Source organism: Coffea eugenioides, chromosome 4 (genome assembly GCF_003713205.1).
Source record: "Coffea eugenioides isolate CCC68of chromosome 4, Ceug_1.0, whole genome shotgun sequence".
NCBI lineage: Eukaryota > Viridiplantae > Streptophyta > Magnoliopsida > Gentianales > Rubiaceae > Coffea > Coffea eugenioides.
In genome coordinates this window covers 43,516,605-43,634,654 of record NC_040038.1, presented here as the reverse complement: position 1 = coordinate 43,634,654, position 118,050 = coordinate 43,516,605, and the positions used below count along the sequence as shown (strand labels likewise).

The 118,050-nt window shown below is 36.2% G+C and overlaps 10 protein-coding genes and 1 pseudogene across 21 annotated transcripts; 8 read left to right on the top strand and 3 right to left on the bottom strand.

The window, feature by feature from the left end:
- Nucleotides 1-3,181: 3,181 nt before the first annotated feature.
- LOC113769449 lies at nt 3,182-6,541 on the bottom strand. Its single transcript, XM_027313895.1, has 3 exons — nt 6,389-6,541; nt 5,911-6,193; nt 3,182-5,700 (listed from the first exon to the last, which is right to left on the bottom strand). The coding sequence occupies exons 1-3, from the start codon at nt 6,539-6,541 to the stop codon at nt 3,182-3,184; spliced, it is 2,955 nt and encodes a 984-aa protein (XP_027169696.1).
- A 10,485-nt stretch (nt 6,542-17,026) lies between these two features.
- LOC113768447 (protein FAM135B-like) lies at nt 17,027-32,283 on the top strand. Of its 7 annotated transcripts, none has more exons than XM_027312803.1 (17): nt 17,027-17,137; nt 19,173-19,253; nt 20,134-20,587; nt 20,696-20,781; nt 21,363-21,517; nt 21,864-21,928; nt 22,056-22,250; nt 22,432-22,483; nt 24,525-24,740; nt 24,844-24,971; nt 26,535-26,724; nt 26,897-26,956; nt 27,038-27,292; nt 29,438-29,696; nt 29,774-29,979; nt 30,155-30,205; nt 31,396-32,283. In XM_027312803.1, exons 3-17 carry the CDS (start codon nt 20,337-20,339, stop codon nt 31,684-31,686), a joined length of 2,460 nt encoding a protein of 819 aa, XP_027168604.1. In that variant the 5' UTR covers nt 17,027-17,137; nt 19,173-19,253; nt 20,134-20,336; the 3' UTR covers nt 31,687-32,283. The 7 variants fall into 7 exon arrangements, with proteins under 7 accessions (XP_027168604.1, XP_027168602.1, XP_027168603.1 ...); XM_027312802.1 differs by lacking the exon at nt 17,027-17,137 and adding an exon at nt 18,502-18,653; XM_027312801.1 differs by lacking the exon at nt 19,173-19,253.
- LOC113769448 lies at nt 31,870-34,608 on the top strand (annotated as a pseudogene).
- A 7,346-nt stretch (nt 34,609-41,954) lies between these two features.
- Nucleotides 41,955-46,469, top strand: LOC113768012 (pentatricopeptide repeat-containing protein At1g74850, chloroplastic). Its single transcript, XM_027312225.1, has 4 exons — nt 41,955-43,954; nt 44,813-45,127; nt 45,257-45,364; nt 45,596-46,469. The coding sequence occupies exons 1-4, from the start codon at nt 42,135-42,137 to the stop codon at nt 45,933-45,935; spliced, it is 2,583 nt and encodes an 860-aa protein (XP_027168026.1). The 5' UTR covers nt 41,955-42,134; the 3' UTR covers nt 45,936-46,469.
- Nucleotides 46,470-57,053: 10,584 nt separating this feature from the next.
- Nucleotides 57,054-59,358, top strand: LOC113769514 (transcription factor MYB1R1-like). Its single transcript, XM_027313976.1, has 3 exons — nt 57,054-57,552; nt 57,941-58,149; nt 58,639-59,358. Exons 1-3 carry the CDS (start codon nt 57,189-57,191, stop codon nt 59,068-59,070), a joined length of 1,005 nt encoding a protein of 334 aa, XP_027169777.1. The 5' UTR covers nt 57,054-57,188; the 3' UTR covers nt 59,071-59,358.
- Nucleotides 59,359-60,311: 953 nt separating this feature from the next.
- Nucleotides 60,312-64,911, bottom strand: LOC113769533 (serine/threonine-protein kinase AtPK1/AtPK6-like). Of its 2 annotated transcripts, XM_027314001.1 has the most exons (6): nt 63,755-64,910; nt 62,557-62,639; nt 62,346-62,466; nt 62,049-62,222; nt 60,781-60,888; nt 60,312-60,693 (listed from the first exon to the last, which is right to left on the bottom strand). In XM_027314001.1, exons 1-6 carry the CDS (start codon nt 64,472-64,474, stop codon nt 60,409-60,411), a joined length of 1,491 nt encoding a protein of 496 aa, XP_027169802.1. In that variant the 5' UTR covers nt 64,475-64,910; the 3' UTR covers nt 60,312-60,408. The 2 variants fall into 2 exon arrangements, with proteins under 2 accessions (XP_027169802.1, XP_027169803.1); XM_027314002.1 differs by lacking the exons at nt 62,346-62,466; nt 62,557-62,639 and having other exon boundaries at nt 63,755-64,911.
- A 680-nt stretch (nt 64,912-65,591) lies between these two features.
- On the bottom strand, nt 65,592-85,493 carry LOC113768666 (transportin MOS14). Of its 2 annotated transcripts, XM_027313114.1 has the most exons (26): nt 85,161-85,493; nt 81,809-81,886; nt 81,410-81,472; nt 80,353-80,400; nt 80,122-80,268; nt 78,890-79,021; nt 78,587-78,627; nt 77,118-77,209; nt 75,625-75,752; nt 75,007-75,082; nt 74,690-74,810; nt 74,515-74,614; nt 73,977-74,058; nt 72,209-72,291; nt 71,074-71,193; nt 70,824-70,875; nt 70,430-70,585; nt 69,605-69,728; nt 69,444-69,525; nt 69,249-69,337; nt 69,094-69,168; nt 68,935-68,989; nt 68,463-68,582; nt 68,152-68,390; nt 66,359-66,536; nt 65,592-66,261 (listed from the first exon to the last, which is right to left on the bottom strand). In XM_027313114.1, the coding sequence occupies exons 1-26, from the start codon at nt 85,281-85,283 to the stop codon at nt 65,983-65,985; spliced, it is 2,883 nt and encodes a 960-aa protein (XP_027168915.1). In that variant the 5' UTR covers nt 85,284-85,493; the 3' UTR covers nt 65,592-65,982. The 2 variants fall into 2 exon arrangements, with proteins under 2 accessions (XP_027168915.1, XP_027168916.1); XM_027313115.1 differs by lacking the exon at nt 69,094-69,168.
- Nucleotides 85,494-94,681: 9,188 nt separating this feature from the next.
- Nucleotides 94,682-98,064, top strand: LOC113769447. The gene is given in 2 exon segments (XM_027313894.1): nt 94,682-95,448; nt 97,938-98,064. Coding segments are annotated over 2 exon segments (894 nt in total).
- A 3,061-nt stretch (nt 98,065-101,125) lies between these two features.
- On the top strand, nt 101,126-106,685 carry LOC113768521 (polynucleotide 5'-hydroxyl-kinase NOL9). 2 transcript variants are annotated; one of them, XM_027312921.1, is made up of 9 exons: nt 101,126-101,464; nt 101,968-102,055; nt 102,130-102,191; nt 103,471-103,637; nt 103,790-103,973; nt 104,183-104,363; nt 104,565-104,664; nt 105,206-105,333; nt 106,272-106,685. In XM_027312921.1, the coding sequence occupies exons 1-9, from the start codon at nt 101,277-101,279 to the stop codon at nt 106,323-106,325; spliced, it is 1,152 nt and encodes a 383-aa protein (XP_027168722.1). In that variant the 5' UTR covers nt 101,126-101,276; the 3' UTR covers nt 106,326-106,685. The 2 variants fall into 2 exon arrangements, with proteins under 2 accessions (XP_027168722.1, XP_027168723.1); XM_027312922.1 differs by having other exon boundaries at nt 101,968-102,065; nt 102,158-102,191.
- A 477-nt stretch (nt 106,686-107,162) lies between these two features.
- Nucleotides 107,163-109,999, top strand: LOC113768667 (probable myosin-binding protein 5). Of its 2 annotated transcripts, none has more exons than XM_027313117.1 (3): nt 107,163-107,892; nt 108,374-109,264; nt 109,424-109,999. In XM_027313117.1, the coding sequence occupies exons 1-3, from the start codon at nt 107,163-107,165 to the stop codon at nt 109,630-109,632; spliced, it is 1,830 nt and encodes a 609-aa protein (XP_027168918.1). In that variant the 3' UTR covers nt 109,633-109,999. The 2 variants fall into 2 exon arrangements, with proteins under 2 accessions (XP_027168918.1, XP_027168917.1); XM_027313116.1 differs by having other exon boundaries at nt 108,371-109,264.
- Nucleotides 110,000-111,466: 1,467 nt separating this feature from the next.
- LOC113769496 (5-formyltetrahydrofolate cyclo-ligase, mitochondrial) lies at nt 111,467-117,265 on the top strand. Of its 2 annotated transcripts, none has more exons than XM_027313951.1 (7): nt 111,467-111,876; nt 112,013-112,155; nt 115,145-115,295; nt 115,855-115,896; nt 116,134-116,179; nt 116,672-116,742; nt 116,831-117,265. In XM_027313951.1, the coding sequence occupies exons 1-7, from the start codon at nt 111,531-111,533 to the stop codon at nt 116,965-116,967; spliced, it is 936 nt and encodes a 311-aa protein (XP_027169752.1). In that variant the 5' UTR covers nt 111,467-111,530; the 3' UTR covers nt 116,968-117,265. The 2 variants fall into 2 exon arrangements, with proteins under 2 accessions (XP_027169752.1, XP_027169751.1); XM_027313950.1 differs by having other exon boundaries at nt 111,468-111,876; nt 112,013-112,153; nt 115,131-115,295.
- Nucleotides 117,266-118,050: the final 785 nt, after the last annotated feature.

Here is a 118,050-nt window from a genome sequence, read left to right as displayed (position 1 = left end):
ATAAATGGCAGAATTGCGGTGTTTGATTTTGAACTGCTCACATAGTCCATCTACCATGTCATTGTTCAGATTCTTGGCATTGTCCGTGATAAGCGTTTCGGGTACTCCGAAGCGACAGATGATGTGATCTCTCAGGAAATTGGCCACTACCTTCTTCGTGACATGTTTGAATGACTCTGCTTCAACCCATTTGGTAAAGTACTCGATTGCCACCAATATAAATCGATGTCCATTTGAAGCGGGAGGATCGATTGTACCAATCACGTCCATACCCCACATTGAACAGGGCCATGGGGCGGTCATGCTATGCAGTTCAGTGGGTGGAGCGCGTATAATGTCACCGTGCATTTGGCATTTTATACATCTCCGGACAAAATTTATACAATCATGCTCCATAGTAAGCCAGAAGTATCCGGTTCTCATGATTTTCTTCGCTAGCAAATGGCCATTCATGTGAGGTCCACAAACGCCACTATGCACTTCCTTCATCATATATTGAGCTTCATCTTCATCAATGCACCTTAAAAGGTTCAAATCCGAGGTTCTTTTGTACAACACTTCTCCATTTAAGAAAAATTTTGAAGCCATTCTACGCAGAAAACTCTTGTTTTTTGTACCAGCATGCTGAGGGTAGGACCCAGTTTTGAGAAACTCTTTAATATCATTGAACCAAGGAACACTGTCAGAAGACTTGTCTACAGCCCAACAGTGGGCAGGTTTGTCTTGAAATTGAATCTGGATCGGTTCGATCTTCAACTCATCTGGATACTGAATCATAGAAGCTAAAGTGGCCAAAGCATCGACAAATGCGTTTCGGGCTCGCGGGAGATGTCTGAACTCCAAATTTTGAAATTGCTTGGCCAGAGTGAGCAAACTACAATGGTAGGGCAGAATTTTTGAATCTTTGGTTATCCACTGCTTCAAGGTTTGGTGCACGAGTAAGTCTGAGTCACTGAAAACTACCAACTCCTTGATCTCCATTTCTAAAGCCATTTTGAGACCAAAAATGCAGGCTTCATATTCAGCCATGTTGTTGGTACAAGCAAATTGCAATTTGGCAGCGGCAGGGTAGTGCTTTCCTTCGGGCGAAACCAGAACAACTCCAATTCCAGCTCCGAGCGAATTTGAAGCTCCGTCGAAGAAAAGCCTCCATTCAGGACTTTGTTCACTTATATCGTCCGTGGCGCCTACAAATAAAATCTTTTCATCAGGGAAATAGGTGTGAAGTGGTTGATAGTCATCATCCCTCGGATTTTCTGCCAAATGATCAGCTATAGCTTGCCCCTTGACGGCCTTCTGAGAAGTGAAAACAATATCGAACTCTGAGAGGACTATCTGCCACTTAGCTAGACGTCCAGTTAGCATCGGCTTTTCTAGGAGATACTTCAAAGGATCAGATCGGGAAATAAGATAAGTAGTATGGCTTAACAGATAGTGTCTCAACTTCTGGGCTGCCCAGGCCAATGCACAGCAGCTTTTCTCAATGAATGAATAATTAGCCTCGTACTGCGTGAACTTCTTGCTTAGATAGTAAATGGCCTGTTCTTTCCTTCCAGAGTCATCGTGTTGCCCGAGAACGCAACCTACGGCTCCGTCGAGCACAGATAAGTACATGATCAGCGGTCGGCCCGGTTTGGGTGGCACCAGGACCGGAGGCTGCAGCAAATAATCTTTAATCTTGTCGAAAGCCTGTTGACACTCCTCATTCCAGTACAACGGCACATTCTTTCTTAATAATTTGAACAACGGCTCACATGTGGCCGTTAATTGGGCAATGAACCTCCCAATAAAGTTGATCTTTCCTAAGAAGCTTTTCACGTCTTTCTGAGTCTTTGGCACTGGCATATCTCGAATCGCTTTGATTTTTGCTGGATCTATCTCTATGCCTCTCTTGCTCACGATGAAACCCAACAATTTACCAGCTGGTGCCCCAAAGGCGCATTTCGCAGGATTTAACTTCAAATTGTATTTTCGCAGCCTTTCAAATAACTTTCTCAAATCATCCAAGTGGTCCTCCGTCCTTTTAGACTTGATTATGATGTCATCCACGTAGACCTCCATCTCCCGGTGGATCATATCATGAAATAGGGTTGTCATGGTCCTCTGATACGTCGCTCCAGCATTCTTTAAACCGAAGGGCATGACTCGGTAGCAAAAGGTACCCCAAGGGGTAATGAAAGCAGTCTTCTCCCTATCCTCTTCTGCCATCAAAATTTGGTGGTAACCAGCAAAACAATCGCAAAAGGATTCAATCTCATGTCCGGCAGTATTGTCTAAAAGAATGTGAATATTTGGTAGAGGGAAATCATCTTTAGGACTGGCTTTATTAAGGTCTCTATAGTCAACACAAACTCTCACCTCTCCACTCTTTTTTGGAACAGGGACTGGGTTTGAAAGCCAAATTGGGTAATGGGAAACAATGATAATGTTGGTTTTGAGTTGTTTTTCAATTTGCTCTTTTATTTTGAGGCTCATATCTGGTTTGAATTTTCTGGGTTTTTGCTTTACGGGTGGAAAAGAAGGGTCTGTGGGTAACCTGTGCACTACCACGTCAGTTGAAATACCAGTCATATCATCATAGGACCACGCAAATACATCCTGGAACATAGTCAAGAACTCAAGCATCTCCTTTTTCTGGCTCTTATTCAAATGAATACTAATCTGCACCTCCTTAACTTCATCCTCAGTTCCAATGTTAACCTTTTCTGTTTCTTCCAGGTTCGGTTTCGGTTTTTCCTCATATTGTTCAAAGTCCTTTGCAAAAGAATCGAATACTTCCTCATTATCACTCTCGCTTTGGAGTTCAGATTCACAGACCTCCAAGTCGTGAGTGATATAGAGATTGCCATTATCGTATTCCAGAACTGTGATATCCAAAGGGTCAAATAATTTTATTTTTGGCCATCTGAAAGAATTAACGAATGTGGGATAATAAGTAAATAAGCATACAACAAACAAATGAATCAAGCAATATGAATATAAACAATCGAATAAACAACACAACAATGACAAGAACAACTTGTGCATTTTTATAAAGACCTTTGATTGAAAGCAAATTGAAACGAAAGCTTAACAATATTTACATGCACAAACGTTAGTTAAAAGGAAAATTGTTTTCATTGACTATTTACAGATGCAAAGGTATTTTCATGAATTCACATGAATGATAAACCCCCTAGATTTACCAAAACTCCTTCTGAATAGGCAGGACCTCGGCAGTCCAATTAGAAATAGACCCCTCAGGGATGTCAGGAAATTCGGCCTCGCTCAGGAAATTGTCTTCAAATATTGCCCCAACGAACAACTGGGACAAACTATTCTCGATTTCTTCAGTTGAATTACCCTCTGATGTGATTATTTCAGTTGGCCGGGGAAAAGTATACCACAGTGGTGGAATATCGAAAGCCCTTTGCCGGCCCTCCTTTTCTGCTCTTTTACGCTCTTTCATCTCCTTGAAATCCTTGGCGGTTGGTCTGAAACCCAAACCGAAGGTATCTCTCTTTTCTACTATCTTCACTGGCTTCAGGATCCCTTGCAGTTCACGCCCCAAACCCTTGTCGAATTTGTATCCTCCACGAATCATTTCTCTGGCCATCATTACACTGGCTTTTGAGGGAGTTTGTTCCTCCGTGGTTATCCAACTTACGGAGACTATATCGGATGTGCTGTGAGGGGACATGGTAACACTTTGACTACCCTCCTCTTTAACTCCAGAATCGGTGATCACCAGGCAGTCCTCTTCAGCAAAGATAGTGATTAGCTTGTCATTTACCACGAACTTGAGTAATTGATGCAACGAAGACGGCACGGCCCCAGACTTGTGAATCCATGGTCTTCCAAGCAAGATATTATAAATGCTCGGGAAGTTCATGACTTGGCAAGTTATTTGAAACTGGGCGGGCCCCATCTCGATTACTAAATCTGCCTCTCCTATCGGCTCCCTTTGAGCTCCATCAAACCCTCGAACGATAGTCCCTGAAGGCCTCAGCTTGACGTCTTGCAATCCTAGTTTCTCTAAGGTACTCCACGGACAGATATTCAGTGCGGATCCATTATCGATTAACACCTTAGGCAGCATTTTTCCGTTGCACCTCACTGTTATGTACAACGCCTTATTATGTCCAATGCCCTCCGTCGGCAATTCATCATCAGAAAAAGCAATTTGCTTCTTGAATAATACACTCCCCACCACGTTTGAAAAATTATCAACAGAAATGTCTCTCGGAATTTGAGCTCTTGTTAATACATCGATCAATGCATCCCTATGCACGTCCGAGGAGAAAAGTAGGTCCAACATGGTTATCTGGGCAGGTGATTTGCTTAGCTTTTCCACTATGTTGTATTCACTTCTCTGGAATCGTTTAAGGAAATCCACGGCTTCTTTCTCGGTAATTGTTGGTTTGAGGGGTGGCTCAGAACTATTGGCTTGAATTGGAGTAGTAGTCTCAAATGGATTTACAGTTTTCCCCGATCTAGTAACTACTGACACTTCCTTCTTTGCAGTTGAATTTTCCCCGATCTGTACGCTAGGCTCATCGTAATTCCACGGCACTTGTTGCAGACTTAATACGGGCTCCTGCTTCGGGAATTCGATGACTACTGGTTCCAAAGCTTCATTCTCCGCTGGCGTGAGATCTAAGACAAAAGGCTTGTTATCTTCTTCGAATGGCAACTCTATGACAAACGGTCGGTCCGTGACCCCAAACACTTCAGCTTCTATTGCCAATTTCTTAATTTGTTCCTCGTACTCCGCATCGTCCATAATAACCCCAACGTGCTCTGGCAAGGGGTTTTGATTTACGTTTGGCCCTTGCGGCTCCCTCTTTCTGATCACGATTTCTCCAGACTCAACCATATCCTGAACTTTATGCTTTAGCGCCTTACAATCCAAAGTTGCATGCCCAGGTGCCCCTGAATGATATGCGCAAACAGCTTGCGGGTTATACCAAGCGGGCATGCCATACGGATAGGTAGGAGGTGGTACTGTACCAATTTTTCCGGAGGCCTTTAACTGGTCGTACAGTTGGTCTAAAGGCCTACCTAAATTGGTAAAAGTACGGCTTGGGGGTCGGTTGTAAGGTTCATGAGGTTGAGGATGATTGTAAACAGGTCTATTTGGAGGAGGAAATCTTGGGTTATATGGTGGACGAAGTCGGTTTTGGGGTGGATTTGGTTGGGAAATTTGGAAAGGGGCTGAAGGTGGGTTAGTATAGTTTGGGCGAGGTCGAGGGTGGTGGATATTGGTAGTATATACATGGTTTGGGCTTGAATAGTAGTAAGGGTAAGGTTGTTGGTAGGTTGGGTTGTGTTGGCATCGGGGTCGGGGTGAAAGGTTGTGGTTCCAAACAAAGGTTGTATCTCCTTCTTTCTTTTTGAATGGTGGTTTCTTTTCACTGCTTCCTCGCCCTTGCAAAGCTTCTACTTGCGATTTCAGGGCAGATACATTAACAATTTTCCCAGCTCTTACAAAGTCGTCAAATTCTTCAAGTTTATTTACAATTGCAGCAAACGAACATCCGGTCATACGGAAAATCTCTTCGAAGTACGGCGGATCATGGGCCTTTATGAAAGTACGTATGATTTCATCCTCGGTCATTGGTGGCTCGACCTTAGCAGCTACCTTTCTCCACCTCTTAGCATAGGTCTTGTGGTCCTCAGAAGGCTTCCTTTTCGTTCCTTCCAGAGTAGTCCGGGTTGGCGCTAGCTCACAGTTATACTCATATTGTCGAATGAAGGCATTGGACAGATCGAGCCAGGTCTTCACTTCCTCTGGCTTTAGGTTGGAGTACCAATCGAGAGCATCCCCTTCTAAGCTTTCTGGAAATAATCTCAACGGCAAATTCTCGTCATCCACTGGCTTGCCCAACTTGTTAGCAAACAAGCGCAGGTGCGTTTTAGGGTTGCTGGTACCATCATATTTGTTGAACTTCGGGGTCTTGAACCCCACCGACAGTTGTACGTTTGGAAATAGGCACAAATCATCGTAGTCCAGCACCCCTTGCTTGCTTAAACCTTGGCTCTTGCGGATGAATTCATCGAAACGATCCAATCGCTTAAGCAACTTTAGATCAACCGGGGCAGATGACTCTCCCATTTCTGGCTTGTTTTGAAAAACGTGCTCCGGCACAACGGGCTCTGCGGTAGTTTGGAAAAAAGTCGGTGGATTTACATGCATGTTTGGATCACCCTGAGGCTGGAATCCTTGCCCATAAAGGGGATAGAAAGGAGGATTTTGAGTATAAGCATATTGCGGGTTGAAAGTTCCCTCAAACGTGGTTTGAATTGGAGGAATAACAAATGGTAACGTGGTTTGAATTGGCGGAATAACAAATGGTTCGGATTGTGTTTGTTTGATGGGCGGAGACTCGGGTTGCACTCCGCTACTAACGAGCTCATCGATCAGTTTCTTTTGGGCGGCCATTTCAGATGCCATCTCCCCAAATTTAGTGAGCAATTCGGTCAACTGAACCCCGGGACTTGCAATCTCCGGCTGGGTCGTTGCAACGGTCTTTTCCGATGACTCTTCTTGCTGGGTACTCATGTCTACACGATTCCTTTGGGCCTTACTTCGGGATCGCGTTATAATGGGGCTTCGTCGAGAAGCTATGTTTAAAATTCTACCTGAGAATTTGGAAAGGAAGTGCCTTTAGATTTTAGCCCTCGTTTAGCTTTTTACCAAAGTAAAATAAAGAAAAAGAAAAGAAAAAAAAACAAGAGTTAGTAAATATCCAAACAATTCGGATGCATGTCCTATTGGGGAGACCCTTTTTGTGCCAAGGGTAGGCCTAGTATGATGCAACACCTTCGAAATGGGACCCGTAACACAAACCTGTTTTTGACAACAATTCTGAATAAGTGCAAAAGAGAAATCGCTTTCATTGAAAGAAAATTGCCAATATTTACATCATATCACGAAGACGATTCCGTACAAGATCACCAAAGTTTTTGAGTCTATCTAATACAGAGTCTTTAGTTTCTCTAGCATATGGCCTCTTGACACGCTCGGCTTGATCATATAATTCCCCACATTTCCGCTTCATCTCTTGTCGCCTTTCTCGCTCCTCTTCATATAGCCTCTTGTTTTCCTCTGCTTTTCCCTTGTGTACTTCAACGGATTGCTTTAACTGCAAAACCTCCCTGTCTTTCAACTCAATTATGGCCTTCAGCCTTTCGATCTCCTCAACTGGTCCGTCTAATTGCCCTGATGTAGCAAATTTTGTTACCCAGTCTTCGTATTGGGGAGTCTTCAACCCCTTTTGCTGGAGTTCCGGGATGTATCTAAAACTTACGTCATCAGACAACGTCACCCAGGCGTCAATAATCCGATCTTTCATAGGGATTTGATTTGGGCACATTCCCCAGTTAAAAATAATAGTGACTTCGCTCATGTCAAACACGGGTGGTATTTCTTGAGTACGCCCTAATTGTCTGAGAAACCTTTTTGGGACGTACGCGGTAATCCCTTGAGTACCTAGTAGGAGAATGAATTCGGATGCCTGAGTGCGAAGAACAGGTTTGGTACAATCGGTCCAATCCAACACCCATCTAATATTTTGATCGGTCAGGTTCTTCAAGAAATCCACAAACTCAGCTGCATTACGCGGCAAACTGTCTCTGTTAATCCTCTTGTGATGTGTGGTTATCCAGTTGTATGCGAACATTGGTAGACTCGATGAAATAGCCGGTCGCCTCATGAAATGCTCCATTCCCCATATATGTAAGATCAAATTTGAACCACAAAAGAACTTTTTCCCTTTCTGACAGGTAGTGCAAGCTATGAAGATGTCGGCCAAAATGGTAGGAATAATGGAACACGGCCTACCATTAATTCCGAGAAACAAGTCATACAGGATTCTAGTGAGCTTGAAGGCTATCTTTTTGTCTTTCCTAGGAAAAAAGTAGGTTCCCGTCATGACTAAACCGTATACCCAGACTCTCTTTCGATCCCACGCTTCCTTGGAAGTAAACGAGAAGTCCCCTCGATGCCTCTCAAAACCATCTCTTAGCGCAAATCGATCAAATAAGAACTTCGCCTCTATATTTTGGTCTGCCCCTTGTAGTACTGATTCCTTTAACCCAGTGAAACGGCAAAATTCAACTTTGTTAGATACTAGCGGCAATACCACGGCAGTTCCTTGAATCGGCAAATTGAGAAATCCGGCGACTTCCTCAATCGTTATGGTCATCTCCCTTTTTCCAACTCTAAAAGAAGAACAAGTGGGGTCCCATAGATGCACCAAAGCTTCTACCAAATATCCATCGGACTTAATGTCCTTGAAATCCCCGATGTGTCCTAAGCGATCGGCTATTTGGTTAACCTCGTTGGGTGAGAGTAATGTGGGCCATCTTTGTACCTCCGGCGGCACTACTAACATCTGTTGCACTCGGCGAGGACTTTCCATCTATAAACCAAAACCGGAGTCAAATACCTTACCTACAGGTCCCACTTGTCAGGTTTTGGCAAAAATTTAAACGTGAACTCCCTTAAAGGGTTATGTACCCACGGGAGGATCAAGGTGGGCTAATCCTAAAAATGGGATCCCCTAAATGGCATTCCCTTTCTAGGGCTTATGCATGATGCCATTTATTAAAGCGGTAAAATATGCAATAAGACGTGACCTAAAGAACCCTTTATCTGCCAGGGTAGGCCTAAAATGGTATGGCATTATTAGTTTATGAACAAAATATACCATAATTGTTAAACATGTAACAGCTATCTATAAGGGTAGGCTCTAAAAGAAGGTCATGCCAGACCCCTTATTTCCTAATGTTTGTGAATGCAAAGGCAAAAAACAAAGAAAGTTAGTTTAACACATAACACGTTGGACAGTTAAATGACATAAAAAGCAGGAAAAATAAATAAGGAGAAGGGTGGGATCCCTCCCCTCGTGAGTGGTGTCTCTAATAGGGTAAGGCCGACTCTACCCTAGGTGAACTATATGGATGCATACGGTTGGGGTTCACTAATGCATCTAACTCGATAAGCTCAGGTCCCCAAGCCTTCAGACTCGTGGCCAAGGGTCATCACTCCCAAGGCCCTTTGTCGGTGGCTCGAGCGATTCCCCAAACACCGCTACGCACACGTCGTGTTACGGCTGCATGTTTGAGTGAATCTATAAAAATCCTCAACCTTCGACTAAAAACTAAAGGTTATCAACCCAAAGTTTAAAGCGGAAGATTGAGTGACCCATTGGATCGTGCTACGCGCACGTCGTGACACGATCACACGTCCAAGTGGGTCTCCTAATCCTAAAAGGGTGGAGTGGCGTGACAAGCCACTAAAAGAAAAATAAAGGGGGATGAATAGTAAAGCGTATGCGCGTATGATAGTGCACGTTTTGGAGGGGAGGGATCAAGAACCCACGCGAAGCTCTAAGGGTGACACACACCCCCCCAAATGCAATGCAAGCGCGAGATAATAAGTAATCATTCATTCAAACATACATTCATGAGTCGAGGGATTGGTTTGATTACGTACATAAGACAAAACGGTCCTAAAAATGAAAAATGCAATCCTAATATCCAAACGCTATGCATAAAAAGGGTAGAAAAGGGAAAAGAATGGCCAAATCAAATGCTCGGACCCACTTAGGAAGTCCCCAGTGGAGTCGCCAACTGTCGCGCCCCACTTTTCGATTCGAGTTGAATTGTGTGGTGTGTGGTGTGCAATGTGTGAACGTGTGCAAAATGAAAAGTAAAAGGCCATGGGACTTAGAATGCGACGATTTGGCCAAGTGAAGTTCAAAAGGGTTTTTTGCATCAAAAATGGAGTCGCCACTTGGTATAGAGTTAGGGTGTACCAAGTCACCCAAAAAATGATTTTTTTTGTTTTTTGAATAAAAAAAGTAAATAAACCCTTTTTAAGAACTTTTGGGTCTACGTAACCAAAAGAGGGATCGGGGGTCACATTTGACGAAAGGGAAGGCAAGGATAAAAATCCAAGGCACCCCTTCGACCTAGCCAAGGCTAGTTGCGTGACTTGAACCAATTTTTCCTAAATTTTCTACCCAAGGTATGTATCACGTATTGGATATGTCTATATGAATGCAAAAACCTAGACCTAGGGGGATTGGGGGAAATTTCTCTTCAAAGGTTGAGTGGTGCCAATCACATTAATTGTGAAGCCCAATAATGATCCTTTTGGAGAGGTCACACCTAAACCTAAATGACGTGAAAAATGAGTGGAATGCATGCTATGTGAAAGTGTGAGCTTGTGTGAAGTGAGAAAAATGATAAAAGTAATAAGATAAGAGTGAAGGTGTGCAAATGTAGATGAGAGTACCCGTGTGCGAGTGAAGATAAAATGCTCGTGTGCAAGCGAAGATAAAAAGTGTTCGTGTGCAAGTGAAGGCAAAAAAAAGTGTTCGTGTGCAAGTGAAGGCAAAAAAAGTGTTCGTGTGCAAGTGAAGGTGATAAAAGGTGCATGTGTGCAAATGAGACAAAAGTGAAAGTGTAATGATAGAGTGGATTGAGAATGCATGAGCCTAGGGAATTCATGCAAATTGGGTACGGGGAGACCTAAATCGTGACTTGATTTTCCCTTTGATTAGAAGGCAAAACTAGCGTGCTAAGGCTATCGAGTAGCCACACTCGCTCGTTTCCCTTATCGGAAGGGGAACACTCAAGCAAAATGAACCCTATAGCTAGTATGGGATGCAAAACCTAAAGTGAGGGGAAAAGGGGGTCGAGGAGCATGCCAGATGATAAAACTAAGAAAAAATGCATGATATGTAGTGAACAGGCAAATAATGCATTAATGAAAATCCAAGGAAAAATCCTATTGGGTCTAGCGTTGGACTAGCCCATCTATGAATTCCGACTAGCGTTGGACTAGCGGAAACGTACATTCATCCATTCCATTCATTCATAGTTATGAAAGCAAGTAGACATGCCAAAACGCTCGTAAACACGTAGCACGTAGCACTTAGCATGCTCGACTAGATGCAAGAGCCTACTAAAGCAATTTAACATGTAACAACAAAAGCAAGCAACCAGGGGGAAGGGGAAGTGGACCAGATGCTCTCCGAGCCCTATCTATTACAAGCCAGGAGGTGTACACATACCCCATGAAAGCATAAAGGGAAAGGGGAAATGGACCAGATGCTCTCCGAGCCCTATCTATTACAAGCCAAGAGGTGTACACATACCCCATAAAAGCATAAAGGGGAAGGGGAAATGGACCAGAGGCTCTCCGAGCCCTATCTTAAATAAAAGTAAAAGCCAGTAAATGCATGCAAGGAGGTAAGGAAAGCGGAGTAGGCATGCAATTTCACATAACACGTAGGAGCACGTAGGGTCAAATGAAGTGCAAATGAAGGATAGAGTGTACCTCCCTTGAAGTGACGCCCTAACGTAGTGAAATTACTAACTTACCCTCCAAAATAATAAAAATGTCAAGGTACCACTTAAATTATCAAATAAATCAGAGAAAATGGAAATAAACGCCAAATTGAATCACTTGGGGCCTTCCAAAGAAAGTAAACTACTCGTACTTAACCAATTAAGACAAGCAACGACCCAATTGAAAAAATTAAAGAGGGACTAAAAAACTAAGGGACTAAGAAACATAAAATAAAATTAAAAATCTAAGGTGAAACATACCAAGTCAAACGAGAAAATTCACAAAAAAGGTAAATGAGGAGCAATTTACTAGTATCTAAGCAACAAAATGCCAAAAAAAAATCCAAGAAAAACCAAATTAACTTCAAGTCTAGGAAAAAGAAATTATTAGACCCTTCAAATTCATTCTACAACTCTTTAAGTATCTACCCAAAATAAATCAAGATGAATTAAAGAGGGAATGGCATGTTAGGAGGACAAAATTAATTAAGTTTTCCAATTAATTGGGCCATGGATGCATTAGATGGAAGTCAAGGGGTGGGAGTGCAATTTTTGGAAGTTATTTTTCATGCAAGAGCATGCAACCCACGTAGGAAGACAATTTCTGCAGCAGAAACCTTCTACAAACAACATGAATGTACGCTGCATTTTACTTCCAAACTTGGATTTCATGTTCCAAAAGCACCAAATTTGATCAAGACCTTTCAACCAAACACCCAAAACTAATCTAAGCCTTATGACATACAAATTCAAGATTCAAACAAACCAAAATATAGCTGGAAACTGATGCAAAATTCTGAAATAAAAAATCATGCAAAGACAGCTTAGCAACTTAAAACTCATTTTCCAGCCAAGGCTTATCATGCAAACCAGACTTTTGATTCTACTACATGGCTTTGGTAGGATATTTGCCAACCCCAACATCAAAATCCTAAACCACCTAGAAGGCTACATAATGATCACAATCCAGATGACCATAAAACATGGAAATATATCATGCCAAACTTCTAAAAGTCATGCAGAATGGTTTCGGCAGCCTACTTGTTTGCTTCAGCAAAGGATTCAATTATGATTCAAACATGCAAATATGCAAACTCAAACCCCCAGCCTTCCATTGCTTCCCTCCAACACACGATCAAACATGGCACTAGAGTGCAAAACTCAACTAGTAATCAAGGGAAAAGAAACATGGTAGAGAAAAGAAAAATGCAGCAGCCTTTGCTTGCTGCGTTTTTGGAAGGAGGAATTTTTAAACTTGGTGACTTCAGCAATTTCATACCATGAATTTCCAACAAACTTTTAAATTCAAAATACATCAGAAATGATCTATATTCATGCTAAAATCTGACCCAAACCAATCAAAACCAAGTCGCAAACATCAAAACATTTCTGCGTTTTCTAGACTGCAATATTGCTACAATTTCAAGAAAACTTTCGGCCAACCAGATTCATGTCAAGCATATGCATTAACCCAAGTAAATAAACAAGCAAGACATGAATTGGATATCCCAACAAGCAAGGACATGGGAGGGAACTCAGGCATGGAAAGAACTAGTGCAAAATTCTGGAAAACATTAATGTAAAAAAAAAATTGGGAACCGGAAATTATCTTTCTTCCAGCAAGCATTCTTTCGGCCACTTTCCATTTCAGCCCCAAAATGCGAACCCAACTTCCCCTATCTGATTCCTCTTACCAACATAAAATCAAACAGCCAAATAGATTTTTCTTTTTCCGAGCAGCTGCGGAAAGGAAGACAGAAAAAGGAATGCAAACAAAAAAGGTTTTTGTTCTGCTGCAAAATTTTTGCAGCTTCACATCGTGTGACTCCCCATCAAAACATCTATGGCTTAGACCAAACAAATAGGCTCACTATCAACCATTCACCTACCTCAAATTCAAATATCAGATTAACTAGGTGACAGAGAATCATCCGAAGGCAAGGTCACGGGAAGAAACAGCAAAGAATAAAACCAAGTGCAACAGCTTTTACTACTTTTTATCTTAGCTTAAATCTGCATGCGAATAAACTCTACCAGTTTGCCATCCAAAAAACCAAATGCAAGGAATTCACCCCCATTATCATCAAATGCCACCCAAGCATGAACTGTCTCGAAAATTTGAACAAAGCCAACGGACAAAATGCAGCAAAGAAGAGAGCGAGCTTGCGGTTAAAGATTCTAAGCACAAAACAGGCAAAGTTGCAAACTTTCTGCAATTTTTGTTCGACCAAAACACAATCGTACAGTAAAATTCAAATGAAACCTACTGATTCAACACATAGGCTCCAAACATCACAAATTTATCGGCAAAGAAACATCAACCAACCTCAGCAGCAAAGACAGAAGCAAATAATCGGTAAAGAAGACAGCTTTCTACCATACAAGATAAGAATCTTACCTTAATGAAGCGTGGGATGATTGCTGAAATGGTTTCTGGCTGCTCTTCAAAAGGGACGCCAATGGAGCGATGATGATAAGGATCGGTCACCTTCTTGCAAACCCAAACTCTTCCCAGCCGTCGAGCTTTTCCTTTCGGCCAAAGATTTTGCAACTGCCTACCTCTCCCTCTCTCCCTTTTCCAACCGTCCTCTGTCCTTTCTAAACCCAGCCCTTACTCACAGCCAACCTCTCTCTCTCCCTTGTTTTCTCAGGTTTTTCTTTCGTTCGCTCTCTTCTCGGTTCTCTCTTAGCTCGTTAACGCTCTCCAAAAAAAACTCCTCTTTGCGGCTGGCTTTTCCCTTTTTCTTTTATATGGACTCCAAGGCCCTTAAACCCTCCACTGAATGGTCAGGATGAAGGCCAGCCTCTGCCTTCATCCTGCCCTTCAATGGCACGTACGAAGTGTCCTTGGCAAGCTGCAAAAAAGAATGCAGCCTGAATGCCGCAAGCGTTTTTTTTTTTTTTTTTTTTTTTTTTTTTTTTTTTTTAAAAGAAAACAACTTGAAGATTACAGAAAATATAATATAAATAATAATAATAACAAAATTACACAAACCCGGTAATAATAATAACAAAACAAAAATAATTTTAAACAAAACAAAAAAACTAAACAAAAATGGCCATTTTTAAATTTTCCAATTTTCATTTTTCATCATTTTCTTTTTCTCAAAATAACTTAATAAAAATAACTAAAGTGCCTAAAGATTGAATTTAAAGAAATAAACATATTTTTGTGAACAATTTTTCCCTTTTTTTTTTTTTCTTTTCTTTTTCCTCTTTTCCTTTAATTTCTTTTTTTTTCCCCTTTTTATGATTTTGCATTTTCATTTTTCTTTCGAGAAAGCATTGAATAAAAACAAAATGACTAAAATGATTTTTCTTTTCTTTCTAAAAACTCTATAAACTTAAAAACTAAAAAAACTAGAAACTCAAAACTAAAATCTAAAACTTAAAAGTGATTAAAAACCTAAAATGACAAAAATAAAAATGAATAGACAAATTAAAAGGGCCAAATGAATAAAACTAAAATAAAATAACCACTAGAAATGCAAAACACACAACAATGAACTAAATGCAAGCGATCTAAAATAAAAATCATGAAGTAGATGCCACATACCAATTATTCAAAATTTGGTGTCTACATCGAGCCGAGTCGAGCTTTGAGCTAATCGAGCCGAGCCTCGACTAAATTTTACCAAACTCGAGCTCGAGTTCGAGCTCGACGAGCCGGCAATTTTCAAGCTCGAGCTCGACTCGAATCAAGTCGAGCCGAGCTCGAACTCGAAAAAAATAAAAAATAATTATTTTATTTTTTAAAAAATAAATAAAATAATATTTTTTCTTAATAAATAATAAAATATTAAGGATATATACGTAATTTTACTATGAAAATAAAAAATAAAAAAATATATAATATACGTAATTTTATTATTAAATAAAAAAAATAAAAAAAATATATATATACTCAAGCTCGCGAGCCGGCTCGCGAGCTTACGAGCTTAATATTCTGAGCTCGAGTTCGAGCTCGACTCGAGCTTGACTCGAGCCGCTCGCGAGCGGCTCGATTCGTTTGCAGCCCTAGCAGTGGGTTTCATGTCTTTTCATTCATCATTTCTCTTCATCTCTACCAAGTTGATTCATCCTGCTGTGGTTTCAGTTCTTCAAGACTACCACCACTATAATTCTAGAATCATTGCAACTACCATTAATCAGCATTATAAGCACTATTGACTCTTCAATTTTGCCAACTAAAACTATTTGCTGGTATCCGATTCCATAATCAATCATAATCTCCATAGCTCAAATTTATCCCCTAACAAGGATAACCAAAATGTCAAGTAAAATAATACAAAGAAGGAGAAGAGCTCATTGATACATTTCAACATTACAAACACTAGAGTCAAATGCCGACAAAAATCTTCACTAACTAAGCTCTGTAAACCTTTTTTCACATAATATCTATTTATATTTTGAATTTCTACGAATTGATTTTGTGACCTATTGATGTTTAGGGTTTTTTACTCAGTCTTTTCGAATTTCTTCCTTCTTGATTGTTGTTGGTTATTTGTTTAGAATTTAGTGATTATACCTTTTGAAATTTTTCCTTTTTGATATTGGTATAATTACTCTCAGGAACCAACTTGCAAATAATTTCTAATTGCAATCCTTGATTTGTCATTGTGATATTGGTGGATTTTCTTGCTTGTGCTTTACTATACATTTCACATTACCAATAATAATTGTAGCCAAATGTTATTTTTACCAAACATCTTTTGTTTTCATTCAAAATATATTTGGCCATACTTACATAATGCCTGGGATCTAGACAGACAAACAAATACGAAACATGTTACTATTGTAAAGAATAAATATATAAATATATTAAGGTTTGCTAACCGAGCACTGGTTATAATTTTGACAAGATTGAAATTATTAGAAAAATGTCTAAATATAGAGGGTGGATTGTAAATGCGTGCAATGACATGGTAAGTTAGGTATATACGTTTGGCGTCTTAACAAGTGCCCTAAAGTTAGACTTTGAATAAAACCTTGCACGAGTTCGATTCGACAAATAAACTTGTTTAATCTCGTTTACACCTCTAATTACACGTGAATGATTCGAACTAAAGTTGCCAATCCCCAAACTGGGCCCACTTTAAAATCAGGCAACAATCTTTAGATCCAAATTCAATCAAGTCCATTTAACACAAGGCTGAGCTCCAACTTTAGTGGGCCGGATGGGCCATGCTGGGTATGTCCGACAATTTGATTGTCCCCGATCCCCATGGCCGAACAGGTGTCCACGGGCACGTGCTCCCAAGTAGGGATGTACGCGAGCCGAGCTACTCGTCAACAACTCGACTCGAACTCGGTCAACCCGAGTTCGAGTCGAGTTTCGAGTAGCTCGATTACAAATCGAGTCGAGTTTCGAGTCACGTTTTCCCGGCTTGAGGCTCGTCGAGTAGCTCGACGAGCCGGAGTTATTTAAATAAAAAAATTTATAATTTAAATAATATATATTTATTATAATTATAAAATGACCGTTATGGGTATAAGTTATATGGAATTTACAATATACCCTTCTTTATAATAAAATCCTATAATGGCAAAAAAGTAATTACACACTAAAAAGAAAAAATGTCTAAAAAAAAAGGAAGAAAAGACTTTCTTCCTTCTCTGTTCGACTTTCTTCTCTGCTCGAAGAAAGCCTCGCCAAAAAATTCACTTTACCAGCCGGCAACCACTGACTGTGAGACTCCATCGCCATCGCCGCATCTGTGAGACTCCATCGCCATCGCCATCGCCGCATCTGTGAGACTCCATCGCCATCGCCATCGCATCTGGTAACCAGATTCTGGTATGTCTGCCTCTGCTCTAATGTTACTCGCTCTGCTCCTGGTTTGGGTCTGGACCAAAAACAGCTCTGTTGCGTGACGTTTGAGTTTGTCTATAGGATGGATACGTGAATCATCGAATTTTTATTTTTATTTTTTTCCAGAAGCTGGGGTCCAAAATCATCTGTTTTTTCTTTTTCTCTCAATTAAAATTTAATTAAGCTTGGATGTCACCACATTTTGGAGATAATTGCTTTTGAATCCTTAAATAAACAGCAGCAATTTTTCCCTTTAATACTGAGACAAAAGACATCTGAGGAGGAAGGATTAATGATTAATCAAACTGCGCCATGCAAATTGCACCAGTTCGACCTGTTCCTTGATAATTCTGCAGCATATGTCACCGGCCAAAGATCTCATCTCACTCACTTACCCCTTGAAAAAGTCCAAATATTCCTTGTAAAATTTCTACATTCCACCAACTCCTTTAGCTTTAGGTTTGAGCATCGTTATCATCATGTATTATTAAACACAAGAAAGCATCGCCATTTTAATGGTGGTATTGAGGTCATCTTTGCTGGGTCAGGTTAGTGACAAGAGTTTTCAACTTCATTCTTCTATATCCTGTTCAAACACTTGTAATTCTGCTGGACTATGGTCCATTTCTGAACCAGGAACATATTTTTCTGACATGTTCTTGTTTAAAGCAGCTTTCTTTAGTTAGTAATTAGTGATATTTGTGGGGAAAAGGAATTTCTGGATAGATCTTGGCATTGGTTTCTGAATTGAGCTTGTGGTAGTTGGGATATTGTGGCTGTTTGAGATAATTGTTTGTCTCTCAATTTGGTGGCTCAGCTCATGTTTTGCTGAGTTTTGGAATTTTGTGGGGAATTTTGGTTAGTTTGGGTACTTTTGCAGCACACTTAGGAACTATGATCCGAAGAATTAGAATCATCCATTTTTTGCTGCTCTTGTGGGCACCTACCGTTGGTGGGTAATTGCTGAATTTGAAAGTTCCATGTCAAGCAATCCAGCTTGCCTTTGAATCTTCCCAAAACGCCACCTTTGAACTCATTTTTTGGTCAAATCGAGTCAAAAAGCTTGATAAGACTTGACTCGATAAGGCTTGACTAAATGTCGAGCCTTATCGAGTCGAGTCTCGAGCCTAAAGGAAATTCTTCGAGTCGAGCTTCGAGTATCCATTTTTTAGACTCGATCGAGCTCGAGTCGAGCTCGAGCTTCTGTGTATATGAGTCGAGTCGAGCTCGAGTATGACGATACTCGAGCTCGACTCGGCTCGATTACATCCCTACTCCCAAGGACGACAAATAGAAAGTCTTCCTGTCTTTTATGTTTATTCCCATTTTTCTTGTCCCCGCCCCCACCCCTCACCCCAACCCGACCCCATACAAATCATAATTCTGCCTCGTCACCGCCGCAAGCCACCGCTAAAACCACCACTTCTGATGACGTTGCCGCCACTGTTGGACTACCATTTCAAGCCCAAGCCCTCTATTTTCTGACACAACACAAGCCTAGGTATTTTCTACTATTCTGCAAATCTCTTCCTGGATCACACTCTGTTTCTGTTTTGCATAAATGAAAAGGATTTATGTATGAGCTTATGCGGGGATTAAGGTTTAGTCAAGCTCTTGGTGCTGTATTCTCTATCTCTGTCTCATAAGTTGCGGGTTCTGCATTTTTTGCTAAAAGCACTTCGTCTCTAATCGCTCTGTGATGATAATGAGCTCCCTATGTTTCTCTTTCTTAATTTCTGTTATCGATTTCTTCTTTGTGGTGGATTTGTATTATTAGTTTTCCCAAATTAAACCTAGAAGAGAAACAGTGAAACTGATGATCTTTTCCAAATTCCATTCATGCAAGAAATTGTCAAATTCTGGAGCTTTTAGTTTCCTGCCTCTTTAAGCAATTACTTTATTTATTTATTTTTTTTTCAAAGGCCTGGTATACTGTATTACCTTCATTTTAGTTTTGTTGGTCTTCTTGTTTGAAATCAGTGCATATTGACTGTGAGAATTTGTTGTGTTGCTTAATCAGGTCTTACCTGTCTTGTTGCTGAGCTTCTTTTGCCCCACACCCTGATTCTCCAATCCCCTTTTTCTGTTCAGAGGTTTTAAGGTATTATGCCTTTTTTATTTTTTTGGGTTAGTCCATTCATTCCCATCTGTGAGTCCGAAATCCAAAGTGAAAGTTTTGATTTGCCTGTTGCTAGTCATCATGGGGAAGAAGGGCAGAAATAAGAACTAGATTTTCCCCTGAGAGCTTGTCCAATACCAGTACCAGAAAGTGATTCCTTCGACCTTCAGACAGTGGGGCAGTCATTACACCCTTTGTGTGTAGATTTTAGGAGTACAGAGTCTGCGGAAACTATGGTGCCCCAAGACCCACCTTTTAGTTGGTAGAGAATGTGTTGAAAAATTGTGATCTAGTGCTTTACTTAGCTTAGTTGGGTCCAATCAGGAGATACCTAGATGAGTAGTGCTATAAAGGCGTGGCTTGGATGTGACAGATATGCGTTTTCTATGTCTTAGGGGTCCCATTTGTTGATAGCATGCAAGTTAAAAAAGACTTTTCATCATTTTCTCAGGTTTTGATATGGAAAGCTTTCCCAGGGAAAGGATGGAATTCGCACGAGCTCCTCTTTCTTAGTAGGCCTTTAAGTCTTTAACTGCATTACGAATGTGCTTCGAAGAACATAATTTTAGTTATGATTTCATGTTCTTGACACTTCTTGGATGAAAAGTAATGTTGTTGATGGTCTAAGATAGGAGGCATATGCTCCAATGGGAGCAGTGATACCATTGCTTCTTTTTTAATTTTTATTTTGACAAAAGAGACAGAGTGGGTGAGAACTTCATTTTCATATGTCCAATTAACAAATAAACTGCAAGTCTATCTGGTAAAGTCAATTAATTCATTTGTATACTCTATACATCTATCCGAGCTTAATTTGTTTGTTTCTACGAAGTGCTTGACCAGTGGACCTTTGGTGATGCAGAGATCTCTTGGTGAAACTCTCTTCCTCTTTGGCTATATCTATTTCATTCAAACCAGAATTTTACAAATCGATCAGATTTACTACAGAATCTGAGGGTGTAATCTCATTTACCCATTACCAGCAGCTAATGATAATACAATCTTGATTGGGGAAAGAGGAGTTGGCGGGATGCTAGTTTCTGGAATTGGAATAAACTATTGTAAATGTCAGCTATATTACGACGTCTCAGATGGGTCATAACTGGTCTGAACAAATCAGCGCCTAAGAAACTACATATTACTGATGTGAGACCCTTGCCTCTGTTAACCCCGTCTCAACAGAAACAGACACAATTGCTTGACCCCAGCTCCCTGGAGCCTAAAGCTAAAGAATCTGAACAACCAATGCTGGAGGCTGTCCATGAGATTGCCATTTACATTCACCGGTTTCACAACCTTGATTTATTCCAGCAAGGGTACTATAATATCTTGACTGGAACTTCTTTCCTGTGATGTATGAACCAAATTTTATAATTCGATTTTAAACTTTTAACTCATTCATCTTTTTCTGGCACTATACATAGGTGGTATCAGATCAAAATAACAATGAGGTGGGAGGATGATGAGTACAGCTCATTGGGAACTCCATCAAGAGTTGTTCAATATGAAGGTTTTTTTTTTTCCCAATGAGCAGATTTATTGACTAAAGCTGATTCATTTTTGTGTTTAGGTCAATGATGAGGATTTTCTAAATCGCTACTTGTGGTATTGCATGATCAGTGTATCTAGCTTGTTGAGTCTGCTAATTTAATAAGATTTGCTAAATTGCTAATTTGGTTGAAGGCCGGTGTAGAATTTGTCTTCACAGCGATATTTTGGTTAGTAATGTGGAATTCCACGAAAGATGTTATCTAAAATTTCTTTCATTATGTTTAGAAATTTTATGAAACTCATTTGCGTTCACTTTTGTTCCATTGAAAGCTCAAATTATCCTTTCGCAAATTTTATCCTCGTATATTATAAGAGGGTAGAGTCTTGAGCTATAGTTTTTGTCTTTCTCTCTCTATACTCCAACACACTATTCAATGCATGACCAGTTACCCTTGAAATTGTCCAATTATGTACTTGAAAGATCCCTAGCTATGTGCAAATGGAGAAGTTGATATTGGCCTTCTTGTTCTGTACACATGACTTTGGTTTAACATATGTCAACAAAGGAGTATTAGTAGTTTGTATCTTTGTTGAATGCAGCTCCTGATATGGGTTGTGATGACATATGTGGAATATGGAGAATCAATGACACAGACCATAGCTTTTCAACTCAGCCTTTTCGAATTAGATATGCCAGGCAGGATGTTTTTTTGTCAATGATGGTTGCTTTCACGTTACCTCTCAGTAAACATGAGGTAGAAGTCTCTCTGTCCGCTGCCGTCTTGTCTGTTATGTCTATTTCTAGTAGCTGTACAAAAGCTTATAAATTTTGGAAAGAAGTGATCACTACTTTCAATGTAAATGAATGAGCAATGAGGTGTTGCCTTGACTCACGGCAAACATAATCAATTATGTATGGCTGGGTCATATCAGACCAAGGAGGCAACTTTTAGAATTTTTGAAGAGAGATGAACTCCCACCTGGTTAGGAAGATAAGTCTTAGCACATTCTGATTCGAAGTAGTACCTGCAGAGAATTTGAGTGTCCTATTTTTATCTGTTCTCAAACATTCGCAACTTACTGTTACTTTGCCATTACTAGGGTGTATCCACATCAGCTGTTTTATTGAAGTTTGAGCTCATGTATGCTCCAGTGTTGGAGGGCAGGTTAGTTAAAAGATATGTTCTTTGAGTTATGTATTGCATAAGGACAGTTGTAATTATACTTTGCATTCTTCTGTGAGTAAAAACTAGACATCTCTTTAAGCCACTGATGCTTAGGTACTATTTGCAGCTCTAATTTGCTAGCTTCATTGGATGCATGCCCTGCTGCTGTTCATGAATTTCGTCTTCCTCCCAAATCTCTTCTGGGGCTACACACATATTGCCCTGTTCACTTTGATGCCTTTCATTCAGTTCTAGTTGATATCACCGTACACATCAGCCTTCTAAAAGGTGGCCTTTTGCCCTCCTCACTGCAGGTACCCAGGTTTGTTGCTTATTCCTTTTTCTTGAACCTGATAAGTAGTGACAACCTACAATTTTGACAATCTAGCCAAAACTTAACTTTTTTTTAGAGGTACTTCGGTGCATTTGGCTTTGTATTCCCACAAATTGCTATATGTTAGAGATTAATTTAGATAAGTAAACATGATTGTTTCCTTTTTCAGTGGTTCTCTAGGTCGTGAAGTTGCTGGCGAAAAGAATGATACCTCAAAGCAAGTATGTGTTGTTCCTGGAACTTCAGATTTCATTTGATTTTTATTCTCGTCTGTCTTTTGGCTTCAATTGTTCTTGGCTACTGCTTAGACTCATATATTTGTATCTGGTCTTAATCCTATCAACCAGCTCTGTCTTTTGCATTCAAGACATAGATTTAAGAGGACTACCTGGCATACCTTGAAAGTTTCCTTTTAAAACTTATGGTTCAGCTTTTTCTGCATGGATACTTGAGTTAGATCACTGAGGCAAGGGAGTTATGCATGTTTCTGTACCTGGTTTCTATAGCTACTTAACAAGCCTATTGCGCTAGTATTAGGCCTCTAATAAGTAACATCTGAGTTGTGCCTATAGTGAGAATCGTACCTATTACAGTTGTCAATATCGGGAAAAATTGCCCCTCCAACCCAGTAAGGCAAATTTCATGATACATGCAACAGAAGATTGGTAGACAGAGTGTTATGTTGCATATCCAATGGGCGACATGTGTTTAATGGGCTTAAAAATCTAGGTTTCTCTGCTAGCTGCTAGGTCTAAGGTTTTAAGTTACCAATGGCACACTGTGATACTATGGTTGCTTAAGTATCATCTTTATGGGGGGTTTGCATTGAAACTACAACCTAGGTGTATGCAACTAGTGGAATAAGTACAGGTTCTCATTTATCTGGAAATGTTTGTTTAACGACGAAGTGTATTCGGGATTGAAGAATTCAGTAAATGGTGTAGCACCCTCAAGGTTTGAGCACTTGTTATATCAAGGTGCTAGTTATTAACTCTGATTTGGTATGAAAACAGATTTCTGAAGCATGGAGACTAAACCTGTTTGGATCAAGAATTCGCGTGAGTTTGCTGCACGTGGCAAAATAATACTTTGAGTCACTAGTATATCTGTAAAGGAAACTAGAAATGGGATATTATAACTTAGAAAGTACTTTTAAAACATGATTAATGATGCATGCTGGTGTGGAATGATAAATTAAAGCTTTGGTCGATGGCCACAGAATAGTTTTTAGGAAAAACTGTGAAAAACCTTGAATAAAGGCTGTTTACACAGAAAGAACTCAGAAAAAGGAAAATTTGGCGATATGTGGAGAACTGAATTAAAGATGACCTCATAAAAAGGAAAATTCATTGATATGAAAACTGAACTGAAGATATTTGAACTCAATATAGAAGACGATGACCTCATAAAAAGGAAAATTCATTGATATGAAAACTGAACTGAAGATATTTGAACTCAATATAGAAGACTCATTGGAAATTTTAAATCGAATAAAATAAAAAAAATTGGATTTGACTGTTAATTTGCTTAGAAAACTTGCTAAAAACATCTGTCAGGGTCAAGTGGATATCTACTTTTTGAGGGTAAACTGCAACTAAGGTGATAGTTCAGAAGGCTTTGTGAATGTAACTTAGTATGTGAAAAAATTGTGGGAGGCAAATAGAAAGGAAACTTATTGTTGGCATTGTTCATAGTGGTAAATAGCTATAATAAGCCAGTTGAGGGGGTATTGTTCAGTTTTTTATTTATCTTGAAAAGTATTTCTAGTAAATAAGTTGAATAAGATCGATATTAAGAACCTACCAACCTCATGCCATATTTTGATTCTAAGGAGTTCCTTTGCTTCGTGGAATAAGCTGGCTTCAAAAAGGTATCCCAACCTAAATAAATTACCACCTGAAAAGCATTGAAATACTCAATGCTGTTTTGGTTGTTTGGAAAAGCAAGTCAAAATGCTTCTGCATCATCAGTATTAGTACCACCATATTGAGATGTCAAAGCTAATAATTCCCATTCTACAAGCTCTGCATATATAGGCGGATAAGAAATATCCTAGTGATAATTTCTGAGAGTTTCAAATTCCTGTAACACATGTTTCTTTAATTGTGCTTTGAAATAGATTGTTTCTCCTTGGATGTGTAGTTAATAGAAAAAATCTTTTGGTCAAGTGGTTTTCCTAATTGAAGTTTACTTGAAATTGCCTTCAGCTTGTACTGGTTCTGACCTAGAATCTTTCTATTGCTGTCCATGTTCTTGAAACAGGTATTGCTTATTAAGGCATTTGTAACTGCTCGTGATCTGCTCATTGAAGAATTACAAAATCTCAGCAAGGCTATTAATCAAACAGTTGATATTCCTGATTTTACTTCTAAGCTTGATGATAATGAGTTTTTGGGATGCTTTGCAAGCAGGGATGAGGAAAATACTGATCTTGTTGTTTCAGGAAAAGAGTCGAGCGAATACAATAATGGCTTTCAGGTCCATTCTCAATTTGTTCCTTTGAAGTACTCGTCGATTTGTTGTTCACTTTGATAGTTTAATTTGATGATTCAATGCTTTTTTTTTTTCTTGTGTCTTTCAGAAAGGAAACATTGACACTCAAAGTTTTAGAACTCTGGATTCGTTATCTAATGATGAATTACTCTGCTCATTTCACTTACTTGGGAATCAAACATTTCACTTGTGGAGTACGTTTTCGAAGTTTCACAGGTTTGTCATTTGTGTTATATTCTTAAATCAATCACATGTTTCTGCAATTCTCTAGGCTGTAAAGATAAAGCTTCTTTTCTACAACTATGTAAAGTTCATTTTACTGAAACTTTGGGAAAGACAATCTTATAGACTATCTACCTGTTTGGTAATGATATTTTCAGCGCAAGTAAGAGCAGAGACATGTTTATTATGCATTTTTTGGAAAAAAAGGAAAGTGGATAATGCATTGGGATGTTGATGCAGGATCTTTAAGTTTGAGCCCAGAAATAGGCTGTGGCACAAAGTTGCAAGGCTGAAAAGTTTATGGAATTTCAAGGGGCTGAAGCTGTTGAGCTTGGTTCAGTTAACTTGTTTTTAAGTTTGGCTAATTGGGGAACTTTAAGTACTGCAGTCAAAACTACATGTTACTATGTCCAAGTCTTTTTGATGGCCATGCTTTTTATCCTCAGCTTCCGTGGTTTTTAAAAACTCAAAATTTTGTCTGTGTATCAACTCAAGCTCACCAACATAAGCTGCTTCCTAGGCAACTATATTACTGGTTGTCTGTGGCATAACAATTGATGCAAGCCGAAGGGTGGATCTAGCACATATTGAGGGGTCTTTGCTAAGTTAATAGTCAAATAAAAACACTAAACAAGTAGAACAGCCATACTTATAAATGCCTAATATTGTTTTCTACAATTACTAGGATTCTTGTGCTCCCAGGTAATTAAAATAAAATATAAGTAAGAAATCTTAACCAAGTGAAAATAGAGGTATCAACAAAGTTCTGTAGACTGAAGTATTATACTGCTTCATTTACCAGAAAATTATGCTTGTTTCTAAAGAGAGGAATGTTTATGCTTGATATTGTGCATCCTATTGTACAGGAAGGCACAGACATGGTTAATTCATGGGGAGGAGTTCAACGGAATAGAACCAATTGGGAACTTCTGGTAGAGTGGGGTTTTAGTCAGTGTCTTTGAGTTGATTTACTGATGCTTTTAAATGCTGGTTAATGGATAAGAATTCTTATATTACTGGGTTAATCCTCAAGAATCTGGCCAAAATTCTGCTTATATTAATAAAATTTGATTATACGCCTCCAAAAAAAAAAGAAGAAAGAACGTCAGGTTTTTTAGTCCCTTTCCCTTCAGCCATCTTAGTGTGATCTTTGTTAGACCACTTTCTGTATGCGGCCATTTTGAAGTTTGTGTTCTGAGACTCAGGGATATATTTTTATCTCTGATGATGTATCAGAAGTTAAACCATCATCCTATCAGACAAGTATGCTATACAAGTCCTATTAGAATATACAGAATCAAGACCTAAAAACAGAAAAAGGGATCCCTAACTCAACACAAAGCTGAGTATTCTGTTGATTTCTGCATTTATTGGTGGAATGACGTTAACTGGATGAAAAATGAACGACAAACCATTTGTACTAGAGAGTTTATGTGTCTTTTGCTTTTTCATTGTGAGTAGCTTTTTGTGTTTTACATTTATGAAATGCACTGACTATTTTTCTGTGCTTGCTGCTGCATACATTAACTTCTAAGACTTTCTTTTGCTTCTGACCAGGGCTAACAAAATAAAGATTCTTGAACATTTACAAGATCAATGGGCTATTGATCGGAGAGCGGAATGGTCAATATGGATGGTTCACTCTAAGGTTGAGATGCCTCATCAATATATAAGTAGTGCTGTTGATGACTCGTCCTACCATGGTTTTCATGGGAGAGCACCTGTTTTGCGGAAAATTTCTGAGGATGTAATTTTCTCAACACTTGTGTCTTCTACTGTTTTATTCTAGTACTTGTATAGTTCTCCTTAACTGGGGACTGCAGTTAGTGTTCTACATAATATTGTTGTGTTTTTTTCTTCGTTTATTGTGACAAAGCATTGGCAGGGTCCAGTGAAAATTTTCATTGTGCTTTCTGCAGCCAGCCCAAACTGCAGCTATGCGAGCTGAGCTTCATAGACGAAGTATTGCCCAAATGAGAGTGGGTCACTCTATAATATTTCTGGTTTGCTGGTCTATGTTCATTTGCATGGACATCTGAACTTGCATTGCTTCTTTGTAGATCAATAGTAGATCCATTCAAGACCTGCATATATTTGGAGATCCATCACGGATTCCAATCATGCTTGTAGAGCGCACTGTAAATGCACCATTACGTTCAACCAGTGGAAATTCATACTTCAGCCGTGCGGATCAGAAGAACAAAGTTAGCCCACTTTCAGAAGTTGGATCCAAAGCGATGGACAAATTATCTGGTGTGAGCTCCCGGCAAAGTGGTCGTGTTTTGAAAATAGTTGTCTTTGTCCATGGGTTTCAGGTATTATCCTTCTCTTTGAGCTGTAGACCTTCAAAAGTTTCAGCAGACATTTTTAATATTTTCTTCCTACATGACAATGCTACTGTAGCTACTTGAGCTCTCTTGCTTTGCTACTATTTCTTAATTGAGAATAATTTTAGTTTTATTGTGCTTTTACCTCATTTCCATGTGATGCTCAGCTGTTGCATCCATGGTCTTACATATATGTGTAACTACATTGTATTAAGACAAAACTGAGAACCTGTGTGCTTTATATGGTTGCACGATTTAAGAAAAAGAGAGACTAAAATCAACATACCTTGAATAAGATTGCCTTAATATTGGGGAGATTGATGATGGATGAGAACAGATCTGCCTGTAGTGTTATTTCAAATCTTTTATTGACTTCTGTGGTTGCTCTGATCTAAAGTGGTTCGGACACGGAAGAAATAGTTTGAGAAAGATTTTAAGCACATATTTTGTAAAGGGTTAATTTTTGCTACACCTTCATTTTAAAATTTCTTCGCACTGGCAGTCTGGGTACATGACAGATAACCTCCATTCAAACTTTAAATTCTCTTTTAGCACATTTGGCATGCATCCAAGCCACATTTAAAACCAACTGTGTAGGACATGTTAATCCATATTTACAACGTTTACCCTGATTAATAAAAGGGATAATTTCAGAAACCTCCCTTGAGGTTTCTGACAATTTTGCCTAGTACCCTTGAGGTTTTCAATATTACACTTACCTCCCTTGGCCCTATAAAATGACCATAATAACCTTAATATATTAATATTTTCATGCAATTAAACAACTCCTAAGCTTGTGCATAGGAATGCACCACACAATTAAACATTTAATGGAAAAAAAGATTCACTCATGGAATAACTAATTATGTCCTAAACACAACTCTAACATATTACAAATTAATTTTAACTTTGCTTGGAGGATATGAAGATGAATAGAAGATGTAAGCTGGAGGTTTAAAAAGGACAGAACATGTGTTGGTACTCCAACGTTTGAGGGATAGGATGTTATATTAATACAGTTGGCGAAATTTTTTGAGTTTAACAGTGCTGATTTTTTTTTTTTTTTTTTTCAATTTGTAACTTAGATTGAGGTTTTAGAATTTAGGGGCTGATGGCGGTGGTGGTCATGCTGATAATGGTACGAATTTGAAATGTATGAATAAGAAAGGTTTAAAATTGTATAGATGAGCATTGAAAGTGGGTTTGAGATTTTGTGCATATTCCATAATTTTTTAAAGAATTTTATAAGAAGGTAAAATGAATTTGACAATTTCATGAGGGCGTTTTGGGTTATTCATCAAAATTTTGACCATTGACTAGTTTTTGTTACCAAAATGGTAAACTCAAGCGAGTTATGTCTAAGTTTTAAAATCTCAAGGGAACTAGGTGAAATTGTCAAAAACTTCAAGGGAGGTTTCTGAAATTATCCCTTAATAAAATCATCTTCTTCAAATAATGCCCAACCCCAAATGTTCTTATACAACAATATTCATCACGTTTTTGTTCTAAAAGTTAAAAGGTTTCCATGTGCTTTTCTGGGTATCTTAATGAGATTTTAACAAACCCCTAATATTGGTTTACTGAATATACGCCATTTTCTTTTCTCCTTTTGTGCATATTCCAGTACATTAGATTAGGGAGAACAATTGTTTGTCTGATTTTTATTTTTTGGCTAAAATAACAGAATATGATCTTTTATTCTTGTTACCTGCAATTAGTCTGCTTTTGAATCCTTTCTCATTTTAACTTAAGTGAAAGTTGTAGCCAGAAAGATCCAATTTGGTGACTTTCATCATATCAACTTGTGAAGCCTTTGATAACCTTTCGCCAAAGTTCTTGAGCATTATTTCTGTGCATTGCGCTCGCAAACGTGTGTCTTGGCTGGTGTGCTCACTGAAAATTTTATAAATCGCAAATACGAAATAGTGGTCTATTAGCTTCCTGAATAAATTCCTTTTCTGTTGGATTATGAGTATGATATCCATATTATTTTGTACAGCTAAATCAACTACCAAATTGTGTAACAAAATATGCCGGGAAGAAAGGAATGGGACTGTCTTATAAATGTTATCTATTAGGTTTTCTTCCAAATTTAGAGCTGACCTTTTAGCATGTGGGCTAAAAAATGTGCAGGGGCATCACCTGGACTTGCGACTAGTTCGTAATCAATGGCTTTTGATTGATCCTAAGGTAGAATTTTTAATGTCAGAGGTTAATGAAGAGAAAACATCTGGAGATTTTAGAGAAATGGGACAGAGACTAGCTCAAGAAGTAGTCTCTTTCATAAAGAAGAAGATGGATAAGGTCTCTAGATCTGGAGGTTTACGAAGTATAAAGCTAAGCTTCGTTGGACATTCAATTGGGAACATCATTTTGAGAACTGCATTAACAGGTTCGAATGCTGTGGCAAAAAATGCAATTCTAAGATCAACTTGGAAGGATGCTGATTTTGTGCTTTACTTTTTGCAGAGAGTGTTATGGAACCATACCTCAGATTCCTTTATACCTATGTATCTGTTTCTGGTCCACATCTAGGATATTTGTACAGCTCAAATTCTTTATTCAATTCTGGATTGTGGCTCTTGAAGAAGCTCAAGGGCACACAATGCATTCATCAGCTTACTTTCACGGATGATCCAGATCTCCAAAATACTTTTCTGTACGGACTTTGTAAGGTAATGATTTTGATTGACAGCATGCTCTGAAGTTTTCTTTGCCTCTGGACTCTTTTTTCCTTTAGCCTTTTCCAGTGAAAATTTTCTTCATATTTTCCTTTTCTGATGGGTTGGAAAAAACCTTTGTTTGTTGTCACTGAATATATATCTTCTATGTTTATTTCTCTTCTCTCAGCAAAAGACCTTGGAGAACTTCAGGAACATTATTCTCTTATCTTCACCGCAGGTATTATTTAATCCTCAAACATTTATCACGTGTAGCGAGTTCTGGTTTTCTTCTGCTAGTTGTTTATAACAACTTCATCTTCTTTATTTTCTATAACCTTATAGACATAACACTGCAAAACACTGACAGATCTGCAAAACTTCCATATGATTTTAATTATTGAGTTTGACACCGTGTATCAGACGTGTAGAAAGTTAAATCTCTGGTGATATGATGTTCTTCCACCACTTGTGGGAACAATGACTGTTGTGATGGAAAGGTTTTTTGTTTACTGAGATGGTGAAGAATATTTGGATGCCTTTTGTTAGCCTTCTCAGGTGCTGTACGGTTGCATTGTAGGTTATCGTTAAACATCTATTTTTGTTGGTTAGTTCCAACTTATAGAATACCATAATATGTTAGGATGAAACTTCTTATGGATTCTTTAGAGAATATGCCAACACGCATCTTTTTTTGAGTTGCTCCTCTTGTAAGCCGCTGACTTGTGCCATAGTTAATAGTATTGAGTACCAAGCAAATGTAAATATCCCTTACTCTTTGAATGGCACTGAATGTGTTAGAACCAATAAATGATAGCTGCACGTGTGTTCATAGGTGCAGATGTTAAACTCTTGTATTTCGCCAACTTTATGGCTGCAATCGCCTCCATCAACCTCTCCATCTCTTTCCTCCATCTCATGAGTTTTTTTTTATATATATTTTTTATTTTTTGTACTTTTCAGAACTAACATGTTGCCGCTAGCTTTTCAGGTTTACATGTTATGCTTATCTGCATTACAGTTAACCCTCATATCCACAACTTTTGCCTTTGCCATGTGTCATATTCATCCATCATACCAAACTAGTTTACACCATATCCAATTTTAGATACTATTGGAGTAAAAATTATATATTATTTTAACTCGTATTTATCAAAAAACAAGTTTTAGTTCTGAAGTCGAATTCTTTAACTGTAGCACCGCATGATAAGGGATAGCTGGGGTTGAGGTTAATTTACTCTGCGGAGAACTGTTTGTCGTGGATGAATTTTTTGATGCATTAGATGGTTTTTGAGCTCCAGTTTTGTGTATGATCCCCTTAATAGACCCAATAAGGAAAGTGAGAAACAGTTTGCTAGATGCTCGTCTATCCAATTTTGTGATCGGTTATGTAAACTACTGATGGCAGTGGCGAATTGCTTCTTGTCTCAGGATGGTTACGTGCCATATCATTCTGCAAGAATTGAAATGTGTCAAGCATCTTCAGGGGACAACTCGAAGAAGGGTAAAGTTTTTCTGGAGATGCTTAATGATTGCTTGGACCAGATACGTGCGCCCTTGTCTGAACCCAGAGTATTCATGCGGTGCGATGTTAATTTTGATATCTCCTTGCATGGGAGGAGCTTGAATACTATCATTGGACGAGCAGCTCATATAGAATTCTTGGAGTCAGACATATTTGCCAGATTCCTTATGTGGTCATTCCCAGAACTCTTCCGGTGATTCAAGGAATTTTTTTTTCTCCCATTTTTGTGGTATAGGTGATTTTAACCAAAGACAAAGAACCAGAGCTTTTGATGGCTGTGTGACCTCCAATTTTTGAAGTGAGGAGGGAGGCCAGCCAACTTATGGTTTCTGGATTTGGCATTGCCCCTGGGAGTGGAGCTTAAATCTGAATGTTAAAGGATGCAGCTGAGTGAAGGTGTGTGGATGGATGATGTTTTGCTGTAACAAATGGGCAGTTCACTGAGAAAGCAATTCCGCTTTTGGCTGAAAGCCCTTTTTTTTTTTTTTGCATTTTTTCCCACCCCCACCCCTTTAAGGTGTACCTATGTATTTAGAGTAGTATTTAGTTAGGTAGATTGTGTACTTTTTTAGTTAATTATTACTGTATACATGTTTTATAATAGCAGATTTAGGTGATAAATTTCATAGGGGTGTGTTTGTACATTGGTTGAGGAAGTTTATGGGGTGTCGGGGAAGTTGATGATGAGGATATTGTTGTATCTTTTGTGCAGCGAGAGAAATCATGCACATGTGTAATGAATCCTCAAAAAAGAAGAAGGTTTCTTAATGCTAATATGATGGTTTAGTAGGTAAGTTCCTCAAACAATGAAAAGCTGTTTGATATATCCGCAACAATCAAGAAGCTCCTGGTGTATCCTACTCATTCTTCTTCTCCTCTCAGTTCCAAGTTCTAAGCTCCAAGTTCGGGCTCGAGTTTGATGTTAACAGAGCTTGAGTCGAGTTCGGATTCGAACTGCTCAAGAGTGGCTCGATTCATTTGTAACTCTAATCAAGTTTGAGTTCAATTAAAACTCGTGTTCGAACTCGTATTGACTGAGTTCGAGTTTGAACAATAAAAATTTGAGTTCGAACTTGTGTTGATTGAGTTCAAATTTGAATAAATTAAAGGGATAATTTCAGAAACCAGTTTCACTCCCCTCCCCTGTGGTTTCTGAAATTCCACAAACCTCCTTTGTCAGATGGTGAGGTCCCATTTCTTACATCATTGGTGCCAAAAAGACTTAAAGACCCTTACAATTTTGCTAATATTTCGTGATTATCTGAAAGCTATTAGTTAAGTTAGTTATAAACACAATTAATGTAATTAACCATAAATTAGAGTCCTAACAACCAAAATAGAAAAGGGAGTGTAGTGAAATGGAGCCAAACTTAGGCGCCATGATCTTGATCTGATTGACATAACAGCTTGAAAAAAATCTGTGCATATACAAGCAAGAAACTTACTGGACTCCCGCCATTGTTGAGATAGAGCAACTGAGCTTAATGGTTGGCAAACAAACTTGTTGATTCTAAGCTTTGCTGAAGAGTCTCTTAGCTCGACCAGTAAGTGTTTAAGATTTCGGAGACTGTTTCAACATTCCTTGGCAGCTTATGATGATTTGTGCGTTGTTTGTATAAGCTTGATATATGTTTGCTTATGATTTTCTGGTTTGTCATGTGACTTGGTTTGCTAAGCCTCTACCAGATTATGCTTGCTTGATTCTATATTTCTCGTCGTACTTGGGTTGTTTGATATAGTTAGATGCCAAACCTCAGTACTTTGAGAGCTCATTCTTTCTCTGTGTAACTTCAGCAACCAATGTTGCAAGATGGTTAATATTGTAACTAATATTTTCTGTAACTTCAATAACTAATTTGTAACTTCAGTAGGCTATGATTGTCTATTGTAGGATGGTTAACACTGATGTTCATGATATTGTGCTCCATTTTATGGGAAGAAAAGTAAGAGTGGCTAAGGTAGATCCCTAAAATACATTAGACATCCTTTATTAGAGAATGCAGCAGCAAGTTTGCTTATTGCAGAAGATGGGCTATAAATCAAATACAAACGATGAAAATAGGTCATAGCATCATAATGTATCATCCTGCCTGAAATCTGACACTTTTACCATTGAGTTATGCTTTAGTTGAAAGTAAAGAATATACAGAGGAGCCTGCAACAAAAGTAAAGTTCCGAACGTCATTAATCATTCTAGGCTGCTCCACCTCAATGTCATTAACTGGAACTGGTCAGTTTCTCAAACATCCTTTTAGTGCAAATTAAGGAGCTTGCTGCTTGAACTTTGAAATGATTCCATTCAATTTGGGATTGTAGCTGCTGATTGAAAAAATTATCTTCTGCAAATATTAAATTTATTGCAATAATGTCAGGATACAGGGAGAGAGTTTTTGCAATCATTGGTGTCAAGGTGTATGCTGCTGGGCTATATGTGAATCAGTCAATTTCACTAGGATAAAACTGTTTGCATTTATCAAATCTGATTGAACAAGGAAAGAGAGGAGAGGGAAAAGTAAATTAAGAAGCTAATATTGATTGGAAACTGCAGCTCCTTTGGAAAAATCTCTGCAAATTGTTCTGGTGAGAGATGTGGATGGTAAAACGTTTTGGGATGCCTTAGATGAAGCCATCTCTCCAAGAATTAAATCGCCTGCTCCAGTTGATACCGCTGCTCTTTCTACATTTAGTACTCTGTTTCAAGGAAGGCCTCTTAATAAGGGTACCATTATCTTCTTGACTTGGCCGGACTCTACCAAAATGCTTGTAAGTTGCATGTAGTAAAATTCAATTTTCCTGCATTTCTTTATATGCTGATGGCTTTTTGCTAAAGATGTGTTTCCTCTTTTCTTCTTAGTCTTAAGCTTCTACTGTGCTATTTTCTTTCTTGTAAACATATCAGCTTGACTCTCTTAAAAAATCTGTAGGTTTCTGTATCGAGTGATGGGTTGCCTTCTGGTGTTGATGCAACTACTGAGTCAACAAATGTGATATTAGCTCTTTTTGATGTATTTCTGGGAAGTGATTCAGTTTCTCCTACTCTTAAGGCTTCAGTGACCAGTGGATTGACAGCATTGCTGAATGGCTGAAGTAAAGAAAACAAGAGAGATTTTCTGCTCAGTTGTTTTAATTCCTGACACTCAATGTTCATCATAGCTTTCTACATGAATGAAATGCTCTAAATCTTGTTTTGTACACTATGAACACTTTGGAAAGAGCATTGCTCCACTAATCTAATAACCAGAAGTAAGAACCCTCCACTAAAACCTCCCCTGACGTTGTGTGCTTGTCTGTTGATTGGTCTCACTTACACCCCCCAAGTTTCATTCTTCTTAAATTCCCTCCCAATTCTTCACATCAGATTAGCTCTCTAACCCAAGATAATGAGGGCATTTGTGGTATACACTTGTTTCTCTCTCCAGATACTAATTTTTTATTGTTTGTATTTTTAAATTGGGTCTATTTTGGCATTGCTTATCAAGTTTTAGAGGAGGTTTGTGGAATTTCAGAAACCACAGGGGAGGGGAGTGAAACTGTCAGAAACCTCAGGGGAGGTTTCTGAAATTATCCCTAAATTAAAGGGAAAATTGCAGAAACCTCCCCTGAAACTACTGACAGTTGCACTGAGCTCCCCTCTAAGTTCTGAAATGGCAGATAGCACCCCTCAACAGGAACATTAAGTTGCAAAATCAGTCCAGGCAGCTTCAATTCCCATTAAAAAATTAGCTGTACAAGTGAGATAAAAAATTTGTTCCAAATTTGCCCTGATGTTGGTTGACAAGTAGTATTAACAAGAGAGGGGCTTTTTCATTAAGCACAAGGAAGTTCAGGGGGTATAAATGCAACAACATGCTTCCAGATGATGACCTGCAACAACTTCATTTGCTGAGAAACCAACGGCTACTTAACGGCTAATTGATGTAACTAAGGCACTAGCTTATAAACGATGGTCAGTAGCAAAATGAATACCAGAATCTGGACTCATGTATGCAGCAGCAATTTTCCAGCTCAAAACACAGCTTGCTTGATACTCAGTTTGGCAGTTTCAAGTCATATTGCAGAAATCAGAAAATGGCTTCTTCCAGCCACAGGAGAACATCATGGAACTCTCCTACATCCTTCACAATACAAAACAAATATTGCTGGTGCAATAGAAAGGCAACATTGAAGATTTCTGAGTCTGAAAACAACCCCAACAAATTATACTTTTTTGGGTAAACAACAAAAAAGCCCCCTGTGGTTAGGCAATCATACATAAAAACCCCTTGTGGTTTCATATCATACCAGTCGATACCCCGTGGTTTGAATTAACCTGAAAAGTGGACGGAAATCGTCAAATATTCGGCGTGTGTCTTAAACGAACTGCAAAGGCGCGTGCATATGCGAAAAACAGATTTCCACCACAAACTTTCACCTGATATGCCTATTTTAGCCTTCACTCTTTAATAATAAGAGACCAGCTTCCGTTTCTTCTGAGTCTTCATTCAATCTGTTTCCAGATTATTCAGTAACTACTGTAGACACCAAATTTTTAGTGTATTTTTATTTACTGTTATTTTTATTTTTCATGCTAGTTTTTATTTACTTTTAGTCTTTTATTTTTGTTTTAAGTCATTTTAGCATAGAATTTATTTTTAAAAAAAAAAGAGGGAAACCCGCAAGCGGGTTTCAGGCTATTTAACAAATTACTTAAAAAAAAAAATTTTTTTTTACATGCAAGCTGCGTTGAGTTGCACATGCCCATCGGAGGGCCCTAGGATGCCCAGCAAACCTCCCCTCTCATCCTCACCCTTCAGGTGAGGGTTTGAGAGTATGTGTTTGATATAAATAGAACAGAAACGCAGCTTTTAGTCATTTTACATAAGGGGGAAACCCGCAAGCGGGTTTCAGGCAGGCTATTTAACAAATTACTTAAAAAAAAAAAAATTTACATGCAAGCTGCGTTCTTCAAAAGGGTATTTTCGTCTATTCACTCAGCTCCGTCTGTTTTGCCGATTTCCGTCCACTTTTCAGGTTAATTCAAACCACGGGGTATCGACTGGTATGATATGAAACCACAGGGGGCTTTTATGTATGATTGCTTAACCACAGGGGGCTTTTTTGTTGTTTACCCTACTTTTTTTGTGCAAAATGCAAGTACTTCCAGTGGTATGAGGGTCCAGAAGAAGAAGAGGTTAACAGTAGAAACTATGACACCAATTCAGTGCTACAATCGCACCTACAGCAACAAAGGTCTATGGCTGTTAGAATGGAAATGCCAATTGTTCTGACAAGTGCAGTGGCTATACTTTTCATCATCAATCTCATACTTGTTGCTGTTTATGTTTTCATCCATATTGTGAAGTCAATAGGCTGATGCTATCCAGAAATGTACATTAGTGATGAAGTAGATATAGCTGCAGTTCGAATTTATATGTAAGACATAGGAGAGGAACAAGTTCCCTTCATCATGTATGCAGCAGCGTTTGTAGTTTACAATATAAATGCAAGCCAGAGTTCTGTTTATATCTACTGTCATCAATACAAAATCACTTGTTACCAACAATACAAAACAAAACAGTCACAGAAGCATACTTGTATTACAAGATTAATGCATTAATACAACAAGTCTGATCAGAATTCAGTAATTTGAAGTACTACAAAAGTGAAACACAACAGGCAAGTAATAGCAGAGCATGACTGAGCAATCCACAAAAAGTTCAAAACACCATCTGAACCATTAAATCACTTAGAACAGATGGTGAGGATTGCAATGTCATGAGAGGCAGAAACATGTCTAAAACTGCCACAGTATAGTACAAAATAGCTCTGTTATGTACATAATTAATGGCATACTACTGAATTGATACTTTCAGCAGTAAGCATTCACTTGCCAAAACTATAGAGATAATATCAGACTTGCATACTAAAACTGCTATTGTTGCTAACATTTGTTGAGTGCAGTGTTGTAGCTGCATTGATGGATTCAGATGCAGGTGTAGCAACTTGAAATGTAGCAATTTGCTGATGACCAGCTTGTTCCACAATTTGAGTGATCTGAGTAGTATTTGAGTAGTTTCTCTTGCTGCTCCCTCTAGCAGATGCTCCAGTATTGCTTAAAGGTCTTCCTCTCTGTACAATCACACGTGTTGAACATTACACTCAAGCATTTTATTAAAGCATATCATAAAATGCACTCATTCAATTGCACCTTTTTCTTTGAAGTGGTTGCTGTGCTCTGATTCTGCACATGCACATTCACAGTTGCAGGTGCAGGTTGAGTTGAAGGAGAATGATTGTTGCCTTGGCTTGAGTATACAACTGGAACATTGCCAGAGACATGATCCTAGCAGTAAACATTGACAAGTAATATTAGTTTCGACAAGGCATGTGCTATAAATGTTACAATCAGAAGCTTAAATAAGTTAAAAAATCTTACCCAAAGAGTTGCTCCTGACAGGCCCGTGTTTGCAGTCCCTCTTCCTGGTTTGCCTCTTCTATAGCTCTGTTGTTAAGGAACAAGCTAATTGTAAGTAATGAATTGATATAAAATAATCACATTCAGTAGCAATTTCAGCACATATAACACCTGCTGGCCAGTAGTTCTATTGCCATTCTTCTTATTCTGGACAGGTGCTCCTTGACATGACCTCTTGTTGTGACCAAAAGAGCCACAGTTTCCACACTTGATGCAGCAAAGTCTTTTTGGTTGTGACGCAGACTGTCCTTCATCATGTTCCCTTCTCCTTTTAGTCTTTGGTCTACCTGGAGCTCTTCTTAATGGAGGAGGTAGGACTGTTACAGGTGTAACATATGGCATAGGTGGCCACATTTTCTCATCAGGAATTGGATGAATCATACTTGAATATGTCTTTAAGTACTTATCTCTTGAGAACCAATGCTCACAGTAGGATTCCAGCTTTTCTCTCTTGTAGATAATCCCTAGTGCAGCATGTTTACAAGGAAGGCCTAAAATTTGAAATGCTCCACAATCACAAGTTTTAGCTGATAAATTGACTATGTAGGACCTGTTCATATCCCCCACTTTAAATACATCAGTAGAAGCCATAGTGAGTTCACATTGTCTTGATGCTTGTCCTATTTTTTGTAGTTTACCAAGCATCTTTGGTGTGATGGCAGTGGTGAGCATGCACCCTTTCTGATATCGCTTATGCATTTTCTTCATGAACTTCTTCCTCAACCCATCAACAAGTGTCAAGATAGGCTTCCCTCTTAGCTCACCTATCCATGCATTGAAGGACTCAGTGCAGTTATTTGTGACATGATCACATTTTAGTCCAGTATTGAACGTATATCTGCACCATGTTGTTTTAGGAATTTTGTCCAAGTATTTCCATGCTTCTATGTTTAACTCCTTTATGCTAGCCATGGCTTCATTATGTCCTGCAACATCAAAGCTTTTTGCTGCTCTCCAGAACAAGTTACTAAGCAGAATACCAGGAAATTGAGCTTTAAAATTACTGCAGATATGCCTACAGCAATGTCTTCCACTAGCAACAGGCACTCTCTCTTCATAAGCTATATTCAAGCCCTGAAATGATCACCAAAACATGCAAACAAGTTACACTAAAAAATACAGAATCATTGACAAGTACATAACTAATCCAGAATCTGGATGCATAACAGAATCAGAATAATGTTCAAGGCCTGTTGTGAAGCTCACCTTTTGCCTGTCACTCATGAAGGTTAGAGGACCATGAAAACCATTTTCTGAAGTAAATGGCCCAAAAAACTCCTCAAAGTAATGAAAAAACCAACTCCAGGTTTCTTTATTTTCAGCTTCAGCCACAGCAAATGCAATAGGAAAAATGCTATTGTTAGCATCTAATGTGACTGCTGTGAGAAGCACACCACCATAAGCACCTTTTAAAAAACATCCATCAAAACTAACAAAAGGTCTACAGCCTTCAACAAATCCACTTCTTTGAGCTTTGAAACTAATAAACATTCTGAGAAATCTAGGCTCAACAAGAAGAGTAGGCCTATCATAATGTATTTTGCAGATACTTTGTGGGTTGTATTTCCTGATCAGCTCTGCATACTTTGGCAATTTGGCGTACGATTCAATGTGATTGCCTTCAATCTCATTTCTTGCTTTAGTTAGTGCTCTATACATCTGCCATTTGCTTGGATGCACACCATACTTAATCATCTCAGCTTCTACCCCTTTGGTGGACATGTTGGGGTGAATTCTCATGACTGGAACTAGTTTCTTGGCAATCCAGTCAGCTGTAGCTTCTGTGTTCTTCCTGTCCATCACACATGTGTGTTCACCTTGATAAGTCTTAATCATAAAGGTCATGGAATCTAAAACTGGTGATGCATGGATTCTCCATTTGCACCCTTCAACACCACAAACAGCAGTGACTCTGCTCTTCTCATTCTTTAGTCTCATAATTGGAAATCCTTTCTGAATTACATAGTCCTTTAAAGCTGCTCTAAATGCATCGACATTAGTAAATAGTTGACCTTTCTTAAACTCTATCTCTACTTTTGGGTTGTACGTCCACAGTTTTGATTTCAAAGCTTGCTGAACAGGGTCAGTTTCTTCTTCATTTTCAGAATAAGGAACTAAGGCACCCTCCTCATTGTCATCAAAATCAGAAAATGACATGTCAGATTCATCACTATCGCTATGAACATCTAAATCTTTCTCATTGTCACTATCCATGCTGTGCAGCCAGCTTGAATCAGAGCTGGAATCACTATATTCACCCTCAGAATCATCAATGGCAACAACACATACCTTGTCCTTTCCTTTTTCTCTTAAGTTCAAATCAGTGTTATGACCATTTTCATTTATCTGATTAGCTTTATAAGATGGAATAACATCCATATCCTGCACATGCACATTAATCATTCTTCCAGACTTATGCATTTCAAACATTTCACGTACACTATCATCATCTGTAATATCAAACATACGATCTGTCTTAGGAATCTGACACCTCATATGTATTAACTTATTCAGATGCCCAGGGACTTCACCGAACACCTTCTCAGCAACATCAAATAGTAGATTAAGGTAACAGTAACCAATTGGATCGATATTTGGATTTCTCACTTGTTTCTCCTCATAGTGAACAACCATATCATAAGTAGAAAAAAGAGCCATCCTAGGTTTCAAAAGTGACAGAAACTTAGCAATGTAAGTAGAAAATAGCAGACAACTGTATCTAGTTTAGACACTTATGTCTACACTGATGACTAGTCATGAACTCAAGACTATTGTAGCATTCACTGAGTTGATACAAGTCTTAAAAGATCGAAAAATAGATCATGATCAAAACATCCATTGATAAACATGTCTAAAATAACATGAATAGCAGAGTACAACAGCTCGTCTAAAACCAGCTACAATATCATCATATTTGGCATTGATCATTACTGACAATAACATCACATTTGTTTCTGATCATTACTAACACATTCAACTCATGATGGAACAAAAAACATGCATTCACTGCACTCAGTATTCAAAAACATGATCATACAAGAGCTAAAGTACAAATTTATTTACCTACTCCACTTCAGTTCTTGCAAATTAACTGCAGTTGATGCTCAAAATTGGTTCCTAGCTCACGGTCACATATGTTGTTTATCTCTCACGGACAATCAGCCTCCCATGAACTAAGCCAGAGTTCCAATTTTCTTCTCTTATGTTTCCTTCTCTCAATGGTCAGAATTTTATCTGCAAGGCACACTCTCTTATGCTGCAAGTAGGCAGCTTGTCACCTCAAGAGCAACTTGTAACAAATTGGCGCCAATTCATGGCGCCATCTTCCTCAGCAATTGCCGCCCTGTTCTTGCCTCTAAAACTAGTCTCACACTAAAGCATACCCTTAATCAAAGCTGGACGGAGACTGCAACTTGAGTTAGTTAGTTAGTTAGTTAAGAAGTTAATTAACTAATTAGATAATTAGTTAAGCATCTAAAGTTAATTAGTTATTTATGTCAACAGATAATTAGTTAATTAATTAATTAGATTATTAGTTATTTAGTTATTTAGTTAAACTATGCATAAATAGTTAATTTAGTGTAAACTACAATTATCAAAATGACAAATGTTTTACTAGGTTTAAGTCATCACATTCTTTGGTAAAATTAAATTTTAGTGAGGGTATTTTAGTAAATTGACAATGAAGAATGTATTAAATTGTGTCAGTCTTTTTTTAGGGAGGTGATTGCTATTTTAAACTTCATAGGGGAGGTCAATGCTATTACCATAAAACTCAGGGGAGGTTTCTGCAATTATCCCTAAATTAAATTACTTGATAAGTCGAGATCAGGTTTGATATATGAAACTCTGACTTGAAAACCTGTCAACTCAATCGAATTATATATATATATATATATATTTGTTTTCTTCTCCTTGAGAAAGAAGAAGGTTTCTTAATGATAATATGATGGTTTAGTAGATAAGTTCCTCAAACACAATGAAGCTCTAAGTGTATCTTATACTAAATATTCTTCTTCTCCTCTCAAGAAGAACGGAAGGCTCAATTCCACTGCAAAGCTAAGCCTTTTTTGAGGGCAAGACAAAAAAACGAAAGGAGCAGTCAACATCTTCATTCTGTGTCATCTTCTTCTTGGAGATGAGAGCTGAGAGCCCCCCATACACCGATGTCACAGTGAGCGAGTGACGAAAATGTCCCTCGCCTTGTACCCCCGCTTCCACAGCCCTTCCCCTTGTACGCATTCTTCCTCCTACTCCTTCCCCTCTTCCCCCAAACTCCATTTCCTCACCACCTTCCCGCGACCTTCCACCACCGCCGTCTCCGTCCGCGCCAAGCCCAAAGAACTCATCCTCGGCAACCCTTCTGTTCTCGTCGAAAAGGGCAAGTACAGCTACGACGTCGAGACCCTCATCAACAAGCTCTCCAGTCTTCCTCCCCGCGGCAGCATCGCCCGATGCCTCGACGCTTTCAAGAACAAGCTCTCCCTCTCCGACTTCTCCCTCGTCTTCAAGGAGTTCGCCTCCCGCGCCGACTGGCAGCGCTCCCTCCGCCTCTTCAAGTACATGCAGCGCCAGCTCTGGTGCAAGCCCAACGAGCACATTTACGCTCTCCTCATCGGCATTCTCGGCCGCGAAGGCCTTCTCGAGAAAGCCTCTGAGGTATTCGACGAAATGCCCCAGCACAACGTCGTCAGGACCGTTCTCTCCTACACCGCCATCATTAATGCCTATGGCCGAAACGGTCAGTACCAAACCTCTTTAAGTCTGCTGGACCAGATGAAAAAGAGAGACCGAATTCTTCCTAGCATCCTCACTTACAATACCGTTATCAATGCCTGCGCTCGCGGCGGCTACGAGTGGGAGGGGCTTCTGGGCTTGTTCGCCGAAATGCGGCACGAAGGGATTCAGCCGGATTTAGTCACTTACAATACTCTCCTGAGCGCCTGCGCCAGTAGGAAGCTGGGGGACGAGGCGGAGATGGTGTTTAAGACCATGAACGAAGGTGGGGTTTTACCCGATATAAATACCTATAGGTATCTGGTCGAGACGTTTGGGAAGTTGGGGAGGCTAGACAAGGTTGGGGTGTTGTTGAGGGAAATGGAGGAAGAGGGGAATTTACCCGAGGTTACGAGTTATAACGTGCTGTTGGAGGCTTATGCGGATTCAGGGTCCATCAAAGAGGCCGTTGGGGTGTTTAGGCAAATGCAGGCTGCAGGGTGCGTGCCCAATGCCTCCACCTACAGCATCTTGCTCAACTTGTACGGGGGTCAAGGGAGATACGATGAGGTTAGAGACCTATTTCTTGAGATGAAGGTGAGTAACATACATCCCGATGCGGCCACATATAACATACTTATACAGGTTTTCGGGGAAGGAGGGTATTTCAAGGAGGTTGTGACGTTGTTTCATGATATGGCTGAGGAAAATGTGGAGCCGAATATGGAGACCTGCGAGGGCTTGATGTATGCATGTGGAAAGGGTGGGCTGCACGAGGATGCAAAGAGAATTCTTCTTCACATGAAAGAGAAGGGGATTGTGCCGAGTTCTAAGGCATACACTGCAGTAATTGAAGCTTATGGTCAGGCTGCGTTGTATGAGGAGGCTCTCGTTGCGTTCAACACGATGAATGAGGTGGGAAGCAAGCCAATTGTTGAGACGTATAATTCATTGATTCATGCATTTGCTAAAGGAGGGCTGTACAAGGAGTTTGAAGCGATTATTATGAGAATGGGTGAGCTGGGTGTTCCGAGGAACAGGGATTCGTTTAATGGTGTTATTGAAGGATACAGGCAGGGAGGGCAGTTTGAAGATGCTATGAAGGCTTATGTGGAAATGGAAAAGGCAAGATGTGATCCTGATGAGTGTACTCTTGAGGCAATTTTGAGTGTTTACTGCTTTGCTGGTCTTGCAGACGAGAGTGAGCAGCAGTTTGAAGAAATTAAGGAGTTGGGCATACTGCCTAGTGTCATGTGCTACTGTATGATGTTGGCAGTTCATGGAAAAAATGACAGGTCAGATTTCTATTGCCTATGAAGTAAATTTAAAAAAAAAAAAAATTTTTTTTTGGGGGCCCTCTGTGCAGTTGTATTATGACTGGCATTGCTGCATTAATGGGCGGCCAAGGTTTCGAGTCATACATTGCTACAATGCCATAATCTACAGTTGAATTTCACATTTTTTCTTGTGCCTGCTCGAGTTAACACATTTATATTATGTGTAGATGTATTTTACCTAATACAAAATGATGTTTTGCGTATCACAATCTAATCGAGTTGTTGAACGATAATGTAAAGAAAGATACACACACACACACATATATATATATATTGACCATAGGTATGATTTTGGCTTTAGCAGTTAGCTAACTATAAAATTCTAAGATGCGCTGACTTTTTCTTCATCCTTATTGACGAGTTACTGAATTTTCATGTTACTTTTTATTTATTTAATGTGCTATTTTTTTTTCAGTCTATTGGAATTTGTAGTTGTGATTTGATTCTCTCTCTTTTCCCGTAATTGAAGTACATGTAGCTTGGACTGTGTGATATTACTGCAAAGAATGTATAGTTGCGTTTTATATGTAATCCTGTGATTTCTTTTGTGCTTTGTTGGCTATTGCAGAAGACTTGAAGTTTTATATTACATGAGGTAGTAGTATGCATAGGGAATTTCTGACTTTCTCCAAACCTGTAGTGGGCTTTGGAGCTTTTAAGGCTTCGGATGTTGACTTTGGATATCAAATGTTTAGCTTTGGCTGTTTCAGATCTCTGAGAGTATATTGAAGTTATGATGCCGTGTTTTGAATGAATACTTTTGCAGTTTCTCTGTATTCATATTTTCAACAAATTTTACATTTTCTTCTTTTTCAGGTTGGACAGAGCCTATGACTTGCTGGATGAGATGTTGTCCACTAAAGCATCCAATATCCACCAGGTCATGGGGCAGATGATCAGAGGTGATTTTGATGATGAAATTAACTGGCAGATGGTAGAGTATGTGCTTGACAAACTTAACTCTGAAGGTTGTGGTCTAGGAATGAGATTCTACAATACGCTTCTAGAAGCACTTTGGTGGCTTGGCCAGAAGGAAAGGGCTGCAAAAGTGCTAAATGAAGCAACAAAGAGGGGACTCTTTCCTGAACTGTTTCGTATTAAAAAATTTGTCTGGTCCGTGGATGTGCACAGGTATTGAGCTGCTTCCGCCCGTTGAGTTTCTATTTCCTCTGAAGCAAATCTAGTATGACAAAGATGAAAGATTTGCAAGCTGTGGTTGCTTATGTACTACTTGTCCTTTCGTTGTTTTGACCCTTTTAGGATGTGGCCTGGTGGTGCATGCACAGCAATTTCTGTCTGGCTGAAGAATATGCAAGGTCGGGTAGATGATGGGGAGGATCTTCCTCAACTGGCATCCGTCGTTGTGGTGTAGGTCTTTTTATTCTATGTTTAATTATATAATAACCTTGTGTACTAGGTTTTTGCTCTTACATGCTATTCCAGCTCCAGTAACCCCTACCAAAGAAAACAAAAGGTATTACGTGGAAATGGGCAAAATATAAAAAGTGAAACAGAGTATACAGGAAAGAAATTCCTGTCCTTTTCTGTTGATATTATTCTTTTGGGTGATTGACGCTCGTGCTCTTTCCTGTTTTGCAGACGGGGACATATGGAGAGGAGTTCCATAACACGAGATTTCCCTGTTGCAAAGGCTGCATATTCTTTGCTGAAAGATAGTGTTTCATCATCTTTTTGTTTCCCGGGATGGAACAAGGGACGAATAGTTTGCCAAAAATCTCAGCTAAAGCGGATTCTCTCTAGCACTGAATCATCCTCCAAAGAACCTAACAGTGATGCTGTGATTAATATAAGTAACTCTCCTTTGCCCTTTGTGGAAACGGGAACTTCCAGGAGTGACGTCAAGAGAAGGCGACGCGAGAGTGGTGACATTGAGACAGGCTTTAGAACAAGAATTGAACTCACTACTAGCACAGCTTGAAGAGAGAATTGCTTTCAGCTGCTTTATTTGGGCAAGTGTTAGCCAGTGGAAGAGTTAAATGGATGAGGGCTCTGGACCAAGCTGCGCGCTTAAAACATTGCATCATGTTGGAGACCAAGTTTCGATCTTAGCTAGCATAGACACACATGCTGGAGCAGATGTGACCTGATTTTTGACTTTGGTGGTGCTAGCCTGCTTGGTTAGTTGAACCCTCAGCAGATGACATTGGAGCCAAAATTTTTGTCCGTGGCTTCAAGTGGAGAGCAGGGCGGAACACACTTTGATGTGTTGTGGGTGAAAGATCTTATTCCTGTAATCAATGACACTGACACCGATTCAAAATGCTCAAGTGACTTCCATTTTGGATTTTTAGCAGTCATCAGCGCTTTTGTTACGTAATGGTTGCTGATTGTAGGTAAAAATGGCCATCCATTAACTGAAGAATGAATGTACAATATGTTGTCTCCAATTTTGTTGTGATGAATTACTGACACAAATATAATTGAGTAGTTAATGCTGTTGAAACTTTGCCAAGTTCTGATTTGGCTTAACCCTCAAAAAGTTTTTTGGCAGGGCAGGTTTTAATGTTGTTGGTCTCATATTTGGCTGACTAGTCATGGCGGACTGCAATATGAAATCTTGTGTTAATTCTATCAATGCCTTCTTCCCCTTTTGGCCCTTCTTCCCTCTCCTATTGCTGCTTCGGCATAGCAGTTTTGACAGGTTCTTTTACCTACCAACTCTGCATTAAGAGTTAATATGCGGCCATGTTGGCTCACTCTAGTGGTTTGCTTGTCCTCCTCTCTATCCAATATTTGATATCCACCCTAAAACAGTTTTTTTTTTTTACAAAAATATATTTTAGGTTTTAGAATTTGAAAAGTAGTTTCCCCATTTAAGAAAAAACGAGTGTGTTTTTTCAACCTGTAGTTGGAAATGTTTTTGTAACCTATACCATACCATTATTCCCTCTCAGGTGAGGTTTAACTCAAGGGACTTGATCAAGAAAATTTTTTCCTAACATGAGGTCTTCTTATTATTCTACAAGAAACCGTCTACGCACGACCAGCTTAATATATATATAGTTTCCCAAGCATCTTACCATGCTTCGTATGGAGATGGTAGTTAAGGGATCGTTGCAGGGTAAGACAACTCTAAAGGTTAAGGTTGTGGTGCTAAATATGCACTGATGGGTTTTAAGGGGAAAAGGATTAGTCTCAAGCAAAGAGGGAAGGGATTGATCTCAAAGAAAGAGGGTCTGTTATTTCTTCTTCTGGCAGCAAATGGAGCTCAAAAGGAGAATATTTAAGTTTCGTTTCAGATAATGCTAGTAGCTTAATGATGATTATGGCGGACAAAACTTGACGCAACAGACTTGGGATATGGTAAAGAAAAGAAAGATATGATAAAGAAATCAGGGATGCATCTTGAAGATAAAGAGCAGCATCCCATCCGGATTGCTAATAATTGAGGGGTGGGGTGGGGGGGACTTGTTCAGCAACTTTACAGAGTTTTTGGTCCTACTACTTTTACATATTGGATGGACCAGAAAGAAAGGCCAGAGAATGGGAAAGCGTCCAATGGATGAGCCCAATCCCAATGGTGTCAAATATACTATAGAGACATATTACTTTCACGTCAGATAAAAAAAAGAATGTTGACCAGGACTGGGGGAGTGGGATTGGATCAGATTTTATGCGTCTATTAAATTAAATTAAATGTGGATTACCTTTAGGTGTATGACCCTAAATCCAAGGAGAAAGGCCCGAATATCTCAACATTGATCATTAGGACACACAAATTACAGTTACTGGTACTTCTTGTAATAGCTGGAGAAATGCGACCTTTTAACTCACGACTGTCCATCGTCCATGTTAACACAATGTATCCAAGACTCTCTCTCTCTCTCTCTCTTACTTAGGACTGCAAACGAATCGAGCCGTCTCATGAGTGATTCGAGTCAAAACTCGAATCGAATTCGAGTTCAAAATATTAAGTTCGTCAGCTCATAAGACGACTCGCGAATTTGAGTATATATATATATATTAATAGTAAAATTACATATATATTCTAATATTTTATTATTTATTAAGAAAAAATAATTATTTATTATTTTTATTAGATTAATTTCCAGAAACTCGAGCACACGATTGAGCTACAGCTTGCGAGCCTTGTCGACTCGAGCTCAAGCCTGACTTTTTCTTGGTCGAGTCCAACTCGAGCTCGATTTTCTTGACTCGTTGAGTTCGAGTTCGAACTCGAACCTACCTGTTATTAAGCCGAGCTCGGCTCGATAAGTTTAAAATTCGATTCAACTCGACTCGTTTGCAGCTCTTGCCTTACAACTATAGTAGTATAATAGTAGCAATTTGGCATGCGCTTCGGCTGGCCAGCACCCTTTACCACTAGTTGCCAAACTTAGAAGTCGTCCCTCCCGTCCGTGGATGATTGGCTTTGTAGCAGTAGCAGAACAGGATATATTCGGTTACATTTCGGACAAGGTCACACTATCAAGTTGCCGAATTCTTGGGTTTCGTCCAGAAAATGTTAGAAAAAGGTCACACTATCAAGTGGTAGTAATTGACGCATCTTTTTAGTTTCTCTGCTTGACAACCAACAAAGGCAGAAGGAGAAGACACCACTGCCAAAATAAAGTGCTTACCATAGTTTCTCTAAATTCTTTCATAAATTGAGTACTAAGATGCTTCATGCACTCACTTTCCTTTTTCACTCTTTTTTTTTTTTTTTTGACGTTGATAAATAGTTTACCTAGTGAAACATGAATTGTCATCATAAAGGATGATAAGATTTTAATCTCTTTCTCTCTTATTCTTTATTGTAGAAAAAAAAAAAAAAACGAAGAGGGAGGGACGGCAAAATCTGGAACTATACATTCACATGCAACAAAAAAAGTTATGTATGGATTATTGCATTGGAATTGTGGGGAAAGATCTTTTTTTTTTTTTTTTTTTTTTGACTCCAATTAATTAAACTACTTCCAAAATCTGGAACATTAAGCATACGTACGTAGTGCCAAATTTAAATTTAATTTAATTTAGATACATACAACTCTCATCCGATCATTCCTAAGTGAACGAATGAAGACAAGATAAAATTAATTTTCCATGTCAAAATATCGCAGCACTTAATTATTCACTAATGGGATGATGGGAGGAATTTAAAGAACCATCCATCAATAATGTCAACAGCAAACCCAAAAAAAAAAAAAAAAGTCGCTTTCAGAAAATGCATGGCAAAATTAATTTTTTTTTTATAAAAAAAAAAAAACCAAAATGGTTAAGCCAGAAGATTCTCAAAAAATTAATGATTTTTTTTTTTTTGTCCTGAGTCCAGACAGCAATAATGACGACTTTAGATGATAAACAGTACACAGCCATTCTTTTTTTTTTTTTTTATTTATTTAAGGAGTACATAAAAGTTGACTAGGTGAATGCATCGAGATCCCAAAGGTTCCAATTGTTCTTTGGACAATATAAAAGTATAAAACTTTTTTTTTTTTGGACAATATAAAAGTATAAAACTCGATGACCTATGTCAAATCACATTACTCCACAGGATTCATGCATCCAGAGATTACGTTTAGTCATTAATAAAAATGTGGATTTGCATCACATCTTTTGTTTCTTAGTAATTAATTTAGAATGGGAGTTTGGACCCCTTTCAAAAGTCCTCCTTCTTCCATCCCAATTATATGGACCGGAAAGGGTTCTCAAAAAAATCATGTGGACCGATTTTTGTTCAAACGCATAAGATATAACTTCGTTTATTCAAGATGTTTAATAACTTGTAAATATATGAAAAATATATAGTTATGTTATAATTGATGTACACACACACACAAACAGTTGTCGAATCCGCACTGTAAAACTACGTACGCATCGTTACCGATGGTTTTAATTGGTTCTTTGCTTTTGCGGATGGTGATACTTTTATGGGGCCAGAATTCTTTCGACTTGGGATTTATTCATGCAGAGATCAATATTCCTGGTGTGCGTTGGTACATGGATTACGAGAATACAAATCTTTTCTCTCTCTCTCTCTCTCTCTGACCAGTAAACTTTGTTGTCATCTTCTGAAAGGGATGGAGTCATAGTAGTAGTTTGGCAAGTGGATTTTAATTGTAGTCTTAGCCATAGTTATTAAATCCGGTTCGATTCGAAAGTTAAACCGGTCAAATCGATGGACCCGTCATGGAATCGCATCGATTTAGCAATTGGATAGAAGTTGTAGATGACTCGCTTTGAACCATTTAATCCGAACGGTTGAATCGATGCCCCACTAAACTCGACGGTATTTTATGAAAAATCCAGTAGGTATTGAAAATGTTTTTGAAATTACTTTCTTACCCAATTTTTAAATTTGACCAACCACACCAATATGGGCATTGTCATCCTTTTGACAATTAGATGCGAATAATTGAAAAAGAATTTGAAAATTAGTTTTGTTTCTTTCTTTCTTTGGCACTTGGATTTATTATTTATGTTTGTGTATAGTATCAATATGAATTCATAAACTAAGGAATACATATGGGTATGCTTTGTGTATATGAATTATGATATATGAATGGCTTATGACTTGTTAATATTTAAAAATTTCTGTACAAATAATTATATTTTATATATTTTTTATTATATAGTGTGATCCATCGATTGAACCACTGACCTGTCAATTCGGTCCTCTCGTCGGATCGATGCCGAGTTGGTTTTAATAACTATAGCGTAAGCTAAGGAAATGATAACAAAGAACAGTAAAAAACAAGCATGAACGAAACATGAAAAGCACGAAAAGAGATCCCCTAACAGATGTAAAGGACACGTTGTCCTTCTCACTTTTGAAGAAGCTTAAAATGTAGCACCAATGTTCATAGCTTAATATTGTGCAACCCAAGGGTCCATTGAGCCTACTTGGGACAGGGGAGAGGTAATATAGGAAAGGATTATAAGTGCAACCAAAGGGTCTATTAAGCCTACTTGGTTGAGGCAAGGGAAAATGCACTTTTAATTCATCCCCATTGTTTGGTCTCCATTATTTCAGTCCAAACAATGAAGATTAGGGGGAATGGAACCGCGTTGGAATCGTAGCATGTAATATCATCCAATAGTATTATGAATAGAACTATAAAACACGAACACGCCCCAGTCAAAGAGTTTCAGAGGATTTTAGGAATGAGTAAAATATTAATTGTACCCTAAATAAAAATATGTATTTGCAGACAAGATTGTGGGGTTGTGAATCGCCCAACCAGCAGCCTATTCATTTTCAAGTGGGTAAGCAACTGTTTGATTGTTATCTTATTTTTTTGTCTTTATAGTAACATATTGTAGGATCATACAGCTTTGGTTACTGTGAATGAGGAGGTGGAGCCCCGTCATCTTATTCCACAATCCATAGTAAAGAAAGAATAATAATAGGAGTTGAAGTCAAATTTATACCGTGGCGACGTGGCGTGTACTGTGTAGTAATATTCTCTCGCTTGGACGCTTAACGACGACTTGGACGCCTGCCATTACCTATTCATATCGAACTCATTCATCACACGGTTCAAGGCTTCACACCAAGCAAAGAAAACAAAATTTAGTCACAATACATAATACACGTAAAACCCAAAAAAAATGTTATCTTGAAAATCGTGATAAGTTTATTATCTTGAAAATCATGGTAGTTCTATCATTTCGAAAGTCATGATAACTACGTCACTTCAAAAATCGTGATAGATTTGTTATAATTTAGGGGATGAAATAAATGTGATAAACATGCATAATTATTTATTACATCATAACACTCTCCCTTAGATGTCTTCATTTAGGGGATAAGATAGATGTGATAGGCGTGCATAATTATTTATTATTTCACAACACTCTCCGTGAGATGGGATTATTAATCCTAGATTGAGTTAACCTAGGATTAATAATCCAAGTTATCCAGTATTTAGTTGACTCTAGATTGGATAGAATATATTGGAAAATAATCCTATCTTGTGTTTGATTGGATATTGGATGTGATAAAATTACTATTTAAATGACCAAAGTACCCCTTAATTTGTAGGATCATTTTAGCAAAATAACTTAATAATTTATAACTTTTATTAAAATAAACTAATTTGAAACTTTAGAATTATAAAATAAATCAAGAATTTTGATATATAAAAATTTGCATTCACTTAAACTAAGCCTATTCGGGACCTTAACAATAGGTTTTAACCTAGTTTTTGAATCTAAATTTGAAATTCAATTGAATAATGAACCAAGTTTTCGATAAGTTAGGGTTACACTGAATAAAATCAATAAAAAATTTTTCTTTGGGCCAAACTTAAGCTTATTGAAGCCCTCATTTGCAAAATCCAATTAATAAAGTTATATATTTATATAGAATTTGGGTGAGCAAATAAGGTTTGTAAGGACAATTTAGTCCAAGAGTAATATAGTTCTTTTATTATGAAGTAGGGGCCAATTAGTCAAGAAATCTAAATTAATTAGTGGAGTAAATTTGTCAAAAATTTAAAATAATGAATAGGGGCAAATTAGTCTACTTATTAGCATATTATTATTTCCAATTAGTCAAAAAATCTAAATTAATTAATGGGTAAATTTGTCAAAAATTTAAAATAATGAATAGGGGCAAATTAGTCTACTTATTATCATATTATTATGTGAGAGTATGGTTATATGATATTCACTATGAATTTGTATCATTTGCAAGAGCAAATTAGTCAAAATATTATTATGTTGGTAGTAGTGCCAAATTAGTCAAAAAAATCATAAATTAATTAGTAGGGGTAAATTAGTCTATTCACGTCATAATATCGTGAGAGAGTAAGGTCATATAATTTTGAGAGTATAAATTAATATTATTTATAAAGATAAATTAGTCTAAATTTTCATCATCCTATCTTTTAGTCATTTCGAAATGACTAATATCACATTTTTCATGGGATTATTTTATCCCATGTATAGGGAATTAATTCGGTTGGTTAGGATGTGTTATCCCACGTATAAAATACAACCAAACATAAGATGACACAGAATAATTAATTCAATCCTGTGTTTTCCTATAAACCAGACGGACCCAAAGAATATGTGTCACTAAAACCATATTAGGAAAAATTTTAGTGGAAAAAATGGTCTAGTAAAGGAAAAAGAGTACAATATTTTTGTGTTTTAATTTCTCCCCCTAATCCAAACATCAGTTGAGATTTTTTAACCAATGCATTCTAATATTCTTCACTAATTTCTCAAATGTCATAGTTGGCAATACCTTGGTAAATAATTTTGCCAGATTATTGCTATATTGAATTTGTTGCACATCAATTTGAGTAAAGAAGAATTTTGGTGAAATATGTTTCGTCCTGTCTCCTTTAATATATTCTCATTTCAATTGAGTTATACGAGCCGCATTATCTTCATATAATGTAATCGGAGGATTTTCCCGTTTAGAGGATAACCCACTATTTTTTTTCGAAATAATGGGTCATTGATATTAATCAAATATATTTTTGATTAATCTTATGAATTGCTATTATTTCAGCACGATTTCGAAATAATTGCAGGCATTGATTGCTTTATAATCGACATGAAATAGCCACACCACTACATGTAAATAGATATCCAGTTTGAGATCTTACTTTATGTGGGTCAGATAAATACCCAACATTAGTATAACCAAGCAATTCATGCCGAAATTTATTCAAATAAAAAGGGCTAAGATCAATTGTTCTTTAGAGATACCGAAAAGTATGTTTAATACTATTCAAATATTGTCTTGTAGGAAATGAGATAAATCTTGCTAATAGATTTACAACAAATGATATATCTGATTTTGTACAATTAGTAGGATACATTAGTGCACCAATTGCACTAAAATATGGTACTTTAGGGTCAATAATATTTTCACCTTCCTCTTTTGATCAAAAGGGATCCTTAATCGGATCAAAATACCTAACGACCATCAGCGCACTCAATGAATGTGTTTTATCTATATAAAATCACTTTAATACCTTCTAAATATAATTAGTTTGGTGGACAAAATTTTATCTTTCAATTGCTCATTTTGTAAACCAAGGCAAAATTTAGTCTTTCCAAAATTCTTGACCTCAAATTCTTTCTTCAAATATTCAACAGCCTTTCGGAGCTCTTAAGGAGTTTTAATCAAGTTAAAATCATCAACATATGCTGCAATAATTACAAAATTTGATATATTTTTCTTTATAAAAACACATTGGGCATATTGGGTCATAGGTATAATTTTCTTTAATTAAGCATTCACTGAAACGGTTATACCACATACATGCCTTCTCAATGATGAAAAATGATATGATAATGACAATTTCTTCTGATTTGCAGTTATATCTTTGCATTTCAGTTAGTTTTAAAGGTTATTTATGTCAATTCAAGAAAACTTTAATATATAAGTTATGTATGTTTGTTCTTTTTCCTTTTCCTTCTTCTGTTTTTATCCAACTGTTTGCTCTCCTTAAGTAATTTATTTAATCAAAGCTCTTCAAATCTATTAGATCTAGTGATTATTTAGATATATTATATTTGTGACATGTTCGATATATTTTATACCATTAAGTGATATTACACCTTTTTATAGGAAAAAAGTACTTGTGAATTAATACGAATAATCCTGAAACTAAAAAAAAAATCTAACAATGATGGGTTAGCCATTAAGTTAAGTGGCATGTTTTAAACCAAAATATATACAAATTTATATAGTTCAATCGCTATTTATGTTTTTGACTCATCTGGTTAGACGAATTTGCCCTTGAGTTATGGCATGTGCGATGGATGTATAATTCTTTCAATAGAATTACAATGCAATTTAAGAGAATGACCAGTAGCATGCCAATTTTATAAGTTCAGTGCTAAGTTTTAAAACAAAATATAGTTTAGCGATCATAATTCATACAACTCAAAATTGAATGGCTGCTGGGGTTTTTTGCCCTAAAAAATAACTAAAAGTATAACAAATTGCTCCCAATACGTAATACAAGTATGAGTTAAAAACAAAAAAGCCATCTGTGGTATATCTAATACACAGAAAAGCCTCTCGTGATTTCAAAATATATAAAACGACACCTCATATTTTGAACTAAATTGTAAACTAACAAAATTCGTTAAACTTAATGTAATCCGGTAAATTTAACGGAAAACTTAACGGAATCCGGTAAGTTTAACAGTCGAGACCGTTATTTTCGTTAAGTTTAACGAATTCTGTTAGTTTACAATTTAGTTCAAAACATAAGATGTCATTTTGTATGTTTTGAAATCACAGGGGACTTTTCTATGTATTAGGTATATCACATGAGGCTTTCTTGTTTTTAACCCTACAAGTATTAGCGATTTTACTAACCAAAAGTTCTAGCATGGATTGGTCTAGAGCTTCCTCAACCCCAAAAAATAATAATAATAATAATAAAACAAAAAAGGTCAAAAAGTATAACAAATTGAAAATTTGGGCTCATAAATGTGGATAGATTTACACCAATAACTATGTAGACAAAATAAAATATGCAATTCAAAACTCACATATAGGATGATGCGTGATAAGGACTTTTACGTGAACATCCAGTAGGGGTTCCTATAACATCTTGGCATACAAGTAATTAAAGAGTGAAGCCCTTCGTGCCTTTTTTTTTTGCCCCCTTTTCTGAGTGTACAGAAATTAAATATCCATAGTAATTCGAGATGTACATGAAGAAATTAAGGGTGGGAATGGAAGTAACAATAATTGAATATAGGATGATTGCATGTAGTAAGATTGAAAAATATGTATTAGGCAACAACAACTTAAGAAGTGAAGATTATCGAAGTATATTGATTAAATACCTCATTCATCCTTATGTAGAATTAAATGCAGTTGATATATACCAAATCTTAGAGAAGCATTTATGGATGCCAAACATCTAATTCATTATTTAGCAAACCCTACCAAGTTTGGGAAGGAAAAAGTGCTTATGCAAACAAACAAGAAAAAGAAAAAAAATATGGAATTGAGACTTTTCTTTTTCTAATTTACAGTGACTCTATTCAATTTTTTACTTACAATACATCCAGGCTACAAATAAGGCCGAGTTAGCCTGAGCTCAGCAAGAAAAATTAGGTCTACCTGGGACAGTCAATCGGGCTGAGCCGGATCGAGCTCGACCTACTCGATTCGAACAAATTTCACTGAGTCTAAGATTTAATTGAGCCGAGCTGAGTTTGGACTTAAATATTAGGCTCGAACTAAATGTGAGTTGAGCTTAAACCATACTAGGCTCAAGTTTGATTAAAACCCCGCCAATATATGGGTATAATTATATATGCAAAATATATATAATAATATCTATAATTTATAATTATATATATTACGACATAAAATGTCAATAATTTATATATAAATTTGTATTAATTCATAGTTATAAAATATATATTATATATCATTATGTATTTAAATTATAAGTTTGGACCAAGCTAGATTTGAACTTGAAACACACGTAATAGTGTGAGTTGAGATTGAACCTTTTAATGTGATTCCGAAATCCAAAAGCTCGAACCCCGAAAATTCATATAATTTGTGAGCGGAGTTTGTAATTGCTAAAGTCAGTTCAAAAAAACCTAATTGACACCCCTAGATCTACCCTCTCGTGTATTATTAGATTGGATTGAGGTTGGGTCTCAAAATTAGGCCCAATTTAATTGTGAGCCGCGTTTGAATTTTATGAGACTAAACCTGAATATGTGTCATCTAATAATTATATGTATTATAGGATGCATAATTTATAATTTATATATATTGGTAAAAGAATTTATATCATGTTATATACAAGAACGAATTTACTGTGAGGTTCTCAAAATTTTTATATTTTTGTGAATCAAATATATATGAGTTTTATAAATATTATTACCCCTAGCCTTACATGTATTGTCCAAATCTCAAAAGCTATATTTAGTTTGTGAGCTAAATTTAAAATTGTCAAAATCTGGACTTGCCAACAGCCTAAATTTGTTTTGCTGGCCAAATTTGGAATTTACCAAAACCCGACTCAGCTACAAGACTCAATAGCCCTACATACTTCCGCCTCATACGACTACGACAAGCAGAAGAGGGGAAGAAAGTACTAAGTCTTCCGTGTGTTTTTTAATTTCCTTACCCATCTATCCGTATATTATCCCTCTCCTATTCTATATATCTTATCCCTCTCCAATCCTAATTCTCGGAAAAGAAGAAGAAAAAGCAAGAAGGCGAAAGATGTCACGCTGCTGCTCGCAGTGTGGTAGCAACGGCCACAACTCTCGCACCTGTGGAGGAGGGTCGTCGTCGGCGTCGGCCGCGGACGGTGGTGGTGGTTCCGATTCCGGTTCCGGGCCTATCAGTGAGTTCATGCTGTTCGGGGTGAGAGTTAAAGTGGATCCCATGAGGAAAAGTGTGAGTATGAATAATCTGTCCGACTACGAGCACCACCCCTCTAACGCTTCTACTATTCAAAAAAATTCTGTTCACGTTGATGCGTCTGCGCCCAAGGCTGCCGATGACGTCGCCGCCGGTTATGCCTCCGCTGACGACGCCCTCCCCACCCATCACTCTTCCACCGCCGCTAGGGAGCGTAAGCGAGGTTTGTTCGAGATCACTCCATCTCTTTTGTTAGTTATCTATTTATTTATTTATTTTTATGTTATGTTAAGAAAAAAAAATCTGTTTTCTAGTCTATCTGTTTATGTATTGGAGTAATTTTCTTTCGGCATCATGGATGAGATAAGAAAGGGGAAAAATAAAAAAAGAACTTTCTTTTGGCATCTCAGAGCTTTTGTTACAAATATGATCCTTGGTGTTGGCGTTTGAATGTTTGAGAATTTATCGGTAGGAAGAATTCAATGTAAAGATGGTGTAAATTCTGTCGATCCAATGAGATAAATTGTTTTTTTTTTGGGGGGGGGGGGGGAGGGTATTACAAGTTTTGATTTTTATATTAAAATTTACTTGATTTGATTTGATATGATCAGGGGTTCCTTGGACTGAAGAGGAGCACAAGTTGTTTCTGTTAGGATTGCAGAAGGTGGGAAAAGGGGATTGGAGGGGTATTTCCAGGAATTTCGTCAAGACTCGCACCCCTACCCAAGTTGCCAGCCACGCCCAGAAGTACTTCCTCCGCAAAAGCAACCTCAATCGCCGTCGCCGCCGATCCAGCCTCTTTGACCTCACCCCTGACTCGGTAATTTTTTTTTGATTAATTATTATCACCTGATTCACCATATATAGGGGTAATGTATCCTGATTGCTTGACTTGTCCACAGAAAAAGTGACCAAGTTCGTCTTTTTTGGCTTGCTCTTGCAGCTGTAAATCGTTGTACCTTTTTTTCTTTTCTTTTTGCCCACCAATTATTTGTATGGATGTTGCCTATGAGTTGCTTTTAGTCCTGAAAGAAAGGGTTGCTAGGAATTTGGATTTGCAGATTGAGGACGGTCAAACAATTAACATTCTTTTGGGATGTGATTGAATATAATGAACAGTAGTCACCAATAACAACTCAGATATATATTGGTATTCATGTGGAGATATTGGCTGAAACAAGAGCATTCCTTCAATGTGATTATGATGGGATTCGTTTAAAGTTCTTTTTTCTTAATCATCCTGCTTTTACCGCACAGATGTTATCATCAGAGTCATTTATGCATCTTTTGTGATGATTATTTTATTCAGGTCACTGGTGTGCCAATGGAAGAGGGAGACGGTCATCTAGATGAAACAGCGAATCCAGCCCTCCCTGCAACATCAATGCCTCCCAACGAAAACTCCAGCGTCAATGGATTTGCAGGAGCACCATTCCCAGTCACAGTTGGTCCCATTTTGGTACCAGTGCAGGTTCGGAATCCTTTGTCAAGCATGACCGTCTGCCAGGCTGATGCTTTCGGTAATGGATCAGCTCTCGTCGTGCGGCCCGTCCCAGTTCCGGTGCCTAATTATGCCACATCAACCGTCTTTAACTTGAACCAGCGAGTGGCAGCTGAATCAGTATCTCTGAGGCTGTCGCTGTCATCATCTGATCATCAGAGGCAGTCGTCTACAAGGCACCCAGCCTTCCAGAGGATGCCAAGCTTCAAGAATGGAGATAGCATTATTACTGTTGCTTGAGGGACTGGGGCTAAAGTAAGTTCTTGAAAGGAGAACTTCGGAAGAGATTAATTTTAAAAAAAAAAGAAAAGAAAAAGAAAATTGAGTTTTTTATTATTATTTTTTGGGGTTTTTTTTTTTTTTTTTGGGGAAGGGGATTGTTGTTTTTAGGACGTAGATTAGGTAAATTACATGATGAGGTAGAGTTGGACCTTTTTGTTTTGTACAGACCATAAATGTGGCATCCCTTGATTAAGACTTGAGGTCTTTATGCTAGCTAATACTGCTACTGTTTTAGATTCTGGATTATTTGCCTGCTGCTTTTGTTTGTTGTTGCTTGCTGGGGATGGTGCTGCTTTCAAGTAAGCTGAGCGAGTGGTTTTGGCTTTCTTCATGGAGAAGAAGAGAAAACATCACAAAGTTTTCTTGGGTGTTGTTGCATAAATCAATCTTCTCTTCTTCCTGGATGCGATTGGGATAAGAGGAGAGATTTCCGGGTGAATGATATCTTGAATGAATCAAATCATGAATGAAAGTGGATGATTGATGGGGCGGTGGATGAGTCATCATCGTTAACTTTGTACTGACAACAACAGTGGTTGGTAGGGCCGGTCGGTGGTGCTATCGGATAATCTATTCTGCGTTATCCCATCCGGGACGGGACTACCATTTGCAGAAAGGGTCCACTATATCTGGCTTATAATTTATAGTATATCTTTAAGAAAAGTAGAAAACTTGACAACTTAGAGCAAGTTAAAGTTGATTTATAGAGTTGGTCCCAATGTGCCAAAGCAAAGCATTTGGAGGAGCAGCAGACTTGCTTTGATTTTTGTATCAATCATCGATCATCTTCAAGCATGAAATGCAAGAAGCAAAGTTTCAGAAGGACGAAAATGATTGTACTTTTGAGGCTTGGGTACCTGCATCATCTGCATGCCTCTCTTTTTCTGTAATACCGTTTAAAAGAATTTTCTCATGCCAATAATGGACTTTTAAACTTTCAAAAAAAAAAATCTTTATAAAAAAAAATATATGTTACACTGATTATTCCAAATAATAGTTCAAATAACACTATCCAAACACTACTAGTACTATTATTACTAAGAGTTACCCCAAAAAACATGTACTTTTCCGCCTGATGTACCTTTTTTTTTGTTGTCCTTTTGGTTCTTTCCTTAAAAAAAAAAAAGTAGGTTTTGTGCACAAGAATTTTCATGGCACCAATATTGCAGGGTCCAACAAGATACAGCTAACAAGATAGATAGACAGACCAGTCATCTTTATGTCGCATTGCATCGAAAGAGAAATAAGGTGAGACAGTTTCCAAGGCTTTCTTCGAATTCTTTAGTAAGCTTTGGTTCATTGAGAAGAAAGCCACGGGTTGGGTGCTACATAAGTGTACCCTTGAAAGAGCTCGCCTGATGTAGGGGTGGCAGCTGGTGAATCATCTGGAGGCATTGTCGTCCAACATCTATCAAAATTTGCAGTGCAATCCTTGCCACTCACATCTGGCTTGAACTTAGGCTGAAGTTCTCTGCCTTCCAATTTCTTCCAGTTGATTGACCGAAACCATTTATGAGACTTGATTTCATCTCCTCCCCTGAGCCCGCTGCCCAATCTTTTGGATGGGTCTTTCTGTAGCAACTGATGAGATACAATTGTTTTAAATTACTCTCTGTTATGTAACAAAATGGATAGGGTGAAACAGGAACAGAAAATAGTGAACCATACTCCTTTGAGCAAAGAATGAGCTTCGCTACTCAAGCGAGGTGGAAGCTTCAACTTTTCATTGATGATTCTCTCCTGAAGCTTCTTTCTGCTCGAATGGACATATGGTGGCTGGAAAACATGTATCAGCATAAGTGCAGTTTTTTTTGCTTTGAAATTTCAACTGAAAATAGTTAAAATTTGGTCATCTAAAACATCCTATTGGTGCATGCAGGCAGCCCAGATAAAAACTTAAAGAGAGGACCAGACCTATGAAAGCAATTAGCACTGTGAGCATAAGACCAGGCTATTATAACAGATTGTATAAATGATTATATTGGTTTTTCATATTCCTATATGCAAAAGGAACAGGCTTTCACAGGTAAGGGTCAGTAGATGGAACCTAAAAAGTTAATTCAAAACTAACCAACACAGAGTGTATCTTGACAAAATGTCTTCACAATGAACAAGTCAAAGCTGAGCAAAAGAAAAGAACCACACAGGAAGAACAAAAGTACTGATTGTTTTGGTTGGCATCTTCTAAAGGATAGTCTCTAATTGGAATTTGACTCCAAGTTTATTCTCCCTCTTTAAGAATACTTCTTTGCATATTACTCGATTTTCCAAGATAAGGATTTCTCATGGCCCTTTAATTTTATAGTACTTAGCCTCATTTTATCAAGTCATTAGCATGGGCTAAGGAACGGTTTCAGAACAAGATGTTTTAGTAGTTTCTTCTCGCAAATATTTCCCATTTCATGTTTGACAAATACTTAGGCAAAGTATAGCAAACATGTCATATGGCTCGTAAGAGCTTCTCATAGCAAACCTATCAGTGGATGATAATTTGTACAAGGATGAGAAAAGAAAATGACTGGCTTAAAACAAAAGTACCCCTAATAGCACACACAAACTTATTATCATGATTTGAAAAAGGTGAAATTATTTTCATGATTTAAATGAGGTGAATCATACCCTCACAAAGACACTTAAAACCATGCTTAGATTATCACTCCTATGAGCATGACAAGTTTAACTAGATAACCTTCCTTCAAACCTCATAGATATCATAATAAAAGACTCAATACTTTTGAGTGGCAAAAGATGCCCTCCTCACAAATTCCTCTATCACCAAATTGCTTCAGAGAGAGAGTTAGGGGTAGAAAATTTCAGTTTAGTAAGAGTTAAGTTTGATTAAGTTGGGTTAAAAAGCCCAACATTGGAATTAAAAACTGAGACATTAAACTGCCATGCATCAGAGATAAACTAAATATTCCATTTTTACCACTTACCTTTCCAGTGAGCATTTCATACAAAAGTATCCCCACGCTCCACCAATCTGCAGCTTTATTATGGCCTTTGGCCAGTAAGATTTCTGGAGCCATGTATTCTGTTGTCCCACACATGGAATTGGATCGACTTGATTCATCAATCTCCTTGGCAAGTCCAAAATCAGTGAGCATCACCTGGACCAGAAACCAATCAAGATCAGAATCGTCAGAAACCAATCAAAATTAGTATTCTGCTCATGAATGACAAATTCTATGAATGACTGCTTGCAGCTATACTGAGAGCCTCATAGCCATTACATGCCCATCAGCATTCATCAGAATGTTTTCAGGTTTAAGGTCTCGATGAACAATTCCACTCTGGTGAAGGTGTGAAACGGCAGATACTATCTCAGCTGTATAAACCCTTGCCTGGTCCTCACTACCCAAGACATACCCAAGAAGTAGTATTCAGATCAATTGTAGATACCATGGTTTAGACTCATACAATCATGGTAATTGAAAGTGGTACCTGAAGATCCCCTGTCTGTAGAGATGATAGAAAAGATGTCCTCCATTTATAAAATCCAAGATTAGGTAAAGCTTAGATTTTGTCTGTTGTGATATGGAGAGGTGAATATGTTAGATAAGCACAAAAGAATGCAAAGGCTGGAATGTGAAACATCATATTGAAATCATGCCAAGAAAATATGGAAAAAAAAAACTAGAACAACTAGAACAAGATGCTACTTTGAAAGCATATGGTTGAAACCTGCTGAATTAGAAGAAAACAAAAGTTCTTGCAGCAAAAGATCATTTAAAATCTTTAGACGTCAAGGAAAAAATATTCAAATGAAAAGAAAAACTAAGATCAAGGCAAGAGATTTCAGGTATCTCCCATAGTCAAAAGGCCTACTTTTGTTAAACTTGCATAATAAACTACTTTCCGTGAACCTTAAAGAATGGGAGCAAAAGGTTTTCATTGCATAGTTACCACTGTCAGTGCCTTGGAAGATGGTTTGTAACATAGCACATACCATAGATACCTCGTCTTGACAAATTTAAAAAAAAAATAAAATAAAAAAGAAAGAACCATAGTTACCTTAAATCACCAAAATCTAAGATCTGTCAAGCCCTACAGTATTTGAACCAAATAAGCACATATCAGGGAGACATCAATTCTAGGCCAACAATAAAATCTCCCAATTATGATTGACTTGAAATCTTTCATGAACCAATGAAGGTCGGTATCCTGAAGAAACTAACACTAAATCCAATTTCTTTGGTCAAGACAGTTCTCTAACAGCTTTGAGATTTCAGTTTTTCAAAACTAATGCTCCCTTCCACAGGCGAGTCACAATGGGAACTAACTTAAATAACCAATTAAGTCAAAAAATACTCAGAGAAGTTCTGACAGATTTCACCTTAATGCTTAAAGAGCATGCTTTCCCTCTGACGATTTTTCTTTCTCCCATGATGAACTCATAAGAAAAGATCCAAAAATTTCCAGATTGCAAGAATTACAGCTGCCCAGCATAAGTGAGTTACAGGAGCTTGGAATTATGCAATCGGCTAAATAATTACAGTAGGACAGATACATGATAATTACTAAAATTGGAAACAGTCAGGGAGTGCAGAATAAACTAGATACAAAACAACAAAATTTCTAGCATAAAAGAAAGAAAATCAGGCTTTAATAGAGTAAGATATCCAGAGTAATATAGGAGCACCTGAAAAGAGTATCTAAGCTGAACAATGAAAGGATGCACAACTTTGGTGAGAATATCCCTCTCAGCCCTCATGTAATCCACGTGATTATTCTTGATAATAGTTTCCTTCCTCATGACTTTCATTGCGAAAATCCCATCACCGTTGATAACTACACCCCTGTTCATTCTAACCTGAAAAACCTTCCCAAATGCACCCTTTCCAATGACCCTCAATATTTCGAAGTCCCCCGGCCCAATCTTCTTCATCACTTGTTTTGCCTCCTCCTCCTCGTCCTCGTCCTCCTGAGTAGTAGCAGCAGCAGTAGTATTGTTACTAGTATTGAGATGATCCTCTTGAGGCCCTGGTCCACCGCTGACCTCTTCAATTTTTCCGCTTTCATCGTCCTCGTCATCAGAGTCATCGAGCTGAAATTCCTGTTGGAGAAAAGGTAGGGACTTTGAGGAGGTGAATCTTGGAGAAGGGCCCACGAAGGAATGGGAGCGGTTACGAATGACTTGCGGCTCGCCCAGTAAGATAGGGGCAGCGGAGGGGGAGGAGGAGGAAGTGGGAAGCATCACAGGGCCAAAGAGTTCGGAGAAATCGAGGTCCGGATCAGCAGCAGCAGGAGTAGATGTTGGGATATTGAGGCGGGTGAGCCTGGTGGCTAGCATGGAGCGAAGGGACATTTTCTGCTGATCACCAGAGGAGGAGGAGGAGGAAGAAGAAGAAGGCAACATCATCCTCCTGTTATCTTCTTTCTTGTTTTCCGGCGGCGACTGTAGTATGCGTCTAGACTTTGGGAATTGGGATAATCAAATCAAAAGAAGCCAGGAGACAATCAAGTCTGAACTGTCGGGGCAGGTTAAACAGAAGCAAGGATCACATTGTGCTACTACTTTCTCCAATATCAGAGAAAGCTCAAAAGAAAGATGAGATTTTGCGGCAGCCACAAATGAACGCTGCTGCTGATGCATATGAATTACTGTTACTATTAAGGGAGTGCAATACAACCAACCATGTTAGTTCCCGACACACAAAAGAAAGAAGAAAGAATAGATCCGGAACTGAATGGAACGGAACACTTGGTAGTCTCCGCTGTCGTCTTCAGACACAGAAATACAGGGTGGATTTAATCCTGTTCCCACCACTTACCCAAAGATTTTACTAGAATGGAAGGCAGAAAAAAAGAGTCTTTTTAAGTTTGAGCACTCTATGAAAAGCTTGGCCCAAAAGTAGAAAAATTGTGTAAGGTTCTAAAGTGTGAAATCAAACATCATCCGGTCACCCTCTTTCGTCTCAAGGGTAAACATCATCCGGTCACCCTTTTGATCATGTTATCATGAGAGTTCAAAACTCATGAAAATGAAAAGGACAACGATACAAGAAATTTTAAAACGAATGTGAATACCTCTGATTTATACAACAAAAAAAAAACTCTTCTTAATCCTTCTTGAACTTCACCATTACATGTACTCTTTAAGAAACTTAGGAGAGAGAGAAAAAAAAAAGATTGAACCTGTTTAAGAGTGCCAAATGGGTAGTCACTAAGAGAAAATGACAGGAAGCAAATGAGCGTTTACTCTTGCAAGTTGTTTGGAAATGCCGATTTGGAGAGAAAAGACCCCATTTAGTAACAGACACACAAAGAATGAAATTTACAGCATCGTCAGCATATCACTCATTTAACACTGTTCGTTAGTCGATTAGTAACTTTCCAAGGCAAAACTCAATTCTGCATTGGCACAAAAAAGGTTGTCAGAATAAGAGAAGAGAGCATAATTGAAATCTTTTGATAAATAACGCCACCCTTTAAAATCTAGGATGACTTCCCAGGATATTTGGCAACAAGAATTCTGGTAAACAAAATTCATCTGCAGACTGCAATAGAATACTTTTCACCAACTTATACTTTACATTGTACAACTGAGAAAAATCAATGGAGTCATGATCCAAAACATTCCAGTATTACAACACAAAAACTTCAGCCACGACTGAAATTCTGTACCCACTCAAATCCCCTATCATCCCCTAAAGGATCAAAAAGAAGAGGAAAGAAAAAAAGAAGCAGAGAGAAGAAATCAAAAAACACCAAACAAATTTCACCCTTCAACCCGCATGGACCATATAACTGGCAAAAAGACGATCAATCGCACATGGTCAAAATGGGTGCGTATATAAATCATGTAAACTACTTTTGGCTACCGATAAAGGGCAGAAAAAAAAATTGGCCCTTGTATGTTGCTCTCCACTATGATACAGTAACTATGTGCAATTCAAGCGGCCTTAAAGCTCCTTGAACAATCTCTTGAACTGTCCGGTTACGCCGGCAAACCTCTGACAGCTCTTCAATTGGAAGCTTAAGATCATTAATATCCTTTCCAAGTTGTGCATTTGACAAAGCTTGTAAAAACTTTGATCTTTCCAATTCCGTAACAGCTGTAGATGGAATTAAAGAAACAGTCTCCTTGGCCCATTCAAGAGTTTTAACTCCATAAGCTCGAGAAAGTGCTAGCAGCGCATACGTCACCTGTGGCAACCAGGGCTCAAGTAAGTTCAAGACCAGAGGAGCATACAGACCAAACATATTAATAGACTAAAGTAAAAGCAGAAAGTTAAAAGGTTACCGTTTCAACTTGTGAATTTGGAAGAGCTCCAGTTAGGCATGCTACCAAAATTCTGGTAATGCTAGGCCCACGAGGAACTATAACATTATCCCTTATAGGTAAATAAATTTCTCCTTGACTAGATTTGCTGATATCAAATATATCAGACAAGAAGTTCAATATAGAATTTGAAGCCTCCCTGCAACAAGAAACAGCTGAGGTTAATATAGAAAGCAAAAAACCTACAGCAAGTCCTTCGAAAGGCCAATAAAAAAAAAAAAAAGCTAACAGCAATGATCATGAAATAATGATGGGAGTGTCACACCATTGCTTCAGTTACCAGAGCACGTGCTTTCTGAATTAGCTTTTAGCAGAAAATGCATTTATGCCCTAAAAGATGGAAGATTAAAAAAAAAAAAAAAAAGGACGCAAACCCAGAACAAAAATATACCAAAGGAAGTCAAATAATCACACTGTCCAATTCAGTCAGGCAGACATAAACAAATGAGTTCTTCACAGAAAACATTAACATGCAATTTGAAAACGTCAACGCTAATCTTACATATGGCCCTAAATCAGCCACTTCCCTTACACACATTCTTGAATTTGAATCTATCACGAAGTAAAGCTGCATCGTGGATTAATCTTTACACTGAAACTGCTACTTCCACAATTAGATCAAACTTGAGGCTGAATAAAGAATTCCTATAAGATTTTATTAATTTAATGAACTTCGGCTTCTAACTCAAAACCAATTGACAGTGAGCAAACCGGTGCAAGATCTTTGTTAGTTAATCTGGAAGGATCTTTGTTAGTTAATTTAGAAGGTCTTGGCCAACTGATGTGGGGTCATTATACTTAACAACCCCTCTCAGATGTGGCTTAGGCTGAACAAACCAAGTGAACTGGACTGACAAGGTGAAGATCAACGCGCCGAGAACAAACCAAGTAAATCAGAGCATCAGCAATCGGCATGGCAGAAACCAAAGGAGACTAGCCCAATGCAAAACGAGCCAGAGTCATTAGTGGATGTGCAATGACCCAGGACTAGCTCTAATATCATATTAAAGAATCTTGGCTTTACTCAAAAAACAACTGGCAACAAGTAGAATGGCCTTGTGAAAATAAAATGACCTTGACATGTAAAAAATGAATCCTGAGTGGACACGTATGGCAACCCATATTAAGAACAGTAATAATACATTGCTTAGGACCATTACATATTATTGAACAGAAAATTATACATGACAATGCACAGTGAATTGAGTGGATCATGATTTAGTGTGAACTTGCGGTTGATCTTGTCAATGGCAAAGTTCAACTTTGGTAAGCAAAATTGCAAAGTGAAAAAAAGATGCTCAAGAAAATGAAGGTGTGAGTCGACAAGAAGTAAGAAACTATTTAATATTTTAACTTGTGAATTATTCCCGAGGAAATCTAGGCGTCCTTAAACTTCTTCCTTCTCCTTTACTTCTCCCTCTTCCCTCAATGCCGTTATCTCATAAATTCCTACTCCTGCCCTCTATTATGTTCAGATTCGTCAATTTTCTACAAGTGCCAGTTTTAAAAGCAATTACATACACAATCATTACTTGGGGCTATATCAAGTTGCACTTCAATGTACTGTGTGAAACAGCCAACATCAGACTCTTGTCGGGTGCCGCATATAATTCTAAGTAGCATTCAGAATGTCAATTAAGCAATTGTAAACGAAGAAGACAAGAAAATTATCCTAAAGAAAGAATGAAGACAATTAGCATTTATATTGGGGTGTGTGTGTGTGTGAGAGAGAGAGAGAGAGAGAGAGAGATCACCTATGCTGTATAGTCATGCCAACCATGGAACAATCTACTAATGGTGGAAATATTGGTGATGGGAAAAATAGCTGAGGACAGTAACGTATACACCTCGACGCCAACAAAAAACAGTCATCAGCTATGTCTGGCCGGGAGGTAAATTCCTGAATACGCGTTAGCAGGCATGTTGTTTGGCTAAAGAGAGACTCGATCAATATTTTTAAGTAGTTTGCACAAGTAGGATCAGATCCAAATATCTGCAAAAGTTCAATTTACTTAAACTTAAGCAAAAAAAGTGAGCAGAAAAAAACCAGGAAATTAAGACGCACCTTAATAACCTCACTGGAGAGATAAAGGAAACATGGTTGGTGGTGTTGTTTGTACAGTCCTTGTATCTCCTCTAGAATTGCTCCAACTGTCACTCCCATAAACCTTTTAGAAGTTCTCACCTGAAGAAACAGATTTTTTGGGGATGACTAGTAAGAAAACTTTGCTATAAGTATCAGCTAAATGACCAAAAATTATTCCCCTTCACTACAAGTGGTTGCCACACAATAGGTAGGTTCCAACATAAAAGAGAACTGATAACAAGATATACCAGTACTGTTAAGACTACAATACTGAAATGTGATGTTCCCAACAAAGTAAAGGTAGCAGTTGCTTCCTCCACCACAAAAATTGGCTTACTTGACAAAGTTGTTTACATCATCAAACATGAGTAACAAGAAGAATTATATCTCTACGAAGAGATGAATTTCTTAATTTCTTGTAGCAGCAAAAAACCAAACTGAGTTGACTTACAGCATTTTTGCAAGCCCGACAAAGAGATTCCATTGTCCGCATGTCCCATGCACGACTGCAGCAAAGAAACTAGAGTTTCAGATTGCAGGGCACAAGATAACTGAGAATGCAATAATATGAAAGTAAATATTGCTAACAACAGTACATTACAGGCCTTACAGATCAAAGATGGCTTTGAAAAGTGGCCAAAGCCTATGAATTGTGTCTGCCACAGCTTCTGGATGATTTACATGTCTAACATTTTACTACCACAGTCAGGAGACCACAATTATCTAACAGAAGATAACGTGAAACAGATAAAAGAACCAGTCTACCTAAAAATATTTGCAAGTCGATCAACATGTACAGTAAGCTCACGAGCAGTTTTTTGCCCCAATACCAAGGGTCCTTGACTAATAATCTCCTGCTAATTGACCAGATATGTTAAGAGTTCTTCCAAAAAAAGATTGCAAATTTTACAGAAGGGAGACCACATATGTTATCACATATATTTCATAAAGGAAACCTGCCTGTAAAGGAGCAACAGCTGGCAAGCACAATGCTTCCAGGGCTTTCTTAGCATGCTCTGAAGGAAGTTCCGTGATTACCTTGCTGCAATAGTAAATTAACAAATAGTGAAACAAATGACTGATTTCACAGTATGAACAAAGATATAATAAATCACCAATACCTTAAAGCTTCAACAAGATGTAATGAATCTTCAGCTGAAACCTTGAAAGTACTTTCTCCAATCACTGCCCTTTGGTATATTTGAAACAAACCATCTAAGGACCCACACAGTTTTTTGCAACAATCTGCACAGGAAATATTCATTACTGCCAAAACTTGAAACACACAAATAATCATGAAATCAAATTTGACCACTGTAATGTACAGAAAAATGTCACCAGAAAATAACAATTATGTCCCAGAACAAACCAAAAGAAAATGGCGACATTCCTATATCATGGAATTTAAGTAGAAGATAAGAAATTCGTGTGTGAGTTCATAACTTTATACTTAAAATAGCTTCGTGTGTCTCTATATGTGTGTGTGTGTGTGTGGGCGCCTCTAGTGCAAAGCGTCTAAAAATCACTTTTCGCATGAAAGTGCCAAAATATATATTCTTGAACTAAGAGACTTTTTGCACAAAAATTTCGTCATCCTTGGGGGAAAAGAAGTTGATAAGGCAAAAGAAAAGAAAAGGAAAGGAAAAAGTGTTCGCTCAGAATTTGGTGATTGTGATGCTTCAGTGTTATCACAATGCAAAACAACCACGTAACATCCTTCAAAAGCTTTCTAGTTATACGTATCACCAATGAAACTAATTGTCATACTCGACAGAACCAAGAGAAAATGGATTTTCCTCATGAAAGTCATGAACAAAAAGGAAAAAAACAACATACTGATTTGATTGGTAATGAAGATAAAGAAACATGGTTCAGATCTCCCCTTGACACCAAAATCACAACAAAAAAAGTAATGTGCACAAGGAACTCTGGAAAAGAGACGTTACCATCACATATGTGTCTAAATGCCAAAGAAGCCGCCGCTGCTGTATCTTCAGATATACTCATACCACTAACAAGAATATCTATGACAGATGGCAGGAATGAAAGCCCACTTGACGAAGCATCAAGCCATTTTGAATAAGCTCCAATTGTTAAACATACTGATAAAACATTAAATCAGAAAGGAAAGGATATCAGAGACAGCAGATTCACCAGTTTATTTATGCATTAATATGTATCACCAGCAGCAGAGGCGCTTCAAAAAGTCAAATCACTCAAGGAAGTTTAACAATCATATTTCAAAACCATGTGATTGCATGTGCATGAGGAGGAGAGGCAGAGAGAAAGAAATAAGAAATATCTGATTTTTGTAGTCAGTAAGCAGAGCCTGAATGTTACCTGTCTGCAGTAATTGAGGTTGATGAGGAAGTTTCGGGAACAAGGACATAATCTGCATCGAACAATAACAACACAGGATCTGTGTTATCAGAGAGAAAGAGAGAGGGGGGGGGGGGAAGGGAAATAATGACCCAAAGAAACAAACACAGATGGCTCCACAAGACAAAGCTAGAAGGGAATCATAACCACATGGACATACACTCTGAAGCAAAATTAAAAATTAGTGAAGGAGATCATAGGACTTCTGAACCTGCGGCATAATTTCAGATTCCACGACTGAAACAAAATCTGATATAGCGCGTATACAATACAGAGCAGCTTCAGCAGGACGCCAATCTGTACTGCTATCCTTCCCACAGCAACTTAAAGCCTGTGAAAATTATATTACAAAACAAGATATAAGAAAACTTTTCATGATACCATAGTTGTGCAACCACCATGGGAGATATTTGTTTCCTAAAAAATAAAGAAATGATAAGAAAATACAGCAAAGTCATCATGTTAAGTTCAAGCAATCTATTCTCCTTTACTTTTTCTTGATTACCACAATGTTATTTGCTATAAAATCCATCTTGAAGTCAGGGAAAAACAGGAGCAAGCAGTAATATCAGAAGTTTCCCCCTTGCAGTCGCACAGAGGTAAGAAGTTCACAAAAGCTAGAAAGCTTTTGATACTTTCTAGCCATTTGGAGATTCAAGGACAATTAAAGCCAGTTAATGGACTCTAGCATCCTATCTATATCACATTGAGAATACTACAAAAGCAACAAGAGCAAAGCAGAAGAAGGATGGTTCCTTCTTCAATCTTTTCACTAATAACAAGCTGGGAAGGCTGATTAATTTCATCCAACAGCAACAAAAAGAATGTTCTGAATCTTTCTAGCTCAAAAAATTCCAAATCTTCAATAAAACTCAGAAAGAGAAAAGCAATACTTCTTTTGAATCAAGATTCTGTTTAAAAGGACATCTTAGTTGTTGAAATTGAAAAGTAAAATATAATGCTAACTTGTAACCCAAAAGACATATCCAGGAAACGACCAGAAAATGCACCAGAGAATAGTCTGTAGTTAAATTGCCAGGACACTGGTTAGCCAACCTGCATTCTTAACTCAAACTTAATGACAATCCCAATTTCACATAGTGAGACTGTGGCCATTAACTGGGTCAACCACAAAGTGCCCGGGTTTATGAAGTGGTTTAATGATATCGCTCTTTGACATTCCCTTCTACCTTTCTAGTGAATGCAAATGGTAGTAAACTTCTAGGATACAAAAATGCCCTAGAGTCTAAGCCCCATCTCTCAAAGGAGGTCTCCTGTTACTTCACAAGAGAAGAGGTTACTCCTTAGCATCTTATGAAGACAAGAATTTAATAGGCAGTACAAACCTCAACAAGCTTCATATACAGAATTTTCAGCGTTGCTTCACCACCTAAAACTAGTGCTCCATCAATTAAGACGTCAGCAACAGCTGAAAACATCAAAGACTTAATAAGCATTTTTGGGCATATTTAACATTCATTCTTTCAAATAATGACGAAGTATCCATATATAAAAGTAACATCTTCCCAACCAGACACAATAACTTTAGCAATAAAAAATACAAAGTATCATACAACAAAATTGAGAAAAAGGAGAATAGACCCAATTCAGATACAATGCACATCATGAAAAAACAAAAACCTTGACAAATGTCTAAGAAATAATTTAAATATTTGAGTTCTCCATCCAAAACAAACAAAAAGATCAACTAAAACAGCACAGAGGAAATTGTTAAGTGACATGAGAAGTATCAGCCACTCAACCAAGAATTGAGGCTCTACGAAATCAAGATACCATGAAAGGGGCACATGTGACTTCTATAAGCAAAGATGTTAACTCCAAAAAATTCTCAATGACATCTTTGACAAGCTTTGAAAACATCCTTCCACTCCGCCTTTTCGGTTCTTGATTCTCATGTGAAAACAACACATAGCACCACCATTCTTGTTTTCTAACTAAGGTATACTGCAAGTAAATCAAGCTAAAGGACATTTCCTGACCTCACATTTTTCTATAATAACATTAACATCTTAATTAACACAATTATTTCACTCTCCTTTCATATTTTGTTTAAGAAGTTTGTGAATACTAACAGCACCAAACTTACAGCATGTTTACTCCAATCACAATCTTCAAAATACAAAGTTATAATGTTTGCCCACCCTAGACAATGGTCTTGGCTACATTGCTGGACATTGAAATTCATGATTGCCATTTTCTAGTTGGCTCAATGGTGTTAAATTGTCTCTAGAAGCAGTTAACTCCACAATTTACAAATGTCTCCCTCAGATAAAACTTGGCAGCTTGCTGTTCAAGCATTCATGACCATGATTGTTGCCAACTCAAATCCCCAGCAAAAATCTGTTAAAGATCAACTTTGATATATCTCCCCAATTTATTCTATCAACAAATGGGAGATAGAAACCAGTTCACCAAAAGAAACACGCCAGCCGGCATATAAGTTCAGAAACCAAGGGGTGATATGGCCAGCTAGCATAGACATTCAGAAACCATACGTGCGATCTATAAAAGTAAAGGAAGAGAAGATCTTTAGTAAAGACCAGTCACTTCAAATCCACCTGAAATTGCAGCATTTACAGAACAGGCAGGTTACTTTTCCTTTGATAACTTTTTTCTTCACAGAAATATGACATAGAAGGTCCCGACCTAAATTTTATGGGCTTACTAGAGACCAAAATTTGGTCCAGAACCTTTCTTGACCTACGTACATCAGTGAGACAGTAGGGTAAGAAGGGGTCTGGAGACAGAAAAGGAAAAGGTGAAACTTCTCTGTGAAGATAAAATATTATCCCAGAATACAGCACTGATCCTATCCAGAGCCAATATAGATCCAAGGCCATTATTTCTCCATTTATTTCAATTATTTATTTTTTATCCTTTTCAGCAGCGAAAACACAAAAAAGTATGGTATTACTGAGCTACAAAGATTGAAGTAACCAGTCCATGAGAGAAAACTTGAATACACTTCACGCATCCTGACAGAACAATATTCTGTACACAATCAAATGTGCCTATGTATATTTCTTAAGAAACAAAATGAAATTGTTCACTGCTAGGTCAACATATAAAGTTCAAACAAGAAGCAATTGGTACCATATCTAGTTTGCTTAAAATCCTTTTGATCCTCCCTTGACAACTCTGCATAATCCGCAGGATATTGAACTTTAAATATAACCTGTCAATCAACAGCAACCAGGAAAACACTAATATATCTTTGAACCAAGTAACTCATCAGAGAAAAGGAGTATGCAAATAAAAAATAATAATAAAAAAAAAACTTTCCAAATAAATATCCTGTTTATTTATATTAAGAATTGTTGATTCTCAATCAACATGCATGCACCAACTTAAGTTCCAAATCTCTGCGTGGAAATAATTCCCTAAACATTTTCGTAAGCAGTCAAAATGATCATTTTTTTTAATCAGAGAGAGCATAGAAACATTAGAATTTCATAATTTTCAGGGACAACAGCTCTGACACAAATAATTTTTTTTCATACATTATGAAAAGCCTATAAATATTTTCTCCAAAATCAATTCCAGGAAACTACAAATTTTATTACTACAAAGTATGACATCTATTCTGGATTAATGACTACAGTAACTCAATTGATGAGTCCAGATAACTAACCAAGGCAACAAGTGACTCGTATGATGGATGGAAAATCTGCAGCCTGCGACTTCTTTCAGCTTCAATGGAAGCTTCATTACCAGAAGATATGAAAAAATCCCTGAGAAATTGGAAAGTCATAGTGAGAAATTTTTCACTAACAGACTGAGATGCATAAAAACCTCTAAAAATTTACCTATCAGTCAATATCATCTGCAGGTTATGCCAGAAGTTAAAAGTCATTGACGCAATGTCAAACTCTGGATGTGAAGCAACTTCAAGTAATGCATGCACAATCAGCATTGATTCATCAGATCCTGGAAACAAGTAACAATTACTCAGACACAACAAACAAATTGGAGAAAGTTGGCAGATGCTAAACGTGCTTGCAAAAGATATTAGTAATAAAGACCAAAAGTATCAAATAATGAGAGCAAGAAAGCTAACAGCAAAACAGGAAAGAAGAACAAAATGCAGCCAAAATAAAAGAAAGGCAGGAAAGAAGATCCATACCAGTCGCAATCAATTCAACATATGAATCGCCCATGTCAGCAAATAGACGTGCAATGGCCTTTACATCTTCCTCATCCTAAGAGCACATTAAGCAAATAATAAACAAGAATAACCATTGAAAAGAAAGAAACTAAACAGCAAATTTAAGGAACTAATGGAAGAACATGAAGAAGTAACTTCTAACGGCAAAATAAATGTATTTGCGGCACAGAACAACAAATGCAAGTCTTTTTCAGCCTATAAAGTAAGCCACAACTGTAGACTGATATTTGAGTAGCTCATTTAATGAAAAACTAATTTTTTTAGTGGGCCAACTGCAAACCTAGTTAGCTGACTTAGCATATACCACCAAAACATCATTTCTATCTCCCACTTTCTAAAGGACTAAGAAACACTGCTGAACCTTGTTCTCTGTATAAATTTCCAGAAGCAATTAAGGTTGCATGAATTTTTTTTTTGATGATGATAGCAACTGCATAACAAGGAAAAGTCTACTCAGCTTATTCATCTTTTTCACATAAGACAGATAAAGAAACAGTCACGTTAAGCAATAAAACATCACCAAGAATCAACAAACACATAAACCAAACACAAGGATGAACCCTCATGAAGTGATACCTTGGATGGATCTCTAAGTTGTGGCTTTAGATTCATAACTTGTGGGACAATTACTTGAATTAAGGGTAATTGTGAAGAAACTCCATCAGAGTATCTAGCTGCTGTGTAGTGTATCAATTCAGAAATAACTGCAACAAAGAAAAAGTAAGGAAAAAGGCAATAAAATCAAATTAAGTATATCAAAGCGAGAACATTTTAAATAGGAAAATGACATGCATAAGGCTCTTCTTTTTTCACCCCATTCACTCTAGCACTTCAACCACCATGCTATACCACCCAGCACCTTTCCCAGAATCCTATAATTGCTGCATGGATTAAATTCTCTCTTAATAAACATTAGCAGCTATCGACAAGCATAACAGGAAACGGGGGTCCTGTGACTCCTGTAAAGTTACAAAATTTGAATGACAGGACCAGAGATCTAGCCTACGCTTGAACTTTGGATGAACTGGCTAAAACCTAGAGAGAGAGTAGAGAGAGAGAGAGAGAGAGAAAGAGGGAGAGAGAGAGAAAGGGTGGGGAAAGAGAGATTGCATTGCCAAAAGGTTTCATCAGATGATGCCCTGACGGATATGAGAATTTACCTAATTATTACGTTAAAAATTGATGCCATCACTAAAGCAACTCAGAGTAGGAAAATATCCAGATGAGGGGCCCATTACTGTGATATCTGTCTTTCTTTTCAGGATTCTTTTCTTTATTTATGAATAGGATGTAGGATGACAAGTTTTACAAGCCAAAATTTCTTCTGAAGCTTTATATTCGCCTTTCATTTTAATCTAGAATATACACAGTTGTTTCTGAAAAGCACTATTATAGATCAACATTTTCAAAACAGCTATTATTTTTAAGACAAAATTCTAGCTCAATTTACCAAGAAAAGCAAGTTACGAGAAATAAGATTTTGAATAAATCTAGAAAATTGACACTAAGCAACAGTGGGAACTTAGTCTTCATTTAAGTTTTCAGATTCACCTCCGACAAATTCTGTTTGTTTTACCATAAAGAAGATTAATAAACAGACAGTACATATGGACTAAATGTCTTTAGTAAGTTTTCCAATATACAAGGGTCTAACCAAACACAGTTTAACCTCTGCCTATTTGATCCCGACTTATCAAGGTCTAGTTCAATTCAAAAACAAGTGTGTGCCTATTAACTCATTTTTCATGGTAATTGGAAAATGAATTTATACATTGAAAAAATGCCTACAGGGTTTTCAAGGGCAATCAAAGTCAAAAGACTATGCACCCCTTGAAGTTTTCATCAACATAATCTCGAGAACCTGACTACTTCTGTATAAAACCCAAATTCTCCCATCCATACTGCAACTCCGAGCATAATAAGTTTGTGCTTTTGTAGAGATAAGACAAGCCTTATCATATCCCAAGACACACTCATAAATGACATTCCAAATTAGAATACCACAAGTTCGCCTTTTCTTCATCAACCATGAAAAATTAAATGGTGTTACCATCAACAAGTACTTGTACCATTAACTGAGGCTTCTGAAAGCACATCGGAGGTCAGACTTGAGAGAGCTGTAAGCACTAGCGGATTTGAAGCAAGCATAGATGCAGGGATCCTGAAAAAATGACATATACTAAGGTTGAAGAGTCATACTCCACAGTATTGCTTGTGACACAAAATGGTAAAAGTCAACAATCAGAATAAGGTATTTTATATAAATGCTTTGCATTCAAGAGAACAGAAGCAAGCTCATGAATTAAAGGAAAAAAAAAGATTGGACAATTTAGATCTTTCTAAGCATTAAGCAACAAAAAAATTAATCTCCTTATTGAATAAGCAAAACATACAATGAAGGTACTACAGTATGCATGAATAGCTAGTGATTTCGACACTCGTCCTAAAATGTAGAAATTAACCACAGGCATAAATAAGAATGCAGGTAATTTGCCATGCAAAATACACAGAGAGTAAAAGCTTCTTATGAGCTTCAGAAACTCCAAGAAAATGTGAAAAACATGAAAGACTTGAAAGTCTATAATACAAGCATATCCCTTTTTGGCCAGCAAGACTAGTAAAGAATTCTTTGATCACCTTCCATGCTACTGAGTGGCATTTCAACCAACCATCGGATAAACTCATTTTCCCCACTTTGCAATTTAAACATGGAAACAGCGTTAGTTCAGCATTTGCATCAACTTGATTCAGTTGGCAATTTGAGTATGCTTGACCAGCCCATTGGACAAATAAGTACCAAAAGTGACTGAAATAAGGAGCTGACTACCACAACTTGCATTAAGAAGCACTAATACTCAAGATAACCTCCACTTACGAAGTTAGCAAAAGAAAGAGAGATGGGAAAAGGAACCAAATTGATTTTGGCACACTTTGGGGAAAAGCGCACCTAATATTTTCAGTTTACACAAAAAAGTGCCACCAAAAATCATGACCACCTAGATTAACCAGCATCAAAACTTTTTGAATGCTTAAGCAAAATAGTTAGTATAACCCAAAACCAAAGTCTCATAAACCGCTTAAATGATCTCCAGATATCCATTGTGGGACATGCTGCTTTGGGATTTTACAATCTTCACCCTAATAGACCAGATGTAATAAAGCTGGCTTAAAACCCAATGTTTCATGCTTTCCCCAAATAGAGCTGGCTTAAAATTGAAGGACGCTAGCCTCGTTAAAAAAAATACACAACTCAGTAGGACTGTCATTAAATGCCTTCTTCTTAACGTATCAATTCTGCTTGTATACTGAAAAATTAAAGTAGAAAGGTTAGACAAATGACTCTTGAAATCAAATTGGAATAATATCCGATTTCAGCTCCCAGAGTTAACTATTGCAAAACCCATCATAATCAAAGTCTAAAGGAGACATCAAACAGTAATTTCTAGATTAAGATAATTAAAATAGATATCGATTAGAAGCATTTAACATGGTGCAAGTCAGGTAACTTGGAAAGTAAACAAATGAAGAAAAGTGGTACCTATGCCTTAGCCGTAGCCAAGAAGCAAAAGCCTCAAGGATCTGCCAAGCAAAAAGTGAAGAGCATAAAATTCATCAATATCGATAAATCCATCAATTAGAAATATTAAACAACTAACTTTAATCCATTTTTGACTCTCCAAGGTTACAACTTCCATCAAACTGTTTTAATTCTATTGAAAACAACCAAGTAAGCACATGATCAATAAATTTTGACAGAAAATTTTATGTGAAAAATAAGAAAATTAGTATTTGAAATATATGAACAGCAATAAACAGCCAAGAGAAAAAAGAAAGGCCCAACCTGCTCCTTGAATTCATTGAAATTCAAACAAGCAGTCAAGATGCTAAGGGCAACCTCCATGGCAGAAGCAAGTTCTTTTTCAAATTGACGGCGTCTATCGGGCCGAGCTGATATCTTGTAGTTGAATGCTTCCTGATAATAGCATAGAAGCACTTAATTCTCAAAATGCAACTAAAGGAAGAAAAGAAGGCACATCAAACTCGAAATATTCAACTATCAGGACTTTGAAACAAACAACACAGAGAAACTAGACATTCAACTTAGAACTCCTCATCTCTAAAAGGTGAATATAGGTCATCGTGAAGCACAAGTCCCTCTGCCCATCCACTTTTTAGTAACAGCAGAGTCCATTTGAATTTTTGATCCTCAAGATCCAATATTGCCTGCATTCTAAACTAATCCAAATTTGAAACATTTGTCATTTTTTGTGGGCCCCTGACCTGCACCCTTCTTTGGAAACTACAAAAAGGAAGTAGGATACAGAGACATGCTCCACTACCTCCATGTAAAACTAGCTTTCCGTTCAAGTTTATCTTAGTGCATAAAACTTTATATTCAGGAATATGACAAACAAATGGGCCACACTTATATGGTAAAAAAGAAGGGTGGGAGATGGAAATTTATAGAAAAATTCTTTACCAATTTTGGTTATATCACAAACTTTGCAAAGCCGAGAGAAAAGAAAAATTAATTACAGATTGTCCCAGTTTTTATACAAGTAAAAAATGATTCTTCCGCTTCAAGTCTATCACAGGCGACCATATATACTTCCATCGCAAACTGCAAGAAGGGACCTGGCATAGCAGGACTGCAATCCATTGGATAGAAGACATGGTCTTCATACTTATCCAGTACTATCAAATGTCAGTCTATAAAGAGTTCTGCCAACTGCTTGTAATTGCTCATTTACTATAAAGTTGAAATCTTGTGTCCAAGGACAGATGAGTCATGTAGGGTGTTCAAGTCAGCTGGACAACAAGTGCAATCCACAGAAATTTCGTTAGGATCCCATAACATCATAGTTCAAACCAGTTTATTTAAGCATGAACAAAGCTTTTCACTAATGTTCATTAAACCCAATATATGGTCACAACAACACCTAATGTGTCTGTCAATCAGAGTCCAAAACCATTGTGAAATCTCTTTTTGTGCTAAAAGCCAAGAAATCATCCACAAAATATAAATAAAATTATGTAAATAAGTGTCTCTTCAAGATGGTATTCTTAATATACCTCGGGCAAGACTCTAAGAAGCTCCAGAAAACTTGGAAGATATTCAGGATGAGAGTTTATCTCATCCATTATCCAATTAACGATACCACCATCTCCCCAATCATCTGCAGGTACATGAACAGCCAACGCAGCAACTGCAAGGCTAATCTATAAATGAAGATACTTTAGCAAAATGTCCATTTAATATATTAAACAAAGCAGGATGCATTAGACAAGAACTTTGAAAGCTACCTGTGTTCTAACTTTGGGGGGACCTTTGTGAAATGTCTTCAGTAGCATCTGCACTTGAAAAGTCATTGGATTACAAAAACCAAGGTAATAAATTAAATAAACTTGAAACTTGCATCTTTGTGCACATTTAACACATCCAATCATTCCCGATCGCATACAGCACGGTTATAACAACAACAATAATAATAAAACCTAGCCAAAGAAAGTCAGCAAAGATCACAAAAATCATTGACATTCAAGAACAGATAAAGTAAAACCAGTTCTCAACATAAGACTCCCCCTAAATTATGTTATGCCACCCTGAGTGGACAGATGGTTTTGTGGGAGATAACCCAAATAAAGTTGTACAAAAGTTATAAGAGGTACAACCAGTTTATACTCAAATCCATGATATTATACACCTGAAAATCAAGTTAAAGTCTTATGCAAATATTTGTAAGCATCATCATTTTTTTATGTCTTTTCAGGAGAAAGGTAGCCTAGGCAACTAAACTAATTAACTTTCAACACTCATTTCATGCTGTAAGTTCAAACTATAAGAAACATGGTCATATTCCCTGTGCATCAATTTGGTAAGTCCCCCTGTCCCAGTACTTGAATTAAAAAATAGATTTCCTAAACAACAACAAATATATCTTAAAAAGCTATCCAGATTCCAACATCCCAAAAAGCAGTTGAGGCAACAGAAAACATTTTGCATTTAACTACACAATTGAATGGCCGCATTTGTAATTGGAAATAGGGAAGAAATGGGCGTAACACCTCCATCCAAAGAGAAAAGCCTGAAGACAAAACATATGCTTCTTGCTCCAACTTGTTTGGTGAAGCATTATACCATTAGGATTTCAGACCAGTTTAGCTGCTGATCATAACCTAGAAGGTACTTCAGCAATTGTGTGCTGTTTACCCAAATTATGGCAATACATGGACAAACTAGCAGTTTATAGGTTCACAACACAACTTTCTTGTCCAAAATTTTTACCACTTCAAAAAACATTCCAAATGTTATGCAATGGAACATAAAATGATTGCAAATACTTAGTATATTCTCACATACATTTAAAGAATCTCGTAAAGGACGAAAAGCTTCAGAAGGCAATTCTTCAAAATCCCGTTGTACCTGTCAGACCAGAAACAAAAAGTAAAATAAACTGGTAATGAGGGTATAAAAACCAAACTCTGCATTCTTGCAAGCTCTGTATAACTAGGAAAACATGATTCCAGACACGGAAACAGACTCCTTGTGTTTGCAACAGCAAGGTCACATACACTTGGTCATTCCACAACCTTGAAGCTAGGAGTCTGTTTCATAGTGATTGACATTCATTAAGCACAAGGCAGTAGTAGAACATATTACACAGCACTCGGCTACAGCTAGAAATTAAAATGAGTAATATACAAAAAAAAAAATTCAAGGCTACCCGAACCTGAAGTGATAACACAAAAATTATATTACCTTGCTTCTAAGCGTTTGTGAACAGAAGATCAGAGTTTCTTGATTACTAGCAGTATCATGAAGCAGATTATCAGCCACCTAAACAAGCATAAAAGCATCAAAAGATGTTAAGTGATTTAACATAATGACCTACAAGGAAAAATAATTTGAAAAAGGAAACAAAAACTAAATGTACAATGCACCAGACAGTGATATGTGAAAATAACAATAATAAAAGAGAAGGGAGGAAGAATTCTAGTTGTAAAACTGTGACATTCTAAAGCACAAGAAAGGCAAAGAAGTATATAGTGAACTACAGAGACAGCCAAACAAGAAAACCATTAAAGAGAACAGATACATATAATTCAGGAGACTGCTGTACAGTTCATTATTTCCAAGCACAATTACATGATAGAGTGCCTCCAGCTTTCCTTTTGTACATGCACTAATTTGCTAAAGGTTGACCTCCATTTTTAAGTTATGTAGTTATCTAACCTCTGAATGCACCAACATAGATTCCACAAGAAGTTGGATATTTGCATTACCAATTTCTCAGATGCAAGAGGTATAAAAGCATTCAAAAAAAAGTATTTTTTTTCTTTTTTGGGTTTTCCAAATGGGCAACAATCAAAGATCTTTCTTCTTCTTTTTTTTTTTGAACATGTCTTAATTTTTTTCATTCCTTCTTTGTTTTGGAGCAGGGAGCTTGTATTTGAAAAGGGTAACAAGAAAGGCATAATAGCACTCTTTTCCAGATATCACAACCAAATAAAATAAGTGGTAACAGGAGAATGATATTCATACAGATATACAATGACTGTGCCCAACTTTATGATACATGCAACAGTAAGTACAAAGGCACATACAGATGTACATACTTTACAAGAGAGAAAGAGAGGGCATGGGAAAGACAAAATAACCAACAGAACTATGCCAGCTTCGGAAAGAAAAATGGACACTTTGTTTGGTTTGTTCTTTCACAGAAGATTCAGTTAACACATTTTCAAACCAACTTTTCTTATCACAAATACACTCTTCCAGAAGTACAGTACTATTTTTCTAAAAATTATTCTAAAGATGGCAATCTCAAAAGAGTGTTGATTTCTTTCAATCAGCTCAAAGAACTGTTTTGGGTCAATCTCTTAAAGTATCTTTTAAACTCCCGATCAATAACATCTCCAAGCTGCATAACCAACACCAAATCAGTGGTCACTATGTTGTACAGCATACTCTCCCTTGATTTACCAGCCACCCACCCTTTACAAACAGACAAGCACGAGGAAGAGGAGAATAAAAAACTTACTTGAGCAAAGTTTTCTGGTATCCATTACGGAAGATGTTTAACACAATTGGCATCCTTCACTTCCTAAAAGATCTAAAAGATCCATCTAGATAAGAATTTAACATCCTTATCTTGGAAGAAACACAAAATGGTGCATAGTCAGTTGACTTCATTAAAATTCCTTCTTCCCCTTAAGTAGATAATGTTGAAGAAAATCTAAGGAACCTGAAAATATAGGCTGAAAGACCCAGTCCAAAGACATTGATACTAGGTTTTGAAACAATTAATTCATTAGTTATCATTGTCAAGCATTTCTTTTGGTCTTTCATTTTGTCCTCTTTAAGGCTCCATCAAGTGAAAGGATACAAAAAGCAGAGGATATTTAACTACAGATAGAGCTTCTGGTAGCCTAAGAATATCTTTTAACAGCTATTTAAAAAAATGATGGAATCATGAAATAAAATGTTCCCAAAATCATCAGTTTTAAACCCTAACAATAAAACGTCCATTCTGACCTAGACAAGTGAGCTAACAACATTATGCTTGCATAATTACCCTAAAATTATCACTAGTAAACATGACGTGTAACACAGGATGGAGGGAGTGATTATCGTCCATCTGGATTGCTCTGGTGACTAGAACTCCTACTAAGCTAAACCAAGCTTAGTAGACGGAAGATCAACTTCTTTTTTGTCTACTACCACATGATGTTATGTTTTTAGGGTTGACTATTAAGGCAACAGTTTCATCTCCAGGAATGCCCTCTTGTAGAGATTTCAAGAATTCCCTCCAATAAGCAGAAAGGACCAATCCATTCAGGGCTACACAAAAAGGAACCAGAGACATCTTCTTTCCATACTTGTCATATCCACCAATTTGTCAACGCAATCTCTCTGAACTACCTTCTCAAACCTCCTCAGACTTCATTCTTTAACACTTGAGAATGCTCAAGTTTATTTACTAGCAAAAAATTCACAGAGAATCTCTTAGATATTTCAAAAATTCGAAGCTAAAGAGGCAATGAATCCATAAATTAAAAGCTTTCGAAGCTTTAACATTCCTTGATAAGCAGCTTAACAAAAAGACAAGCCATGATATGGTTGAGGATGAACCTAATTCAATGCATCTATGATCTGCATTCGCAGAATGAACCATTCACATTGAAAGAATATCTTGTTCCATCAAGACAAATAAAACCTCCATAAGTGCTAAAAGTTCCAGGTTTTCTTACTTGATGCTGGCAGATAAAGAGCCTGCCTTGACTTCAATGGCTAAAGATTACCTCAGACCCACTTGGCCAAGAGCAAACATATTGAGATGACTTCTAATAGGTTGAACCATCATAGATCAACACTAGCTAATAAGCTACAACCCTCAGATGCGCAAAATGTAAAACGCCGCAGTTCAAGACTCTGGTTCGGTAACCAGTGCTGACAAAGTAACCAAAAGCACTGAGTTGAAGATCAGAAAAAGAACAACCCTCTGCCGGCAACCTCAAGCAATCATGCCAAATGCAGAAAAAGTGGTAATTCAGTATGGGGAAAAAAGGTATGGCAACTAGACACTATAATCCGTGCCAAGAATGAATGCTTGAAATGGAATTGCGTGTGATGAAACTCAGACACAAGAAACCCAGTGCTTGGGTCCAAATGGAGCATCTGAATCGTAACGAGGCACCAAATTAAGCCTATGAAACAAATGAGAAAAGAAACTTAAACCTCAATAACAGCCAAAATGAAGCTTCCAAAAAACGCCAATCCCTTTCTAGAGCAATTCCCTCAATAAACCCAGCAAATAAGCTCTTCTTTTGGAACCCCTAATATAAAGTCTTAATTTTTCTCACAGAAAAAGCGCCACCAACACTGACCCTAATTAGACGGAAAATGAGTTCAAAATCTTCTTATAGCGAAAAGAAAATAGAAACTTACACAAGAGCTAATCAATCTAATCTTCCAGCTAACTAACGATGGAAAGCGGATCGTTTACGCACCCAATTAAAATAAAATAAGAAATGAAGATCGAACTGGTAAGCAATTAAAATATATGTATATATAAAAGAAGAAGGAAGGAAAAAAAAAAGAATGAATGAACCTGCCAAGCATCGATTGTTCGCTGAAAATTTTGAAGCCATCGATCAGCTTGCATGCGAACGGCGTCATCCGGGTGGTGGTAAAGTGCGTTTAGGGCTTCTGTGACTGTGTTTTGCAGCTCCATCAATATATGTCTCGTCTCGTCTCGTTTCCCCCCACCCAAAAAACAAAATCCCCAAACTTCTCCTCCAATCACAACTACTACTGCTATAGCATATACTATATCAATAACAGACAGCTCCTATTCTGAGTAGCCTCTCCGTCTCTGGTTAATGTATTGCTCCCGAGGAGAGGACGACAAGAGGAGAAATCTGTGTATGTTTTTGCTGTAAAATATTTTTGGACTTTTTTGGCGCTTCAGTTAGAGAAGGGGCTTATTGGTGTTTTTCCATCCGTCATCCGTCCGGCCGACTGCGCACAACTATGAACTCCAGCCGTCCGATTTTTTCACTCTCAGATATGGTCGGTTCTGATTATTATTTGTTTTCCAGTTCCACAAACTTATTAGAGGAAAAAAAAATTTTAAACGATTATTTTTTAAAAAAAAAATCGTCAAAGAATTGCAGCATAGTAGCGAAAAAAGTCATCGTTCAAGCTGTTTTTTTTTTTCTCTCTTTCTTTTCTTGTCTTCGAATTTAAGTTAAGAAAATACATTAACCAAGTGCTTTTTGACAACTACATGTATAGATTTGGAATACAAATACTTACATTCTAACCGTTAGTGGCAAAAGATGCTCCTACTACTTTTATTAGAAATGAGAAATGATGATGTACACGTTCAAAACAAAATATACATATCAAATTTTTTATTAATTAGAAAAATATGGCTAAATCAAACTTGTGAAATACTAATGGAAAACCTAAACAAATAAGGATAAGACGGTTCAAAATACATAATAAGGGTGTAAGTTTTGGAAATTTTGTGAACCCTGGTTAAAGCTATTCGTAAGAGGGATGCAAATTTCGAAAAAATAAAATTATGGATGAGGTATGATTCACTAATTATGAATTAATAAATTCACTTTCACGGGGAACTTGCACTTTGTTGAATACCGATATGCCTATCAATTGGACCATTTGAGTCGGATTTTAACAAGTCCTAAGTCAATTTATACAATTAATATCACTTTCGAATTTTGAGTTGTGGATTTTGGGTTGATGAATATGAAACTCATATTTGACTCACAAAATATTCGGGCTGTGACTGTGAGCCTAATTCGAGCATAACTCAAACTCACTTACTGCTCCTTAATTTCTTTAATATAATTATTATAACTATTTAGTTCTAAAGTAATTTAACATTCATCGAATCACAACATTAAAACCATATATAAACCAATAATAGTTCATTAAAAAAATACATGAATCAATAATTTTTTAACAATGATATATCCAATTAATTCAAAATACATGGAAAATAGTAATAAAGTATGATTAATAGTCAATACATCTTCAAAATTTCTCAATTTACTTGTAATCCAAATAATAGTAAACAAATTGATTTGTCTCATGAGTTACATAAGAACCTACAAGAAAGAAGAAAATAGATCAATAAATGTTGGTGGTTAGTTCATGTAGAGTTTAAACCGGTGAAGTATACAAAAGGCATACTTTGCATTAAAACTACCTATGCCTGTTTAGTCAAAAATATAAGTAGCCACTACAAAAAGCAGTGAGTTAGCATCTAGATAATATATTATAAATATTGAAACAGTTAAACCAACAATCTATCTATTTGATATAAGAAGTAGCCAATATCACACCAATGCAAAAATTTACTAAACCGAAAAAAGTTAGAGTATAAGTTATGAATTACCAGCTCTCAAGAAAGCAACAAAATTGTTGATTTTGACTCATAAGTATATTTAAGGCTTTTGGTTATTGCTTATGTTCTAAATCTTTTGACATAATTTTATATATTAAATATTCCTTATATATATTAATATATTTTGACATATAAGTATAAAGTATTAGTACTATATATTTAGATATGTAATTATATATACCAAAATATGGATCTATTATATATGATTATGTATATACATATATATATATACATACAAATAAAAAAGCTGAGCCTATATTGGATTTGAATCTAGTAAGGCTCAAATTTGACTCACATTTCATTTGAGTCTAATATGTAAATTCAAACTCAATTGACTCAATAAAAAGTTAAAGTTCATCAGGCATTTTTTTTTCTAACCAAACTCAGGCTAACTCGACTCCACTGGCAATCCTAAATACCGATATGCAACTTAATCAACAGATGTGTTGATTTCGCGGTGAATACAACATGGTAAATATATGGGTAAATCCAAGCACATGTAAATTTATATACATGTGCTCATATGTACGTATACAAGTCCTCATATGTGCACATAAAGATACTTTCCCAAGGGCCTATTTGGCACTCAAGTTTTTAGGGTGGGTTTTTTCCTACAAGTTTTTTAAAATAACTTTAATTACAAAAATCTCAAACAAATTCTCAAAAATTTTAAAATACACGCACCAAAATACCAAAAATATATTAAAATTTTTTTTTCTTTTCGTTCTTCTTCTTTTTCCTCCCCCACCTCAACCCACTTCCACTTTTACCACTAGCCAAACGCTAGCACTGGTGTCTCCTTTTTTAGCTCTCCTCCTTCCTCCAATCTATGTCAAGTTCTAGGGAACCAATGGTTCCTTGGCCGTTGGCCATCACAAGAAACTTAAAATCTTTTGTGGGGCGGGAGATCAATGATTCAATCTTTGCCACTAATATATAATTTTTTCAAATTCATACGGGTGCGTAGTATATCCGTCTGGTCCTGGTCCGATAATGATTCAATACCCACCGATTCCCATAATTTAGTTGACCCTCCTCCCCAAAAATGAAATTAGAGTATGAGTGAGAGTAAAATAGATTTTACTAAGTGACATAAAAAAAAACCAATTGAATCCTCTAAAATAAGTTAGAGTAAGAGTAGAAATAGAGTAGATGTTGCCAATTGACAAAAAAAGAAGAAAAAAAAAAAAGATCTCAGGGACTAAGGCATTGTTGAAGTTAGAATACGTGTAATTCCTTTGAAATAGGGCTGCAAACGAACTGAGCCGCTCGCAAGCGGCTCAAGTCGAAATCGAACTCGAACTCGAGCTCAAGATATTAAGTTTGTTAGCTCGCGAGCCGGCTCGTGAGCTCGAGTATATATATATATTTTTTATTTTTTTTATTTTAAGTATATTTTATTTTTATTTTTTTATTTTAAGTATATATTTTTTTAATTTTTATTTTAATAGTAAAATTGCATATATATCCTTAATATTTTATTATTTATTAAAAAAATATTATTTTATTTATTTTTAAAAGCTTGAGCTCGAGCTTGAAATTGTCGGCTCGTCGAGCTCGAGTTCGAGTTCGAGTTCACTAAAATTATGTCAAAACTCGGCTCGATTTGGCCAAAACTCGACTCGACTCGGCTCGTTTGCGGCCCTACTTTGAAGTAGTACAACATTCTTATTAATAGTGGTCAATATCCACTGCATTTTCATCCAAAAAGCATTGAATAGATGCAAGCTTATCTCTGAGTTTATAATTGTGCGCTAGCTATTTCAAGTATCTCCAAGTTTTAAGCCTGAATTTTACTCTCTTTAGTCTCCAAATGAGCCTAAACTTAGGATTACTTTGTATTTCACAATCCCATTCTTCTTTCATAACATTATAGAAACTTGAATGTTCAATCTAGTGGTTGAAAAATATGAACGTCCTTGCTTTCCGAACAACTATTTTATCTAGGATACCACCATAGGCATACAAGTAAAGATTCCATGAAGTTGCAATAAATTTTTGAATTTTTAAAACAGAAAACAGATCATGGTTCACAAGAGCCCTGTTAAGTTTACATGAAATTCTACAAACACCCACTTGTTTGTTATTCCAATAGTACTTGATATATTGCCAATTGAGATCCAGATGTCGAGCTATAGACACAATTTAAGAAACCAACAAGATGAGAATGATAGATTTGGTTACCTTCATCTTTTCTTCAAGGGTAAAAAAATAAAAAAAAACCCTATGGTAAGCCTAAAACATAGAAAAGCTCCCCATGATTTCAAAATGTACAACACAACACTTCATGCATTGAACTAAATTGTAAATATGACGGAATCCGTTAAATTTAATGGAAATGACTTATTGGAACCTAAAAAAAAATTTATACCTAATTTTTATCAAATATACCTATTCTACCCCTTAACCCTCAATTCTCTTTATTTAGAGAATAAAACAAATGATTTTTTTGAGCTGACTTTTGCTTAATTATATCAGGGCATTTTGGTTCGTCCATTTTCGTTAAGTTTAATAGATTCCGTCATCTTTACAATTTAGTTCGAAGCATGAGGTGTCGTGTTGTATATTTTGAAACCATGAAGGGGGCTTTTCTGTGTATTAGGTTTATCGTAGGGGATTTTTTTGTTTTTTACCCTTTCTTCAATAAAAAGGATAGAGTTGAAAGTTCCAAGAGTTATCCAGAAGCTGGTCATAGTAGAGCATATAGATGTGATGGTTCTCTTTAAATACTAAGACTTTATTGGAGAATTCAATTTACCATTTAAAATTTAATGGTAATTAATTAAGCTGTTCTGAATTATTTAGAAGAATTTACTTAGTGATACGATTTTTTTTTTTTAGTATTAAGTGGGAGGTTTCGAATCTTAAATCTCTCACTTATATCCCATTTCCTAGTACTATCCAACCCATCCATTTCCCAAAGTGATAAGCTGTTTACTTACCATTTAATGCAAAATGTGTTCTTTTTAATATATTTTAATAGAAGAGATAAGGGATTAAAGAACGAAAGAGGTGAAAGGGGGATCAGAATTTAGGAGTTTTTGGCTAAAATAATATACTTTTCAAAAAAAGAATCCCAAAGTAATGCTTATTTAGTTTTTATTCCCTTATTAATCTAGTTATTGCCATGTAGACTCCCCATAATTAGTGTTTTAAAATTGTTCATCGCCCTCCAAATTGCAATGATTTTGCCGAAGAACTTTTTTTTTTTGCTGCCATTATTCCTCCCTGGCTTTATTCTTGATTATTTTATCACAAGTTCCTTTCTTTTTTTCTTGTTACTTGCAATTTTATATATGGTAGTCTCCTAACTTTGTAAATTTTAAGAAGTTTGCAAAAACTCAAATTGTTTGAAGTACGAGTAAACATTTCAAAACACACAATAATCATAGTTTACGTGAAATATAAAAATTCCCTATATAGGGAAAGAAAATTCGAAAAAAAAAATCTCTTGCATTTTTTGACTTATCAAAAGAGAATACATTCCAAAAAAATAGGAGAGAAAAAATATAACTAGATTAGTATTAGTATCAAAATTAACACGCTATATGAGCCAATCTAATGTGAGAAATACTAATTAACTCAATAATAAATAGAGAAATATTTTTATTTATCTTTAAGACTGTACATAAGTAGCAAAATTTGAACTACTGAAAAGTTATTAAGAATCTATTGATGTGGATTGTACCTCTTAATATAAGATGGAAATGTGAATACTTTCCATACTCCAAGTCCACGTGGCAACAAGTAGGTTAACAAGGGAATATATTTTGAAAGTGCATTAGTTTGGGAATAGTTTTAAAGAATGAGGTTATTATGGAAATAAACTCCGGAATTTAGAACTTCTAAGTTCTAAAGTCTTAATTTTAGTCACTAGATTAAAACCTTTTCAGCAATGCAAAATATATTCAAATGTTAAGATTTCAATACATAACAATCCAATAATTTAGTAAATTTAGATTTTAGATTTCAATTTTATTAAACACACCCTAAGTCTCTAAGACTCTAGATTTCTCCCATAAACAAAAGTAGTGAAGAAACAATTTTTTAGAAGACTTGAGTGTTATAAAAAGGTCAATATGTTTGTCAAATTTCTCCAATCTTTAAGTTTTCGATTGATTCTCATGTTCCATTCTACATTTCATTTGAAATCTTATTGCATCTTAAAATGTTTTAACTATCTTATTTAATTCCAAACGTTAATGCTATTGGAAGATCGAAATACATGAGCATCAAATTTAACTCTAACAATTATTTTCTATTAAAATATAAATCTACTTTTATTAATCAAATATAATTGCTCATTGGAGAGACAATGCCTATATATGTTCAACAAATCTAGTTCATTTTGTATTCCAATTAACCAATAAATTTTTAGCCAATGACATCTTATTTTTGGGTTTAAAAAATCTTGTACCCTTGAACTATGCCCCAATTCTAATTTTGGTCCTTGAACTATATTTCCTAAAAGTCTTAAACACTCCTTCTACGTTAGTCCAATTGTTAACAAAATACAAAACTAATGAAATAATTGCTACTCTATGTTGATGAAATATTCTAGTTTTAGTAATAAAGTAACCAAAAGTAACAAAAATTTTGCTAACATTTGTGCATTCCATTAATGATTGGGCTAACATGGGTGGTTTTAAGACTCTATGTAGCATAGTATCCAAAACTAAAGTTTAAGGATTTAATGAAAATTAGAATATGGTTTAAGGGTACAAAGTGGGGTTGTTTTCATTTTTTTCGCAAAAAAAATTATTCTCACATTATCATTTTCCATATATTAGAATGCATGGTAAACTTAAGTCTCCAACAATATCAACTGGTCAGGGAGAAATCAAACAATTTAAGCACTATATTTTACTATATTTTTCTTAATTTCTATTATTTATAAAACTCTACAAGTGTCATAACAATGATTCAACAAAAATTTAAAACTAGTGTCATTGCGAATTACTAATGCAAAGCACTACAATTGTATGGGGTTATCTACTTTGCACCCCTCAACTATATCCAAATTTTCACTTTGATCTCTACATTTTGAAAAGGAACACTTTACTTCCTATAATATAATTTTTTTTACTTAAGTAAAATCAATGTCGAGATGATTGGTGAGACATATTTTATTATTTAAGAGGAACAAATTTTATATTTTAGTGACTGATATGACACAGAATTTACACTTTAAGAACTAAAGTGGGGTAGATTTTATACTTAGGGATCAAAATATAACAAATTTTATACTGTAGAAATAAAAGTATCTCATTTTGAAGTTTAAGCACTAAAGTGGGAATTTTGACATAATTTAATGTTGCAAAGTGACACTAACCCTAACTTTATGCTTGTGTGCTTGTGATTGTGTTAGTTTAGTGAACATGACTTTGAGTCAAAGTAAAATCCTAATCAAGATTTTGAGTCAAGGTAAAATAGATCAAAGGTTTTAGGGTTCAAAATGTCTCAATATTGAAGTTTAAGACTAATATGAATCTTGATATACTATTTTAAAGGTGCATTCAATAAAACTAAAATTTGAATCCATTAAATTATTGAATTTTTAAATACTAAATCTCATACATTTAAGACTGATATGAATCTTAATATACTATTTTAAGGGTGCATTCAATAAATTTGACATCTGAATCCATTAAGTTATTGAATTTTTATGTACTAAATCTTATACATTTGAGTGTATATCATATTAAATGATAAGTGAATAACTTATGACTTATTTTTTGAAGTAAGTTTATCTACAAAATTTAGTGCCACTTAATTAATTTAAATGTTCAATTTTTTGTTATCAAACACGTCTAAACATGTTAAAATCTGAATCTATTAAATTTAAGTATTGAATTGGATTATCAAATAAAGCCTAAGTATGCAATGATGAGGCTACAATATAGTTATTTTGTTGACTATTCTCACATTAATTAGCAGAAGAAAGAGTTCACAATACTGAGTGTTCAAAATTGAAATTTAAGGTGCAAGGAGTCCAAAGTGGAATTGATCCATAAAAAATTAGTCGATTTAGACTAGTTTAGTATAAAAATAGATAACAACATTAATATTGTGGACAAAATCTCACATATTATACATGTTAGGATTTCAAACTGCATAAAAAAATGATTAAAGGGAATCGTACACAAAGCACAAAAGATCTTGTATTCGACCCTATACCATTTCTTGTCCCAATATCTATTAAGTCTCCATATATTCTTCATAAACATCCTATTTTAATTCTTTTTTCTTGTCCTTTTAAGTCGCAACAATTACTTACAGGGCAGGATACATGTTTATGAGTCCCAACAATTACTTATATGGTAGAACACATATTTATGAAGTGAAATAGAAAGAGAATTAAGATGAGGCGTTTATGAAGGATATTTGGCGATTTAATAGATGGTGGGACAGAAAATGGCACAGAAAGCAAGCGAATACACAAAGAAGAGACATAGGAAACATATATAGTTTTCAAGTCTCAACTTAATTGGTAGAACATTGATTAGGGAACCGTGAATTCTTAATTTAACTACTAACTTTCCCATTGCTTCCCTCCCCTTGGTAAGGTTCCTCTATTTGGATTGCTCTGTTTTTTAAAAATTAGTTTTTCAAATATTATAAAATTTTTTAAAAAATACTCTTAAAGGTACTCTAAAAAATAGTTAATGTTTTTTAAATATTTAAAAAATATCCCAAAAAATATTCGAATAACTCTTCTACTTTTAAATATCCCAAAATATTTTCTAAAAATATTCCAAAATATACTCTAAAATTCTGCTACAGTAAAATTTTTCAAAAACACCTCCATGGTCCAACTGCCATAGCTAAATAGGTACAACTAAATTCAACTTGTGTTTTAGTGGAATTACATAAAAGCCTTTCTAATCATTTAATTGTATTAACATCGAAGTCTCTTAATTTCCTAAAGCCTTTCTCATCAGTTATTTGCAAACTTATGATATATAGATGTTAAGACACAATTATTCAATTAATTTCAATTAGTAGAGAAGTTTCGTTTCTTGGCCGTTACCCCCCATCTGCTCAAATTCATTTCAATTACTTACAGCTGTTTTCCATCACAATCATGTAGCCTATTGAATTTAGATGTTTGCTACATTAGCTACTCCTCTTCCCTATTTTGCAACACCTTTCTCAATAGGTATATTTTCTTTAGCCAATCAACTTTTTGGTTGTAAGAAATCTCAATAGGTATGTTTTTTTTTAACCAATCTACTTTTTTGGTTATAAGAAATATGTAATCTTGCAGGTTGTATGTGTGATAATTTTTTAGTGTTTTAATTCAATTATCCATGTTAGATAGAAATGGTAGGGAGGAGATCACATTTGTTAATTATTATTTGTGGTTTAAAGCAAGTTTATCATCATAAATTTTCCCATATGTAGATTGCATCTACTTTTGTTGTTTTAACTATTAGTTATAATAATTTTCAAATTGTTTGCTATTTTTCACTTCATTTTGATAGCTATCTACTTAAAACTATTTGGATGCAAATCTAAAGTATATACTTAATTACTTTTAATTGTTTTCTTGTATTTAGTGGTCTAAGATGTTTTAGTACTTTATTTGACGTGGTTATTCCTATAAATTAGCATGTTAGTTGTTGTATATCTTTATTGTATACCATTGATTATTATTTGATGTTTCGTGGTTGTAACTTCTTCACGCATATTTAGAAATGAAAGAAACCTCAAGCATAGCATTTGTCCCCAGATACTTCCTTCTCACTCTCATCTTTTTCATACCTTTCCTTCTTTTTCTCTCTTATCGTTCTTCCATCCCCACCAAAAACCCAGAACGATTCTCTTCAGAAACAAGCTTGGGCCTAAAAATCCGACCCGGATACAAGACGTATGAGTCCTACATCCAGCGCCAGCTCAACAAGACCCTCAATCTGAAGCTTCGAGAAATATGGAGAACCCGGGACTGGGACAGGAAAATCCAGGTCTTTACTCGTTTCTTCGGCGAGCTAAAACAGAAGAAGTTGCTTTCTAATGATTCCAAAGCGCTGAGCATCGGGGCCCGGATGGGTCAAGAAGTGGAGGCGTTGAAACGGGTAGGAGTATCAGACTCGATAGGGATGGACCTGGTCCCATCTCCACCGCTAGTTGTGGAGGGCGACTTTCATAACCAGCCGTTTGAGGATGGGACTTTTGACTTTGAGTTCTCTAATGTGTTTGATCACGCGCTTTATCCGGAGAAGTTCGTGGGGGAGATCGAACGGACGTTGAAGCCCGGCGGAGTTTGCATTTTACACGTGTCGGTAAATAAACGGGCTGATAAGTACTCGGCTAATGATTTGTACAGCGTGGAGCCGTTGAAGAAACTGTTCAAACGGTCCAACTTGGTTCACGTTCGGACTGTTGATGGATTCGGGTTGGACACAGAGGTGGCCTTCAGGAAAAAGAAGGCCATCTAAGAGTCTTGAATTTTGTTAAAGGATTTGTTTTCTTTTTCGTTTTATTGGATGTGTTTGGATCCCTTGTTTTTAGAGCTGTTTTTGAAAAATTGTTTTTCACATTCTAAATGCTACAGTAAATGTGTATTTCCAAAACAACTCCAAAAACACCATATCCAAACATTGTATCAAAAATAAACTACATATGTATATTTCAATTATGTATATTATACATATATATATATTATACATATATATTATATTAATATAAATTGAAATATACAAATTGAAAATTATATATATATTATATATTATATAAATATTTATATACATTAATATTATACATAATATATTATAATATACATAATATGTAATATTGTATACATAAATGTGTAAATATTTATACATAATATATTATGTACATTATATTATAATATATACATTATTAATGTATAATATTATTATGTACATTATTGTGTATAATAATGTCTAATAATGTTAGGTATAATATATAATATACATAATATGTAATAATATAATAATGTATATTATGTATATTATATTATATATATACAATATTATGTATATTATACAAATTGAAAATTATATATTATATATTTGTATATTATATATTATATGAATATTTATATAATGAAATATACAATAAATATTACAAATTAAAATATTATATAAACACCATATTTATAATATTATAATATTTATAATTAATATTAATGTATATTATATATATTAAATATTTATATATTTATTTTTACATATTATAAATATTTTATTTTAATTAAAAAATATTTTACATATTTATAATATATTTATATGAATATTATATATTATATAAATTATATATAATATAATATATATCATATATTATATATATTATACATTTATATAAATGTACATTTATACATAACATATATATTAATGTATATTTATAATATACATTTATATTATGTATTATACATAATATAATACATTTATATTAATATACATAATATTAATTTTACATTTATACATAATATTAATACATTTGTACATTTATATTAATTATATTAATACATTAATACATTAATACATAATATTAATATATATTAATAAAATTATAATTTATACATTTATATAATATTCATTTGTAATTTATACATTTATAATAATATACACTTTTACATTTATAAATATATTTATAATATGTATTATATGTAATATAATACATTTATATATTTTTATATAAATACATAAATATCTTTATTTATAAATATTTATAAATGTATATTTATATAAAAATATAAAATTTATAATTTATAATTTATACATTTATGTAATATTCATTTATAATTTATAAATTTACAATAACATACACTTATACATTTATAAATATATTTATATTATGTATTATATATAATATAATAAATTTACATATTTTTATATAAATATATAAATATATAAATATATAAATATATTTATTTATAAATATTTATAAATGTATTATAAATGCATAAATGTATATTTATATAAAAATATTAAATTTATAATTTATAATTTATAATTTATAATTTATAATTTATACATTTATGTAATATTCATTTATAATTTATAAATTTACAATAACATACACTTATACATTTATAAATATATTTATATTATGTATTATATATAATATAATAAATGTATAAATATATTTATTTATAAATATTTATAAATGCATAAATGTATATTTATATAAAAATATTAAAATTATAATTTATACATTTATATAATATTCATTTATAATTTATACATTTATAATAATATACACTTATACATTTATAAATATATTTATATTATGTATTATATATAATATAATATATTTATATATTTTTTAGGGAATATATAAATATATTTATTTATAAATATTTATAAATGTATTATAAATGCATAAATGTATGTAAAAATAAAAATACCCAAAAATATGTTTTAAAAAAACCTCTAAAAATAATCCAAAAAATATTTGCAGTAAAAGTTTTTCATATAGTTTTTGAAAAACAACCTAAAAAATAACTAATCCAAACGGACTTGTATTTCAAAAACGAAATGCTACAGTGCTGTTTTTGAAAAACAACCCCAATAACAGCTAATCCAAACGGAGCCAATTGTTATTATTTTTTTTTTGGGCGTTGCCTCCATAATTTAATACACAAATATTTTTTTTTTTAAAGTTGTAAATTGTAATGGATGTCAAAACTCAAAACAAATTTTACTGGAACTTAAAATACCCATAAACAATGGAACCATTCATTTATTGTTTCGAGTTTGTATTTCAAATGTTATCCTGTGTTTAATTTGTGCATAAAGAATAAGAAGAAATGGAGTTAAATTGTAGCTTTTGCTGGATATTATCTTTGCTTTTTTTTTTTATTTTGATAATAAGAATGGTCTTTTAAAACAAAGACCATTCAGAAATTTTCTTTGTTGAGTTTTAATATGGAAGATAGGGTAAAACTACGTCTACTGACATTACACCATGTTTCCACTAGTTTTTAAGATATGGGAGCTCATTCATTATATCTGGCATTGACTTCGTCATAAATCTCGTGAAAATGAGAATGAATGCCTTGTTTCATAAATTCATACTGAGTTCTCTTTTCCGGGCGGTGGTTTATGGCATATAAAGCAAACGGTGATTTTAATTATCTACTAAACGGATACATTTGATTTGGGAAGTGCATTAAACGAGCATTTAGTATTTAATACTGACTGCTAACACGGTACAACGAAATCTATAATGGGATTCAACGGATTTCAGCAAATTGCCTGTCATTTTATGCTAGTCTATTCGTTGGAGTGTTGACTTTCTTGAATTTATTATTACATCCGCCCCATTTTGATAGTTTTGATTTTGTTTACATGATTTAAGAAATATTACATTTTGATAATCTTGATTTTTTTCTCCTATAGTTTAAGAAAAATTACTTAATTCAGTTGGAAAAGTAAATTTAGCCTCATATTTTTTCTAAAATATCCTTACATTAATATTAAGAGTATTACCAATCATTATCCCTTTACATTGATTATAACATCAATAATGATGATATATTACACCATTCAACACATATATTAAAGCAATTATTGGTGAAAAAAATGGACTATATTAAATAAGGTAAGCTATGTTAATTGAATTGGAAGATGGACTATAATTTGTGATGAATAAAAAAAAAAACAAGACTATAAAGCCGAACAGAGAAAGTATTACTAAGCAAACTTACTTGTTATTGTCTTAATTACATAGTAGTACTAGTGTGAATACCTGTGCAATGCACGGTGCTTACGTTGTTGAAAAAAATTAAAATAAAAGGTAAATTTGAAAAAAGTTAAAAAAAAATTATACCAACATAATTAAAATCTAAGATTTGTCTAATAATAGTTCAAAGTATGACAAAATGCGTAGGTCACTCAAGAATTGCATTTTTGCAAAATTTGGATCTTGAAATAATATTAGAAATTTATATTAGAAAATGAATGATATATGGATAGAAATAAATGTAATTGCATGTTTTATTTAATTTCAAAATGAAATACTTACAAACATTTTTGATTTGATAATCTTGTACAAAGGTGCGAACATTTTTTTTACACCAATCAACTTTTAGTATGAAAATTAATATTGGTAGTTTAATTAATTCTATTGAATTTTGTGGAGTTTGTATTACAAAAAAGATGTTTAGCGAGACTTGTATTTCTTGAAAGTGAATTGCTGAACGTTTTTAAAATATTTCAATGGAATCACTGTAGTGTAAGATTTGTTTTGTGATCAGTTATTTTTTTCTTTGTAATCTTCCAAGTTTAGAATTAAGACCCCATTGAAATCAATGATGGAACTAATGGGGTCTAATGAGGGCCATAGCCCCCTCAAGTTTTAAAAATTTTAATTCATATTGTGTAAATATTTGTATAAAATAAAGTTTGCCCTCCTAATTTTTTACAATTTTAGTTTATGAGAATATATGTATTTATATATGTGTGCGTGTGTGAATTAACTACATTTAAATTAATTTTTTTCTTAAAAAATTATTTATTTTTTACATCCTTTTATAGTTAAACTTAATATTATTTTTAGATATCATATATTTAAATAGACGAAAATTATTTCAAAATGAAATACTTGCAAATATTATGCATTCGATTTGATAATCTTGTACAAATGTGCGAACATTTTTCAAACCAATCAACTTTTAGTATGAAAATTAAAATTGGTGGTTTAAGTAATTATGTTGAATTTTTTGGAGTTCATACTACAAAAAAATATTCAGTGAAACTTGTATTTCTTGGAAGTGAACTTGCTGAACCTTTTTAAAATATTTCAGTTGAATCATTATGGCGTAAGATTCGTTTTGTGATCAATTGTTTTCTTTTTTGTAATCTTCCAAATTTAGAATTAAAACGCCATTGAAATCAATGATGGAATTTTTTACAATTTTAGTTTATATTATGGGAATATATATATATGTATATATATGTGTGTGTGTGTGTATGTGTGAATTAACTACCTTTGAATTAATTTTTTTCTTTAAAAAGTTATCTATTTTTACATCCCTTTATAATTAAAATTAAAATTTGATATTTTTAGATATCATATATTTAAATATATGAAAATTATTTTGAACATAACACATAAAAATAATTATGTTAGGAAAAATTTTAGCTCCTCTAAAAAAAAATTTTAGTTTCGTCACTGATTGAAATGCTTGTAAGTAGAATTTATCCATGGTGAGAGTATGATACATAGTCTTTTTTTTTCACTGTATTCAATTTGTGTGAAGACAAATGAAAATGGATAAAATGGATTAGTGATCATCAGTTTTGTGAATGATTATGAGAGTAAAATACATTATGACAATAAGATACATAGAATTCTGAAAATTGTAATTCAAACAGGCTTCTAAATTTTGGATATGTGATTTTTGTAATTGCGAGTTTCTTAAATTAACAGTTAATTATTGCTACTAGTGATGTGGTAAATGTCAATAGTAAATGTGAGAAGTAAATTGGAATTTGCATATATCATTTTGCAGGGGTGGTTATTATTTGTTAGTTGAAATTTAGGAATTTTAATTTTATGGGTTAGTGGGTCACATAAATTGAAGAGTGGAAAGGGATAAGGAGAAGATAAGAGTTATTGAATTAAAATAAATTTAAAATTATAGTAAAAAACCTCATCTCTAATACATATAGATATAGATCCTGAGACATCTTTGCTTTTTGAACTTCCTAGCCTCGTCGAGAAGTTATTGGATTAGCTATTTTTCAAGGTGTTTTTAAAAAATTTTACTGTAATAGAGTTTTTAGAGTATATTTTGAGATATTTAAGAGTAGAAGAGTTTCTAGAATATATTTTGAGATTTTTTTAAAATTTTTAAAAAATTTAAACTAATTTTTAGATTACCTTTTGAAAAATTTTAGATTAGCTATTAGGATTTATGAAGGTATTTTATTTTTTCCAAATTTCGATGCGTGAACATAGGGTGCTAGTTAATCAACACAGCATAAAGGATAGGATGCAAGATAGAAATTAGAGTGTACCTTAGGTGTTTTGTGTAATTAAACCATTTATTTGATTAGGGGGAAAAGCACAAAGTCAGTAGGCAAAAAAAAAAAAAAGTAGGCAAAAGGAGAGCCTTCGGATCTGAACACACGTTTTAACGCTTCAAAATGAACTGAAGCGCAGTACAATCACAACTTTTGGCGGGTGCTGCTGCTTCTATTTTTTCTTGCATGCATTTATTCAAATAGAGAAGAGGCAGAGTGCTTGAGACTTGAGACTTGAGACCTGGGTACTAGTGTTGGGACTCGAATAGACTAGGAGTATTTGATAGAGATAGAAAAGATGGCTTCGTTTGGGGAGACTGAGCCTCCAGCAGCAGGCATAGTAATACCAGAAGAATGGTCCAATGCAGCACACACCATTGCTTATGATTCCATCAGCTGTTCTCCCCCTATTGCCTTGGTTTGTGGCCCCAAAAACAGCGGCAAGACTACTTTCTCCCGCCACCTTCTCAACGTTCTCCTCCAAGGGTTTGGACGCCTTACTCTCACTTTTCTTCTGCTCATTTTACGTCTTCTCTCTTTTGCCGTGTAGATGGTATAGCATGCAACTCCTTTTTTTTTTTTTTTTTTTTAAAAAAAAACTGCTGTGAATCTGGGTTGAATTTGACGATTAGTCAGTTGGGTTTTGGGTATTTGATTGAAGAGAAGAGACGGGCTTCTTGAAATTTGCTTCAACAATCCTATCCTCTGTTCTGATTTTTATATCTAAGGATACTTGTATAATCCTGAAAAGTTGTTTTTATTTTAAAGTTCTTTTAGTTGGATAGCTGAATTAACAAACAAACTCACTTCTTGCAACCTCCTTGTATGATAGATTAGGTTAATTTGATGGACACTTGGCACTTCCCAAAAAAAAGGGGACAAAAGATAATGGATTATAAGAAAAAGTGGGATTGAAGATTATAAGATGGAAAGAATCAAACTTTGTTGATATTGTATGTGATATTGAGGTTTTCAGTTTTGAATTGCAGATACAAAAAGGTGGCTTATCTGGATACTGATGTTGGGCAGACAGAGTTTACTCCTCCTGGTCTTCTATCGCTAACTGTCATTGACAAGGTGACTCCAGGTTGGTGGTCTTCTATTGGGTTTAGCCTATTTTACTTGCTAATATAGTTGTGTGCATCTGATAGTTATTGGTGGATTCTCTTTCATGGCCAGATTTGACCATCCCATGCCTAAAGACGCCTGAGAGGTATGACTTTGAAGTTCTTTTGTTTGTTTTCTTGAATGTAACGTTTATGAAGTTTGTCTCTGAGTTATGGCATTCTTGCTGGATAGTGGTGCAGCATTAGACTAGTCATTGAAGCACTAGCCTTGAATTGAGTCGATGAAGGATTTATTGTGATATCCTGGTTAAAAATCTTATCTGTTGTAGGAAAGTATAAGATGAGTATCAACATTGAGCATTCTGCTTTGAGGCACTGCTTGTCTATGGGTATTTGAGGAACACATCCCCCCAGTAGGGGCTGCAATTTCATTTTTTTTTTCCTTTTTTCTTTCTTCTGGTCACTTGTGTATCACTTAATATCTCAGCAGTTTATATCACATGGTGTTTAAGTGGGCAAAATGCATGCTTTTGAGATACATTTCTTTTTTGAGAAACAGGAGATTGGGAAATAACTGAAATAATTATCTGCATTTTCATTGACAAATTAACATTGATATCCCCATCCTGTCCGACTTGTACCGCTTGTATGGCTTCAAGACATAAAATTGGTTTTCCATTAAAAAGAAAAAAAGTAAAAGCAAGAATAAATAAGGCAAAGTGTGCATGTTAGATAAAGGAGAAGAAAAGCTTATATAGTGATTTGTTGGTCATAAGAATTGATGTTGTCTTTGCCCACTTAGAAGATAAAAAGCATGTGCTTAAATGGCTACAATAAGCAACTACAATTCCAAATGGAAACTTTAAGATGGCATTTCTGCAGGATGTTCAAATTTTCCAGATACAAGTTTTACAGATGTTTGGGAAGTATTTATATTTGTTTTCTATGATTGTTTCTTTTTTTTTAATTTAATATTTATTTTCTGGTAATGCTGATCTATCCAGTTGTGGGGAATTTTTGTTTTATGGGAAAAAGGTGTCTAACCAGCCTTGACCGAAACCTGGAACTTAGCTTTCTCAAATTGACATACTATTGCTTATAAGGAAGAACATATTTCTGGGCTCTTTATTTTAAAATGAATTTCTAGCTACAAAAATGATTACAGCCTTGTCTGTTGCATTTGGCCACTCCATCTGATGCATTGAGATTTTGTGACAAAAATTCAAGTTTATTACCACCTGATTGAACTTAATATCTTTGCCGAAAAGATTAAATTCCCTTCTTTGAAGTGGGAAACCAGATATTTGTCCAGACATTGTGTAAATAAGATTGAAGATAATATGGCAGTTATTGATGCATCATCCTGAATATATGGCTCTATTATGGGTTAAATGTTTTACCTTTTGGCTGAAACTTTTGCTTCAGATGCTTTTTCTTTGGTGACATATCCTCAAAAAGGGATCCAACAACTTACTTGACATACATATTCGCCTTATATGACCACTATCGCAAAGAATACTGCATGTTTGATAAGATAGAACGTCATCACGCTGGGGTGCCGCTGGTCATTAACACTCCAGGATGGGTGAAAGGTATACTTGTATTAGTATCTTTGATCTTTGTATCTCTACCAACTGATATGACATAAATTATGCCTTGGTTTTGCATTACTGCTGCTTGTAATGGAGTTTCTTTCATCCATAATCTTTAGGTTGGCTAATCCGGACATTATGTTTTGTGGCAGGTATTGGTTATGACATCCTTGTTGACATGCTTAAATACATATCTCCTACACATGTGGTAAAGATTTGCATATCGACCAAGAGTAAGAATCTACCGGTTGGAGTGTTTTGGTTAGATGAGGATGATTCTACATCAACTACCATAATTGAGGTCAATTCAGCTCGTCAGGACTCTTTCAAGAGATCGTATGTCCTTTTCCAAGTGTATAAATGGATTTTCATTTCAGTAAGAGCTTGGCATCTGCTACATCTTGTTAATAGCAAGATTGAAATATATGCTGTCCCTTTTTGCTAGCATACTAGAATTAGCACGACTTGCTATTGGTCAACCAGCATCAGCACTTTAATCTATTAAGTCTTTTATTTTCAAATCTTCTGTTCAATGTATTGTACAGGGTTCTGGTGCAGAAGGATGCTCGCCTTATGCGAGACTTACGTGTGATGGCATATTTCAGACAGTGCTTTCCCAGTCAATTGAATATCACTACAATAAAGGAACTCGCCAATGCATTAGCTGCCCAACCCCCTTTTGAAATCTCTGTATCAAGTATCAAAATTAAGCATCTTCATTGTCAGGTTGGTTCAGTAACATAGAATACACTGTTCTTCATTTCCTGCTGTATGGTTGATCTACAGACTTCATTTGTTCTCAACTTTCAGAAAAATTACTAAAGTCTTCTTGGACTAGTCTTTCATGATATTTCTCATCGTCCTTGTTGTTTATGATTTACTAAACCCATCTTAGGGCATGATTTTTCAATTGTTTCTTGATGATAGGTCCCAAAGACTGAAATCTTCTACAGCTTAAATGCAACTATTGTTGGCTTGGCCATCAGTTCTGAAAGTGGTGAAAATTTATCTCCTTGTATTGGCCTAGGTAGGTAACTTGTTTGAGAACTATGCTACCTGTAATTAATCATTTTTAGTTTGTTTTTCTCATGTGACATGAGGATAAGAAATCTTTTTCACTCTGTACAAATGCAATATGGGCTTGTACTTGGAGATAATCATATCCACATATATATTCAGGCCCCAAGTTGTGGCACATTGCATTACTAGTTAATTTTGGGTTGCTTATGTGGTTGAGCCTAGACAGGTATGCAATTTGGGCATTTGGTAAGTTTGGAAACAGAATTCTAGTTGCAGCGGAGTTTATTAGTGCTCTGTGTTCGTCTTTATCCCTTTTTGTGTGAGTCATACCTGTTTTTTTTAACATTTTGGTAAGTTTGAAAACAAAATTGTAGTTGCACTGAAGATTAGCGGTGCTCTCTGTTAGTTTTTATCCCTTTTTGTGTGAGACATACATGTTTTTTAACATAATTTATAATTTTTACAATGTACTTTCTGATTTCTTTCTTTTTTAGCTGAACGTCATAGACTCTAGCTTAATTTCCTACTGTCTTGTCTTTATGATCCAGGAATTGTGAGAGGTATTGATACTTTTAGGAACATCCTCTACTTAATTACCCCTGTTCCTCCAGACTCTTTGGAGAAGGTTGATCTATTGCTACAGGGGTTTATCCAAATTCCCACTTGTTTACTGCAGGTATGGGATACCTTCCCCTGAAGTCATTATACCTTTAGTTCCCCTTCAAATCAATATGCAAACTTTTGGTCTTGGGGTAACCTGTTATTTCTAGAATTTAAGTTATTCTTCTCTTTAACTCCATTTTTCATGAGATCCTGGTCAGCCATTTTATGTGTTTATATATTGAATAATGGATCTTGACATTTAACATATTATTTTACTTTCATGATATTGATAAGAGAATGATCAGTTTTGCACACTACAGTTTCAATTTGATGGAAGATTTCTTTTTTTTTTTTTGGTCCAAAGGGAGACTCCAAGTCTTACAAGGGGGATGGGAAAAGGTGAGGGCTTAAGAGTCGAACTAGGGACCTCACAGTCACTTGGTCTATGGCCCTACTGGCTAAGCTGGGTCTTGGGGGCAATGGAAGAGCTAGTTGTACTGTGGATGTAACAAAGAAATGCTTACTTGTGCTTGCAATCCTGCTGATGGTTTTTGCTTTGTTTTCTCAGCTAACTTATGCTTACAATTGCTACTTAAATGTCAATTAATCTGTTCGATGTGGCGTGTCGACTTGGGTTTACTGATGACAAAAGATGTTTCAACTTTCTAATATAATTCTTCCCCTTTTCCTTTCTGTGTGGTTGGGGAAGAGGGTGGTGGTGACTGATTCTTTGTTATGGAAACATTATGTCTTATGCTTCTTCCAATGAAGTTACTAATTTTGCACCATTTTGGGTCTTTTCTCCAGTTCTACATAGTAGAAAAATAGAATGGGAATCATGGGTTTCTTGCCATTCTCTTTTCATGAACTCTTGGAATTCTTGGTAAAGCACAATCTGGCGTTTTGCTAGGTTTCCTTAGATTGCCATAAAATCATGGAGGACCACTCCATCAGCATGCATTCTTATCTATTAATACCTCTTTTTGATTGAAAAAAGATGATTTTCTTCAGGTACAAGGATGCGTTTCACCATACATGTCTGCCAATGTATTGCCTTCAGATTAGGAGATTAAAGATGCTGTTTGGTTAGTGAAGACAAGCGGTGTACCATCTCCTCTATAATTTAATTATGTAGCCAAGTACTTCCCCAACTTTTTAATGCGACGGCCCTGCAATTTCTTCAGTCACAAGTAGAGTTCTAATATGCCGAGCACAATCTGATATTGCTTCAGTAAACTGCCTGAGACTCCTACTAGACTTTGAAGTTTTTGGCAGTGTTTAAGCTTGGAAAATTTTATTTGGGCGTGCTGTAAATATGGCTTCAGAAGCTGTTTGAAGCTCTAACCATTTGGTTCAGAGCACAACTAGTTTAGAAGATGATAGATACTTTCAATACAAGACTCGAATCCCCTGGTATTGAGAAAACTAGTGGGTAAAATGACTCTATTTACAATTGAGTCCACCCACAAAAACGACTCTAAATCACTACATGGGGTAAAATGGAAAGCGCGATGGACCGTTAATCTAGGTGCAATGGTTCTCCCTCTCTCGAAACTTGGAACCAAAACCTGTGAGTTGGTGACCCCTTTACTATATCTAGCTCAAACCATCAAACCAACACTCCCACCTGAATTTTTGCAACCTCAAAATTCTACACACAAATCTTTCCTCGTCTTCCTCGCACTGGCACGGAGAGAGAGAGAGAGCGAGTGGAATTGTAATAGAAAAGATCTAAAGAGATAGGAAGATCATGATCCGGGGCTGGCTTTTTCCTCCGGGGTCATGATCTGTCTCATTGGCTGCAGCTTGATTCTCCTCCACTTTTAATCTCTCTTTTAACTCTGATCTTCCTGACATTATCCCACTTTTAGAACTTTATGGTCTCACACCTTACACATAGACATGTCGCAATCTATCAAGATACTTATTGAAGAAAAGTTGGGAAAATTTCCACAATTCTTGATATATGCCATCCTGGAATGGGTGGTGATAATTCTACTATTCATCGATGGGTTTCTTGCCTTTATCTGTAACGAACTTGCAAAATTATTTGATTTGAGAATCCCATGCTTGCTCTGCACAAGGATTGATCATGTTCTGGTTCACAGAAATCCAAATTTCTATTACAATGATTCGATATGCGAAGTTCACAAGAAAGATATTTCTTCCCTTGCCTATTGCCACGTGCATAAGAAGCTGTCTGATATACGAAGCATCTGTGATGGATGCCTTCTTTCATTTGCAACAGAGAAGGACTCTGATTGCGATAGATACAAGTCTCTTGTTGGGATTCTGCACAAGGATATCGATTGCTTTGTAGAGGATGACCAGAGAAATTTTGTAAAATCAGGAAAGAAGGATGAAGGGTTGCAAGGTGACCTGACTGGTGTTCCTCGGTGTTCTTGTTGTGGGGACCCTTTGAAAACGAGACCCTCCTCGAAATTCATTCGAAGTTCGTCGATGAATGCTAATGCTCCCACCCCTTCTCCAAGAGCACCCCTGCTGTCATGGAAAAATGAGGATGGGAGAAATCCAGAATTGCCCCACATTCGGTACACAGAGCTCAAGTTCATGTCGGATAATGATTCAGAACTTCCAGAAGATGAGGATGCTTCAATTGGAGACAATCAACGTAAGTCCCATAAAAAAATCGTTTTCATGTTGATTCCAGGAGACAATCAACGTAAGTCCTGTAAAATAAAATCGTTTTCATGTTGATTCCAGGACACATATGAGGAGCCTTGGGTTATGTGGTTCGTTCGTGTTTTGACTGATGCAAATTCTCTTCCTCATCTATTTTATCCAGTTGTGTGACTATCAGCATTCTTCTAGATGTGGTTCATATATGTGAATAATATATGTAAACATGTGAGATTATACACCTGTCTAACACTGCAGCTGCTATCCTGTTCTTATTCTGATTGTTTTCCATCCGCAAGAAGATATTCTTGATATGTGATATACCTTAAACTAAGTTGTGTTTTTTTTCTTTTGGGATGATTGCACTTAACTCTTTTATTTAGCTGGCTCATATTGACCTATTATGTGAATTTTTTTTTATCCTTAAAACATAACTAGGTCGTGTTATTAATTTGACAAGATTGATATAGCAGGTAGAGAAGATACTAAAGCTGCAACAGTGCCTTTACTGCCAGACTCAGAGGACATAAATGAAGATGCTAGTAAAACCCCTCTCTTCGTTAGGGGAAACAAATTTTTTGGAATACCACTGTCGGATTCAGCTCAAGCCAGTCCTAGGTACAGGGCGGGTAAAAAATTTTCCATGGACAAGCCGGACTTTGTTTTAGAGCCCAATGACATTAACGCACTGAACGAAGCAGACGGTGACTCCATTTTGACTCGTTTGAAGAGACAAGTTCGTTTAGATCGCAAGTCCCTCATGGCACTGTATATGGAACTAGATGAAGAAAGAAGTGCCTCTGCTGTTGCAGCAAACAATGCGATGGCAATGATCACTCGGTTGCAAGCAGAGAAGGCAGCTGTTCAAATGGAGGCCTTGCAGTATCAGAGGATGATGGAAGAACAGGCAGAGTATGACCAAGAAGCACTGCAGGTCATGAAAGACTTACTTGTGAAGAGAGACGAAGAGATTAAGGTTTTAGAAGCAGACCTTGATGTTTATAGGGAAAAATATGGGCCTATTAAGAAAATAGGAAGTGAGGTCTGTGAAATTGATGATGACGAAGATTATCAAGCGTTGAAATCTCAGTCTCTATCATCTTCTGGTGAAAAATCTGAGTGTGGCAGTCCCAGTGAACTACTAGATCAAAGTGGGATTGGAGCAAAGAAACGTTCATTTGACCGTTCCATGGAGCTAGGAGCTGGTGGAACTCTGGATGAATCATCCCTAGACTTCGAGCACGAAAGGTCTTACCTTCTAGGTTTATTGAAAGATGTCGAGAGAAATATGAGGGTACCCTCCGTCGACCAAGGATCTCATCTCTCGGGGTCTAACGTGGAAGAGCAAGAGCAAGGAGAGAGAGGTGATTGATTCTTTCTTTTTGTTCCTCAATATATTGTACCCTTTTGCCTTTATATATAGGATTTGTTAAACTCCTCTCTCTTTGTTTTCTTTTATCTTTTTGGCTTTGCTTCCTTGCTTTTCTTCAATATGATTAAGATGAAATGGTTCCCCCTGACAGGTACAGAAACTAAGCCTATTCTTGAAAGAGAGCTGTCTTTGATTAGGGAGAGATTGAGAGCAATTGAAGCAGATAGTGGCTTCTTAAAGCATGCTGCTATGACTCTGCAGAAGAGTGGTGAGGGAAGCAAACTCTTGACAGAGATTGCTCAACATCTGCGGAACCTTCGGTACTCCGTGAAAATGCCTAATGATGACATAGATGCGTGACCTGTGTTGCTGAATGGGGTAAACCAAACCATATTCAGAGCTGGTTCCATCCGATTGCGAGTTCAAATATCTCATCCAGCTTGACATGCTGAAGACAGACTAAATCTGTACCAGGTTTGGCTGAACTCCGGGGTCGCATGCATGAGTAGCTAGCTACAGAATAGTTTCCAGTCCAGTGGTTTAGCATGCAAAGTATCAATACGTGTAGTTTTTGGCCGTAGGGTTAATGTCTTTTTTTCTGATTAAAGGCTTTGATAATTTCGTGCTTACCTTCCTTTCCTGTCCCTCGCTCATTTTAGGGCCATGACCATGAGGTGTCAGATTTGAACTCAGTAACATTATTATTATTCTCGTTTCATCAATGCAAATATCCTCCTGTATATTCAATTCATTCATTCTTACTCTTACCTTACCACTCTCAATGATGACCTGGTGTATAAATGATTCTTGATTGCAAAGAAGCTGTGCCCTCCATCAGTATCTTGCTTTTCCGACTGTTAATGGCAACTTTTGTTTCCAAATCTTGATTGTGCAACGGATGAATTGAAGCTGCTTCCGGCTGCTATAGTTATATCTTTTGCACCCCGGCGATTGGCTGAGAAAGCTTATTATGATGGCTCCAATTCTACTGAGATGAAGTAGCATCTTTAGTTGGTAATTGAATTGGGATTATCCTTCTTCAGTGGTTGCTTTCCCTCCTTTCTTTCCCTTCTTTCTGTAATCAGATTTTACAAAATCTAAAGCAACCAAGAACAAGGTCATGGTTCTCACTCTTCACATAAAAAGCTTCACTGCCCCCATTTTTTTTTTTTTTTTTTTGCCTTTATTCATTTATTTTGTCAATGATTTGCGAAAAAATTCGCTTTCTGATCAAATGTCTTTACTGATGGTACCTGCTGACCATCCTAAACAGGATTACAAATGAATCAAGTCGAGTCGAGTTTTGACTTAATCGAGTCGAGTCTTGATTTAGTTTTTTCAAATTGGAATTCGTGCTCGAGCTCGACGAGCTACCAATTTAAAGTTCGAGTTCAAAAAATTAAAAAATAATTATTTTATTTTTAAAAAATAAATAAAATAATTTTTTCTTAATAAATAATAAAATATTAGGAATATATATGTAATTTTATTATTAAAATAAAAATATATATATATATTCGAGCTCGCAAACTAACGAATTTAATATTTTTGAATTCGAGCTCGAGACTCGCGAGCTAACAAACTTAGGTTTTGTTTGGAAAGCAATTTTTCATAGAAAAATTGTTACGTTTTTTGTGAACACATTTTTCAATTATCTTTTTATCTTATATATATCAAATTTTAACGCTTTGTTTGGATAGAGTATTATTTGAAATATTATTTGGAATAATTACTGTAGCACTTTTTGTGATGTGATGTATGTGAGATAAAAAGGTGATTGGAAATATAAAAAAATAGGTTTGGGAAATGTGTTTATGATGCAAGCGAAATATTATTTGAGATATTTTTGCTATCCAAACAAATTTTTACAAAAATTTCAGAAAAACGCAATTCAAACAAAATTATTTTTGAACTCGATCTCGATTTGACCAACTCGAACTCTATATTGATCGAGTTCGAGTCAAATCTCGATCAAAATTTGACTCGAGCCGCTCACGAGCGAATCGATTCGTTTGCAGCCTTAATCCTAAAGATGTCATGCAGGTAATTTGTTTTCAAGGAAAAAAAAATTGAGCATTTGAGACTTGTCTTCCAGTTACGCAGACATTTATTTTAATCTCAGATAATAGATTCAGTAGTACATCAAAAAATGGACTGGAGTCTGGGCACCAACAATTCATTTAACGATCAATCTACTCAGTAGACGGGTTGGGTGGTGACTGGTTACCAGAGCGAAGCTTTATTTAAGTCTAGACTAGATGAGCCTAAATGGGGTGAAGCAACTGGCCCGACAACTGATGACCCATCGCCACCACCGCCCACACGCCCTCCTCACCCCGTCACCCTTTGCTCTGCCTTCCTCCGTATCCACCATTAACGCCCGACTCTTGTTCACCCGCTCCATCACACCTATACTCCGCCACGCTTACCAGTACCATCCCCCACCCCTACGGTCACCCTTAACCACCGCCTCCACCATGACCACGACCACCTCTGCTGACCACCCACTCAACCTGGACGCCATTTTCAAGCAAAAGAAGGCCCTTCGTTCCAAAGTCAGAAGAGACCTCAAGTCCATGGACCCTACCCTTAGATCGAAGGAAGGTACACTTGTGCTTTTCATCTTTTTTTTATGCAGGATTTATTTAATTTTTTAATGGGTTCAGTTTCTTTTGGGTGAAATTTTACAGCATTTGTCTCTTTCTTCCCCACCCCCCTCTCAAAAAAACCATCCATGTAGATGATGCGATACAGAATCTTGCACTGGAAGCTCCCTGGTTCAAGTCTTGTCAGAAATTATGTGCTTACATAAGCTGCAGCGCACTAAGAGAAGTTGATACGTCTAAATTGTTGGCCCAAATTCTCAATTACTCATCCAAAGGTGTTTTCTTTATCTCTCCCTAAGCCTTTTTTATTTGTCATTTCTTTCTTTCCTTTATTTTTTCTTTTGTAATTGTAAAATTTCTCTGTTAAAAATTGTTGTTGAATTTGTTCCATTTTGTTATAGTCTAGGTGCCCAGTTGATTCCATTTGAAGAATGTTTTCTTAATCAACTTCTTTAGCATGCTGTAAATCTTGAACTTTTAGGTGGTTAGTCCTAAATCAGTTGAATTTGATTACTTCTGCAATAAAGTTGAAGTCTTTTACGTGTTTCCTACTCAGCATCATGTTTTGTATGTATGAAAAAGAATGTAGTTGGTGATTGAAAATTGTCCTCTGAGTTGACGCTGATTCGAGAATGCTAACAGAATGTTAATGAAAGAAATAGAGAGATACAACTCCCCTTGAACCAAAAAAAACAAGGTAGGTCTTAGCTTGTATTGGCATTAAGCTATGCATAGGTGAAGCATTTATCCTTCGGACAATGTATTACCATATAAGCTCATGCCTTCTTTACGGATTTGCAGGAACTCTCTTAGATCATGTCTGATGGAATGCCTTGATTTAAGCATAGCATTTTTACTTTTTCCCCCTTCAATTTGATGGGCAAGTGCATGTTTTGACTCCATTGCCAACATGTTCCGCTGTGTTACTTGGGATTCTTATGTATGTTTTGTGTCTACCACATATTCCATGTTTATTTTTAGGATTAATCTTTCCTACACTGACAGTGTATACACTGTCAACGTTGGATGAATGACAACTATGCAAAAGTTGAATTTCAAAATTTGAATTTGAAATTCAACTTTTGCACACATATCATGAATCAAACGGTGATAGTGTATACATTGTCAGTGTATATAAGATTTACTCTTATTTTTATTATGCTATAATACGTATTTATTTGCTGTCCGGTTATACATTTTAAATTTGTCTACTATGGGGCTAGTTCATAGCTGCAAGGATTTCAACCCGAAAACCAAGCATTGCTACTTCCATAAACGGTTGCTAGATAGTAAATCTTAACTACGGTAGAGCAGGTCATGGACAGAAAGAGAATTGAGATTGAGTGAGGGGTCAAGTTGAGTTGAACAGTTCTAGAAGTAGGCCCGCAAAATTGGATACGAGCCTATTGAGGCTTCCTGTGAAGCTTAAGTTAAAGATGTCATATGAGAACTTAATTGCTTATGAGGGAAATAGCAAGATATGCTCCATAATACAAACTGTAGCTTTGATTAGCACAACATTCTTACAGCATAACACCTACAAGCTTTTAATTTTTTTTGATGTTAATAGTTATTGGAAAGTTACATGATAAGGCAAAGTGCAATGCACATATAGACTGGTAAAACCATTACTGTGCTTAGACTGAGAGAGCTCAATAAGTTCTCAATCTTTATTTGTTTCATTCTAATGTATAAGTTATCAATTTGTGCTACACATTGTTTGAATTAATTTCTGTCTCTCAAGTTTTATGTCTGTGTTTCTTTTGTTCATCAATATCTTGATGTTCTTATCATTTTTGGTTGAAATCTAGGAGATATACAAGAAATCAATTTAGAAAAATGCATGTTTAGCAACAATCACATTGATTCAAAGCTTAAAGGAAGCTAGGGTAAACACAGAGACAAGATAATGATTGAAGATAATATTTTTTTAGCTCTGAAGCTTGAAGGGTTTTGAACCATCTCCTTTCTTTCCCTCTCTCTGAGTGGTAAAACTTCTCCTATCTCTTTTTCCTTCTTTTCTCTCTTCTGCAATAGATGTTAAAAGTGGAAAAATTCAAACCAGCTTCTTTAAAAAGCTTAGTACTGAAAATGGTGGGGTTGGGGCGTGGGTTGCTGCATAGTGGAATTAAAATTTTATTGCAAATTAGAGAACTAGACATTCCTTAGCATATTAAAAGAATACATACAATGTTACTCCAATACCTCAACCAGATACCTTTTTGGTGGGGTTTAGGTGATGGTTTACAAATCACTACTGGTAAATATCTGCCACTGAGGGTATAATAGGAAGTTTACGATAAGTGTCATGGGTACTATATTTTAATCATACTCACAGGATTGACTTCACAAGTTCTCACCTTATCTGGTAAGCTAACTAGACAAGGTTAAAGTGTATTCAGATATCATTACCAAAGAAATGAAGAGTCTTTAGGTAATTATGTCTTATGTCAAATCGGGCCATCTAGCTCCATAGGTAAATAGACTCTTATGTGAAAAATCTACAATTAGCCTGAGATAGAAGTAGGCAACGCATTTTTTTAATCTACTAATTTCAATCATATGTCGTGCTACAGACTTAGGCAATAAAAAACTACAGCATTTGCCAAAAGAAGATGAAAATCTAGAATACCATTTTCGTTTGCCTCTCTCTTCATAGAGACTCTTTGTTGGGAACAACCCTGGTATATGCTGGTGAATCAGAGGTGGGAGGACTAGATGGATGATATGGTGTCTTAAAAGATTTGCATCATCAGGTTTTACTAGTCAAGTGAATGACCTGTATATTTTATGGGATTCATGTAGCTGACTGTGGCTGTAATGCTTTGTTGACTTTGCTTATGTTGAATAGATTACATCTGTTAAGAAATCTGGAAAAAAGATGGTTGTAGAGATGCATGAGTATTCCATGAAGTAGAGCTCCTATATTCTAGCAGGCAATATTGTCCAGGGTAAGATTTAGACGTAGGAGTATGGACAGTAGAAGACTGGCCAATGTAATGTATGCCATTCAATTTTCCTCTGATCTGGGTCTGAGGAGCTTGATCATGAAGTGTTATTTGGAATCTGTAAGACAGGCTATTAGAAATTTGACTTGTGCGTTTGAACTTATGGATTATTACATATGCATTTGTTTGTTTTGAGTATGGCAATGAACTTAATGGGTGGTTATCATGGTTTTTGTCCTCTAGCAGTTGTAAATGAATTGATTCTCAAACTCAAGTCCTTATTGTTCATCTTCAATTCAATAAGATGATTATCTACAGATGGGGAAGACACTCTATGTTCCACGAGTGGAGGACAAGAATAGCCACATGAGAATGCTGAAGATCTCAAGTATGGATGATTTAATTGCAAATTCAATGAATATTTTGGAGCCAGCTCCAATGGATTCTGAGGGAAAGGAACGTGAAGATGGTATACGTTGCTTTTCATCCATAAGCTTTAAACTGATTTGTGGGTTTTCATTTGACTTGTGCTTTAACTAGTTAATACACCTCGCTCGTATTGGCCAATTCTGCGAATTTTTTGTCCTTAAAAGCATACCTGGGACACCTTATTCTGCAAGTGTTTCTATGCATTTGAGGTTAATTTGACATGATACAGCAGGTAGAGAGGATATTAGTCCTTCTAGTGTAATATTGACTAACGTATGCGGCTTTTACAGTTTTACCGAAGTAATTTTTGTAAATATTTTGGTTTTCAGCCGTTTACTCTTAATCTTTCCCTTGTGTGGCCTGGAATATCTTTTCAACAAATCCGGCTTCTAGGCCTTTTCTTTGTTAATAGAGCTTAACTTGCATTTCCTCGTGTTTCCCTTGTAAGCATTCTTTTATGGAGAGTTGTTGGGATACTGAATGTAAAGTATAAGTTTATAGAGTGACTTGCACACATGTGTTTGGGCTTATTTTCCTTTGGCTAAGTTATGTAGTTGAACCTGCGTATGCTAGACTAATCTTTATTTTTTTTTGTGCAGTCATGTTGGCTGATCATCCTGTTGATTTGCTTCTTTTACCTGGTGAGTTTTTCCATCTTAATCTAAGTAATTCATGGCATTTCTAGTGAAAGAAAAAAGGGAAGGAAGGCATGGTCCAGTTTTTGGAGGGGGAGTTGGGGGAGCGAAGATGGGGTATTTGTGTGTATGACTGTCCGAAGTTTCATAGTGGTATTTGTTTGAGTAAAAGTTCATCTGGGTGTACCCTTTACTTATTTATATTGTTATGAACTTTTTATAACTGTTTCCCGAAACATTCAGGACTCGCATTTGACAAATCTGGAAGACGTTTGGGTCGTGGTGGAGGGTAAGGCTCCTTGTGATGACCTCTGTAAAAGATTTGAATTTATGCATTTGCTGAGAATTTAATAAATGTCACCGATGTTTATTTCTCTGAACTTTTTCATATCAATTGTTAAGCATCCATCTCAACCGGTTATACCAATTCTGAAGTTAAGTTCTGCAATAGACAATCTCCATTGCCAAGGGACCAGGGTTGTTGAAGCAATGCTTGGCAAGCAGAGTTAGTGTTGGGACTCAGCCCCTTCCCCCTTTGGGGTTTTTGAACATGTTACTTCAATTAATCTCTGTCTTGTATACCTTCAAATCCTAAGCTGATATATATTTTTGGATATATTTTGAGTGTGTCCACAAGTTCATACAAAAAATTCTCCCATTGTGTTTGTTAGAGCGTGTTGTGTGTTTGTTTCATTTCATTGGCTATTTGTGCATTCCAGTAACTCTTTATTGTTTTTTGTTGACCCACTGTTCTGGATGCTACGCGGTGATAAATCAAAAGATATTATGATGCATTCTTGACGAGATATCAGGGGCTTGTGAAGGAACGGAAGTGGAAGCAGCCTTTCCTGGGTAAAGTCACTTTCGATGCTTTTATGTGGGAAATAATTGTTTTAAGAGGTCAATGTGGTGGATGATGATAGAATGCTTTGTTGTGCAGTTGCTCTGTCTTATTCAGTGCAGATAATGGATGAGGGTGTTGTTCCAGTCACCCCAAATGATGTATTTGTTGATGCGCTTGTGTCACCCTCTGGTGTAATTCCCATCAGTGCAGCTGCCAAGGCAAGATGTCAATGAGATTGCAGTCTTGGGTTGGACGTTCTTCCGTTGTTGATTTCTGATTTTGTTGGGGGGAGGGGGGGTGTTGGTGGTGGTGGTTTCCCTTTAAATAATTTTTACATCAAGAGGAAGGAAGATTTATGGTGGCGGCACAGGATGTGGTGTATGCCTTCTACGATGATATAACTCAAAATTGTACTGAATGTCATAGACCTATTCAAAATAAGGGATATTAGGTGTACGATTTGCCACAGTACTGTTAGGAAATTTGAACTAATAATCTCTGAAATATACCTTCATTTTATACCTTTTCTAACTTCCTTCCCTACATAGCTTTCTAAAAGCTTCCTTCGTTTTAAGCATTGTCATTTTGTATCATACGGGGTAGGTTGGCAGCAAATTAATCACTAATACTCCCGTCAACCAGGAACTAGTCGTGTCTTCCCCATGCACAGGCAAGCAAAACATCATACTGCTCGCTTGCTGGCCCTTAGGGTTATCGATCGATCTTTGAATACATTCCCTCCTAAGCACACAACTTTAAGTCTAATTTGTCTGGCAAACTACGAGGCTATATATCATTCGGTGGCTTTCTTAGCAAATTTGAGCACATATAGCATGGCTTCTTCCTGCGATATTAATATTCATCTGATTTTGTCCTGTGCAGTTTTGTCATCAGTTCTGCTAGCTAGCTAGCTAGCTACCATGCCATTGCCTTCCCATTGTAGGATTTCTGCATTATTGCTGATCTGAAATCTGCTTTGCACGTAAATGGCTTTCCCTGCAAAAACCCTGCTCATGTAACTTCAGACGACTTCTTCAGCGATGGTCTCAAGGAAATTAAGGGGAGCAATCTTCAATTCTTTCAAAGTGAAGTGATTCTCACTCAGGTGAATGTGCTTTCGTTCCCAGGCCTCCAAGTCCAAGACGGGTTGGGTTGCTACAGTAAATCGGCTTTTTCTTATATACAAGTTAGATAATAGCAATAATAATACTACTATTCATGTCCAAGATGACCATCATCACTTCACTTCCTATCCAAATGGCTGATCACTTCCTCAGGATTAATTATACTGGTAGGAAGTTAGTTATCTGCCTATA

Coding starts and splice junctions, on each gene's coding strand:
- LOC113769449 (XM_027313895.1), bottom strand. CDS start 6,541: ATGAGTACCCAGCAAGAAGAGTCATCGGAAAAGACCGTTGCAACGACC. Junction 6,194..6,388: donor AGAAACTGATCGATGAGCTC/GTTAGTAGCGGA, acceptor CAAGGATTCCAG/CCTCAGGGTGATCCAAACAT. Junction 5,701..5,910: donor GAAGTTCAACAAATATGATG/GTACCAGCAACC, acceptor ACTGTGAGCTAG/CGCCAACCCGGACTACTCTG.
- LOC113768447 (XM_027312801.1), top strand. CDS start 20,337: ATGTCAGCTATATTACGACGTCTCAGATGGGTCATAACTGGTCTGAAC. Junction 22,251..22,431: donor TCCTCACTGCAGGTACCCAG/GTTTGTTGCTTA, acceptor TTCCTTTTTCAG/TGGTTCTCTAGGTCGTGAAG. Junction 24,972..26,534: donor ACGTTTTCGAAGTTTCACAG/GTTTGTCATTTG, acceptor GCTTCTGACCAG/GGCTAACAAAATAAAGATTC.
- LOC113768012 (XM_027312225.1), top strand. CDS start 42,135: ATGTCCCTCGCCTTGTACCCCCGCTTCCACAGCCCTTCCCCTTGTACG. Junction 43,955..44,812: donor GTTCATGGAAAAAATGACAG/GTCAGATTTCTA, acceptor CTTCTTTTTCAG/GTTGGACAGAGCCTATGACT. Junction 45,128..45,256: donor TGGTCCGTGGATGTGCACAG/GTATTGAGCTGC, acceptor TGACCCTTTTAG/GATGTGGCCTGGTGGTGCAT.
- LOC113769514 (XM_027313976.1), top strand. CDS start 57,189: ATGTCACGCTGCTGCTCGCAGTGTGGTAGCAACGGCCACAACTCTCGC. Junction 57,553..57,940: donor CGCTAGGGAGCGTAAGCGAG/GTTTGTTCGAGA, acceptor TGATATGATCAG/GGGTTCCTTGGACTGAAGAG. Junction 58,150..58,638: donor TTGACCTCACCCCTGACTCG/GTAATTTTTTTT, acceptor TATTTTATTCAG/GTCACTGGTGTGCCAATGGA.
- LOC113769533 (XM_027314001.1), bottom strand. CDS start 64,474: ATGATGTTGCCTTCTTCTTCTTCCTCCTCCTCCTCCTCTGGTGATCAG. Junction 62,640..63,754: donor AGCTTAGATACTCTTTTCAG/GTGCTCCTATAT, acceptor ATATCACAACAG/ACAAAATCTAAGCTTTACCT. Junction 62,467..62,556: donor TACAGACAGGGGATCTTCAG/GTACCACTTTCA, acceptor TGTCTTGGGTAG/TGAGGACCAGGCAAGGGTTT.
- LOC113768666 (XM_027313114.1), bottom strand. CDS start 85,283: ATGGAGCTGCAAAACACAGTCACAGAAGCCCTAAACGCACTTTACCAC. Junction 72,292..73,976: donor TTTTAAGCAAACTAGATATG/GTACCAATTGCT, acceptor TGATGTTTTCAG/CTGTTGCTGACGTCTTAATT. Junction 66,262..66,358: donor CAAATTCACAAGTTGAAACG/GTAACCTTTTAA, acceptor TGGTTGCCACAG/GTGACGTATGCGCTGCTAGC.
- LOC113768521 (XM_027312921.1), top strand. CDS start 101,277: ATGGCTTCGTTTGGGGAGACTGAGCCTCCAGCAGCAGGCATAGTAATA. Junction 102,192..103,470: donor TGCCTAAAGACGCCTGAGAG/GTATGACTTTGA, acceptor CTTTTGCTTCAG/ATGCTTTTTCTTTGGTGACA. Junction 103,974..104,182: donor CAGGACTCTTTCAAGAGATC/GTATGTCCTTTT, acceptor TGTATTGTACAG/GGTTCTGGTGCAGAAGGATG.
- LOC113768667 (XM_027313116.1), top strand. CDS start 107,163: ATGTCGCAATCTATCAAGATACTTATTGAAGAAAAGTTGGGAAAATTT. Junction 107,893..108,370: donor TTCAATTGGAGACAATCAAC/GTAAGTCCCATA, acceptor AGATTGATATAG/CAGGTAGAGAAGATACTAAA. Junction 109,265..109,423: donor GCAAGAGCAAGGAGAGAGAG/GTGATTGATTCT, acceptor TCCCCCTGACAG/GTACAGAAACTAAGCCTATT.
- LOC113769496 (XM_027313950.1), top strand. CDS start 111,531: ATGAGCCTAAATGGGGTGAAGCAACTGGCCCGACAACTGATGACCCAT. Junction 111,877..112,012: donor TACCCTTAGATCGAAGGAAG/GTACACTTGTGC, acceptor CCATCCATGTAG/ATGATGCGATACAGAATCTT. Junction 115,897..116,133: donor TGATTTGCTTCTTTTACCTG/GTGAGTTTTTCC, acceptor CGAAACATTCAG/GACTCGCATTTGACAAATCT.